The sequence below is a fragment of the Saccopteryx leptura genome, chromosome 5 (assembly GCF_036850995.1).
Source record: "Saccopteryx leptura isolate mSacLep1 chromosome 5, mSacLep1_pri_phased_curated, whole genome shotgun sequence".
Classification (NCBI taxonomy): Eukaryota; Metazoa; Chordata; class Mammalia; order Chiroptera; family Emballonuridae; genus Saccopteryx; species Saccopteryx leptura.
In genome coordinates this window covers 180,784,986-180,929,164 of record NC_089507.1, presented here as the reverse complement: position 1 = coordinate 180,929,164, position 144,179 = coordinate 180,784,986, and the positions used below count along the sequence as shown (strand labels likewise).

Genomic DNA, 144,179 nt, shown 5'->3' with positions numbered 1-144,179 from the left:
TCTTTTCTCTATTGTGTGTTGTTGGCCCCTTTATCAAAGATTATTTGACCATATATATGTGGTTTTGTTTCTGGGCTCTCTATTCTGTTCCATTGGTCTGAGTGTCTATTTTTCTGCCATTACCATGTTGTTTTGATTATCATGGCTCTATAATATAGTTTGAAGTCAGGTATTGTAATGCCCCCAGCTTTGTTCTTTTCCCTTAGGATTGCTTTGGCTATTCAGGGTTTTTTATAGTTTCATATAAACCTGATGATTTTTTGTTCCATTTCTTTAAAAAGTGAGCCTGATCAGGCGGTGGCGCAGTGGACAGAGCGTCGGACTGGGATGCAGAGGACCCAGGTTCAAGACCCCGAGGTCGCGAGCTTGAGCGCAGGCTCATCTGGTTTGAGCAAAAGCCCACCAGCTTGAACCCAACCAAGGTCACTGGCTCCAGCAAGGGGTTACTTGGTCTGCTGAAGGCCCACGGTCAAGACACATATGAGAAAGCAATCAATGAACAACTAAGGTGTTGCAACGTGCAATGGAAAACTAATGATTGATGCTTCTCATCTCTCTCCATTCCTGTCTGTCTGTCCCTGTCTATCCCTCTCTCTGATTCACTCCCTGTTTCTGTAAAAAAAAAAAAAAAAATTGGAATTTAAATGGGAATTGGGTTAAATTTGTATATCGCTTTGGGTAATATGGTCATCTTGACTATATTTATTCTTCCTATCCAAGAACAAGGAATATTTTTCCATTTCATTGTATCTTTTTCAATTTCCCTTAACAATGCTTTGTGGTTTTCATTATATGGGTCCTTTACATTCTTTGTTATGTTTATTTCTAGATATTTTATTATTTTTGTTGCAACCATGAAGGGGATTATTTTTTTTAGTTTGTTTTCTGATGTTTCATTGTTGGCATAGACTTCTGTATATTAAATATGTATCATGTGACCTTACTGTATTGGTTTATTGTTTCTAATAGTCTTTTTATGGAGTCTTTGGGGTTTTCGATGTATAGGATCATATCATCTGCAAAAAGTAAAATCTTTACTTCTTCTTTTCCAATATAAATGCCTTTTATTTATTTCTCTTGTCTGACTGCTCTGGCTAGAACTTCTAGCACTATGTTGAATAAGAGTGGAGAGAGTACACAACCTTGTCTTGTTCCTGATTTTAGAGGAAAAGTCCTCAGTTTTATGCTATTTAATATGATGTTAGCTGATGGTTTATCATAAATGGCCTTTATTATGTTAAGATATTTTTCTTCTATACTCATTTTGTTGAGTGTTTCAAACATAAAATGGTGTTGTATTTTATCAAATGCCTTTTCTGCATCTATTGATCATATGGTTTTTGTTCTTTGTTTTGTTGATATGGTGTATTACGTTAACTGTTTTACATATGTTGAACCATCTTTGTGATTCTGAGATGAATACCACTTGATCATGGTTATTTTTTTAATGTATTGTTGTATTCAATTTGCTAGTATTTTGTTTAGTATTTTAGCATCTGTATTCATTAGAAATATTGGTCTGTAGTTTTCTTTCTTTGTGTTGTCCTTGCCAGGTTTTGGTATGAGAGTTACGTTGGCCTTATAAAATGTGTTTGGAAGTATTGCTTCTTCTTAAATTTTTTGGAAGACTTTGAGTAGAATAGGAACCAAGTCTTCTTTGAATGTTTGATAGAATTCACTAGTATAGCCATCTGGCCCTGGAATTTTATTTTTGGGGAGGTTACTGATAGTTGTTTCTATTTCCTCCCTGCTTATGGGTCTGTTTAGGCTATCTACTTCTTCATGACTCAGTCTAGGAAGATTGTATTGTTCTAGGAATTTATCCATTTCTTCCAGATTGTTAAATTTGGTGGCATATAGTTTTTCATAGTATTCTACAATAATTCTTTGTATATCTATGATATCTGTGGTAATTTCTCCTCTTTCATTTTGGATTTTGTTTATATGAGTCCTTTCTCTTTTTTCCTTAGTGAGTCTTGCCAAGGGTTTGTCAGCTTTGTTGACCTTTTCAAAGAACCAGCTCCTTCTTGTTTTTTTTTTATTTTTTTTATAGTTTTTCTGTTCTCTATTTCATTTATTTCTGTTCTGACTTTATTATTTCCTTTCTTCTGCTGGCTTTGGGTTGCCTTTGTTCTTCTTTTTCTAGTTCCTTGAGATGTGAAGTTAAGTTGTTTACTTGGGCTCTCTCTTGTTTGTTTATATAGGCCTCTCGTGATATGAACTTCCCTCTTATTACTGCTTTTGCTGCATCCCAGAGATTCTGATATGTCGTATTGTCATTTTCATTTGTCTGTATGTATCTTTTGATTTCTGCTTTTATTTCTTCTTTGACCCACTCATTTTTTAGAAGTATGTTGTTTTATTTCTATACTTTTGTGGGTTTGTTTACTTCTTTTTTGCAGTTGAATTCTAGTTTCAAAGCTTTATGGTCAGAGAATATGCTTGGTATAATTTCAATCTTTCTGAATTTGTTGATGTTATTTTTGTGGCCCAACATATGGTCAATTCTTGAGAATGTTCCATGTATACTGAAAAAAAAATGTATACTCTGGCACTTTGGGATAAAATATCCTGTCTATCATATCCAATTATTCTAGTGTTTCATTTAAGGCCAATATTTCTTTATTGATTTTCTGTTTGGATGATCAATCTAGAGCCATCAGCAGTGTATTGAGGTCTCTAAATATGATTGTATTTTTGTTGGTTTTGATTTTTAGGTCAGTTAGTAGATGTCTTATATATTTTGGTGTTCCTTGGTTTGGTGCATATATATTAAGAAGTGTTGTGTCTTCTTGATTCAATGTCCCCTTTATCATTATGAAGTGACCATCTTTGTCTCTGATTACCTTTGCTATCTTGTAGACAGCATTGTTAGATATGAGTATAGCTACACCTGCTTTTCTTTGGATGTTATTTGCTTGAAGAATAGTTTTTCAGCCTTTCACTTTATTTATTGATTTTATTTTTATTTATTCATTTTTTATTAGAGAAAGAGGAGAGAGAGAGAGAGAGAGAGAGAGAGAGAGAGAGAGAGAAGAAAGAGAGAGAACAGAGGGAGGAGCAGGAAGCATCAACTCCCATATGTGCCTTGACCAGGCAAGCCTGGGGTTTTGAACCAGCAACGTCAGCATTCCAGGTCAATGCTTTACCCAGTGTGCCACCACAGGTCAGGCATAGCCTTTCACTTTGAAGACACTTTATTTTTGACAACTGGTTTTCCAAACATCCAAGGACACAACATGCTCCTTAAATGACTTCACCAACTGTAACAGGGCCATGAAGTGCAACGTGACCTCTCAGAAGAACCCTGTGCCCCAGCGCAGGTACATCTGAAGATGTTCATCTGAAAAGGTATGTCATAGGACTTCCCAGAGTAGGCTTGGTCCAGGGCTCACACCATATTTTTCCATGATTCTTGAACTTGAAAAATTTCCTGGTCATGCAGAAACAGCCCGGATAGTCTGTTGAGAATTAATCGTTATTGTGGATATACAGTCTCTCCCTGTATACCTTGAGTTACCTAATAAAATAAATCTCCAGAGCTGAACCTCTAAAAAGTAGACTGACTGATGGTAACATTTTTTATGAGGCCGGTTGTTAGAAACTACCAGTGAAGGGAAGGACAGCCACTGTCTAAAAGTGTGCAGCCCCACTTCTTCCTCTCCTAGGGGAGACCTTGAGTGTGCTGTCTTAGTAATGAGTCAGGAGGCAGTAGTGTTAGAGAACTGAAGTATCACTAAAAGACTTCTAATTCAATAAGTTGGTCAGCGGGTATAAGCAGATAGTTAACTGAAACTTGAATGACTCACTCTCAAGAACTTTCCACCCAGGTCCAGTGTAATCTCCAAGAGAACAATAAAGTCATAGGCTGGGAGAGAAGGTCACGAGTCAGGATCGGACCAATTGTAACAAAACCATCCCCCAAACACCCTGGTTGGATAGCTCAGTTGGTTAGAGCATCATCCCGAAGCACAGAGGTTGCCAGTTTGATCCCTAATCAGGGCACATACAAGAACAGCTCATTGTTCCTGTCTTTGTCTCTTTCTTTTCCTCTCTCACTAAAATCAATGTTTGTTTGTTTTTTAAAGCCCCACACGACTTCTATCTCTCCATCACATTTCACAGCTAGGGAAACCAAGGCACCAGGAGATTATGTGGTGGAATCAGTTGGACCAGTCTCCTTCCCAGTGGTGTTGGCATCTGGGTTCAACTGTATAGTTTTTTTTTCTGCATTAAATTCATGGTTTTTTTCCATGGCGAACACACAGGGGCTCTCTTCTTTAATCCACCTTAACAGCTCCAATCATGATGAAAATATTTCTTAATATCACTAAATCAATGGATTTGGAGAGCCCACAGAATTGTAAAGACTTTGGCTGACAAGATGCATCATTTATAAAAGCTTTAAACTAGGCAAAGCAATAGTCATTTTGTTTTACCAAGATTTGGAAATTAGAAGCCAATAAGCCTTTTATTAAGATTGAAATGGGCTAAGTTGTTCTTAAATCCTTATTCACTGTATGTGATCTTCTCTACCTATTGTCCTTGTTATAAAAATTATCAACCTTATCCATTAATGTAAAGCTTTTTTTGAACAGCTTTATAGAGATATGTTACATGCCATAAAATTTATCAATTTACAGTGTACAACTCAATGGTTTCAAATGTATTTACTGAATTGTGCAACATCACCATCATCCAATTTCAGTATGTCTTCATCAGCCCCAAGAGGATCTTTGCACCCATTAGCAGTCACTCTCCATGCACACTGCTAACCCCTCAAGTAATATAAAGCTTTTGTCTAGTCACTTAATTCATTCCCAAACAAATGAAATGGTCTGGTGATGATCAAAGTATTGAACAAAACTTCCACCTGAAAGAGACAGGGATGAAACATAGGCTGAAACCCCCAGAGAGCCTCGCTCTTTGGTTGCACTTACTTCACCAACCAATGGTTCAATCACAGACTCCCTGCCTTCCACTGTCGGTCCCGACTTCCTTCAGCAGGAGACTGCTTTCGGGCCACGGGGTTACAGAATGTAGTCGTTTCTACACCCACAGAATATTTTTACTGTCAAGTCCCACTTGCCCAGGCTTAACCCTCAAGGTCAGCCGCCACGTTCCCAGTCACAGGGGACACACGAGCATGAGTGTGTGTGTACGTGTGCAGACATACATGCAAGATCTTCAGTGCAAGGCCAGCAGCACAAATATCCACTTCTAACGTGACTCTTGTGACCTTGACTATTCATCATCAGGAATCTGAAATGTCACAGAGAATTTCAATGAGCTAATCTTCATGTTAAATTTGAATTCATCTTCACTTCAAATGCTGATTCCTGAGAGACTGAAGGAAGAAACCTAGAAAGCAGGAGACACTCCTTTTAGTATGTTACTGCCACTGGATCCAAGGGGTGACTATGGGGTGGTTCTGGGACAGAACATGGAAATAATACCTCATCTCTAGCTCCGTGGGAAGCCATGAAGAAGACATAGATCAACCAAAAACTCTGAGTCTCTGGGAAGATGCCAGTCCAGGATGTATGCCCCTCAGGCTGGGATAATTATTTTGGAACGAGGGTTTTTGATCAGTAAACTCCCAGTAAGGGTTTAAGGAGACCTGGGAGTAATGGAATCCACAAGAATGTCAGCTCCATGAGGGTCAGGGCCTCAGTTTCTTTTGTTTGTGTTATACCAAGCTCCCAGCACTGTGCTGGTATCTTGTGCTCAAAAACAATGGTTGAATCGGTGAATAATTTCTAACACTTATCCCCAAAATGCAAATGAGGAAATGAATACACAAAGCTTCCCTCCCTCTCTTTATCCTAAGCACACCACTGCAGCCTACCTGGTGTACCTGATTCCCTGACTCAGGCTCTGCTCTGGGCAACCCAACCTAAGATAGCATTTACTCCATTGATAGTTTTCAAGGAGCTATCATGTGCATTTCCCCACTTGCCATGCCCAACCTCCCTGTGAGGGCTCCTGGCTCCTCTATCCTCATCTTAGAAATACTCATAACACCTTCCTGGGACTATATCAGGACACGGTATATGTTCATTGTCCCCTTTGCTTGTCTTCTTTCTGACGCTTATCCAATCACCAATCTACAATAATAAATCTTGGCATATTCTGACTTTTTGTCCAATGAAACCAAAGCGGCTAATATTAATTAATATTTGTTAGACAATTATGGGCTCTGTGGTGACAGCCATCCATCATATAAGAGAGCAGATCAAGGGAGACACGGCCACAAAGTTTGTTTTGTTTTTTATAAGCAAATATGTTTTAAAAATTCAGCAAAAATTTTTGCCAACCTTTTCCAAAACAAGATATATCACAGACATGCTATCTGGTTGTGGGGAGCACTAATAAACCCAAAAATACAGTGCCACCTGGCTAGATAATAATTCCTGTTTTTGAATTCTTTTTTGCCCACAAGCTGACTTCTCTAAGCTCAATTTTTATCTTATATAAGTTCTTCTTTATATGGATCTTATGGAAGTATTTCTATATAGTAATAACCCACAAATTACTGTTTAGTCAACTCTCAAATGAATAACTCTGAAGATTTCACTTATCTTGTTTGAGATTTGAATACAGCCTGATGTTGACTTTATAAACATTAAAATGGATAGAAAAGAAGGCATGCTATTACAAAAAATTAAAGAGCGTTTATAACCCTGGGTTTGAGGCATAGTAATCTGAGCAATTGCCTAGAAAATCTGACTTTATAAATTCTTAGTTTAATCAAATATTTAATTAAACCAAAAAAGTTCAAGAAAATAAAACTAAGGTAGTCTGTGGAGGAAATGGAACCCTCATTCACTGCTGGTGGGAATGTAAACTGTTACAGCCATTATGAAAGAAAGCATGGTGGTTCCTCAGAAAATTAAGAATAGAATTGCCATACGACCCAGCAATCCCTCTACTGGGTATCTACCCCAAAAACTTGAAAACAATAGTCTGAAAAGACACATGCACTCCCATGTTCATTGCAGTATTATTCACAGTGGCCAAAACATGGAAACAACCAAAGTGTCCTTTGATAGAGGATTAGATAAAGAAGATGTGGTACATATGTTAATGGAATACTACTTAGCCATAAGAAGTGATGACATATTGCCATTTATGACAATAGGGATTAACCTTGAGAACATTATACTGAGTGAAATAAATAAATCAGAAAAAGTTAAGAACTATATGATTTCACACATAGGTGAGATATAAAACTGAGACTCATGAACATAGAGAAAAGTAAAGTGGTTACCAGAGAGAAAGGAGGTCGTGGGGGGGGGAGGAGTTGAGAGGGACAAATATACAGTGATGGAAAATGATTTGACTTTGGATGATGGGTACACAACATAATCAACAGTTCAAACACTATAGAAATGTTTACCTGGAACGTATGTACTTTTACTGATCAATGTCACCCCATTCAATTTATTTTCTAATTAAAATTTGCTTAAAAAAACAGAACTAAGGAACAAAACCATATGAGATGAATAAAAAACAAATAGCAAAATGGTAAATCCAAATCTAACTACATTAATTATTACATTAAATATAACTGTACCAAATACTTCAATCGAAAGACAGAGATTGTCAGACTAAACATAAAAGTAAGACCCAACTATATCTAGTTTTTAGAGGTACACTTTAAGTTTAATCAACCCACATGGCTGGGTCTTTCCACGTGGCAAAGATATCTTAGGGTGGCTGGATCTTTGCAATTAAGGGACGAGTTATCAAAATAGAGCCGGTTTCTTTAAAAGTAGCATGATTCAATAGGAAGGGATGTAGAACTTAGTGGGAAGAGCATCAAAGAATTTGTGGCCATTTTTAAAATTTCTTTTTTGTTGTTTCTCATCCTTTTATTTTTTATATTTCTGGTAGCCATTTTTTAAAACATCCACAAGGATAAAACTCCCTACCTCGTTGGTGGATTATGAGGATTAGAGTTGATATTGGGCACACAAATAAGTAGTTACTAGCATTATTATTATATCTGCTAAAATAATGAATGATTTGAATGTGCAATCAGGTCAGTTCTTTTAGCTCTAACCATCAGAACTTAAATATCACGTGGCATTTCTGCATAAGATATTCAGAAGTTTATTTTCTTGGATTAGTTGCCCCTGAAGTAGACCCTGAATTAAGGACTTGTGTGTAAGTGGTTGATTAAAGATGTATTCACTCAAAATACTGGTGTGGAGTAGAAGCAGCATAGGGAAGGGTAAACAACTATGTACTCTTCACACTGAGTCCTGTGGCTTCAGCCTGGGGGGACACAAGAGTGTAAAAAGTGTCTCAGTTTCCCTGACTCAACAGAAAGAAACTCTGGCATCTTTAGGTCTTGGTCATGGGCTTCACTGGGTTGAGGTTATTAACTCCCAGGCATTTTTATCAACCTGAGTGTGGAAGAAATAGCTCCAGTAGCCTGAGAACAGTTCTCCAATGAGGAGTCTTCAATGAAGAACCATTGGAAGCACACTCAAGGGGAGGACAGCCAAATCAGTTAATGGCAGGGTTTATTCAACTTACCAGTATCTATTAGGATCAATAGACATTAGGCTTTCAGCTTACACCAGCTTGCCTGTTAGAGGGTGGGGTCTTTTATGTTTTTCTTTGTTGTTGTTTTGTATCAAAGACAGAGAGACAGAGAGAGGGACAGAGGGACAGACAGGAAAGAAGGGAGAGAGATGAGAAGCATCAATTCTTCATTGAGGGTTCTTAGTCTCCTTAGTTGTTCATTGATTGCTTTCTTGTATGTGCCATGACTCTGCCATACAGCAGAGTGAGTGACCCCTTGCTCAAGCCAGCAACCTTGGGCTCAAGCCAGTGACTTTGGGCTTCAAGCCAGCAACCTCGGGCTCAAGCCAGTGACCATGGGGTCATGTCTATGATCCCAAGCTCAAGCCAGTCATCCTGCAATCAAGCTGGTGAGCCCATGCTCAAGCTGGATGAGCCTGTGCTCAAGCTGGCCACCTCAGGGCTTTGAAACTGGGTCTTCAGCATCTCAGTCCAACACTCTGCACCACTGCCTAATCAGGCTTTTTTTAATGTTTGTTAGAAAAGGCACCAACATCTATTGAAAGGCCACCATGTGTGAGGCCCACAGTAAATAATTTTAAAAAATTTACTCATTTTGTCTTTAAGTTCCCTTACAAAGAAGTTTTTATTAGCCTCATTTTAAGGATGAAGTAAGAGTTTCAGAGAGATTAGGATCTTGCCCAATGTCACACAGCTGTGGGTATGTCTCCCTACCTGCTTCCTAAGGATTTGCTTGGGATATCAATGACCGTTAAACTCCTCAAAGAGCCTGGAGACTATCTTATCAACATAATTTACAACAGTTAACTTGCAGCCTTCCAGCACTGCTATATAAGTGTTTCCTAAGGCTGCCATCACTAAACATCATAAACTATGTGGCTTAAAACAATGGAAATTTATCATCTCACAGTTCTAGAGGCCAGAGGTCTAAAATCAAGCTGTCGGCAGGGCATGCTCTTGTGAAGTTCTAGGGAAGGAGCTAGCCCACCTCTCGCCTAGCTTCTGTAGTGTCAGATGTTCCTATGCTTGTGGACTCATCACTCCAGTCATCCCTCTCTATGTGTCTGTGTCCAAATTTTCCCTTATTACAAGGACACCAGCAGTGACCTCATCTTAACATGGTTAAAAATCTGCACAAACTCTATCCCTAAATAAGATGGGTAGTATTCTCAGGTACTGGGTATTAGGACTTCAGCACATCTTTCTGGGGGGAGAGGGGACACAATTAAATCTATAACAGCTGTCCACACTTCCAGCGATTTCAAAACATTTTTTTCTTCTGGTCCCAGTTTCCCAGAAATGAAGACATAAAGATTATAGAGATGTAGAGTGACGGAAAATGATTTGGCTTTGGGTGATGGGTCTATTACATAATGAACAGTTCAAATGCTATAGAAATGTTTATCTGAAATCTATGTAGTCTTATTGATCAATGTTACCCTGTTAATTTTCTAAAAAAGCAAAACAAAAACAAAAAAACAGAAGAGTTCTCTTTTACTCCTTTAAAAAAATTTTAAACAAGTCTTCCTTTATAACAAACTCTCTCAATGGCTAGAAATATAGTATGTATACCAAGAGCTCCAAGTTTAAGTCCATTTTAAGCCTTGCCTGACCCTAGGAATTCCTATCCTTGCTATAGAACTTTCTATTGGCTAACAGGACCCCCAAAAATTAGTTTCAAGGACCCAGAAAGGTAGGTGGTATCTTTGCGTCAGCCTGGCTTTATGCCTTTAGTCCTACATTGACTCGTGGGGATGGCTGCCCAACCTCAGTTTTCTGGATTTTTTTGTTTGTTTGTTGTTGTTGTTTTTGCTTTGCTTCTTGTTGAACACAACCAGGCTCTTCTGCTGGCTCCCATGGGATGAGTGCCCCACGGCACCCTGTCTGGCTTCTAACAAGCTTACAGTGCATGGAGATAGAGCAGCAGGCTGAGGTGCCTCAGGAGAGAATAAAACGACCTCTAGCTTCTTCACTCCTGCCTTCAAAATTGGAAAACCTCTGAGCTGAAGGGTGGCAGGTCCTTGGCTGGATGCCAGAGCCAAGTCACATCCAGGCCACACTTATAGAGAAATCCCTATGTTTGCTTACTTTTTGATTTCTTAATATTTCTCATCAAAATTTAAACAGTCTGGGATTGAAGATAACCAGATCCACAGAAAAACAGCAGCAACAACACCAGCTAGTAAAAGAATGGCAAGGCCTGCTGCTGGGCCAGCCGGCTCAGGAGCCCTCCCAAAGTGGTGACTTTTGACTCTTGCTCAGGTCCCTTCTGTGTTCTGCCAGTTCTCCCTTTGCCTTTCCCATCCGGTTCCTGCAATTCAGGCTCAGAATGGAGGGCTGTTCTGAGCCTAAGACCTGAGGTGGGCAGAGCTGTACCCTGCCTTCTCTCCAGTAACCCAAAGAAGAAGAGAGACCCAAATTCAGTTTCATGGATAATTGTTCTGAGGCTAAGAAGGAAAAATTAGAGGGTGGAACATGCATCTCAGAGCTGTTATGTTATGACCCACTCCGCCACATACTGTTCTAGATGATACTTAAATAAACAACAAAGCAAAGTAAAACCACAGTATCTCAACTAATTACAAGGTTTCTAAATGGTGATGATATAAAGGTCTAGCATATTATAAGTATATTTTGGTTCTATCATGCAGCTATCAGTAATTACATTTCGTATTATTTGTGATTAACTAGACAGCAATGTCATTTGTGTTGCTCTTCCAGGGATGGAGCGGGGAACATACTACATAGGCCTGAAGCACCTTGTGACACCAGTAAGTAAGCAAATACTTGAAAAGGATGCGACATGTCAAAGGGCACAGGCATCAACCAGAAACAGCCCCTCATGGCCAAAGCTGGAGTCACTGAAGCAACAAGTAAATCACAGTAATGTTGGATCATAACCCTCACCATTGAACACCATTGAATAAACACCATGAGTCCACACTGGTCAGTAAGTAAATTAATGAGAGATGAAGAACTTTTTCCTTCTAGAAGCATTCTAATTAATGATTGTAGAACGATTGAGGAAAATAGAAAATCACCTTGAGAAAACCATAGTAATAACTGTCAGATTGACTAATGAATGCTGAAAGCACATAGTCAGCAAAAGTTTGAGAACAGTATTTTCAGTCTCGAGTATCTCCCCCAAGAAACTTACTACTTACAAAGGGGGAAAATAATAACTTTACAATGGACAAGTCCAGCAGACATTACTTCCACCAGTGATCAAAGGCAACTCACCAGTAGCAATGTCAACATGATGTCCCCCTGTCTGATGCACTGAAAAGGGCACAATGTCACAGGATGTTCCTGATGAAAATGCATCGCCTCCATCTGATCCTGAGACAAACCCAAGTTAAGGGATATTCTACAAGGGTCCTTGGGTGATGACAGAATCCTGTTCCTACAACAGCGTTGTTACCTAAACTTTGGTGTAAGTCAAAACACACTCTAGCTTAAGTAACTTACCTATCCTAATACAGTTGTAAAATCATAATCTAGAATATAAAACCACAACTAAGCCACAGAAAAAAGAAAAGGATATAAATATACTGTACTGTACATTGTACTGGAGTAACAGAAAAAATGACAAAAAGTGAGTGTTAAAAAAATCCTGTGGTGGCACAGTGGATAAAAGCGTCGGCCTGGAATGCTGAGATCACTGGTTCAAAACCCTGGACTTGCCTGGTCAAGGCACATATGGGAGTTGATGCTTCCTGCTCCTCCCCCTCTTCTATCTCTATCTCTATCTTTCTATCTCCTCCCTCTCTAAAATAAATAAAACCAATCTTTAAAAAATCCTTACCTTTATTCCTGTGGTTGGCTGGCATGCTGGAAGGGGCATTGCAAGGTGGGAGAGAGTGACCTATTGGGAGGAAGAAGCTGGAGAGGCAGGAGAAGCTGCAGAAGGTGCTGGAGATACTGGGTCAGGTGAATAGGATTGCCTAAGGTACATGCAGGAGACGCTGGAAATTATTCTACCTGTACTCAGAGGCAGAAGGTCGGTTGAGGCCCCAGGTGCAGAAGAAAATATTGGACCCCCCCTTACATTAGAAAAAACTGTAAAGTTGGGGTCTTGCAAGGCCCTTCAGAAGTCAGGGCCTAGGGCGCATGCCCAGTGCACCTGCTGTTAAATCCACCTCTGCTTGTACTACAGGTGTTTCATCTCGAGAAGCAGCTGATATAGAGGGTACAGGATCTGTTGCAGGCCTCTCTGCCTTCTTCTTTTTTTTTTTTTTTTTTTTTTTTGTATCTTTCCGAAGTTGGAAACAGGGAGGCAGTCAGACAGACTCCTGCATGCACCCGACTGGGATCCACCCGACATGCCCACCAGGGGGCGATGCTCTGCCCATCTGGGGCATTGCTCTGTTGCAACCAGGGCCATTCTAGCGCCTGAGGTGGAGGCTATGGAGCCATCCTCAGCGCCTGGGCCAACCTTGCTCCAATGGAGCCTTGGCTGCGGGAGGGGAAGAGAGAGACAGAGAGGAAGGAGAGGGGGAGGAGTGGAGAAGCAGATGGGCGCCTCTCCTGTGTTCCCTGGCTGGGAATCGAACCTGGGACTCCTGCATGACGTTCTACAACTGAGCCAACCAGCCAAGGCCCTCTCTGCCTTCTTAAAGAATTGTTCCAGGCTAGTCTGGAAGGTTGATGATTTCTCTTCCAAAAATCTGCCTATAGCATTGCAAGGCATCCATAACAGCTCTGCAGATCTTAGTGAATCTGTCATTGCTGGGGTCCTCAGCCTAAAATTTTGCCAACCCATCCTCTACCATAGAGAAACCTTCTGTCAAACTCTTGGTGGTAAATCTCTTGGGTTCTGGGGTTTCTATCTCCCTCACTCATATACCGTGTTACTGTGTGTTCTTCTGCCATGCACAACCGAACTAGCTCGCCCATGTAATCCATAAATATGATGCCAATGGCATATGCTGAAACACTCATGTCTCAATTTTTAAAAGTGTTTATGGGAGTGAGCGTTGTAAACTTGAAATGTCCTATGTCGAGACGGCTGTAACCCAAGGACCCGTGTACTAAGTAACTAACCAGTACTTCTTAATGATATCAAATCATGAAAGACAAGGAAGGACTGAGGAACTGTCACAGATTTGAGGAGATTAAGGATACATGACACCTGCATGCAATAGTGGGAAAACTGTTGAAGTCCAAGTGAAATCTGCAGGTTGGTTAAAAGTATTGTACTAATGACAATTTCTTGATTTTGCTATTGTTATACAAGATGTTAATATTAGGAAGAGCTGGTGAAGGGTAAATGGGAGCTCTGTATTATTTTTGCACTTTTCTCTAAGTCTAAAATTATTTTTTAAAGGACAGAATACATTTGAAAAGAGGTCTCTTTTAGGTTGCACAGAAAAAATTTACTTTTAGGTTCAGAATAGTCTGGTTTTACAAGGCACCTGTTTATCATGAGCTCTGGGTGTGTGGAAAAAGGCAGCAGTGCGATTCAAATAATGTAACAACCAGTTCTTTGCCCCAACGACCATTTTAAGTATAAACAAATAATATACCAAAAGGTAGTTTATTATTTCATGCATTTAATACTTAAATAAGAATAAAAGGGGTACATAAAACTAGACTATGTTATAAGAAAGAGTATTAAATATTAATTAAAAAATATTAAATAATACCTGACAAAAAACAATAAAACTGTTATTTAAGATACTTCCAGATTGCTTCTTGATTGGCGTCCTCACTTCCTATTGAAATAACAAACACAAAGGAATGAAAATGTGGTATTTCACCAAAGGTATAATGAGTTTTATGAAATGAATAAATATTACAAGCATAGTTCCGTCAAATTTTTTTCACCTATGGATGGAATGAACATCACAATGGGCTCTTAGAATACGCTGTTGGGCAGATGAATGAAAAAGAGTAAGGAATGTAAATTTGTGATTTTCACATTGGGTGGCTGCCCAGGTGGCCACCTTAGAGAGAACCCTGATCACAAGTGCCATTTTAACAATTGATTCGCCAAACTCAACAAAAAATTAGGTATCAGTTCTGCCGAACTGGTGCGAACCAGCTGAATCCCACCACTGGAGAAAGGCAAACTTACGTGTCTATGGAGAGAGAACCAAGAACCATCTGCCAAGGTAACTGAGACTTTCCTTCTGACTTTGCTCTTTGTTGACTTTGTATTGCCAGGTCATTCTGATTTTCCAGGTCTGTACAAATGAACCCATAGCTCATAAGCATTGTAAATAATTAACAATTCTTTGCAGGGGGCATTGTAGCTTATATAATACTTTGTTCTAAAAAGTAAAACAATACAAAAACTAGTTGGTGTGAATTTTGTTTATCTGAAATCAAATGTCATGTTGACCCTTTAAATTCTTCTGACTTCACATTGATGCATTGATGTCCTCAGACCAGCTCTAGAAAGACCACATTCTTTAATACAATACTTTGGTTACAGGACCCAATTGATGAGAAGGAAAATAGAGGACAAGGAATGTTTCCCTACTATCTAAACATTTAAGCCTTCTGAGAGAGAGAGAGAAAAAAAATCAACTTTCAAGTAACTAGAAAGGTTTGCAGGCAGGTCCTTCGGTTATGAAAGTCACAGCAGGAAGTTTGTGTGGTGCCTTTGTATTGCATCAATGAAACAACTGGAAAGAGTGGAATATTCCCCACTTCTGCCTTTTGTGTGCTTTTCAAAGAAACTTGCATTTTTAAGAAAACTGTATTTTTAAAAACTGGTCCTATATGTTCTTTCTTCATCTGTAAATAATATCAATAGCACTGGTTGAGTAGAAAAATGTGGCTGCAGCCAGAGACACCATGAATAGTTTTGCCTGCTATACACTGTCAGAAGGTCCCCAGGGCTGGGGGCCAAAATCCATTCTCCTCTTTGCTCCCAGCTTCATGCCCAAGAGGTAATATCCACCTAGAGGAGATGGTGCCTTATCCTAATCACGTAAAGATGCTGATGGCGCTAATGCTGGCTCTAACAGTGAGTATGGTGTGCCTGTGTGACTTGTGGGGTGAGCAGATTTGTAGATATAAGTTTGATGTGGCAAAAGGGATTGATTATCTTTGACTATTGAAAATTCTTTACCATTGTATGACACACATTCCTCTCTAAGTCTAGTATTTTATTGAAAAAACAAGCCTGTCTGCCTTCCTAAAAACACACTATTACTCTATATATCCTTCAGAAGTTTCCTACACACATACAAATATATATTTGTATACACACACATTATTTATGCAAATGACAGCTTAACATTATATTCTTTTTAACTTTAAATAATCTTTTCATGGCCTGACCTGTGGTGGCACAGTGGATAAAGCGTTGACCTGGAAATGCTGAGGTTGCCGGTTCGAAACCCTGGGCTTGCCTGGTCAAGGCACATATGGGAGTTGATGCTTCCAGCTCCTCCCCCTCTCCTCTCTCTCTCTCCCTCTGTCTCTCCCTCTCCTCTCTAAAATGAATAAATAAAAAAAATTAATTAAATAATCTTTTCATTATTCTGATAAAATGTATGTAATGTAAAATTTACCATTTTAACCATTTTTAAGTATACACTTTAATGGCATTAAGTACATTTTCATTGTTGTACAACCATAACCAATACCAATGTTCTCTTTCACCATCCCAAACTGGCACTACACCTATTAAGCAATAACTCCCTCTACTCTCTGCCCCTGGTCCTGGCAACCACCATTTTACTTTCTGTGTCTGTGAATTTGACTATTCTAGGTACATTATATGAATGAAATCATACTATATTTGTCCTTTTGTGTGTCTTATTTCACTTAGCATAATGTCTTCAAGGTCCATCTATGTTGTAGTGTGTATCAGAATATAATTTCTGCCTGACCAAGTGGTGGCACAGTGGATAGAGCATTGACCTGGGACACTGAGGACCCAGGTTTGAAACCCCAAAGTTGCTGGCTTGAGGGAGAGCCCATCTGGCTTGAGTATGGGCTTACCAAATTGAGCGTGGGGTCAACTGGCTTGAGTGTGGGATTATCAACGTGATCCCTTGGTTACTGGCTTGAGCCCAAAGCTCTCTGGGTTGAAGCACAAGGTCACTGTCTTGAGCCCAAGGTTACTGGCTTGAGCAAAGGGTCACTGGCTCCACTGGAGCCCCCTGGGTTAAGGTACGTATGATAAAGCAATCATTGAACAACTAAAGTGCTGCAACTATGAGTTGATGCTTCTCATCTCTCTCCCTTCCTGTCTGTCTGTCTCTCTCTCTCTCAAAAAAAAAGATTATCATTTTGTTTTCAGACTGAATAATGGTCTATCACATGTATATACCACATTCAGTTTACTCATTCATCTGCCAATCAACACTTCAACCTTTTGGCTACCGTGAATAATACTGCTATGAACATGGCTTTACAAATATGTCTTCAAGACCCTGCTTTCAATTATTTTGGGTCTAGATCCAGGAATGGATGATATGATAATTTTATTTCTAAGTTTTAAAGGAACCACCATACTGTTTCCACAGCAACTGTACCATTTTACATTCCCACCAACAATGCATAAGGGTTCCAATTTCTCCACATCCTCACCAACTCTTGTTATTTTCTGTTTTTTGGGGTTTTTTGTAATAGCCATCCTAATAGATTTGAGGTTGTATTTCATTGTAGGTTTTTTTGTTTGTTTGTTTGTTTTTTGCATTTTTCTGAAGCTGGAAACGGGGAGAGACAGTCAGACAGACTCCCGCATGCGCCCGACCAGGATCCACCCGGCACGCCCACCAGGGGGCAACGCTCTGCCCCTCCAGGGCATCGCTCTGTCACGAGCAGAGCCACTCTAGCGCCTGGGGCAGTGGCCAAGGAGCCATCCCCAGCGCCGGGGCCATCCTTGCTCCAATGGAGCCTCGCTGCGGGAGGGGAAGAGAGAGACAGAGAGGAAGGAGAGGGGGAGGGGTGGAGAAGCAGATGGGTGCTTCTCCTGTGTGCCCTGGCCAGGAATCAAACCGGGACCCCTGAACGCCAGGCCGACGCTCTACCACTGAGCCAACCGGCCAGGGCCTCATTGTAGTTTTGATTTGCATTTCCCTGATGATTAGAGATGTTGACATTGTTTCATGTGCTTATTGACCATTTGTGTATTTTCTTTGGAGAAGTGTTTTCCCAGCACCATTTGTTGAAAAGACTGTCCTTTCCCCATCATATGGTCTTAACACCCATGTCAAAAGTCATTTGATTCTATAGATGAGATTTGCTTCTGGGCTTTCTATTCTATTCCAGTGTTTTATATGTCTTTATGCCAGTACCACACAGTTTGGATTACTGTAGTTTTGTAGTAAGTTGAAATCATGAAATATGAATTCTCTAACTTTGAGTTGTTGGTTTTTTCCCTCAAGTTTTAGCTATTTGGGGTCCCTTGAGATTCTCTATGTGAATTTAAGGATGGATTTTTCAATTTCTGTCATTGGTGTAAGTTTGGGCTTCAGGGTGCCTTTAAATCCAGCGCCCCACTGTGAGGTTGTAGTTAATTGTCTTGCTATTCTCTCCCTTAATGGTTTCCTGCCCTTCATTTTGAAATGTAGCAAAAAGTTTATCTGTGCAGAAAAGTCAGGGAAAGCTTACATTGGGAAGGGACCTGACAATTAGGGGAGCTTAAATCACAATACTTGTTTGTAAAAGGCTAGCCACAGGCCCAGAGGCGCTTTCTTCTGATAGCTGTCTTCTAGTAAATCAACCCCGCCCCCCATTCTAAGGGCAGTGCAAACCAGTCGGAGGGAAGACTGACTAGCTTGCTTGAATCCTCAGCTGACTCTGTCGGCCTGGGACCTTTTAAAGTAGCACAGGCCTCCTTTAGACAGTTGAGCTGGGCGATAAACAATTTGGAGAAACTGGCACCACATCAATTCACATTTAAAAAAAAATATATATATATATATATATATTACCTTGTACCTATATATAGAGGCAATGATGTCAGCCACTTTTTCCAAGACCCCTGACTAAACTATAGAAACCCTACTCCAACCCTCCCCGTTGCTGACACAGCTTTGGTCCGTCTCAGTATGCTTGCACCCAGGCATTTTAAATAAGTTTTCCTTTTGTAACATACCAGCCTTGTGTTTTCAGTTCGACCCTCCCTGGTGCCCACCCATAGACCCGGGAAGGGCTCTAGCCTGTCAGCTATCTCATGTGGGATAAGGCAGTCCAGACCTGGCGCTCTCTCCAGGTCTGACCTATTCAGGTATTTATACGGACCTGCCAGTTGCCAAGAGAAGCTGAAAGGAGGCTTTTCCCCTTCCCCATGGCCACCTTCCATTCAGGTAGAGGGGTGTAGCCTGTCAGCCATCTCATATGGGATAAGGCAGTCTGCTGGAGTTCTCTCCAGGTCTGACCTAGTCAGCGGTTTATACTGACCTGCCAGTTGCCAAGGGAGACTGACAATAGGCTTTCCCCTTCCCCAGTGGACCGGCCACCCCAGCTTCAACCTTTCAATTGGGACTTTGAAAGGGATTGCATTGACACTGTAGATCACTCTGGGTAATATTAACATCTTAACGATATTGTCTTCTAATCCATGAACATGAAATGTCTCCATTATTTATGTCTTCTTTCATTTCCTTTAGTGATAGTTTGTGCTTTCCAGTGTTTAAGTCTTTCACCTCTTTAGTTAATTCTTAAGTATTTTATTCTTTTTGATGCTACTGTAAATGGAATTAATCTCTTCATTTCCTTTTCAGATTGTTAATTGTTAGTATCTAGCAATGCAAACTGATATTTGTGTGTTGATTTTGCATCCTGCTCTATCTCTTGCTCTTAAATGCATGCACTGAGATTTTTCCACACAATCAATACTTAGATATACCTCATCATACCCTGGATAACATTTCATACTTTTTTTGTACCTGAGCTGAAAATAGTTTTAAAGTAATACCCATATAACTACCTCTATTCTTGCCTCTTGGCCCACAAAGCCTTTTTAGAAAAAGTTTGTCAATTCCATTCCAGAACACATTGGTCTCCTATCGAAAGGCTAATTGAGTTGTTCCCCCAAAACTGCTCTAACTCTCATTCAGTGAATTTTGCCCTCAGGTATATCAATCAGTAGGGTAAATCTCTAGCAGAGGAAGAATTGTTAGATCAAAGGTTACATTTATTTTAATTTTTTAAAAATTCTTTTTAGAGAGAAGGGGGGAGGAGTAGGAAGCATCAACTCCCATACGTGCCTTGACCAGGAAAGCCCAGTGTCTCGAACCAGCGACCTCAGCGGTCCAGGTGGAAGCTTCATCCACTGTGCCACCACAGGTCAGGCTGTATTTTAATTTTTGACAGTTAACCCCAAAGGCCCTGGAAAGCAATTACAGCTATTTACTCCTCATCAGGAGTGACTCTTTCCCTACATATTTACAATGTGAATTATAGATATTTAAAATTTTTACTGTCTTGTTGGAGTTTCCATTTCTGTAATGGTAAGTTTAAGTTGAGCACCTTTTCATTTATAAATTTCCTGCTCTTGTTTTTTGTTCATTTCTCTTTCAGACTGTCAGATTATTAATACTTATTGACTTTTTTTTAAAATAACAGTTCTTTACATATTATGGTAGTTGAGCCTTTATCATATAAGTAGCAAATGTTTCTTCCAAGTTGGTTATTTGAAAAACCATTTAAAATAAGTATTTTTTTCCTAAATAAAACATCTATATATAAATGGAACAGTATTTTTCTTTATGGCTTCTGGGTTTTATGTTTTACTTAGGAAAGATTATCTCTACTTGGAGACGATTAAAAAAAAAACCCATGAGTTTTCTTCTGGTACTTTTATGTTTTTAAAAGTGCTTTCATCCATCTGGAATTGACTTTGGTATGAGGAATAAGGTTTGGCTCCAGCTGGCATTCAGCTGTCCCAGAGCCATTTATTGAATAATCCATCTTTTTTCACTGCTTTGAAATGCCACTTTTCCATATGTATTCAGGTCTATTTGAGGGCTCTCTCACTTCTTCCATTGATCTAGCGGTACATACTTATGCTATTTCAAGCTTTCTTAATTAAATATAGTTTTATAATGTCTTGATTATTTGGAAAGAATAGGCTTCCCCTATTAGCCTTCTTTTGTAGCATTTTCTTAGCTGTTCTTGCATGTTTTACTTTTCAAGTGAAATTTAGAGTCAAATTAAAAAGTCTGCATTGAGTTTTTAGGTAAATTTAGGGAGAAAAATATATTAGTTCTTTCTATTTGAAAATAGGGTATGTATGTCTTGCTATTCATTTAATTTTTAAAAGGATTTTTTGCTAATGCTTTAAAGTTTGGTTTCTGTAAATTCATTTTAATTGAGTTTATTCCTAGGTATTCTGTCTTTTGTGATTACTGTAAATGGGATTTTTCTTTTACTAAATTATTCTAACAGGTTTTTTGCACACCAAAAAGTGTTTTATGGTTGTTTTTATGTTTGCTTGTTTTTCCTGCATAGTAAATTTGCAATTAGCCACATTACTGAATTTTTCTTATTTTTATTCATTTTTCGGTTGATTTTTCTGAGTTTCTCGGGTATACAACTGCATTACCTGCAAGTAACAATTTTACTTTCTCCTCCAAGTTAATTACACGTTTACTCTGACTAGAAGATTTCATTACAGGGCCGGGCAAGGAGCGCCTCGTTCTGTCCTCCTCGAAGGCAGCTACAGCTGGGATACACTTGCTCCAGATGGCTCCTCTCTCCAGTGTGGGTCCCAGCGCTGATTTCCCACAAGCATGGAAGTTAACGGAAAGGCACTGTAAGCAGAGGAATGACAGGGTTGTATCTGGAGTGAGGAAAACCACCATGGCCACAGAGGGAACAGACTGCCCAGCACAGCCCTCATGAAGAGAGAACCCCGCAGCTGGGACACCAGCAGCGCCAAACCTGAGGGAGATTAAAGTTTAATGAGCAGTTATTGTATGTCACATATTAGCACTTGAAGCCTGTCTACCCTGGGATCGTTGCCTATCACTTACAGAGGGGAACTGGAGCAGGAATGTGCCCCAGGTCTCCCAGCTAGCAGCAGGTGGCAGTGCCTGTATTGGACTTGCTGCTGGATCCCTGCATGGCACTGGAGGTCAAGAGAGGGAGCCGCTGGGCTGGGGCTTTGGGGCTCCCTCAGCAAGAGAGCTGGCTGGAGCAGGGGGAGGTCTGGGGCTGCGGAGGAAGGTTTTACCCCAACATGCTGAGCACAGTGGGGTTCCTGCTGGATACTGAAACGTCCTTCCTTTCTGCAGCCTGAGGATGGCTCACTCGGGATCATGTGTCATTCAAATTCAGCAGTAGGAGCTGAACTCCATGACAGGCCATCTCCCTGGTGACACGCCCTGGGAGCTGCTTCCTCTGCCACACTGACCTCCTCATCGCACCCACCCTGACCACTCCGCCAGTTACTAGCTGGGAGTCTGTTTTTTTTGTTGTTGTTGTTATTTTTTGTGACAGAGACAGAGGAACAGATAGGGACAGACGGACAGGAAGAGAGAGAGATGAGAAGCATCAATTCTTCATTGCGGCTCCTTAGTTATTCATTGATTGCTTTCTCATATGTGCCTTGGAGGGGGGAACTACAGCAGACCAAGTGACCCCTTGCTCAAGCCAGTGACCTTGGGCTCAAGCTAGTGAGCCTTGCTCAAACCAGATGAGCCCACACTCAAGCCAGCGACCTTGGGGTTTCAAACCTGTGTCCTCCACGACCCGGTCTAATGCTCTATCCACTGTGCCACTGCCTGGTCAGGCTGGGAGACTGTTTTTTAACCTCTCTGTGCCTCAATCTCCTCATCTGTTAAATGTGTATGCTAATGGTGCCTCCCTCAAGAGGTCATTATGAGGATTAAATGAATGAATATTGATGTATGTGTAAGTGCTGAGTGTTTGTTATTGAGTAAAATAAATAAAAGGAAGGAGAAAATTTGGATGGGATGTACTAGGGAAGAAGGTCAGTGTTATTTAGTAATTGGGATGGTGTCAAGAAACATGATTTTAGGTTGCTCCCCCACGTGTACCTTCTTGCTATGGGCCAGTTAGACCCAGAATTCACCTCTCCTTGACAGCAGTATCTATGGGGAGGTAGGCCACAATCTAGTGATTGTGGCTCCTTCTCCCACTAACAGCTATGTCAGGTCTTTTGTAGTCATTTGCTTTTTTATGTGATGTCTTTTTTATCACTAAAGAACTTAATGAGGGTCCTGGCTCATTGGCGCAGTGATACAGTGTCAGCACAGCATGCGGAAGTCCCGGGTTCGATTCCCAGTCAGGGCACTCAGGAGAAGCAACCATCTGCTTCTTCACCCTTTTGCCTCCCCCTTCTTTCTTTCTCTTTCCCTCCCTTAGCCATGGCTCAATGGGTTCCAAAGAGTTGGCCTGGGTGGTAAGGATAGCTCTGTGGTCTCCATCTCAGGTGCTAAAAATAGTGCAGTTAAGCAATGGCTCCAGATGGGCAGAGCATCTCCCTATGGGGGCCTGTTGGATGGATCCCAGTTGGGGAGCATGCAGAAGTCTGTCTCTCTGCTTCCCCTCCTCTCACTTGAAAAAAAAAACAACTTTGAGTTATAAAAACGCATAGAAAAGCATACACTGTAAGTGTACAATGCAGTGAATATTCCCATACTGAACACACCCTATCACTGCTACCAGATCAAGAAGCAGAGCATGGTCAGCCCCTCCAGGTCACTCCCCAACTCCAAAGTGACCACTGTCTGAGCAAACATCTGACTGCATGGATGCGCTCTGCCTGTGGTCACACTGGTTGTAAGTGGAGCCCCATGGCATGTGCTTTGCCAGCTCCGGCGTTTTGGGCTCCATGCTACGTATGTGAGATCCACTTGTGCTGCTGAGTGTAGCGGGAGGATGTATATTCTCGTTGTGTGACTGTTGCTGTCGCCTATTTTCATTGCTATGAAAGGTTATGTTTTATAATATGTGCCCTGGCTGGGTGACTTAGTTGGTTAAAGCATCGTCTGGACATGCTGAGGTTGCAGGTTAGAGCCCCAATCAAGTAGATGTTTCTCTCTCTGTCTCTGTCTCTCTCTTTACCCCTTATTCTCTGTCTAAAAATTAATAAAAAGTGATTATATTGTGTGAATAAACCACAATTTGTTCATCTATTCTTGTATTGATGAACATTTAAGTTGTTTCTAGTTGAGGATAGTACAAGAAGAAATACAGAGAACATACTTTGGGTGGTTCCACATAGAAATTGCTCTTGTTGAATCAGAGGGTAGGATGGGTTCCGCTTTAGAAAATGGTGCCAACCAGGTTTCCAAGGTGGGCATACCAGTTTATATCTACCTCAAGTTAACTCTAAGAGGTTGAGACTTTTTTTTTTAATAGTTCTTTTATTTAAATAATCAAATGAGTCCTGGCATGGCTTGTAGTGATCTCAATTGCTTTCATTTTCAACAGAGTATTGTAAAATGATGCTCAAAGAATATAATTTGTTTCGCATTTACTAACAGGAAAAGAGAGGTTAATTTATTGACTCAAAGACTCAGAGAATGATGGAAACTAGCATTTCTTTTTAGAGAGAGAGAGAGAGAGAAGAAGGGAGGGAGAGAGAGAGAGAGAGAGAGAGAGAGAGAGAGAGAGAGAAGGAGGGAGGAGAGCCATGAGAGGCATCAACTCATGGCTGCTTCACTTCAGTTGTGCTTCACTTTAGCACATATGCTTCTCATCTGTGCCTTGACTGAGGGGCCTAAGCCAAGCCAGTGACCTCTTGTTCTAGCCAGCAACCTTGGGCTCAAGCCAGTCACCTTGGATCACAGTGATGATTCCGCGATCAAGCCAGCAACCTCGGGATTTTGAACCAGGGACCTCAGCGTCCCAAGTTGATGCTCTATCCACTGCACCACCACCGGTCAGGCAAAACTAGCACTCTTATATCTTTCCTCACTGTGTTAACTATTAGTTTGTTAACAGTGTGCAAGTAAAGATCTGGGGCTCTGGAGCCAGCCTCCTGGGTGCAGGTGCTGGCCGCCCCACCAACTAGCTGGGCGTCTCAGAGCAGAGCATTTGATCCATTTGTTACAGGGGAAGCTACAGGACCTCAATTCTTGTCTACTTCAAAGAAAGCATTCAATTAAGAGGCAAAGTGCAGGAGTAAAGGAAGAGTTTACTGGCCACGCAGGAAGAAAGTTAGAGAAAAGGGGATGTTGGAGACCTGTTCAGGGGTTAACTGCTGCTCACTGTTTCCCTGGAGGCAAGTCTGATGGGGTCCCTTGGAGCTTAGGAGAGGGAAAAGGAAAACGTGACTGGCGGAAAGAAGAGAAGAAGCAGGAGGGGGAAGGAAAGGCATAAACATGGTCCCAGAAAGGAGAGTGTGCTGGGACCTCCATCCTAAGGGAATGAAGGGTGGGGATTTTAAGGAAGGTCCCTTAGAAGAATCTCAATAGTCTGCATCAACTTCCATGTGTGTCTTTTAGGGTCCTGGTCTCCTTTGACTGGTTCGTGCCAAGGCAGGGGGTCATTAGTCAGTGTAGCTGGCCTTGAGGTCAACATGGCTTCCCTTTGTCTGGATTTGCTGCTTCTCTGGGCCTGGGGCTGAAACACAACTGAGGTCTGTTATCTCTAGGGGTTAATACTGAAGTGCCGCCTGACCTGTGGTGGCGCAGTGGATAAAGTGTCGACCTGGAAATGCTGAGGTTGCCGGTTCGAAACCCTGGGCTTGCCTGGTCATGGCACATATGGGAGTTGATGCTTCCAGCTCCTCCCCACCTTCTCTCTCTGTCTCTCTCTCCTCTCTCTCTCCCTCTCTGTCTCTCTCTCTCCATTTCTCTCCTCTCTAAAATGAATAAATTAAAAAAAATACTGAAGTGCCATTCTCTGGCCCATTTAAGGGGGTCTAACCCACATGATTAGCAACATGCCAGGGGAGGAGAGGTCACTCTGGGGGCAAGGTCCTTGTTTCCCAGTTTTGTAGGTTGCTAGGCACCTGGGGCTTTCTGCCCTGGTGGCCTTCTGTGTCTGGCCTATTGTCCTTGCTCTGCTCATGTCTGTCTGTCTACTACATTCCTCCCTCCAGGATCTTGACCCTGGGTTCTTTCAGGGAAAAGGATCACAGGGTCTTTTTTGTAGCTGCTGCCTGATGAAGAGGGGTGGCATGTTCCTTCAGGGCCCAGAGATCCTTGCTCTGTCAGATGGACAATGAGGCTAGGCACAGAAGGAGGTGGTGATGGTGACTAGAGGTGCTATCCCCTGAGCAGGGCTTGTAACCTGGTTGGAGACAAACTGTGTTACAGATTTTAGTATTATTGGGGGAAAAGCTAGAATGACAAAAATTAAAATGAGTGATCCAATAAAAGGAACAAATTTTAGTTCTTAATAATTCCAAATCAAAGGATAGGAGGAAAAAAAAACATTAGTTTGGAGAGTTGTAGCCAAATATTTAAGAAAATTAGAAAAATTCAGGATTCAGTTGATTTCATAGGTGAAAAGACAAGTAACTAAACTAGAGTTTAATATTTACAATTATGTAGTATAGAGTGTATTGAAACACAATCCCCCCCCCCCCTGAAAATTACCCTTATTTTTATCAAAGAGCCAAATTAAGGTCAACCCATTTTACTGCATTAAGTCTAGTTTTAGTTTGGCCTGATTATTTGCATAAATACAATAAGAATAGTAATAGATAACACAGCCTTTTTAAAAGTTGCTTTGCTAGAATTTCATAAGGAACTTTTAGATTGAGCTTTAACTAGTCCCTCAGGGCTAAAATGTCAAACCACACAGCTGCCATCTGGCTTCGCCTGCAGTACCTGTAGGTTTGGGTGAATTCCTCAGGTTTTTGAGGTCCCCAGAAAATGCCCAGAGGTTCCTTTCTTGCCATCTTCCAGGTAAACAACCTTTATTCCCTACATGGAAATGCCATGAACCATAAGTAAGCAAGGTACCAGGCCATTGTTTTCATTGACTCTTACTGGTTTTAAAGTCAGTCTTACTTAAAGCTTTTCAGTGACGTGCAGAGTTAAGCACGGCTCCTTCCGACATGACATCCCAATCAAAGTCCTGGTTAGTAAAACCACAATTGGAAACTGTTTCTATGTTTAAAAAAAAATTAGATTCTTATTGGATTTATGCAAACAAATATATAGCCATGAAAATAATAATATTCATTGTTTCTAATGAGGAGGAATGAGGCAAGGAGAAAAATATAAAGTAAAAGGAAAATTCTGATTCTTTCAAGAGTGGGAACGAAGCCAGCTCCTACTCTGTACAGGGGTCCTTGGGTTACGACAGTCTCGACATATCATGTTTCGAGTTTACAACGCTCACTCCCATAAAAACTTTAAAAAAATGGAGACGTTTCGGCTTATGCCGTTAGCGTTGTACATTTTTTTACATTCATTTTTTATCATTTCTGTTACTCCAGTATGGTATATTTATGTCCTTTTCCTTTTTCTGTGGCTTAGTTGTGCTTTTATGTTCTAGATTATGATTTTACAACTGTGTTAGGACAGGTAAATGACTTAGGCTAGGGTATGTTTTGACTTACACCAAAATTTGGGTTACGTCACTGTTGTAGGAACAGAACTGTGTCGTAACCCGAGGCCCCCTGTATGAATTTATTTAATTAATTTAATTATATAGGGAGGGAGAAACGGAGAGAGAGAGAGAGACAGAGGCAGACAGACTGGAAGGGAGATGAGAAACATCAACTCATAGTTGCAGCACTTTAGTTGTTCATTGATTGCTTTCTTATGCATGCATTGGGGAGGAGAGGTCCAGCTGAACCAGTGACCCCTTGCTCAAGCCAGCGACCTTTGGGTGCAAGCCAGAGACCATGGGGTCATGTCTATGATCCTGTATACAAGCCAATGACCTCAGGATTTCAAACCTGGGTCCTCGTGTCCCAGGTTGACGCTCTATCCACTGCACCACCATCTGGTCAGGCTTTATGAGTTTATTTTATTAAATTTATTATTTAGTTTATACAATTTTTAAAAATTGTTTATATAAATTTTAAGAATTGTAAGACTTCTTTACAAGTCTTTTATAACTCTTATAGACCTTTTTATTCATTCAGAAATAATTAGCTTTAGAATAACTTTCTTTTCCTTCAACAAGTATCTTTATATCTTATATTTTTTATTACCAAAACCATACAATTTTTTCCCCAACTAATTAGAATTCTTTAGTCTTAGGAACCTCAGTTTTTAGTGAAAGCTAAAAGTAAGCAATTGGCATTCTTTAGATTGGTAAATACATTTTATCACTTCTAGGAACATAGGCTTTTAAACTGGCAAACACACTCAGACTTTTAAGAGACATACTTTTAATGAAATAGAAGACATTCATTAACAGCTCCAAATGTATTTCCTACCTTCTGGGTAATAAAAGGCCAAAAGTAAGTAAGTGAGCTTAATACTTGTCTAGCAATTAATGTTTAACAGTTGACTGCTTAGAGAGCACACTGAGACCTCCGTCCTAAGGGATTTTAAGGGTGGAGACTTTAGGGGAGGTCCCAGGGAAGGATCTCAATAAAATATTCATCAGCTTTCCAGGTGTGTTTTTTTAGGGCTGTGTTCTCCACTGATTGGTTGCTGCCAAGGCAGCGAGTGGGTCAATGCAGCTGGTCCTGAGGTCAGACATGGCTTTCTTTGTCTGGATTTGCTGCCTTTCTGGTCCTGGAGCTGAAACACAACTGGGGCCTAGATGTTATCTCTAGGGGTTAATGCTTAAACATTATTCTCTGGCTTTCTTGTTTGTTTCTCCTCTAAGGGGGTCTAACACACAGGATTAGCAACATGCCAGGGGAAGAAAGGTCACCCTAGGGGTGAGGTCCTTGTTGTCCCAGCTTTTCTCATTGCTAGACACCTGGGGCTTTCCACCCTGGTGGCCTCTGTGCCTGGCATACAGTCCTTGCTGTGCTCATGTCTGTCTACTGCCTGCCACATCTTGTGCTTCTATGTCTTCATTTGTAAAATGGGGATACAATACTACCCACTTCATAGGATGGTTGAATGAGATTTTCTATGTGGGATCCTTAAAATAAGGCATGACATGTCAGAAATGTTCAAAAAACATCAGCTGTTATTGTTTTGTCCTCAAAAGAGGATCGATAATTTAAAATAAGATTCAAGACAAAATGGATTAAAACTACTTGTTAGCTGCTTTGCTTATTGCCACACTGACCTCTCCTAGCCAGAGCCCAGTTACTCAGAAATACCACCCTAGAGAGCAAACACAGTGGGTTGTGAGAAGCCAAGTCTCCACATAAGGCTCAAGTTCAAGACTGGAGCACAGCTTCTCATTCACACTAGCATGGAGTCATAGGTCCCAAGTTCTGGTGAGCAGCTCATACCAGCCCACTGCTGGGTAGGGCAGAAGGAGGTCACTGCAGGCAGCTTCCAGCTGGGAGGTGTGGCCAAAGGACCATATCGGCAGAGGCAGGGCAAACAGGAAAAGATTAACAAAATGTCAGGCAGTTCGGATTGTCACATAGTGAGGCCCTGAGAGGATTCCCATTGCAGCAGAGAATTGTAACTGACATTTTATGTGATAATCCCAAGGCATCAAGAACAAGAAAATATATGTCAACTATAATTTTAAAATAAAAGAATGAGAAAGACAACATTCTCTGCCCTCTGTCTACAAAATAAACAATAAATACTTTTTCTGATACAGAGAATTTAGGGTTCTTCAACACATACATTGTAAGGGGGGAAAAATCATATCACAGCCCGACCTGTGGTGGTGCAGTAAATAAAGTGTCGACCTGGAACACTGAGGTCGCCGGTTCAAAACTCTGTACTTGTCTGGTCAAGGCACATATGGGAGTTGATGCTTCCTGCTCCTCCCCTCTTCTCTCTTTCTCACTCTCCTCTCTAAAAAAATGAATAAATAAATTTTAAAAAATCATACCACAGTTGAAAAGTGAGGTCTTTATTTGAATCTTGATTATTTTATTATTTTAATGATAAAGGAATAATTGTTTGTTTTTCCAGGTGTATTAATTGTATTGTGGTTTTATATATATATAATAGGTATTGATTTTGTAGAGAAAGAGGCAGGGAGAGCAAGAAAGAAACAGTTGCTCTCTGGAATAATTTGTTGTACCAGTTATTATACTTCCACTTATATATCATTAGTTGTGTCTTTTTTTTTTATCTTTTTTTTATTATTATTGATTTTAATTTGTTATGTTTACATAGTTCCAAGTGTTTCCCCGAATATATCTCCCTCCCCCCGTGTTCTCCTTGATACCCCCTTTACCCCGTCCCCCCACTGCCTTCCCCACTTCCCTCCATGATTTACTATCCTGCCCTGTATCTCTCTGTGTTATGTGTATATACCTTCACTAATGTCTTTCCTTTCTTTCATCCCCTCCTCTCATCCCCTTTCCCTCTGTCTGCTTTCCTTCTAGACTCTTTGACCCCTACTCTGCCTCTCTTCCATTTCTCAGTTCACATTGTTCATTGGATTCCTCATATGAGTGAGGTCATATGATATTTTTCTTTCTCTGCCTGGCTTATTTTGCTTAGTGTAATAGACTCCAGGTCCATCCATGTTGTCACAAAGGGGGTAAGATTTCCTTCTTTTTTACAGCCAGTAGTATTCTATTGTGTATATGTAACACAGCTTTATGATTCTCTCATCCACTGACGGACAATTGGGTTGTTTCCAGATCTTGGCTATTGTAAACAATGCTGCCATAAACATGGGAGGTGCATTTCTTCTTTTGAATCAGTGATTTGTTATTCTTAGTATATATTCCTAAAAGTGGGATAGCTAGGTTAAAAGGCAGTTCCACTTTTAATTTTTTGAGGAATCTCCATACTGTTTCCACAGTGGCTGCACCAGTCTGCATTCCCACCAGCGGTGCAGGAGAGTTCCCTTTACTCCACATCCCCACCAGCACTTACTATGTGTTGTACTATGTGTTGTATTGTTAATGAGCGCCATTCTGACTAGTGTGAGGTGATAACTCATTGTGGTTTTAATTTGCATTTCTCTAATGATTAGTGATGTTGAGCATTTTTTCATCTGCCTATTGACCATCTGTGTGTCCTCTTTGGAGAAGTGTCTATTCAGTTCTTTTGCCCAATTTTTGATTGGATTGTTTGCTTTCCTGGTGTTGAGTTTTACAAGTTCTTTATAGATTTTGATTATTAACCCCTTATCAGACATATTGTCAAATATGTTCTCCCATTGTGTGGGTTGTACTTTTATTTTGTTCATGGTGTCTTTTGCTGTGCGAAAGCTTTTTAGTTTGATATAGTCCCATGTGTTTATTCTGTCCTTTATTTTACTTGCCTGTGGAGATAAATCAGCAAATATATTGCTGTGAGAGATGTTGGAGAGCTTACTGCCTATGTTTTCTTTCAAGATGATCATAGTTTCATGACTTACATTCAAGTCCTTTATCCATTTTGAGTTTATTTTTGTGCATGGTGTAAGTTGGTGGTCTAGTTTAATTTTTTTGCATGTACTTGTCCAATTTTATCAGCACCATTTGTTAAAGAGACTGTCTTTACTCCATTGTATGCTCTTACCTCCTTTGTCAAATATCAATTGTCCATAAAGTTGTGGGTTTATTTCTGGGTTCTTTGTTCTGTCCCATTGATCTGTATGCCTGTTCTTATGCCAGTACCAAGCTGTTTTGAGTATGATGGCCTTGTAGTATAACTTGATATCAGGAAGTGTGATACCCCCGCTTTATTTTTCTTTGTCAAGATTGCTGAGACTATTCGTGTTTTTTTTTTTTTTTGGTTCCATATAAATTTTTGGAGTATTTGTTCTATATCTTTGAAGTATGACATTGGTATTTTAATAGGAATTGTATTGAAGTTATAAATTGCTTTGGGTAGTATAGACATTTTAATGATGTTTATTCTTCCTATCCCTGAACACGGTATATGCTTCCACTTGTTTGTATCTTGTTTGGTTTCTTTTATCCATGTTTTATAATTTTCCAAGTACAGATCTTTAACCTCCTTGGTTAAATTTACTTCTAGGTACTTTATTTTTTGTTGTTGTTGCAATAGCGAACGGGATTGTTTTCTTAATTTCTCTTCCAGACACTTCATTGTTGGTGTATATAAATGCCACTAATTTCTGAATATTGATTTTATATCCTGCCACCTTGCTGAATTCATTTATTACAGGGGTCCCCAAACTTTTTACACAGGGGGCCAGTTCACTGTCCCTCAGGCCATTGGAGGGCTGGACTATAAAATAAACTATGAACAAATCCCTATGCACACTGCACATATCTTATTTTAAAGTAAAATAACAAAACAGGAACAAATACAATTTTAAAATAAATAACAGCAGCACTGTTCACAGTGGCCAAGACATGGAAACAACCAAAAAGCCCTTCAATAGAAGACTGGATAAAGAAGATGTGGCACATATACACTATGGAATACTACTCAGCCATAAGAAATGATGACATCAGATCATTTACAGCAAAATGGTGGGATCTTGATAACATTATAAGGAGTGAAATAAGTAAATCAGAAAAAAACAAGAACTACATGGTTCCATACATTGGTGGAACATAAAAATGAGACTAAGAGACATGGACAAGAGTGTGGTGGTTACCAAGGGTGGGGGGAGGGAGGACATGGGAGGGAGGGAGGGAGAGAGTTAGGGGGAGGGGGAGGGGCACAGAGAACTAGATAGAGGGTGGCGGAGGACAGTCTGACTTTGGGCGAGGGGTTTGCAACATAATTTAATGACAAAATAACCTAGACATGTTTTCTTTGAATATATGTACCCTGATTTATTAATGTCATCCCATTACCATTAATAAAAATTTATTATAAAAAAATAAAAAATAAAAAAAAATAAATAACAAGTAAATTTAAATCAACAAACTGACCAGTATTTCAATGGGAACTATGGGCCTGCTTTTGGACGTCTTCCATTGTGCAGCCACATAATCCTTTGCGCAGTACCTCGTTCTCGTTAAGTTACTCTCAGAACACTGACCACCAATGAAAGAGGTGCCCCTTCCGGAAGTGCAGTGGGGCCAGATAAATGGCCTCAGGGGGCTGCATGCGGCCCGCGGGCCATAGTTTGGGGACCCCTGATTTATCAGATCCAGTAGTTTTTTTGACTGAGACGTTAGGGTTTTCTATGTACAGTATCATATCATCAACAAATAATGATAATTTTACTTCTTTTCTAATTTGGATGCCTTTTATTTCTTTTTGTCTGATTGCTCTAGGACTTCAGAACTATGTTGAATAAGAGTGGTGAAAGGGACCACCCCTGCCTTGTTCCTGTTCTCAAAGGGATTGCTTTTAATTTTTGCCCATTGAGTATAATGTTGGCTGTGGGTCTGTCACAGATGGCCTTTATCATATTGAGTTATATTCCCTATATTCCCACTTTGCGGAGAGTTTTGATCATAAAGGGGTGCTAGAATTTAATGCTTTTTCTGCATCTATTGATATTATGTGGTTTTTATCTTTCCTTTTGTTTATGTGATGAATCACGATTGATTTGCAAATATTGTACCAGCCTTGCCTCACCATAATAAATCCCACTTGATCATGGTGTGTGATTTTTTTCATTTATTGCTGGATCCAGTTTGCTAATATTTTGAGAATTTTAGCAACTAAATTCATCAAGGATATTGGCTTATAGTTTTCTTTCTTTGTGTTGTCTTTGCCTGGTTTTGGAATCAGAATTATGCTCACCTCATAAAAGGAGTTTGGAAATTTTCCTTCTCTTTAATTTTTTGAAAATAGCTTGAGAAGAATAGGAGTTAGTTCTTCTTTGAATATTTGGTAAAATTAGCCTGTGAAGCCATCAGGCCCAGGACTTTTGTTTGTTGGTAGTTTTTTGATAACTGTTTTAATCTCATTTGTTGTAATCGGTCTGTTTAGGTTTTCTGATTGTTCCATATTGATTTTTGAAAAATTACATGTTTCAAAAAATTTGTCCATTTCACCTAGGTTGTCTAATTTTTTGGCATACAGTTCTTCATAGTATTTTCTTACAATTCTTTGTATTTCTGCTGTGTCAGTTGTTACTTCACTCTCATTTCTAATTTTATTTATTTGAGTCCTCTTTCTTTCTTGGTGAGTCTGGTTAAAGGTTTATCAATCTTGTTTACCTTTTCAAAGAACCAGCTCTTGGTTTCATTGATCCTCTGTATTGTTTTTTTAGCCTCTTTGTCATTTATTTCCACTCTGATCTTTATTATTTCCTTCCTTCTACTTCCTCTGGGCTTTACTTGCTGTTTTTCTAGTTTTTTTAGTTACAGGTTTAAGTTGTTTGAGCTTTTTCTAGCTTGTTAAGGTATGCCTTTAATGCTCTGAACTCACCTCTCAGGACTGCTTTTGCTGTGTCTCATAAGTTTTGAGTGATTGTATGCTCATTTTCATTTGTTTCAAGGAAATTTTTTATCTCTTCCTTGATCTCTTTGTTAACCATTTTGTTATTTAATAACATGCTCTTTAGTTTCCAAGTGTTGGGGTGTTTTTTTAGTTTTTCTATTGATGATTTCTAGTTTGATGCCATTGTGATCAGAGAAGATGCTTGATATAATTTCCAGCTTTTTAAATTTGTTAAGACATGTTTTGTGCCCTAACATGAGTCTATCCTAGAGAACGTACCATGAGCGCTTGAAAAGATTGTATATTATGCTGCTTTAGGGTGAAAGGTTCTGAAGATAACTATTAAATCCAGTTGATCTATTGTGTCCCTTAAGTCTGCTGTTTCATTGTTAATTTTCTTTCTTGAGGATCTATCTATTAATGTTAGAAGAGTATTAAAATCCCCAACTATTATAATATTACTGTTGATCTCACCCTTTATATCCATCAAAGTCTGCTTTATATATTTAGGTGCTCCTATATTAGGTGCATAGATATTTATAGTGGTTGTATCATCTTGTTGGATTGCTCCCTTTATCATTATGTAGTGACCTTCTTTATCCCTTATTATAGCCTTTGTTTTAAAGTCTATTTTGTCAGATATAAGTATTGTTACCCCAGCTTTTTTTCATTTTCACTTACATGAAATATTTTTTCCATCCTTTTACTTTCAGTTTATGTGTATCTTTTGTTTTGAGGTGAGTTTCTTGTAGACAGCATATGTACGGGTCCTGTTTTCTTATCCATGCAGCTACCCTATGTGTTTTGATTAGAGCATTTAATCCATTTACATTTAAGGTTATTATTGACATGTAGTTGTTTATTGCCATTTTATTCTTTAAATCTACATTCCTGTTTTACTAGATTTCCCCCACCTTTGTTCTGTTTACAACAGGCCCCTCAACATTTCTTGCAGCATTTGTTTGATTGTAATGAATTCTTTGAGTTTGTTTTGTCTGGGAAGTTTTATATTTCTCCTTCAATTTTAAATGATAGCCTTGCTGGATAAAGAAGTCTTGGTTGTAGGCTCTTGTTCTGCATTACTTTGAATATTTCTTGCCATTCCCTTCTGACCTTAAGTGTTTCTGTTGAAAAGTTGGATATCATCCTCATGGGAGCTCCTTTATAGGTGATTGATTGCTTTTTTTTTTTTTTTTCTTCAGCTTTTAGTATTCTTTCTTTATCTCTTAGCTTTGGTATTTTGATTATGATGTGTCTTGGTGTAGGTCTCTTTGCGTTCCTTTTTAATGGGGTTCTCTGTGCTTCTTGAACCTGTGTGACTTTTTCCTGCATCGATTTAGGGAAGTTTTCAGCTATGATTTCTTCAGTCTGGTTCTCTGTTCCTTGTTCTTTCTCTTCTCCTTTAGAAACCTTTATTATGTGGATGTTGTTTCTCTTCATGTTGTCACAGAGCTCTCTTAGAGTTTCCTCAGACTTTTTGATCCTCTGTTCTTTTTGCTGTTCTGCTTCTATGCTTTCACTTATCTTGTCCTCTAAATCACTGATTCAATCCTCTGCTTCATCCAGCCTGCTTTTAATTCCTTCTAGTGTAGTCTTTATTTCTGATATTGTGTTTATCATTTCTGTCTGGTTCTTTTTTATAATTTTAGTATCCTTTTTGATGCTTGTAATTTCTTTATTTAGGTGCTCATTAAGTCCATCCATTGTAGCTTTGAGATTATTAGGCATCCTAACAATCATTATTGTAAATTCTGCATCTGGTAATTTGATCACTTCCCTTTCATTCAGTTCTTTTTCTGGATATTTTTCTTATTGATTTATATGGTTTACATTCCTCTGTCTTTTCATTGTTTCTTTGTGTGGTTTGCAGGCTTGTTAGAGTTGTGGGTCTGAGGTTGGTTTATTTAGTTTGGCTTCTCCTCAAGGCCTTTATTCCTCTGCCTCTCCTGATTGCTTTGATTTTAGTTTTTATAACTAGTAGAGCTACTTTAAAGTCTTGATTCCCACAGCCCAAGTGTCCATCAGAGGATGAGTGGATTAAAAAGCTTTGGTACATATATACTATGGAATACTACTCAGCCATAAGAAATGATGACATCGGATCATTTACAATAACATGGATGGACCTTGATAACATTATACGGAGTGAAATAAGTAAATCAGAAAAAAAGCTAAGAACTATATGAATCCATACATAGAAGGGACATAAAAATGAGACTCAGAGACATGAACAAGAATGTGATGGCAACAGGGGTAGGGGGTGGGGGGAGGGGGGATGGGGTGAAGAAGGAGAGAGGGGTTGGGGGAGGGGAGGGGCACAAAGAAAACCAGATAGAAGGTGACAGAAGACAATTTAACTTTGGGGGAGGGGTATACAGCACAATCAAATGTCAAAATAATCTAGAGATGTTTTCTCTCAACATATGTACCCTGATTTATCAATGTCACTGCATTAAATTTAATAAATAAATTTAAAAAAAAAGTCTTGATTCCCTGCTGTTATTTGTTTGCTGAACCCAGCAGGGAGTTTCTGTTTGCTGATCTCAACAGGGGCCTTCTATGTTTAGGAGGAGGGAAGTTGGCATATCTTGTTTTTGTTTTTCAGGGGTTTTTTGACCCCGTTGAAACTATATCCAGGAATGCAGTGGGTGTGATCTCTGAGAATCTGTAGGTGTGTTCTCTTCGGGGGTGGGACACTTTCTCAATATAAAGGGGTAGGTGTAGCTCAGGTCTCCCTGGAAACCTGAGTCACTGCCCCTCCCCCTTACTTTCTCCTTTTTGAAATGCTTTTGGTGCTGATTGGAGCCAGAGAGCTTTTTGGAGGTGGATCACCTGGTTCAACTCCAGCCTTGTTCTGGGTAGAGGGAATGACCCCTCTCCCAGCTATGGCCACCTCCGCACTAGAGAATGAGTCAGCTCAGCTCAGGTCAGCGAGGCACTCCTCTCCCCGTGACCATCTGTGTCCCCGTGTATGGCTCTCCTCACTTTCCTCATGCAAGACCAGTCCTCTCAGCCTTCCACACCTCTGGAGCCCCAGGCAAGTGGCTGTGAGCAATATTTTCTTCTCTGTCCCTTTAAGGCTGCTCTTTTTTATTTCACCAGCCACTTTCCACAGACAGAAGTCTCGCTCTTCTCCCCACTCAATGCTGTCTGGCTATCTCCTCTAGACCCTAGGTTTCTAGGCTGGGTCTCTGGTCCTGAGACTGAGGACCCCCACCTCTCAGGGTCTCTTTCCTTGTAATGAGAGCACTTCTGGACTATCAGCCTCAGCTTCCCCTCATTCCTGGGACTGAGGGAGCCTGTACCATGCCCCCGCACTCCCTTCCAGGATCAGTGTGGATTTTTCTGTGCTCCTTGGTTTTTGAGTCCTGCTCTTTTAGTCTAAAGTTGATTTTTCATGATGTTTGTTCTTACAATAAATTAATTTGTAATCCAGTTTGGTCTTAGAAGGTGGAAATCTGTACATCTGCCTACTCCACTGCCATCTTGGACCAGAATCCCTCAGACTTTTTGAGCCTCTATTCTTTTTGCTGCTCTGTTTCTGTGTTTTCATTTATCTTGTCCTCTAAGTTGCTGATTCGATTTTCTGCTTCATCCAGCCTGCCATTGATTCCTTCTAGTTTAGTCTTCATTTCAGATATTGTAATTGTCATTTCTGATTGATTTTTTTATGATTTTAGTATCCTTTTTGATGCTTGCTATGTCTTCATTTAGGTGCTCATTATGCCCATCCATTGTAGCTCTAGATTCCTTAAGCACCCTATCAGTATTTTAAACTCTGCATCCAGTAATTTGATTATTTCTATCTCATTCAGTTATTTTTCTGGGGATTTCTCTTGTTGATTCATTTGGATTGCATTTCTCTGTCTTATTTTTTCTATGTGTGGTTTGCAAGCTTGTTGGGTTAGGGCAGTTGAGGTTGGTACAGAAAAGTCGGCCCCTCCTCCAGGGCTTAATCACTCAGCCTCTGCTGATTGTTCAGATTTTAATTTTCCCTAACAAGGTGAGCCGCCTTAATTTCCATGCTGTTTGTTTGCTGAGCCCAGCCGGAAACTTCTGTGATTAGGATGGAGGTATTGGGTGTACCTTGCTCTTTGGCCCAGTTGAAACTCTATGCAGGCCTTTTTTTATGTATGGTAAGTCCACAGGAATGTGGTGGGTGTAACCTCTGAGAGGGACTTGGCAGATGTTAAGACCTCCTGTACTGCAGGCAGCAACTAGGGCATCTTCTTCCTAGCCAAAACAGGTTACAAAGTGCAAAAAGCCTGGGGAGAGTGGTCCCACAGAGTGCTAGGCATGCAGAACAGGCCTGGAGGCTCATAGAAAGTCACCTTGAGAGCAATTGGCTCCCAGCTCCGCCTGATTATGCTGGCAGCTCTTACTCTGAGCCTTACCCAGAGCCCTGCATTGAGTGGGGAGAGAGTGGGGATTTGCCAGCTCTTTGAGCCTCTTACTCCCCAGGCAGAGGCAGCAGCAGCCTCATAGCTGGATCATCAGGCTGCTAATTCAGGAAGGAGAGACTAGGAGAGAGGCTCTGGGAAAACGGACTCTCTCATTGTCAGAGCCTGCAAACACTAACAAGCCTTGACTACCAACGAGACTGAAGCCTAATATATGACATTGCCGTAGAGTCTCATCAACTGTAAATCTCTACCTAAGCGTGCCACAGGGGCAGAGCCTGGGGTACAGAGTCACCGACCAGGAAGAGGGAGAGGAAAGAAAAAGGAAGAAGTTAACCTCTCAAAATCAAGAAAAATCCACAGACTTTATAACTTGTTCCACTATTTTTTTTGTTTCTTTCATCTTCTTGCCTTTATTATTATTATATCTATCTCCTCCACCTTGGTTCTTTTATTCTCTGCCTGTCTTATTCTCTCCTTTTCTTGAACTACATTACCCATAAGTGTTACATTTTACTTCTTTTCTTCTTCCTTACTCTCCATGAGGGTTACACACTCCAAAACCCTTAACTCTCTCTCTCTTTTTGTTTTTTTTTCTTTTTTTCCTTTTCCCCTTTTTCTTATTTCTCCCTCTCTATTAGTCTTCTTTTCTCCTTTTACTTTTCCTCTCATTCAATCCTCAATCACGAACAAATTATTTAATTTGGGACTCAAGTTTTTTGTGTGTGTGTGGCATTTTGGGTGCTTTTTATTTTGCTTTTTAACTCATTAGCATTCCTCCCAATCCAGGATCTTCATTCTATTTAGTTTTTGCTCCACTTAATACAATAGTTTTTTTTTTCTTTTTCCTGTTTCCCTCTTATCCCTCTCATTATATCTCTTAGTCGACCATCACTTACAAGCAAATCATTTTATACTTGACCCAAATTTTTTTCTTTTTTGCATTTTGTGGGTCCATACTTCCTTTTTTGCCCTTTGAACACTTCCCCCCAACTCAAACCCTCTGCTAAGGCAGTTTTTGTTCCATTTAGCATAATATAATTCACAGTTCATCATGATATTTTCCTAAGGAGGAGGGGAGAGGAGGAGAAGAGAAGAAAGAAAAGGGGGGAAATAATAAATTATTGGGGTTTTTTTCCAATTTTTTTTTCATTTTTTTTTTACTTTTTATTCTTTATTAATTCTCATTAGTGCTATCAACAAGATCACCCTCAGATGCCATTAAGAAAAAGGAAATCGAATATCATGGATACAAATGATAGAGAAGTAGTACAGATAAATGTGGAAAAACCTATGGAGAAAAAATTTAATATATTAGAAACCTTGGAGCTAATTGACAGATAATTTAAAATAGAAATCCTAAAAATACTCAGAGATATACAAGAAAACACAGAAAGGCAATTTAGGGAGCTCAGAAAACAACTCAACTAACACAAAGAATATATTACCATGGAAATTGAAACTATAAAAACAAATCAAACAGAGATGAAAAACTCAATTCATGAACTGAAAAACAAGGAAACAAGCTCAGCTAATAGAACAGGCCAGATAGAAAGTAGGATTAGTACATAGAAGACAAGCAACTTGAGGCACAACAGAGAGAAGAAGAGAGAGACTCAAAAATTAAAAAAAAAGAGAAAGCCCTACAGGAATTGTCTGACTCCTTCAAAAAGAATAACATAAGAATAATTGGTATATCAGAGGGAGAAGAGAGAGAAAATGGAATGGAGAATATATTCAAACAAATAATAGATGAGAACTCCCCAAGCCTGTGGAAAGAACTAAAGCCTCAAATTCAAGAAGTAAACAGAACACCGAGTTTTCTTAACCACAACAAACCTATTCCATGGCACATCATAATGAAAATGGCACAAACCAACGACAAAAAAAAAAAATTCTCAAGGCAGCCAGGGAAAAGAAGAATACAACATATAAAGGAAGGCCTATTAGATTATCATCAGATTTCTCAGCAGAAACTCTACAAGCTAGAAGAGAGTGGACCCCAATATTTAAAGTCCTGAAATAGAAGAACTTTTAGCCGAGAATACTATACCCATCAAAACTATCCTTCAAATATGAAAAAGAAATAAAAACATTCACAATACAGAAAATATGAGGAAATTTATCATCAGAAAACCCCCCACTCCAGGAAATACTAAAGGGGGTTTTCCAATCAGATTCAAAGAACAGAACAAAACAAAACCACAAGTAAAAGCTCCACCAAGAACACAATAAAACCAAATTTAAAATGTGACAACAAAAGCAAAAAAAAAGGGGAGAGGACAGAGTAGCAAAGGACGATGGAGTGCAGAAACACTCATATGATAGGGTACTACAATGAATATGGTAGGTACCCTTTTCATTACTTAATGGTAACCACCCTTGAAAAAACCACCACAGAAGCACATGACTTAAAAAAGGTAGCAACAGAGGAAAGAAGTATGAAATACAAATAAACAAAAACAAATGATAGAAAAACAAAAAAGAAGAATCAAACAAGATACAAAACTAACAGAAAGAAATTTATAAAATGGCAATAGGGAACCCACAAGTGTCAATAATTACACTAAATGTAAATGGATTAAACTCACCAATAAAAAGAAACAGAGTAGCAGAATGGATTAAAAAAGAAAATTCAACTGTATGCTGCCTACAAGAAACACATCTAAGCAACAAGGATAAAAACAAATTCAAAGTGAAAGGATGGAAAACAATACTCTAAGCAAATAACATCCAAAAAAAAGCAGGTGTAGCAATACTCATATCTAATAATGCTGACTACAAGATAGCAAAAGTACTCAGAGACAAAAATGGTCATTTCATAATGATTACAGGGACACTGAATCAAGAAGACATACAATTCTTAATATATATGCACCAAACCAAGGAGCATCAAAATATATAAGACAGCTACTTATTGACCTAAAAACAAAAACTGACAAAAATACAATCATACTTGGAGACCTCCTCAATACACCACTGAGGGCTCTAGATAGTTCATCCAAACAGAAACTCAATAAAGATATATTGGCCTTAAACAAAACACTAGAGCACCTGGATATGATAGACATCTACAGGACACTTCATCCCAAAGTGACAGAGTATACATTTTTCTTTAGTGTACATGGAACATTCTCAAGAATTGACCATATGTTGGGCCACAAAAATAACATCAGCAAATTCAGAAAAATCAAAATTGTACCAAGCATATTTTCTGGTCATAAAGCCTTGAAACTAGAATTCAGCTGCAAAAAAGAGGGAAAAAAACCAACAAAAATGTGGAAACTAAACAACATACTTTTAAAAAATGAATGGGTCAAAGAAGAAATAAGCGCAGAGATCAAAAGATATATACAAACAAATGAAAATGACAATATGACATATCAGAATCTCTGGGATGCAGCAAAAGCAGTAATAAGAGGGAAGTTCATATCACTAAAGGTGTATATGAACAAACAAGAGAGAGCCCAAGTGAACCACTTAACTTCACACCTTAAGAAACTAGAAAAAGAAGAACAAAGACAACCCAAAACCAGCCAAAGAAAGGAAATAATAAAAATCAGAGCAGAAAGAAATGGAGAACAGAAAAACTATTAAAAAATTAATAAAACAAGGAGCTAGTTCTTTGAAAAGATCAACAAAATTGACAAACCCTTGGCAAGACTAACCAAGGCAAAAAGAGAAAGGACTCATATAAACAAAATCGAAAAATGAAAGAGGAGAAATCACCACAGACATCATAGATATACAAAGAATTATTGTAGAATACTATGAAAAACTATATGCCACCAAATTCAACAATCTAGAAGAAATGGATAAATTCCTAGAACAATACAACCTTCCAAGACTGAGTCAAGAAGAAGTAGAAAGCCTAAACAGACCAATTAGTAGGGAAGAAATAGAAAAAACTATTTAAAACCTCCCCCAAAATAAAAGTCCAGGCCCAGATGGTTATACTAGCGAATTCTATCAAACATTCAAAGAAGACTTGGTTCCTATTCTACTCAAAGTTTTCCAAAAAATTGAAGAAGAGGCAATACTTCCAAACACATTTTATAAGGCCAACATAACCCTAATACCAGAAACTGGCAAGGACGGCACAAAAAATAAAACTACAGACCATAATTTCTAATGAATACAGATGCTAAAATACTAAACAAAATACTAGCAAATCGAATACAACAACATATTAAAAAAATAATACATCATGATCAAGTGGGATTCATCCCAGAATCTCAAGAATGGTTCAACATATGTAAAATGGTTAACGTAATACACCATATCAACAAAACAAAGAATAAAAACCATACGATCTTATCAATAGATGCAGAAAAGGCATTTGATAAAATACAACACAACTTTATGTTTAAGACACTCAACAAAATGGGTATAGAAGGAAAGTATCTCAACATGATAAAGGCCGTATATGATAAACCATCAGCCAACATCATATTAAATGGCATAAAACTGAGGACTTTCCCCCTTAAATCAGGAACAAGACAGGGTTGTCCACTCTCTCCACTCTTATTTAATGTGGTGCTAGAAGTTCTAGCCAGAGCAATCAGACAAGAGAAAGAAATAAAAGGCATCCATATCAGAAAAGAAGTAAAGGTATCACTTTTTTGCAGATGATATGATCCTGTACATCGAAAACCCAAAGAATCCACAAAAGACTACTAGAAACAATAAACCAATACAGTAAGGTCGCAGGATACAAAATTAACATACAAAAGTCCATAGCCTTTCTATATGCCAACAATGAAATATTAGAAAACGAACTCAAAAAAGTAATCCCCTTCACGATTGCAACAACAACAACAAAAATACCTAGGAATAAACATAACAAAGAATGTAAAGAACCTATATAATGAAAATTACAAAGCATTGTTAAGGGATATCAAAAAATATACAATGAGATAGAAAAATATTCCTTGTTCTTGGATAGGAAAAATAAATATAATCAAAATGGCCATATTACCCAAAGCAATTTATAAATGTAATGCAATTCCCATCAATATTCTGATGACATTTTTTAAAGAAATTGAACAAAAAAATCATCAGATTTATATGGAACTATAAAAAACCCTGAATAGCCAAAGCATCCTAAGGAAAAAGAATGAAGCTAGGAGCATTAAAATACCCGACTTCAAACTATGTTATAGGGCCATGACAATCAAAACAGCATGGTATTGGCAGAAAAATCAACACTCAGACCAATGGAACAGAATAGAAAGTCCAGAAATAAAACCACATATATATGGTCAAATAATTTTTGATAAAGGGGCCAACAAAACACAATGGAGAAAAGAAAGCCTATTCAACAAATGGTGCTGGGAAAACTGGAAAGCCAGATGCAAAAGAATGAAACTCAACTACAGCTTGTCCCCTTGTACTAAAATTAATTCAAAAATGGATCAAAGACCTAAAATTAAGACCTGAAACAATAAATTACATAGAAGAAAACATAGGTACTAAACTCATGGACCTGGCCATAAAGACCACTTTATGAATTTGACCCCAAAAGCAAGGGAAGTGAAGGCAAAGATAAATGAATGGGACTACATCAGACTAAGAAGCTTTTGCACAGCAAGAGAAACTGACAACAAAACAAACAAAGAGCCAACTAAGTTGGAGATGATATTTTCAAACAACTGCACAGATAAGGGCCTAATATCCAAAATATACAAAGAACTCATAAAACTCAACAACAAACAAGCAAACAATCCAATAAAAAAAATGGGAAGAAAAAAAATTTTAAAGGCGGGAGTCATATCCTGGAACTCCTACAGGTCTACTATATCATGCTTTTTACTTAAAAATTTTTAAATTTCTTTTGAATGCTGATGAACAGGAGATGCCAAATCTTCTTCTCCTGCAAACTTCTACCTTCTTTTATTTGATCCAGCTAATAACACTGTTTTGTCTTTTTCCAAATAGCTCCAGATATACAGAAAAGGTTTATATCGGTGGATGGGGATCCTCAAACCCCTCAGCGAGATCTTCTGAGCATGGTTTTTAAGGTACCAAGAGGCAGAAAAAGCCCAATAGAGATCAGGTGAACTACCAGCTTTTAGGATATGCCCTTAAAGGCTCCAACGCCCCAAAGAATTCTCATAGGAATCCATCTGGTCCTGCTTCAATAGTGAAAAGAAAGGTCATTGAGCTAAAGCCTGCCAGGATTACATACCTTTGCTGTGAGGAAAAAGGGACACTGGAAGGGAGGCTTCCCTCTCGCTCCTCTAAGGGAGGGTTCAGTCTCTTCCAGCCCTGCTCCAGCCACCTATGACCTAACCTTGCCCAGAATGCTGGGGTTTGCCACTGAAGGCTGAAAATGCCCAGGGCTGTCGGCCCCATCTACGACACTGTGGACAAGCCTAGGGTATTTATTCCAAGAAGCAGGTAAACTGATCTCATTTGCACAAGGGCCACTTAACTATGTCTTGCCTGAATAGTCAGGTTTTTTATTCTTCCCTCAAAGATCTCTGTTGTGGGTGTTGATAGTCCTATTTTCTGCTGCTTTGCTTAATATATAGTGTTTCCTTTATTCCTCCTACCTCAATGCCCCACTCATATTTTAGGCTGGGACCTACCCTAATTTAGAGCTCTCTCTCCCCCTTTTGCCAACTTCTATTGTGAATTTACCTTTGCCACCCAGCTTAGTGTATCGCAAGGTTCTCTTTACCACGCCACAGTTGCAGAGCTCCAGGGAAAAGCACCCTGGTCTCATCTCTCCAGGCAGAGAACAGAGGCTCCATCTCCACACATGCTGCAGGTGGCTTTTCCAGTCTACCTGAATCATTACCAGCTAGAAGCAGTGGTCATTGGGACTTGGACGTGAGCTGCAAAATATAGAATTGTGACAACAATTCCAGTGCCATGCAGACTTTTCCTGGATGTGGATTTTTTCTGGACTCCTGCTCCTTGTGATAGCTCCTAATGGACTGAACTGGGATTGGGTTGCATTCGCAGTGATTTGGAATGGTATTGGTGCCAATTTGGACTTGGTGAACATGTTAAGGACACTACTCTTTTATGGATTCTTGTTGTATTGGCCAAGAGTTTGCTTAAAGGCTTTAATCGCTGCAAATATATATATATATATATGACTGGATAAAGAAGATGTGGCACATATACACTATGGTATACTACTCAGCCATAAAAAATGATGACATCAGATCATTTACACTTGATAACATTATATGAAGTGAAATAAGTAAATTAGAAAAAAACAAGAACTGCATGATTCTATACATTGGTGAGACATAAAAACGAGATGAAGAGACATGGCCAAGAGTGTGGTGGTTATTGGGGGGAGAAGGGAAGGAGGGAGAGGGGAAGGGGAGGGGGAGGGGCACAAAGAAAACTAGATAGAAAGTGACGGAGGACAATCTGACTTTGGGTGATGGGTATGCAACATAATTGGATGACAAGATAACCTGGACATGTTTTCTTTGAATATATGTACCCTGATTTATTGATGTCACCCCATTAAAATTAATAAAAATTTATGTATAAAAAAAATGGGAAGAGGACATGAACAGACACTTCTCCCAGGAAGAAATACAAATGGCCAACAGATATATGAAAAGATGCTTATCTTCATTAGCTATTAGAGAAATGCAAATCAAAACTACAATGAGATACCACCTCACACCTATTAGATTGGCTATTATCAACAAGACAGGTAATAACCAGTGTTGGAGAGGCTGTGGAGAAAAAGGAACCCTCATTCACTGTTGGTGGGAATGTAAAGTAGTACCACCATTATGGAAAAAAGTATGGTGGTTCCTCAAAAAATTAAAAATAGAACTACCATATGACCCAGCAATCCCTTTACTGGGAATATACCCCAATGTCAAAAACATTGGTACATAAAGACACATGCAGCCCCATATTCATTGTGGCATTGTTCACAGTGGCCAAGACATGGAAACAACCAAAAGCCCTTCAATAGAAGGTTGGATAAAGCAGATGTGGTACATATATACTATGGAATACTACTCAGCCATAGGAAATTATGACATTGGATCATTTACAACAACATGGATGGACCTTGATAACATTATACTGAGTGAAATAAGTAAATCAGAAAAAATTAAGAACTATATGATTCCAAACATAGGTGGGATACAAAAATGAGACTCGTGGACTGGACAAGAGTGTGGTGGTTACCAGGGGGAGGGCAAGAGAGGAGAGGGATGGTGGGGGGAGAGGAGGGGCACAAAGAAAACCAAATAGAAGGTGACAGAAGACAATTTGACTTTGGGTGATGGGTATGCAACATAATCAAAAGTCAAAATAACCTGAAGATGTTTTCTCTGAATCTATGTACCCTAATTAATCAATGTCGCCCCATTAAAATTATCTAAAAAAAAAGAGAAGAAAAAAATCCTTAATAAAATATTAGCAAATCTAAATCCGACAACATATGGAAAAACATGTGGTTGCTCATACCTCTGGCCATTTTCCATAGTTTCATCAAAGTTAATTATGACAGTTTTGGTCATTTTACACGTGTTCTCTGGAGGAACAGGCCCTTGGAGATGCCTACTCTGCCATTTCCACTGATTTCGTTGCCCTGCTTGGCTTCTTGACAGCAACCTCACGTGAGATCTTGATCCATCTAGCTAAACCACTCCCAAATTCATGACCCAGAGATTGAAAATGTGAGATAATAAATGCTTATTATTTTAAGTAAAATTTACTTTAGGGTTCACTGTTTTTGGTTTACATTATAGAACTGTAGTTTTTTGATACATGCATAATGTCATGTATCCTTCATTATTATGGTTTCAAAGAGAATAGTTTCACAGCCGTAAGTATCTCTGTACTGTCTATTCACTCCCCCCCCCCCCCAAGCCCCAAACCTCTGGCAACCACTGATTTTGTTTCTATCCTTTCACCAACCCCTACCCCTAACTCTAACCCTACCTCTAATTCTAACCCTACCCCAACCCCTACCACTACTCCTAACCCAACCCTACACCAACCCCTAACCCTAACACTACCACTACCGCTAATTGTAATCATATGCCTAACCCTACCCTTAATTCTACCCGTAATTTTACTGTTTTCCCTACCACTAACCCTATTCCTATCCCTAACCCTCCTCCTTCCATTACCCTAACCCCTACTTCTACCCCAAACTCTACCCCTACCACTAACCCTATACCTAACCCTATCCCTAACTCAAAGCCTAAACCTAAACCTAAACTTAACCCTACCCCTATCCCTAACCTTAACCCTAATGCTAACCCTACCACTAACCCTAACCCTACTCCTAACCTGACCCTATCCCTAGTCCTACCTCAAACCCTAACCCTAAGTGTACTCCTACCCCCAATGATAAACTTACCCTAACTCTAATTCTACCCCATACACAAACCTCTAACCCTAAATCTAATTCTATCCCTAACCCTAACCATAACCCTACACCTAGTCCTAGTCCTAACCCTAACCCTAATCCTAACCCTAAACCTCCCCCTAACCTTAACCCTACCTCTACCCCTATACCTACCCCTACCCCTACCCCAACTCCTTCCCCTCCACCTAAACCTTCCCCTAAGCCTAACCCTAACCTTATTCCTAAACTTATTCCTATCTCTACCACTAACTTTACCTTTACCTCTAACCCATAACTCTAATCCTACACCAAACCCTACTTCTAAACCAGCGGTTCTTAACCTGTGGGTCGCGACCCACAGGTTGAGAACCGCTGTTCTAAACCTACTCCTAACCCTACCCATAACTTTTACCTTACCTCTATGCCTACACCTACACCCACACCTTCACCAATTCCTTCCCCTACCTTTATACCTTCCCCTACCCCTACCCCTAAATGTACCCCACCTCTAACCCTATTACTACCCCTAACTCTACCCCTAACCTTACCTCCAACCATGACCCTACCCCTAACCCTAACACTACCCTTAAACCTAACCTTAACCCTACCCTTAAAACTAACCCTACACCTACTGCTATACCTACCCTGATCCATTCCTCTATACTTATCCATACTCCTACCAATAACCCTACCCAAAACCCTACCCCTACCCCTAACTCTACACTTACCACTACTCCTACCCCTAAACCTACCCCTACACCTAACCCAACACCTACCCTTATCGCTAACCCTACCCTACCCATACCCTTACCCCTACTCTTAACCAAAAACCTAATACCCATAGCCCTACCCCTAAAACTACCTTTACCCCTGACACTAACCATTACTCTACCCCACCCTCTACCCCTACCTTTACTTTTACCCCTAAAACAACCTCTAACCCTAACCTTACCATAACCCCTACATCTACCCCAATACCTACCATGATCACTAACCCTACTCAAACACCTAACCCTACCCCTAAAAAATAACCCTATATCTAACCATAACCTTAACCCTAAATTTACACCTGCACCTACATCTCCCTTTACACCTAACCCAAACCCTAAGCCTACACCTACCCCTTCCCCTAACCTGACACCTACCCTTACACCTACCCCTACCCTATCTCTACCCCTAATAACACTAGCCCTACCCCTCAATCTACCCATACCCATAACTCTACCCCTATGCCTCCCCTAACCATACCCTTACTACTCTATCTAACCCTACCCCTAACCTTACATCTAAACCAAACCCTATCCCTAATGCAAAACCTAACTCTAACCCCAACCCTACTCCCACCCCTATCCCTACCCCTAACACTACTCCTACCCCTACCCCTATCTCTAAACCTAACCCTAACCCTAACACAAACCATACTCCAACTATACCCCTACATCTAACCCTAAACCAAAGACTACCCCTACCTCTAACAGTTCCCCTCCACCTACACTTATCTGTAACCCAAACCCTAACCCTACCACTAACTGTAATCCTTACTCACCCCTAAATCTAACCCTAAACTTACCCCTAACCCTAACCATACCCCTACCAATGAAACAACACCCACTCGAACCCAAAACCCTAACCCTACACCTACTGCTACCCCTACTTTACACCCTACCTCTACCCTATCCATAACCCTAACCCTAATCCTACCCATGGTCCTACCCATACCACTAACACTATGCCCACGCTTAACCCTACCCTATCCCTATCCCTAAACCTACCCCAAAACCTACCCCTAACCCTATTTCTACTCTACCTCTACCCCTAACCCTACCCCTTAAATCGAACCTTACCCAAACACCTAAACCAAGTCCTGTACCAACCCCTATCCCTAACCATAACCTTACCCCTAAACCTAACCCTACCACTAAGTCTACCTCTGACCATATCCCTCCTCTTTTTTTAAACCTACACCCGCCCTTAACCATAACCCTACCCTTACCCAAAATCCAAACACTATCAGTAAACCTAAACCTACCATTACACCTAAATTTATTACACCGTAAACCTAAACCTAACTGTACACACACAGCTACCACTACAGATACCTTTATCCCAAACCCGACCCCTACCCCAACCCTTTCCCCTGCCCTTACCTCTAATCCTATGCCTACCCCTACCTCTAACCCTACCCTTAACCTTACCACTACACCTACACCTACTCCTAACCCAAATCCTACCCCAAAGGCTAACCTTAGACCTACCCCTAGCCCTACACCTAACCCTACATCTAACCCTACCCCTACCTCTACTCCTGACTCTAACCCAAACCTTACACCTAACTCTAACCCTACCCCTAACTTTACACCTAAATTTACCCCAAATCCTAACTAAGCCTACTGCTACCCCTACCCTACTCCCACCCCTACCACTACCCCTACCCTACTCTGATTCCTACTAGTATCCCTAACCCTATCTACCCCTTACCATACTCCTAACCCTAACCTCACCACTACCCCTACCCCTACAGCTACCCTTACACCTACCCACACCCCAAATGCTACCCCAACAGCTAGAGTTAACCCTATCTCTACCCCTAACCCAAACCTTATCCCTAATATTTCCACTACAGCAATCTCTACCTCTAAACCTACCACTACTCCTAAATCTAACCCAAACCAAAACCCTACCCAAACACCTACACTTAACACCTACTCCTACCAATAACCCTACCACTAACCCTAACCCTAACTTACCCCTAACCCTAACCTACCTCTACTGTTACTCCTACACTGACCCCTACCTCAAACTCTAACATTACCCCTAGCCCTACATTACCCTATAACCCTACCCTAACTCAACGCTTCAACGAAAACCTAAGCCAAATTTTACCCGTAACTACCTCTAACCCTACCCTTACCCTTACCCCTAACCCTAATTATACACCTAGCCCTACCACTACAACTACCATTAACCCTAACACTAACCATAACCCTATCCTTAACTCTACTCCTACCCCTAACCTTACTTTTACCCCTAACCCTACCATAACCCCTACATCTACCCCAATACTTACCATTATCTTACCTACTCCTACCAATAACCCTACCCTAACCCTAAACATAACCCTACACCTAACCATACCACTAACCCTAAATTTACACCTGCACCTACACTTCCATTCACACCCAATCCAACTCTAACCCTACACCTACCCCTACCCCTAAACCTAACACAAACCGTAATCCAACTGTACCCCTACACCTAACCCTAAGCCTAAACCAAACACTACCCCTACCCCTAACAGTTCCCCAACCCTAGCCCTACTGTTACCCTTACCTGTAACCCTAAGCCTAACCCTACCCCTAAATCTAACCCTAACCTTACCCCTAACCCTAACCCTATACCTACTGCTACACCTACCCTAAAACCCTACCTCTACCCCGACCCCTTACCCTAACCTACCCCTAACCCAACCCCTTATTCTACTCCTAAACCGACCCTTATACCAACCCCTACCTCTACCCCTACCCATAACCCTAACTGTAATTCTAACCCTAACTCTACCGCTAACCATTATGAAAAGTTTAGGAAAACATTTTATTTCAGTATTAAATACATCTGGGGTCACCTTGAAGGTAGGTATTTAAAATTATGTCATAGCTATATGGAATTTGATTCAAGCTGAGGGTAAACATGACCAGTCATATATTGGTTGACAATGCTCATTTGATTCTGCCCATAGTTTGGTCCAAGTATTGTGTGAAATGTAGGGCAAATCTTTAGTTTTAACTTAAGACATAAGTGTAACTTTTCCTGTACATGTGCAGTTAAGTTAGACTTGCTGTTACTGTTAGCTATATGATTGAAGTTACATTTAGGTTCCAGGTTAACTTGTCTTTCTTAAGGGTTCATAACTTTATTTACAGAACGGTGTCATATTTTACATCATAAGTCTTATTGTATATTTTACTCATTCTTGCCAGGCACGTTAGCTTTACCTTTTCGTTGTAATGGGGTCCAGTGTGACATTTTGGTTTTTGTTTTTATCTTTCTCGAGACCCATAGGATGCAGAGGTTTATAAGTCACAATATAGGTCAAACTGTTTCATTGCATGCACAAGAATCTCTCCTCATAACTTACTATATTATTGGAGTACATGCTAGTGTTACATGGTGACCTGCCATCCGGGAAAAGCAGCGCTTGGCAATACTTTAACACATTATTGACCGGCAAACTTATGCAGAAGTTATCTCATGTCATGGGCTCCTTTTTCCTAATTGACTATGAAGGTGAAACAACCTAAAAAAATTTCAGTATACTTTATTTACACATAATTAATTTAAATAAAACTTTGTACATATCTGCTACATATATTTTATACATACTATATGTTGAGGTAATTGGTTTTGGTGTGGTATATACTGTATAGCAGTCACCTACATGTAATGGTATGCCACGTGTTTTGCAATTAGTTTTTGCTGTGCTTCCCTTTGAAACATACTTTGTTTGCACGTTCTAGTCCAGGGGTCAGGAACCTATGGCTTGCGAGCTAGATGTGGCTCTTTTGATGGCTGCATCTGGCTCGCAGACAAATCTTTAATAAAAAAAGTAATAACATTAAAAATATAAAACATTTTCATGTATTACAATCCATTCATTTCCTACTGCTCATGTTCATGGTTGCGGGTGGCTGGAGCCAATCACAGCTATCCTCCGGGACAACACCAAATTTGTATTGGATAATTTGTAATGTACATGGGTCGTTGTATGGCTCTCACGGAATTACATTTTAAAATATGTGGTGTTCATGGCTCTCTCAGCCAAAAAGTTTCCTGACCCCTGTTCTAGTCGAAGTTCCTCTTATAACAGTGACTCTGTTCTCTAAGAAGTGGTCTTTAATTGCCCTGACAGCCTAAAGGGTGAACAAATGTAAGCTCTTTTAGAAGTAACAGAAGAATTGTTAGTTTCTTAGCTGCACTAGTTTAGAACGACAGATATCCATTCCCTAGCTACTTCATTTAGAAAGTTTTTGTCTATTTTATTTCGTCTATTTTAATTACAGTAAACTTTGAATGCATTGAGGAGTCCCAAGTCCATAAACCTATATTGCTGAGAGTTTCAAAACGTGAAATTGGTGGAAACACGGGTCTACTCGTGGGTGGTCAACAACACTAGGGCCTGACAACACACGTTAACTCATGAGCGGCTGTTTCCCCTTCAAGATTGTTACTGCTCAATTTTGTCTCAGACTGATATTCAAATCCACTGCTGTGGTTAGGTTCTCAAACCTGAAATGGTGAGATTTCCAATTACTGTTCATGTAAGTTTGGTAAAAAGTTGTGCAAAGATTTGTTTCTACCTTAGTTGACTACATTCTTGCCCAGGCACATTAGATTTACTTTTTTGTTGTAATGGGGTCCAGTGCTATGTTTAGTTTTTCATTGTATTCTAAAATTAGTTCCAAGTTTCCTGACCTAACTTTGCTCAGGTGTATGTTTGGGGTTGCTTTAAAATTAACTTCAGGCTTTCATTTTTTAATTGTGTCTATTTTCGGCTCAGGAAGGTCTTCCATGCTTAGGTTACAGAACATCTTCCTTTAACCAAAAACTGCTTCATTTTTGAACTGCACTGTAAACAGCATATTGAGTTCAATACACAATCAGATTCCTGATGGTAAAATATGACATCATTGTGTAAACCAAGTGATGACCCTTAAAAAAGACCAGTTAATCCAGAATCTAAAGTAACTCCAATCGTACAGTGAACAGTAACAGCAGGTCTAACTTAACTGCACATCTATCTACAGAAAAGGTTACTCTTGTGTCATAAGTTAAAACTAAAGATTTACCCTACATTTCACACAATACTTGGAGCAAAGTATGTGCAGAATCAAACGACCATTGTCAAACAACCAATATGTGACCTCTCATGTTTACCCTCAGCCTGGACCCAATTTCAGAAGGCTACAGCTATTGTAAAATTGGAATACCTACCTACCTATCTTAACGAGGATACCAGAGGTATTTTAACACGGAAATAAAACAGTTTTCTAAACTGTTTCTAATTCTACCTCTAATGTCAAACCTGTAAAAAATTCTATCCGCCAGAAGATACACTAATATCAATGTGAACTCATCACTCATGCTCTATCATTTACGTTCAGAAGTTTCAGGATACCATGCAGGACACTTGGAAAGTAGTGCAGATTAACTGGGTGGAAAATCAAACGTATTTTGCCTAAAACACACCTATGTCACTGGAAAATTTTACTCTGTACATACATCTGTTTTGAATGATGCATAGAATGATTGGTTATAGATGCATTGTAAATATTCATCCCAATTATCTTTCACGTTGTACAGGTGTAAATCTAAAGGTACAGTTCCCGCATATCCCAAACCATGCTGTGCTTCCATTCAGATGCCATTTTACACATTCAACTCATACACGTCTATTCTCATCGGTGTACATTCAGTGTTCTGCAGGGCACATTGCAGGTGAGACATGCGTCCGTGTTAGTACCATAAGGAAGAGATCATCAATGTCGTGCCAGCCATTAATAAAAAGAGAAAGCTTAAAATATCTTCAAAGCATTTTGTAGGTGCTAATGCCTTCTCAAGACCCACAGTATGCAGAGGCGTATAAGTCACTATATAGGTCAAACTGGTCGTTTCATTCTTTACAGAATGCACAAGAATCACTCTTCATAATCACTCCCCCTCCCCCTACCATACCCCTACACTTACCCTACCACTCCTTTACCCTACAGCTACCACTCCCCTACCCCTACCCCTACCCACCATTTCCTCTACCATTACCACTCCCCTACCCCTACCACTCCCTTACCTGTCATCCTACCACTCCCTTTATGCCTACAAATACCACTCCCCCTAAACCTACCACACCCTTTCCCTTACCCCTGCCGCTCTCCCTACCCCTATTCCCACAACTCACCCTACCCCTAGGCCTACCACTCTTTCTACACCCATTCCTAACACTCCCCCTAATCCTATACTTAACCCAGGCAGGGACAACAGTTTTTGCCCCTGGGCCAAATTAGAAAGAAAACTTTTTCACAGGCTAGATGAAATATTAAAATTAAAAAATGTTAAATACAAAAATGATTCATTTAAGTAAACAAAATTTTATTATGTAATTTGTTTATGAATAAATGTAAGTAATTTAGTACAACAAATTAATAAAAAAACTAATGTGACGTGTTGAGGTGCTCTGCATTGCCTATTATTTTTTTAATATCTGGCTCTATACTTGTAATAGCTATTCTTAACACAGCCTCCAAATGTAAATCATTCAATCTTGATCTTGTACTTTTATTTAGATTCATTAAAGAAAAAGTTTGTTCACAAATATAAGTTGAGCTGAAGATTACTAAATATTCCTTGGCAAGTATTTTTAAATTTCCATATTTTCCATTATTCAATTGCTTACAAAAATTGCACAGACAAGTACAAAAGTTGTAAATCTTTATAATGGAATTTTTTTAAAAAAAATAAAGAAGTATCGCAAATTCTTTCGATCAGTTATTGGAAGTTAACCCTAGATTAGATACACGCGGAATTCTTTCCCACTTATCACTATCTTCTTAAATATTTCGATTTCCAATAATCAAAGATGCTTCCGCTTCTGAGTAGCTGAGATTTTAACTTTCATTGTCATACAATGGTTAGATATCGTAGTTTATGCATAACGATTTAAAGGTACCACTTATTTCGTTTCCACAGTGCGTCGTGCAGAGAATATTAAAAATTTAATCGCAGGCCACATAAACGCATTACATGGGCCAAATCCAGCCTATGGGCCGTATGTTGGCCATGCCTGATGTAACCCCTAAAACTAACCCTAACCTTACTCCTAACCCTAACCCTACACCTACTACTACCCCTACCCTAAACTCTACTTCTACTCCTACCTGTACCCCTAACCCTAACCTACTCCTAAACCTAACCCTTACCATACCCCTAAACCTAACCTTAACCTTACTACTACCTTACCCCTAATCATACCCCTAACCCTAACCTTAAACCTACTCCTACCCTACTCCTACACCTACATTTACCCTTACCTCAAAACATACTCCTACCCCTTCCCATACACCTAACCATAAATTACCCCAAACCCTACCCCTTACCCTACCTTTTGCCTGTTCAGAATGTCATATAGTTGGAATCTTACAGTATGTAGACTTCTCAAACTGGCTTCTTTCATGTAGCAATATGTATTTTAGTTACCTCCATGTCTATTTGTGGCTTGGTAATTCATTTTTTTTTGTTACCAAATTAATAGTCATTGTATGGAGGTAGTACAGTATGTGTATTCAGTCACTTCTTGAAGGTCTACTTGATTGCTTCCACTTTTTGGTGATTATAAATAAAGCTCGTATAAATGTTCATGTGCAGATTTTAGTGTGGATATAAGTACTCAACTCATTTGGGCAAATACCTGGAAGTGTGATGGCTGAATGATATGATAAGAATGTGTTCAGTTTTCTAAGAAATAGCAGGCTAACTTCAAAGTGGCTGTACCATTATGTATTCCTACCTGCAATGATAGAATTACTGTTTGCTCCACATCTTCATCAGTATTTGGTATATTAGATGTCAGCCATTCTATCAGGTTTGTAGGGGTACTTCACTGTTGTTTTAATTTACAATTTCTGACTGATGTATAATGTTAAATATCTTTTCATATGCTTAAATTGTCCTCTTTATATCTTTTTGATGAGATGTCTGTTCAGATCATTTGCCCATTCAAAATATTGCATTCTTTGTTGTCTTATTATTGAATTTTAAGAATTCTTTGAATTTTTTCACTTACAACTCTTTATCTGATAGATTTTGCAAAGTTTTTCTCCCAAACTGTGATTTACCTTTTCTTTCTCTTAACAATGTCTTTTGCAAAGCATTTTAAAATTTTTAATGAAGTCCAATTTATAAATTTCTTCTTTTGTAGATGGTCCTTTTGGTTTAGTATTTAAAATCATTGCTAAACATTTTTCATAATGCCCTCAAGATCTACCTATGTTATTGCGAATGGCAGAATTTCCCTCTTTTTCATGGCTGAATAATATTTCAGTATATCACATTTTCTTTCTCCATTCCACATCTCAGCTACTGTGACTAATCCTGCAATGAACCATCATAGTGCAGGTATCTCTACAAGATTCTATTTTCCTTTACTTTGGATATACCCAGAAGTGGGATTACTGGATCATATAGTAGTAGTTTTACTTTTAAATTTTAGAGGACCTGCCATACCATTTTCCATAGCAGCTGCACCAATTTACATTTCCACCAACAAAACTCTATCTTTGTTGTACAATCCAGTCTTAACCTACCCTGGCATCATGAGGATAAATCCTATTTGATCATGTTGTATGATCCTTTTAATGTGCTGTTGAATTTGATTTGCTAGTATTTTGTTGAGAGTTTTTGCATCTATATTCATCAGGGATGTTGAATGCCTGTAGTTTTCTTATAGTGACTTTATCTGGCTCAATGTAATCCTGGTCTTGTAAAATGAAAGGTTTTGGAAGTTTGAGAAGTACTGGCATTAATTCTTCTTTAAATGTTTGATAGAATTCACCAGTGAAGCCATCTGATCCTAGTATTTTCTTTGTTGGGTGTTTTTGATGTGCTGATTCGATCAAGCTCCTTACTTGTTATTGGTCTGTTCAGATTGTCCATTTCTTCATGATTCAGTCTTGTCAGGTTGTATGCCTCTTGGAATATATCAATTTTCTCTAGGTTATCCAATTTGTATGAGTGTAATTGATTATAATAACATTTCATGATTTTTTGTATTTATCTTCTTTCATTTATAATTTTATTGAGTAGTGTTTTTTTTTCTGGTAAATCAAACTAGAAGTTTGTCAATTTCCCTTCTTTTTAGAAAGCCAACTCTAAGTTGCATTGATCTTTTGTTTTTTTAATTAAATTTATTGGGGTCACATTGGCTAATAAAATTATATAGATTTCAAGTGTACAATTCTGATAATTCATCTGTATATTGCATTATGTGCCTACCACCCAAAGTCAATTTCTCTTCCATCATCATATATTTGACCTCCATTACCCTTTACCATGCCCATCCCCTCTTCCCTGTGGTAACCATCATACTGTTGTCTGTGTCTATGAGTTTTTGTTTTTCCTGTTTGTTCATTTGTTGCTTTCAGTTTAATATTCCACATATAAGTGAAGTCATATGGTTCTTGGCTTTTTCTGTCTGGCATTTTGCTTAGTATAATACTCTCAAGATCCATCCATGTTATCGCACATTGCTTTATTTCATCTTTTCTTATGGTTGAGTAATATTTCATTGTTCATTGATCTTTTCTACAGTTTTCTTCTCTATTTCATTTGTTTTTGCTCGGATCTTTGTTATCTTTTTTCACCTGCTAACTTTGCCTTAGTTTGTCCTTCTTTTTCTAGTTCTTTGAGGTGTAAACTTAGGTTGTTTATTTGAGATCTTTTTCATTTTTTTTTTTTTTTGTATTTTTCTGAAGCTGGAAACAGGGAAGACAGTCAGACAGACTCCCGCATGCGCCTGACCGGGATCCACCCGGCACGCCCACCAGGGGCAACGCTTTGCCCACCAGGGGGCGATGCTTTGCCCCTCCGGGGCATCGCTCTGCCAAGACCAGAGCCACTCTAGCACCTGGGGCAGAGGCCAAGGAGCCATCCCCAGCGCCCGGGCCATCTTTGCTCCAATGGAGCCTTGGCTGCGGGAGGGGAAGAGAGAGACAGAGAGGAAGGGGGGGTGGAGAAGCAAATGGGCATTTCTCCTATGTGCCCTGGCCCGGAATCGAACCCGGGTCCCCCACATGCCAGGTTTTTCATTTCTTAATGTAGATAGTTATCACTATAAACTTCCTTCCCTCTTAGAACTGCTTTTGGTGCATCCCATATGTTTTGGTATATTGTATTTTAATTATCCTTTGTTTTAAGATATATTTTTTCTGTAAGAGGAGGGGAGATAGTGAGGCAGACTCCTACATGCACTCCAACTGAGATCTACTCAGCAGCCCCTTCTGGGCTGATGCTCAAGTACCGAGCTATTTTTAGCACCTGAAGCTGATGTGCTCCTATGGATCTATCCTCAGCCTGAGGCCACACTTGAATCAATTGAGCCACTTGTTGCAGGAGAGGCAGAGAAGAACAGGCTGTAACACCCTATAGAACAGGCTGTAACACCCTGAACCTGTGTATATAAGTTAGCTTACTTCCTGAATAAATCGAATCTGCATCACTGAACCTGGTCCTCAGAGTCAGGTCTCTGCATCTCTGTCGTCCTCACCCCCGGTGGGCCTTGTCCACAAGAGAAGAGCAAGAAGGAGGGGGGAAGCAGATAGTCACTTCCCCTGTGTGCCCTGACTGAGAATTGAACCCAGGATGTTCATAAGCCAAGCCAAGTCTCTATCTACTGAGCCACCAGCCAGGGCCTAAAGATATTTTTTATTTCTTCTTTTACCCATTGGTTTCTCAGGAGAATGTTGCTTAATTTCCACATATTTGAGAATTATTCGTTTTCCTCCTGTTAATGATTTCTAGTTTTATACTATTGTGGCTGGAAAGGATAGTGAACATAATTTCAATCAGTTTTTTTGTTTTTTTTGTTTTGTTTTTTAGCAAGACAGGAAGGGAGAGAAATGAGAAGTATCAGCTTAGACTTGCAGCACTTTAGTTGTTCACTGAATGCTTCTCATATGTGCCTTGACTGCGGGGCTCCAGCTGAGCCAGTGACCTCTTGCTCAAGCCAGTGACTTTGGGTGTAAGTCAGCAACATTGGGCTTCAAGGCAGCAACCTTTGGGCTCAAGCCAGAGACCATGGGGTCATGTCTATGATTCCATGCTTAAGCTAGCAACCCAGCACTTAAACTGGTGAGACCATGTTCTAGCCAGTGACCTTGGGATTTTGAACCTGAGTCCTCAGTGTCCTAGTTTAATGCTCTGTCTATTGTGCCACTGCCTGGTCAGGCATGTTTGAATGTTTTAAAATTTGCTAAGATTCACTTTGTGACCTAACATGATCTATCCCAGAAAACATTCCGTGTGCACTTTAGAAGAATGTGTATTCTGATGCTATTGGGTGGAATGTTCTGCAAATGTCTGTTAGGTTCATTGATTTAAAGTATAGTTCAAGTTTAATGTTTCCTTATCAACTTTATGTTTGGATGATCTATTCATTTTTGAAAGTGAGGTACTAAAGTCCCCTGCTATTATTGTATTATTGTCTATTCTTTCAAATCTGTTTGTTTCTCTTAATATATTTAGGTGCTCTAATGTTAGGGGCATATATATATATATATATATATATATATATATATATATATATACTGTTGACAAAAATTAGGGGATATTTCAAAATAAATATGAAGTGACAAAATATCCCCTAATTTTTGTGAGCAGTATATTTGCAATTGTTATGTTTTCTTCATGAATAGACTCCTTTATCATTATATAATGACCCTTTTTGTCTCTTGTTATAGTTTTTGGCTTAATGTCTACTCTGTCTGATATAAGTATAGCTATTCCTGCTCTCTTTTGTTTCCATTTGCCAGTGACCCCTTGCCCATACCAGCAACCTTAGCTCTAGCCAGTGACCTTGGGATCATGTCAGTGATCCCACACTCAAGTCAGAGACTCCACACTCAAGTTGGCAAGCCCACGCTCAAGCCACTGAACCCACACTCTAGCTGGTGACATTGGGGTTTCAAACCAGGCTTTCAGCAACCCAGGCTGATGCTAAATCCACTGCACCAACACAGGTCAGGCTCTCTGGATCTTTTTAATAAGGGAACAAATCCCATTTATGTGGGCTCCGCCCTCATGACCCAATCAATTTTCAAAGTCATCCCCCCCTCCAATACTGGGGATTAGGTTTCAATATATGAATTTTAGAGAAAAACAAACATTCAGTCTATAACAACAAATCATCAAGAACACCACACATATTTTAATATTATTAATATTAATTCCAAAAAAAATTCAACTTATATCTAGGCATTATACCTTCACTTCTAATATTTACTTTTAATGTATTTATTAGCTAGCATTCCCCCTGGAAATTACAAGCTCCTGAGAAGGTAGATACTATGCCTTGTTTATTACCAAATTCTTTTTTTTTTTTTTTGTATTTTTCTGAAGCTGGAAATGGGGAGAGACTGTCAGACAGACTCCCGCATGCGCCCGACTAGGATTCACCTGGTACGCCCACAAGGGGCAACGCTCTGCCCACCAGGGGGTGATGCTCTGCCCCTCTGGGGCGTCGCTCTGCCGAGACCAGAGCCACTCTAGCGCCTGGGGCAGAGGCCAAGGAGCCATCCCCAGCACCCGGGCCATCTTTGCTCCAATGGAGCCTTGGCTGCGGGAGGGGAAGAGAGAGACAGAGAGGAAGGAGAGGGGGAGGGGTGGAGAAGCCGATGGGCGCTTCTCCTGTGTGCCCTGGCCGGGAATCGAACTTGGGACTCCTGCACGCCAGGCCAATGCTCTACCGCTGAGCCACCCGGCCAGGGCTATTACCAAATTCTTAATGCATAGAGGCAAATAGTAGCTGCTTAATATATCTATTGCTGACTAAGCAAATTCATTCAGCTTTGTAAAACTAAGATTTAAAAGGATTTTGTTAGGATGAAAAGAAATCAAGAACTAGGCCAATTTAAAACTATAATGATAATTATGTTGATGAGTACGGTGAATATTTATTGAGCAATTACTATATGCCAGGCCACTGTTTGAATGGCTTAAATATATGGACCCACTGAATCTTCATATGACTCTCTGAAGATAGATTAAGATATTTCCCCAACATAAGCCAGTTGCTGAATGTCATAGCTGGCATTCCAACTTGTACAGCCTAATTCTAGAGCTGGGCTGTTTACCATAATAGGTGCTGTAGCTTTCATGGTTAATCTGAAAACTAATATTCTTCCATGCAATCACTCCTCTGAGATTGACATAGACAAGCTGAACTGGCTTTCTTTTCTTTCCAGAATGTTGTATCTATACATTTAACTCATTCAACAGCCATTTCCTCAATTATCCCCTTTTTCTAGGTGAAAAATTCCTGAACAGATAGCAGATTTCTTAAACCCAGAGAAATTTCATTTGGATACTATATGGCAGGGGTCTCAAACTCGCGGCCCGCCGAACAATTTTGTGCGGCCTGCAGACTAATCCACGAAGTTCAAAATATTTTGGATAAAATTAAGTAAGCCTAGGGGCCTACTTGTATTTTTCATTTCTCTAGCATCCTAGCTAGATATTAGCTTAGTTAACAGCAGTTGTGATGCGAACTACTGTTTCTGGTCGTTTTGTGACACTGAGTAAACTGCATGTACGATTGTGTTTGTTGTACTGATTTTTTTTTGTTTTCAACTGTAGTGAGAAAAGTGTTGCGTAACAGTTGCCTTTTGTAGACCTAGTGAGGCCTGCCGAATGGCTGTGATCTTGCTCTGTGGCCCACATGCTGAGTTGAGTTTGAGACCCCTGCTATATGGTGTTTTGTAAGGGCTACTTTCTTTTTAGCTGGAATGTGGCTCCATATATGAAATGCTTTCCATTTCAGCCCACCATTTTTTTTTTTTATTTATTTCCGAAGCTGGAAATGGGGAGAGACAGTCAGACAGACCCCCCCATGCACCCGACCAGGATCCACCCGGCATGCCCACCAGGGGCGACGCTCTGCCCACCAGGGGGCGATGCTCTGCCCCTCCGGGGCGTCGCTCCGCCGCGACCAGAGCCACTCTAGCGCCTGGGGCAGAGGCCAAGGAGCCATCCCCAGCGCCCGGGCCATCCCTGCTCCAATGGAGCCTTGGCTGTGGGAGGGGAAGAGAGAGAGAGAGGAAGGAGGGGGGTGTGGAGAAGCAAATGGGCGCCTCTCCTATGTGCCCTGGCCGGGAATCGAACCCGGGCCCCCCGCACGCCAGGCCTATGCTCTACCGCTGAGCCAACCGGCCAGGGCCTTCAGCCCACCATTTTAAAATGCTCATGCGATACAAGCTTTGATGGGAGCAAGGGCTTTGTTTTGTTAATGCTGTAAACAATGTCGGCACATAATAGATCTTCTATAAAATTGAATCAATGAATCAATTCATGCTCTGAGAATCCTTGGAAATTATGTGAAAAATGCCTGCCTCAAGACTTACCAAGGAAAAAAGAGAAAGAACTCATATAAACAAAATCCAAAATGAAAGAGGAGAAATCACCACGGACACCGTAGATATACAAAGAATTATTGTAGAATACTATGAAAAACTTTATGCCACTATGTTAAATTCCCATATATGTTAAATTCAACAACCTAGAAGAAATGGATAAATTCCTAGAACAATACAACCTTCCTAGACTGAGTCAAGAAGAAGCAGAAAGCCTAAACAGACCTATTAGTAGAGAAGAAATAGAAATAACCATTAAAAACCTCCCCAAAAATAAAAGTTCAGGCCCTGACGGCTATACCAGTGAATTTTATCAAACATTCAAAAAAGACTTGGTTCCTATTCTACTCAAAGTCTTCCAAAAAATTGAAGAAGCAATACTTCCAAACACATTTTATGAGGCCAACATAACCCTCATACCAAAACTAGGCAAGGATGGCACAAAAAAAGAAAACTACAGACCAATATCTCTAATGAATACAGATGCTAAAATACTAAACAAAATACTAGCAAATCGAATACAACAACATATTAAAAAAATAATACATCATGATCAAGTGGGATTCATCCCAGAATCTCAAGGATGGTTCAACATACGTAAAACGGTTAATGTAATACACTATATCAACAAAACAAAGAACAAAAACCACATGATCTTATCAATAGACGCAGAAAAGGCTTTTGATAAAATACAACACAATTTTATGTTTAAGACTCTCAACAAAATGGGTATAGAAGGAAAATATCTCAACATGATAAAGGCCATATATGTTAAACCATCAGCTAACATCATATTAAATGGCACTAAACTGAAGGCTTTCCCCCTTAAATCAGGAACAAGACAGGGTTGTCCACTCTCTCCACTCTTATTTAATGTGGTACTAGAGGTTCTAGCCAGAGCAATCAGACAAGACAAAGAAATAAAAGGCATCCATATCGGAAAAGAAGTAAAGGTATCACTTTTTGCAGATGATATGATCCTATACATCGAAAACCCCAAAGAATCCACAAAAAGACTACTAGAAACAATAAGCCAATACAGTAAGGTCGCAGGATACAAAATTAACATACGGAAGTCAATAGCCTTTCTATATGCCAACAATGAAACAACTGAGAAGGAACTCAAAAGAATAATCCCCTTCACGATTGCAACAAAATAAATAAAATACTTAGGAATAAACATAACAAAGAATGTAAAGGACCTATATAATGAAAACTATAAACCATTGTTAAGGGAAATCGAAAAAGACATAATGAGATGGAAGAATATACCTTGTTCTTGGCTAGGAAGAATAAATATAATCAAGATGGCCATATTACCCAAAGCAATATACAAATTTAATGCAATTCCCATCAAACTTCCAATGACATTTTTTAAAGAAATAGAGCAAAAAATCATCAGATTTATATGGAACTATAAAAAACCCCGAATAGCCAAAGCAATCCTAAAGAAAAAGAATGAAGCTGGGGGCATTTCAATACCTGACTTCAAACTCTATTATAGGGCCACGACAATCAAAACAGCATGGTATTGGCAGAAAAATAGACACTCAGACCAATGGAACAGAATAGAAAGTCCAGAAATAAAACCACATATATATAGTCAAATAATTTTTGATAAAGGGGCCAACAACACACAATGGAGAAATGAAAGCCTCTTCAATAAATGGTGCTGGGAAAACTGGAAAGCCACATGCAAAAGAATGAAACTGGACTACAGTTTGTCCCCCTGTACAAAAATTAACTCAAAATGGATCAAAGATCTTAACATAAGACCTGAAACAATTAAGTACATAGAAGAAGACATAGGTACTCAACTCATGGACCTGGGTTTTAAAGAGCATTTTATGAATTTGACTCCACAGGCAAGAGAAGTGAAGGCAAAAATTAATGAATGGGACTATATCAGACTACAAAGTTTTTGCTCAGCAAGAGAAACTGATAACAAAATAAACAGAAAGCCAACTAAATGGGAAATGATATTTTCAAACAACAGCTCAGATAAGGGCCTAATATCCAAAATATACAAAGAACTCATAAAACTCAACAACAAACAAACAAACAATCCAATAAAAAAATGGGAAGAGGATATGAACAGACACTTCTCCCAGGAAGAAATACAAATGGCCAACAGATATATGAAAAGATGTTCATCTTCTTTAGCTATTAGAGAAATACAAATCAAAACTGCAATGAGATACCACCTCACACCTGTTAGATTAGCTATTATTAGCAAGACAGGTAATAGCAAATGTTGGAGAGGCTGTGGAGAAAAAGGAACCCTCATACACTGTTGGTGGGAATGTAAAGTAGCACAACCATTATGGAAGAAAGTATGGTGGTTCCTCAAAAAACTGAAAATAGAACTACCTTATGACCCAGCAATCCCTCTACTGGGTATATACCCCCAGAACTCAGAAACATTGATACGTAAAGACACATGCAGCCCCATGTTTATTGCAGCATTGTTCACAGTGGCCAGGACATGGAAACAACCAAAAAGCCCGTCAATAGATGACTGGATAAAGAAGATGTGGCACATATACACTATGGAATACTACTCAGCCATAAGAAATGATGACATTGGAACATTTACAGCAAAATGGTGGGATCTTGATAACATGATACGAAGCGAAATACGTAAATCAGAAAAAACCAGGAACTGCATTATTCCATACGTAGGTGGGACATAAAAGTGAAACTAAGAGACATTGATAAGAGTGTGGTGGTTACGGGGGGGGGCGGGGGGGGGGGGGGAGGGAGGAATGGGAGAGGGAAAGGGGGAGGGGGAGGGGCACAAAGAAAACAAGATCGAAGGTGACAGAGGACAATCTGACTTTGGGTGATGGGTATGCAACATAATTGAACGACAAGATAACCTGGACTTGTTATCTTTGAATATATGTATCCTGATTTATTGATGTCACCCCATTAAAAAAAATAAAATTATTATATATAAAAAAAGCCTGCCTCTCCACCAGAAAAACAAAAATTATGTTAAGTATCTGTGTTTAACTTTAGAGCAGCAAATTACCATAGATTATAAGAATATGAGTCATTATCTTCAGTGATATCCATACTTAAAAATACAATTAAATGTTTCACTCCACAAGTTCTTGGAAAGATAGAAAATCAACAAATGTCTCTGAGGCCTTGGCTACCCATATTGCTCAGGCAGAAGGCTAGCCTCTGGACAACTTAACTCTGACTTGTGAGAAGTCGGCCTGCTCCCATTCTCCACCTGAATTTTCAGAAGGGATTAGAGGGAAAGGAATAGATCGCTGTGTTTAGGGCGCTCCCTGCTGTTCAATGATATTAAGGCAGCTTGGAAAACAAATTGGCCTTTCTTTGGATGAGTACCTTTGGTTAAAGGTCAGAGAACAGCCTACTTTCATTGCAGGATAGGACCTTAAAGGTGATTAGATCAAGCACACATATTAGAAATGGAGAAACCGGGGCCCAAAGAAGTCAAATGTCTCATCTATGATCACACAGCTGGTCAAATTTTGAAAAGAAGCTGTATTCCCTGACCCCTGCCTCCCATCTAGGGAAACTGAACTTAACTCTAGTCTCTCTCTTGCCTTTTAAAAAATTAAATGTTTGCATGGGACATGGGGGGGGGGGGAAGGCATGTGTGGTGTGTAGATGGTGTCATATTGAGTGGGACACGTGAGACCATGTCAACACAATAAATTAAAAAATAAATTAAGACTATCATACACAAAAAAGTTTGTTGAAATCCAACCAATGAAACCATGACATTAATGATGAACTCACATTTAGAAAAGCTGTGATAAATGGAATATTAGCAAGCCTAGGAGCCAATATAATATAAATTCAAGAATAAGCATTCATAGGCATTACAGTATAATTTGCAGAATGTAAATTATGTAAAATTTTTCATCAAAATAGTTGACAAAAATTGTGTTGGGAAAATACACACACACACACACACACACACACACACACACTGACTTCTAATACATTTCTCACAGCAAGAAATCAATGCTACTGTCAAAAACTGAAATATGTGGTTTAAAAATATTCCAATTCTTCTTTTCTTTATGGGGGGATCATATTATAAATTTTTAGTTGATGTTCAAAGTTTATTTAGCATCATTTAATTTACTTCTTTCCCTATAAATTTAAGTAAATCTAATTTAATATGTTAAATCTTTAAAATAGCATGAGTAATATAATCCCAATTTTGTAAAACTATAGCAAAGTGTTTAAGAGTCAAGTCTTGATTCAGATTGCTAGTGTGACCCTGGCAAAGTTACTCACTGCTTTGTGTCTGAGTTCATCTGTAAAAAGGGATTAATGGATTTATGGTTTATAAGTAATCCATATAAAGTTCTTAGTACAGGGCTCAAATGTTAGCTATAATTATCTCTCATTCCATCTCTGTTATTTATAAAAATGACATTCATATGTGTAAATTATACTTACCAAATGTTAATGAATATTGTTTCTGGGTGATGGGATTTGGGATGATGTCTTTCTTCTTCATTCAGTTCTGTATTGATTGATTTTCTTTTATATAGTGAATAATGCAAAGCAGTTTCTTAAATTAAAAAATATGAATTTTAAATTAAGAATGGCTAATCATAAATTTGTGCCCATTTTTTATTTATACCTTCGACTTCCTATAAAGTGAACTATTCATATTTTAAATATATGATTTTTTAAAAATCAAACCAATTTTAAAAATCATCTATTATTTTTAGATCCAGAGGGCTCCTGGGGAATGATTTTTCTTAATAACTGAAGAGAGACTTGCCTCTTTTTAGCCTAGACATTTCTTCCATTAGTTTTTTTATAAGCCTTATATTATGAATGTTTTTTAATCTACCAAACCATGTACAAATTTAGAGAAAAATGTGTTTTCTCACTTTTAAAAGGACACAACTACCATGTCTAAGAGGTTATGCTACTGACTGATATTATCAAATGAAATAAAATAAAATGTTGTGAATCCAGAGAAAGAGGATACCCACTAAAAAGGGCTCTTGGTGGCTCACTGGGCACAAATTAAAAACAACAACAGAGCCTAGCAGCTATTTCTACACAGGAGCCTTTCATACAAACAGCACTTTAGGGAGAAGCCTGCACTAAACTGCCAGTACTGTGTGTTCCTGCCATCTGAGCCAGCCCTTATAGAAGAGTTCCGGGAATCCTATACTGCTCATAAAAATTAGGGGATATTTCAAAATGAATGTGAAGCAATAAAACATCGCCTAATTTTTGTGAGCAGAATTAGGGGATATTTCAAAATGAATATGAAGCTATAAAATATCCCCTAATTTTTGTGAATAGTGTATTTCAACTGTAAGGGCTGAAGCTTGCCCAATCCAGTTGGAGCTGTGCATCTCTGACCAATCATAGCAGCTCTAGTCTGACCAATCCTTTTGGTCAAACTGTGAGAATTTGGAGTCCTTATTTGAATAAGGATAGACCAATTGGGGACCAGGGGTGGGGACTTCTATCTATTTAAGCCAGCTTCCCTCTGGCTCTGAGAGTGTATGGTTTCTTTCCACCAAAGAATAGAGACTGTCTCTCTGGCTGAGCTAAAACACCAAAGATGTCTTGCCAGAGCAGAGCAGACCAGTGGGTAGAGCAGAGCTGTCTAGCTGGAGGGGGCCTGGCTCCAGGGCTGCCTCACAGCTGTGTTGTATCATAACTGGTCTATTTTGCACTGAATAAAGTTCCTTTCTTTACTGCACCCAAAATTGGGGATTCCTGTTGGTGTTGAATTGATGCCAAGACGATCAATTGACAACGTGTAAACCACTTAAAATAGTGACTAAGACAGAACAAACATTCTGGAAATGTTAGCTATTATGATTTAATAATAAGGGAAGGGGCTATTTTTGTCAGTCTGGGCTGCCTTGTGGAAAATAAACATTTCACTAAAAATGGGTTCAAAGGTAACTCAGAGCTCCAGGTTGGGGCCAACTGCTGAAGGCCATTGAAGCTCCAACCCTGGGGGTTGCACTGCTCTCACATGAGACTATGATGTTCTTTGATCAAATGTGTTGATGTGTGTACTTTGGTGTGAAGGGTGTGCCTGTGCAATACTCCAACTCTAGTTTATGATATGTGTGCTGAAATGTTTAGGGGTGAAGTGATATCTGATGCTTTGAAATGTATTTAAAAGTTAGATGGGTGGAAGGAGGGATGACAAACAGTGTGTGAAAAAAAATACAGTCTATGTTAACTGTGGTGCGCATCTAGATATTCACTGTATGTATGGTACTCCCAACTTCTATGTTAGAAATTTTCTCATAGTAAAACTTTGGGAGGAAAAGGATTAAGGTAGATTAAATAATTTATTATCTTTAAATATGTTACTCCAGCTTATTCAACTTTCAAGACTCTACTTTGTAAAAGGGAATTTATTATAGTTCTAACCGAAGAAGGATGCTAATACCTTCCACTTATTAGTGGAAAGCTAATACCTTTGTGGCACGTTTTGTAAATGTGCATTGTGTCTTTATGTACCAGTATTTTTTAGTTTTTTGGGTAGATACCCAGTAAAGGGATTGCTGGGTCATATGGTAGTTTGTCTTAATTTTTTGAGGAACCATCATACTTTCTTCCATAATGGTTATACTATTTTACATTCCCACCAACAGTGAATGAGGGTTCCTTTTTCTCCACAGCCTCTCCAACACTCGTTATTACCTGTCTAGTTGATAATAGCCAATCTAACAGGCGTGAGGTGGTATCTCACTGTAGTTTTGATTTGAATTGCTTGAATAGCTAGTGAAAATGTGCCAGGACCAGCTCAGCAATTTAGAATTTTGGGGATCTACCCCAGGAGCCACTCTCTCTGTAACTGTTACTGGAAAAGCCATCTGTAATGCAACCAAGTCTCCCTCTCTATGGGCCTGTAATATTCCTTTCTGAAGAGCCGATAACTGTGGTGGAAACTCCCTAGGTACAAAAACAGGCTGTGGAGGGGACGGCAAAAGTTTCTCAAAATCAAGGAGAGGAGCAGATGGCGGATAAGGTTTGTCAACTTTCAGAGTATTTTCACACTCAGCGTATTTAATCTCAAATTCTTCATCTCCCTCATTATCATCATCATCATCAGTTTGTAAAGGTTCTAAAACAGATTTTACTAAGGTCCAAGTTTGCCAGATAGTAACTGGCCATGGAATACCTTGAGTATATAATTTTTAAAAACTCCTTTCCTACCTTTTCCCAGTCATGTTAATCTAGACTTTCTAAAGTAGGGAATCAAGTACAATGCTTCTCAGTTACTTGGAATAATTCTTAAAGTCCTGCTTTGCTGGCTTTAGCCCCTCCAGCCTTCAACAATTGTTTTAAGAGACAGATATAGGAACGACGTTTCATAACACTGTCCTCATTCCCCATGGTTACCCTGTATTTTCCCAAGGATGTCCTTACCACTTTCCTGTGACGGACTGAAATGAGGCCTCTATTTCCCCTCGGGGTCCAGCGGTTATTTTCTTACTTTATTTATTGCTCTGGTGATCCTTCTTCCAATTGGGTCACTGTTCCATTCGGGTCCCAGTTCATCAGGTCCCCTGTTTGGGTGCCACTTGTTCCAACCAGCTCGGCAATCGGTGTGGAAGAAAGGAAGGTGCTGCTAGGCTTAAGAAATAACACACACAAGGCACAACATAGAGAAAAGATGGGTGCAGGAGACTCCCAGCCTCTAGGACTGAAAGCCCAGATCGATGCAGCCTCATCTATTTATTGGTCTCTTTGCTCATCAAGCAAATTAGCAGAGCCTGGGTTCAGGCGCAGAGAAGGGTAATTAACTAATACCTTTCAGGTATGTAGGGGAAAAGCCATAGGGATCAGCTGTTTCCTTTTAAACAATCTTATCAGTGCTCGCAGGGGTAGTGTTCTGCCCCCGCAGGACTTGGTGTTCCAAAGTCCGCACCAAAGGCTTGTCTCAGGACAACAGTCTCCATCCATTTTCCTACAAAGATGAGCATCTTTTCATATATCTGTTGACCATTTGTATATCCTCTTGGGAGAAATGTCTGTTCAGGTCCTCTCCTCATTTTTTAATTAAATTAATTAATTAATTTTTTTTCATCCAATGAGAAAAAAACTTTTTATTTTTCTAAGATATTTTTATGTGTATACTTTCTCTCTTTAAATTTTATTTTTCTCTCTCCCTATTTTTTAATTGGATCATTTGCTTGCTTGTTGCTGAGCTTTGTGAGTTCTTTATATATTTTGGATATTAACCCCTTATCAGAGCTGTTGTTTGCAAATATCATCTCCTATTTATTTATTTATTTGTTTATTTATTTATTTATTTATTTTTCTGTATTTTTCTGAAGCCGGAAATGGGGAGAGACAGTCAGACAGACTCCCGCATGCGCCCGACCGGGATCCACCCGGCATGCCCACCAGGGGGCGACGCTCTGCCCACCAGGTGGCGATGCTCTGCCCCTCTGGGGCATCACTCTGCCGCGACCAGAGCCACTCTAGCGCCTGGCGCAGAGGCCGAGGAGCCATCCCCAGCGCCCGGGCCATCTTTGCTCCAGTGGAGCCTCAGCTGTGGGAGGGGAAGAGAGAGAGAGGAAGGAGAGGGGGAGGGGTGGAGAAGCAGATGGGCGCTTCTCCTGTGTGCCCTGGCCGGGAATCGAACCTGGGACTTCTGCACACCAGGCTGACGCTTTACCACTGAGCCAACCGGCCAGGGCCTCATCTCCTATTTATTTGGCTGCCTATTTGTTTTGCTGTCAGTTTCTTTTGCTGATCAGAAGCTTTTTAGTTTGATATAGTCCCGTTAGTTTATTCTTGCCTTTACTTCCCTTGCCTTTGGGGTCAAATTCATAAATTGTTCTCTACAGCCAAGGTCCATGAGTTTAGTACTTATGTTTTCTTCTACGTAATTTATTCAGATCTTAAATTTAAGTCTTTGATCCATTTTGAATTATTTTTTTGTGCAGGAGGACAAACTGTAGTCAAGTTTCATACTTGGCATGAGGCTTTCCAATTTTCTCAGCACCATTTATTAAAGAGGCTTTCTTTTCTCCATTGTGTGTTTTTGGCTCTTTTGTCGAAGATTATTTGTCCATATATATGTGGGATTTTTTCCTGGGCTCTCAATTCTGTTCCATTGGACTGTATATCTGTTTTTCTACCAATACCATGCTGTTTTGATTATCATGGCTCTATAGTATAAGAAGAAAGTATATCTTATATATATGCACCATATATACAATAGAATACTACTCAACCATAAGAAATAATGATATATTGCCACTTACAACAACATGGATGGACCTTGAGAACATTATACCGAGTGAAATAAGTAACTCAGAAAAAACTAAGAAATGTATGATTTCACACATAGGTGGGATATAAAACTGAGACTCATGGACATAGATAAAAGTGAAGTGGTTACCAAGGGGAGAGAGGTGTGGGGGAGGAATGGAGGAAAGGGTGTAGAGAGGGATGAATACATGGTGACAAGAAATGATTTTACTTTGGGTGATGGATATACAACATAAGCAACAGTTCAAATGCTATAGAAACATTTACCTGAAACCTATGTATTCTTATTGATCAATGTCACCCTGTTAAAGTTAATTTTTGAAATAAAAAAATTTTAAAAATCACTTTAATTTAATTTTATTTTATTTAAAATTTTTTTATTTATTTATTCATTTTAGAGAGGAGAGAGAGAGGGAGGGAGAGAGAGAAAGAGAGAGAGAGAGAAGGGGGGAGGAGCTGGAAGCATCAACTCCCATATGTGCCTTGACCAGGCAAGCCCAGGGTTTCGAACCGGCGACCTCAGCATTCCAGGTCGACGCTTTATCCACTGCGCCACCACAGGTCAGGCCGCTTTAATTTTAAATAACATAAATAGCCAAATTATCAGGTTTTCAGTTCTACATCTTCATACTGTTTCCAGTGTCATTCTCATTAAATTTCTTAGTTTTTTTTATTTGTCACTTCAATTTCCTTTTGGTTTGAACCAATGGATTGGTAGCTGTCAAAGTATTTCATATGCTGGTAACAATACACTTGACAGCAGCAACAATTAGGAATAAATGCAAAAAAAAAAAAAAAAAAAAAGCCTAACTAGCATTTGTAGAGGATCCTTCAGCCAACTTTGTATTTGGCCAAACTACAGCATGTAAAATAAAATTTGACACTTGAGTTCTTTCTACCTGGAATAACCAGTTAGCTTGTTCTTGAAGTTTATTATTCATGAGCATTTATCCAAATACAAACAAAAATGATAGCCAGCACACAAATGCCAAATTGTTTGGTCCATAAATATCCAAAAGCAAGTCCTTGTCCAATCTTTGCAATGAATGAGTTAAAGCTTTCTGTTGAGTTGCTAAAGTAGACACAGATTACATGGGTCACAACTGCCATTGTAAGGGACAGGTGTCACATGTACCCTACTAAATTCAAGCACTCATAACCTAGGGAGAAACCTGGACACAAAGCAGTGGAAACCAGTTATCTCCAACTCCTGGGAAGTCTGTACACTACTTCAACAGGCATATTGAGAGGAGATGATTAAGTCATTTGAGATGTCAGCAAGGAGTATAGTCATATTAAACCAAATAATGACATAAAACCATTTCTCAGGGGCAGATTTCTTCCTCTCTCCAAGATCAGCATTGTGTGGTAATGACACCTCGACACGAGTATATTAAGTCAGGAGAGGCATATCCAGAGTAGATTTGGTATGTTCTGTAAGTATTTTTCAGACATCAGAAAGTCAGTGTCACAAAATTTGCCTAACATTATAATTTAAAGGTATAATTAATTCAACCAGAACAAGGACATTGACTGTTATGAGAGTTATTAGTTATGTCTTATAATTTAACATCATCACAATTATGGATTGCATGGTTTTACAGAAAAGTGAAAATACTGTATAACTGAAATATTCATGCTGTATTTTCAAGGATAAGAATAATACTAACAGCCTGACCAGGCGGTGGCGCAGTGGATAGAGCGTCGGACTGGGATGCGGAGAACCCAGGTTCGATGAGACCCTGAGGTCGCCAACTTGAGTGCGGGGTCATCTGGCTTGAGCAAAAAGCTCACCAGCTTGGACCTAAGGTCGCTGGCTCAAGCAAGGGGTTACTCGGTCTGCTAAAGGCCCACGGTCAAGGCACATATGAGAAAGCAATCAATGAACAACTAAGGTGTCACAACGAAAAAGTGATGATTGATGCTTCTCATCTCTCTCCATTCCTGTCTGTCTGTCCCTATCTATCCCTCTGACTCTGTCTTTGTAAAAAAAAAAAAAAAAAAAAAAAAAAGAATAATACTAACAATATACCTTTAAAACTTTTAATCCATTAAATGAACTTACATTACCTCTGTCACTGAATATAATATTTACCTTTAAGGTATATTTTTGTGAGTCAAAGAGAAATATAAATGAATCTTTTTAATGGACAAATCTTATAATAGCTGATGATTTTTTTCAATATAAAACTTTTTTATATTTAGAAATTAAATTTAAAGGGGTGACATTGATCAACACATATGTTTCAGGTAAACATCTCCATAGCATTTGAACTGTTGATTGCATTGTGTGCCCATCAACTGATGATTTTCTAGTAGCATATCCTAATAAGTTTCCTACTTCATTAGTATTCCAGAGAAAGGGTAACAAGCCCAAAACTTAATGTTCCTTATGCAGCTATGCCCTTAATAATCCTTTTCCCCTCAATTTTATTGAGGTATAATTAGTACAGAGAAAACTGCATATAATTAATGTATACAATTTGGTGAGTTTGGACCTATGTATACACTCATGTTGCTGTCACCAGTCTAGGTAATAAACATATTTATCATCTCCAAAAGTTTCCTGTGTCTCTTTGTGTGATTGTATGTGGTAAGAGCACTTAATATGAGACTTACCCTCTTGACAAATTTTTAAGCACACAATATCTTATTGTTGAATATAGGCCCTGTATTATTTAGCAGATCTCTGGAACTTACTCATCTTGTGTAACTAACTGTAACTTTATACCTATTGAACAACTCCCCATATCCCCTTCCCTGTCCCCTGGTATCCATCATTCTATTGTCTATTGCTACACCTTTGACTATTTTAGATGCCTCAGATAAGAGGATCCATGCAGTATTTGTCTTCCTGGGACTGTTTTTTTTCACACAGCATGTTTTCCTGGTCCATCCATGCTGAGTGATGAGTTTCGGTTTGGAAAAATGGAGTTCCTCATAGGTAAAGAAGATGAGGTGACTGTAGGATACTGGTTTAAAGTGCCATTTCAGAACTCAGAGCCAAACGGTAGGGAAGCCCAGAATATGGCATAAAGGACCCCTGAAGAGTAAAATCTCAGTAGTGGAAAAGGGATGAATAAGGGAAGGGAATTTCAGATCAGGCAGATAGCACATTAAGTCTAATCCTTGCTGAGTGGATGAAATATCTCCCCCGCTAGAAACAAGAATATCTAAGAGAATCCAGCTTAAAGAAAAGGCCTGATGTGGTAGACACACAGACACACACCTACCTACCTAGTCTCAACTGTACCAAAAATCCCATACACACACACCTACCTACCTAGTCTCAACTGCACCAAAAACGCCAGGATTTCCCAGGAGGTCAGGAGAGATGTGAGAAAGCACATTGTTGTTGTCTAGTCCAATCCAAAGGCAAAGGTCGCTATGCCTGGCAGCTCCACCCATTGCCTTTTCTGCATTTAAGCAATTTGAGCAGCTCAGTGGGTCAGATTTTAAATTGTAAAGGAAGCCAGTGTTACCCAGTGAGATCAGCCTGCTATAGTTCTTTAGCATTACCCTTGTATAGATAGATTCTTCTGTGCAGGACTCCATCACATCCACACTTTCTAGACAAAATTCACAGCCACATTCCTGAGTGCCATAAAAGCCTTCTGTGCCAAACATAGTTGTCTTCACTCTGTGGCCAGCTTTGCCCATGGATAAATGAGGGTGCAAGAGGCTGCCCTGGAGAAGGAAAATGTCTAGATCCTCCTGCTTGGATTTCAAAATCATTAACTTGACCAACCTGGAGAGGGAAAGCACTTGCCTATGATCACATAAGCCAAACTAGAACCAAATGTTCCGAGCTAGGCCCTGGCCAGTTGGCCCAGTGGACAGAGCATTGGCCCTGCCTATGGAATCTTGGGTTTAATTCCCAGTCAGGGCACACAAGAGAAGCAACCATCTGCATATCTCCCTTTCCCTTCCCACAGCCAGTGCCCAATTGGTTCAAGCATTGGCCCTGGGAACTGAGGATAATTCAGTTAGTCTAGAGCACAGTAGACTCAGAAGAGCTTGATATGATTTGAGCATCACCTCAGACGGGTTGCTGGGTGGATCCCGGTTGCGGTTCATGCAGGAGTCTACTTCCCTTCCTCTCACTTAAAAAGAAATGTGCCAAGCTAAACGTTCTTTATCCAACCAGTATCATTTGTCTAGTCTAGGTCCTAGTCTGGCTATTATTGGGTTTACAAACAAAAAGAGTTCCTATTTTAAAGGTGTTTAAATTTAGAAAAAGTACACATAAAAATAGAATATATAGTCATAGTGTGTCTCAGTTTTAGGAATTTGAGGATTAGTTGATCTAACTGTACTAGCTTTAAGGGCCCCTGAATGGGTTAAATTTTTGCTACCTAGTGTGGTCTGACAAGCATAGCCACTAACATCTGCAAGTTTGTTAGAAATGCTGATGCTTGGGCTCCATCCTAGGCATGCTGATTCGGGTTTACAAGATCCCCGGCAATATGTATGCACTTAACATTTGAGAAGCACTGGGTTAAATGATAGGCCCACAAATGTAGTTCAGTAATAGCAACAACTAACCAACAACAAAACTTCAGGTTTTCTAAAGCAGGTTTTTCCTCTACATTATCACACTTTCCTTTTTGGGGGTAAAGGCAGCTTTGTTATGAATAATGAATGCCAAGTCCCAACCCTAAACTCATAATCTCTTGGAGGTAGTGTTCAGGCACTCTTCTTTTTAGTTAGAAAAGACAGGAAAGGAGAGAGATGAGAAGCATCAACTCATAGTTGTAGCACTTTAGTTGTTCACTGATTGCTTCTCTTATGTGCCTTGACCAGGGAGGACTCCAGCTGAGCCATTGACTCCTTGCTCAAGCCAGAAACCTTGGGCTTCAAGCCATCGACCATGGGATCATGTCAATGGTCCTATGCTCAAGCGGGTAACCCCACACTCAAGCTGGCAAACCTGTGCCAAAGCCGGCAACCTCAGGGTTTCAAACCTGGGACCTCAGCATCTCAGAACAATGCTCTATCTACTGTATCACCACCAAGCCAGGCACTCTATTTTGAAAAGCTCCCAGGTTCAGCCAGGGTCAAAGGAATCTTAAGAAGTCACCACAGAATAGAGATCAGGTAAAGTTTCATGAAATAGCTGAGAATTTGATCTTGAAAGATATAGGATTTAGAAGAGTCAAAGGAGCAAGCAAAGTATTCCAGATGAGGTGTGGAGTGGGGTAGATTGGGGTGGGAAAAACCGCAGGGAAAGAGATGAAGAGGCAAGAAAGCAGATTCTATATGGAAACTCCTAACTAGTAAATGCTGAGAACTCTTTCAAATATGAAAACACAAGGCTGGCCAAACCAAACACCTGTGTGCCACATGTGTACAGCTAGGTGACATCCTTGCCTATATGCATGAAAATCAGCGGGATGCAAGACCACTTGCTACTGAAAACCACCCTCACTGAAGCCAGGGCAGTCTTCCCAGTGGCTCAGACCCTGAGACTGGCCTTTCTCCAACTCTTCTTGCCTATTCACCTCCAGGAAGCTCAGGCAGTCAGCCCCTCATCTTGTCTTTCTTGGTCTCTTATCACCGGGGCCCTCAGATCCTGCCTTTCACATACAAGCAGCATCACGGACACTTAAACATGGACGTCCCTGTATTGTTACTTTGAACCTCTATGTGTTAACGGCTAATTTCTAGGTACATGACTGAGTCACAGATCGGGCTGTGAGAGAGGCCACGAGAAAGTTCTAAGTAAAACCGCACTCATACAGGGCCAGGGCTGAACTGAACGCACTATGAACAAGACAGCCTGGAGGCAAGACACGGGAGTGGATTCATCCCGCGAGGGCTATTCGTTTTAGAAAATTCTCGTCTCCTCCTGGTTTTCTAAGACGTAGAAATTTTTTTGGTCTTCCTAGAGGAGTAAGTTCCAGAAAGCCTAAAGAAGGGGAAGAGAAGTGAGAGGGCGTCCGAGTGGAAACGCGCCCCCACAAGGGAAGTGGGGCCTGCTCTCCGGCTCCGCAGCTGAGGTATCCCACATGGCACTGGGGTTCTGATCCCAACCAGAGCGCTGAAAAAGGACCCAGAGAATCAAGCCGACAAAGGGCCTAACCCCACGACAGCGCCTAAGAGTTCCTGTCCCCCAGATGAGTTTGCGCATAATTCGGCGGACTCCAACAGAGAGAAAAGGTCTGGTGCACCCGCTGTGCAGTCTAGGTCGAGGACGTGTGTCACTTTGGCCTAATTTGCTCTGAGGAGCCCCGGGAAGAAGGCAGTCCCCCTCCTAGGTTTGGTGTCCCCAGGGGTTCACGTGGCGCTCACGGAACACCGGGCACTGGTCTGCAACCTACAGCAGGAACTAGGAAAGTCGGACTACCGATCTGCGAATAACCGCGTCCACCCCATAGCGGGAGATGCAACCTCCACCGACACGTCACCTCCGCGCGCCGAGGGTGGGCGGCGCCGGATATACACGTCACTGCAGGCGTCACTGGGAAGTGTAGTCTCTGAGGCAAAGGCGTTCGAAGCAGTCCGGGTTCCAGTAGAGCTGCCCCCGTGGTCCTGTACATGTTTTGTGAACGTGGTTTTAGGAAAAAATAGGGGAAATCCAGGTGCCACAGTGGTCATCCCGTGACCTAAGCAAGTTATCCGGAAACGGCTCCCTCGGAGGCCAGTGGGGGCCGCTGTCCGTCCGCGCGCGCCGGTGGAGCCGAGCATCCTGGGAGCTGTGGTCCCCGCCGCACCGCGGGTGTTGGGTAGTGTAGTCCGGGCGCGCTGCTGGAGCAAGTCCCCAGCTGGTGGCTGGATTGACCCCTTGTTTTTTGGTGGCGCTGGTGAGTGAGCTCCCGCGGCGCCTTAGCCGCAGCCGTGCCCTTCCCTGCCCAGAAAGGTAGGTCTGAAAGGCTGTCTGCGGGCTGGGCTGAGGACGTGCAGATGGCGGGGAGAGGAGGCAGTGGCGGGACGCGCTGTGGTGGCTCGGGCCGTGCTCTACCGGACGTTTCATTTGGGGGTGTGGGCGCGCATCTCCGCCGTGGGTGAAGCTCAGCCGTGAAGCTCAGGGTGGTGGGTGCTGGGCTCCGGCCTTTCGTCCTAGGGTTCCTACGGGTTGAGACATGTTCGGCCTTGGCCGAAATAGCGATATGAGGAGAGGGGGTCGCTCATGCCACCAGTCCCCGGGTTGCGAGGGGTTGAGGAAGGAAGTTTGGGGTCGGGGGCAAATATTTCCCAGGTGGTGGAGTGGGGGCTGCCACTGAGGTTGTGGTGGGTGGGAGCCCGATCGTCTTACTTCGAGCCACACTTCTCCCGGCTTTGCTGAGGCTGGTGAGGGGCTGGCGGGCTTGGCCAAACGTCCCTGGCTTGGACTAGGTGTTCGAATGTCCATTTTGGCGCGATCCTGGGGTCTCAACTGGGCAGGTCGCCCCGTATTCAGGCCTTGGAGGAAGAAGTGGAGCTGGGGTCCACTGGGCACGGTTTTCAAAGATCCGGAGGACTACTGTCACTGGTCCCAGGGAATCACGTATTCCCACATCGCTGATGTGGCCAGGCTTTGAGGTTTTAAGTTTTATTTTAACTTTCTATTACGGAGAAATTTAAGGCAGAAGTAGATAAAACTCCACAGACCCATCACCCAGAGTCAATGCTTATCACTTCCTCACCGCTTTTGATAGCATCTCAAAATGATGCACTGAGAGCCCTTACAACCCACAGTGCTTTCTTAGCACGGCCCTGTGTAAGAGTTGTGGTCTCCACAGCCATATTTCATCCAGGCTCTGTCACTTTATGGCTGTGTCCCCTTGGGCAAGACTGATCTCACTGTGTCTCAATTTTCTTATTTGTAAAGTTGATATAATAAATCGTACTTCATTGGGTCTTGAGAATAGAATGAGGTAAAACAGTGCCTGTAATAGCCTGATATATATTTATACTAAGTGCCTATAGGTATTAACTTTTTTAAGAGCAAAGATGAGGGGATCAGCTCAGGGTCAGTGTCAGTAGCATGTCTGGGCGGGCACTGATCATAGCCCACGTATCAGCTATGTTCCCAGCAAGCTGCCCACAGTCCTTTCTAATGTGACAGGTCCATTCCTAATATTTATAAGCAAGAGGAAGCCCTGCCAGCTGGATCTAGGGAGTTTCCAGTGATTCTCCTGTGTGGTAAGGTGCCAGAGAACTGTAAAACTTAGTATTGGCAATGCCATTTTAAAAAGAAAAGTCAGGCTTTCTGTCCTGTCCTTTCTTTGGAAAATGGAGGAAAAAAAGAATATAGAAGTCTCCTGACTCACAAGGACAACTAGGGTCATTTGGTTTTAAGTTCTCTGAAAGGATTAAGGTTATCTGAGGAACTCACTCTCGCCTTCAATAAGAGGCAAAATTTACATACCACTCTACCCTGATTTTAGCTCTCCCTCCCTTCCTGGAATCTGAGATTAACATGTATTTCTAGGCAAAAAAAGAGGAGAGATAGATACCAAAAGGATTTCTGAACGTCTTTAATTGTATTACCTTGAAAGTTCTAAGTTCTTTGTAAATCCCCTAGACAAATGTTATAATCTTGTTAATGATTGCGTCATGCTGTCATGCCCCCCCAACCTGTATGTAGTCAAAGGGTATATAACCAGCCTCTGAAATATACTTGGGGTGCGTGATTTGGGTCTGCTATGCCCCGTGTCAGCCATATGTGGCCGGCATATTTGATAAATCTCCTCCTTTAATAAAACTCTTCAAAATTCATCTGGACTTGGTGTCTCTACGTAGACCCGATGAAGTAAGGTACGGTGCCTTTCAGAATCTGGGGTGTGGTACTTTACAACACCTGAACCTTTTTGTTTTTGTTCTGCCCCCTGCAGCTCCTGCTTGCCCAGAGAGGACTGTCTAGTGGGCAGACGGGGGACCCCTGAGCTCCTGACAGCCTAGCTTCAGGTAGGGTCCTGCTTACCTTTTGCATGCTGAACTACTGATGGCTTTCCTTTGCTCAACTTTGATATCCCATCCAGTGGTCAGAGCCCAAGCTAGTTTCCCAGGAAACAGGCTGCAGTAAGGGTGACGATTTTCACAAGGACTGTTCTTCAGACCTTCTCTCCTCATTCATGACCTCTCGGTCCTTGTGCCAGCATTTCTTCTCTCAGTGTTTGTTCAGACTGCGCACTTCCAGGGTTCATCTCCTTGTGAAGTTATCAGCACTAGGTTCTTTTTCTATCTGCTGCCCTCACTTACTCTTTTCTTTGCTAGAGTGTTTTACAGCAAACCATCATGTTATTTCACCTTAAAATACTTCAGTAGGAATCTCTAACAAATAGGACTTTTTATTTTAACATAACCACAATTTTATTGTTATACCCAACAAAATTAATATTTCTTTCCCCAGTTATTTATTTATTTTTTTAATGTCAGTCAGAGTAGCCCTGGTCAGAGGTGGAAAAGGAAGACATCTGGAATTAGCATGGTGGTTTTCTCTGTCTCTCTCTCTCTTTCCTCCTGTTTCTTCTGCTTTTGCTGACCTAGGTTAACAGCTGCAACTGCTGCCAGTCGTGCAAGCTGGGCCTCGAGTTCTTCTTGCCTCTTCCTTCTTTCCAAACTATCCCATGTGATTGGCTCTTGTGTTCTCTCGAGTCCGCCTAAGTGGTACCCCTTGATTTCTCCTCCTCCCTGTTGTGTCCACTCCTATACTGCACTAGCTTTCTGTATCTTTTCCACCTTCCTGTCCTTTCCTCCTTGCCTCTTGAGTTGGGCTTCTAAAGTATAAATACAATCACACACTGCTTAACAATGGGGGTGTGCCCTGAGAAGTGAGGCATCCATCAGGCAATTTTGTCATTGTGTGAACTTTACAAAGTGTTCTTACACAAACCTATATGGTACAGCCTACTAACACACCTGTGGTATAGCTTCTTGCTTCTAACCTGTAAACCTATACAGCATGTTACTGTATTAGATACTGCAGGCAATTGTAACACAGCAGTGTTTGTGATACAAACATATTGAACCATAGAGAAGGTAGAGTAACAATGTAGTATAAAAGATAAAAAGTGGTATACTTGTGTAGAGCACTTGCAGTGAATGGGTCTTGCAGGATTGGAAGCTGCTCTGGGTGAATCAGTAAGTGAGTGGTGACTGAATGTGAAGACCAAGGGCACTACTGTCCACTATTGTGTACTTTATAAATAATGTACACTGAGGCTACACTGAATGTATAAAACATGAGATTATGTCAAACACAAGAGAAAATGATGAAATCAAGAAATGTGGTTAAGCATGAGAGGTATGAGGCTGCTGCTGGCATAACAGGGCACACTGTTTCACAGCAAACTTTTTCTTATGTGAGTAGAAAGGGGACACTCTAAACTAATAAAAAGTATAGAAGTATATAAACCTGTAACATAGTCATTTATTATCATTATCCAGTATATGTATGATATATAATTGTATGTGCTCCACTTTTATATGACGGGGTAGTACAATAGGTTTATTTTCAAGAGGATCACCAAAAACACATGAGTAATGCATTGTGCTGCAACAATGTCACTTAGGCAATAGGAATTTTCAGTTCCATTATAACCTGATGGGACCACCATCGTATATGTGGTCTGTTGTTGACTGAAATGTGTGGTACATGCTGTACTAACTTGCCATTTAAACTACTATAAAGAGACCTTTCTAATCTGTTTATCTTCTGTCCAGACTGCAAAGCCACACTGCCTGGGTTCAGATCTCAGCTTCACCGTATTCGAGCTGTGTAGCCGTAAGCATGTTACTTTACTTCTCTGAGCTTTCTTTTCCTCATCTGTAAAATGGGGTTTATCAGTGGTCCACCCCACAGGGATGTTAGCTGTGATATTACTTGTGATGAGGTTAAAGAACCTGATATGTAGGAGATAACAAATAATTGTTAGTTAGGATTATTATTATTGCTTCCAACTTTTCCTCCAAGTAACCTTTTCAGTCTCCTCCCCTACACCCTTGTCAGATCTTGTTTTACAGCTGCATGGAAATATATTCTGTCATATGCTTTTATTTCTCCATGCCTTTGCTTCAGTATAAACTCTTGCTGATTGAGCTCAGATGTGATCCCACTGTAGAACATTCCTGGATTTCCTTGGCCGGTATTCCCCGTCTCCCTGTCAGCAGCAGAACACTTGATGCCTCAGGACTCTGGGGCTCTCAAACTGCATCATTGCTTGTCCCACTGAACTATGAGGTGGTTATTTGAGGGTTGGACACCTCATCTTGTTCCTCTTTGGTCATTGATATAGTACCTAGCACCTGGATAGACTTACTGGGTGATGCAGTGTGAAGACACGGGTCATCCCAGCAAGAAGCTGGGAGGGAAGTTGACATGGGGAGTCTGATTAGAAAGGTGCACATGGGCATTATTGGAGTGAGCCCTAGGTGACAAGTTAATTAGTGAGGACTTGATCTAAGGACAGGAGGGACCCACTCAGGGGTTTTCAGGACAGCAGTTACCATGACTTCCCCTCTAACTATTCCCATGTCTTCTCTCCTTTAGAGCTAAACTCCTTGAAAGAATTGTCTATACTTGCTGCCTCTATTTCTGTTCTTCCACACCTTTTAAATAATGCATTGAGGCTTTAAAAAGTTTTTTTTTCATTTTTATTTATTGATTTTACTGGAGAGAAGAAGGGAGAGAGAGACAGGTACATTGATCTGTTGCTGTATGTGCCCTGACTGTGGTTCAAACTGGCCACCTCTGTGCTTTGGAATGATGCTCTAACCAACTGAGCTATCTGGTCAGGGCTGCAATGAGGCTCTTTTAGCTCCACCCACTAAAAAGTATTCTTGTCAAGGTCACCAGTGACCTCCCACAGTCAGTTCTTATCAACCTTTTACATAGTTGCCTACTTCCTCCTTCTTAGATGCTTTTGCACAGTTACTCCTGGTTTCCAGGTTTTCCTCCTGCCTCATAGTGGCTCCTCCTCTATCTGCTTTGCCATGTTCTCTCCTCCCAAACCCTCACTGTGAAAGGTCCTGGTTCTGTTCTTAGACCTCTCATCTTCTTTGGCTATAGCTCTCTCCTTGTGGGCACTAGTTATTCTCAAGGCTTGAATACCATCTTTCTGAGGTTCAGTGGTCGGCAAACTGGCTCACAAGCCACATGTGGCTCTTTGGCCCCTTGAGTGTGGCTCTTCCACAAAATACCACGTGCGGGCGCTACCTCGATAAGGAAAGTACCTACCTATGTAGTTTAAGTTTAAAAATTTTGGCTCTCAAAAGAAATTTCAGTCGTTGTACTGTTGATATTTGGCTCTGTTGACTAGTGAGTTTGCCGACCACTGCCCTAGACCTCTACCTTCAACTCCAAATTTCAGTTTCCTGCTGTCTGCTTCACATTTCCTCTTGGATATCTTATGGACATCCCACACCTAACCTCCAATAACAAACTCTGATCTTCTTCCCCAAACTTGCTCCACCCTAGTGGAGTAAATACAATTTTTTTTTTTTGTTTGTTTTAATTGCTTTTAGAGAGGGGAGAGGAGAGGGATAGCAAGACATCAATGTATTGTTCCACTTATTTATATAATCATTGGTTGATTCTTGGATGTGCCTTGACCAGGGATCAAACCCATAACCTTGGCATATTGGGACAGTGCTCTAACTAACTGAGCTACCTGGCCAGGGCGTAGACCAGGGTTACCCAAACTACGGCCCGCGGGCCGCATGCGGACCCCTGAGGCCATTTATCCGGCCCCCACCGCACTTCCAGAAGGGCCACCTCCTTCATTGGTGGTTAGTGAGAGGAGCATAGTTCCCACTGAAATACTGGTCAGTTTGTTGATTTAAATTTACTTGTTCTTTATTTAAAATATTGTATTTGTTCCCGTTCTGTTTTTTTTTTTTTTTTTACTTTAAAATAAGATATGTGCAGTGTGCATAGGGATTTGTTCATAGTTTTCTTTATAGTCCGGCCCTCCAACGGTCTGAGGGACAGTGAACTGGCCCCCTGTGTAAAAAGTTTGGGGACCCCTGGCGTAGACAGTTATTTCAAAGAGTTTAGCTCTAAAAGGGAGCAGAGACATGGCAGCTTCTTTCAGGTTGCTCAGGCCCAGAACCTTGGAGTCATTCTTGACTTCTTTGTTGTTCTTATCCTCCATCCTCAATAAGCAAATCTGGACTCTTTTTTTTTTTTTTTTTATAAATTTTTATTGATGTTAATGGGATGACATTAATAATTCAGGGTACATATATTCAAAGAAAACATGTCTAGGTTATTTTGTCATTAAATTATGTTGCATACCCCTCACCCAGAGTCAGATTGTCCTCCGTCATCCTCTGTCTAGTTTTCTCTGTGCCCCTCCCCCTCCCCCTAACTCTCTCCCTCCCTCCCTCCTGCGTCCTCCCTCCCCCCACCCCTGGTAACCACCACACTCTTGTCCATGTCTCTTAGTCTCGTTTTTATGTTCCACCAATGTATGGAATCATGTAGTTCTTGTTTTTTTCTGATTTACTTATTTCACTCCGTATAATGTTATCAAGATCCCACCATTTTGCTGTAAATGATCTGATGTCATCATTTCTTATGGCTGAGTAGTATTCCATAGTGTATATGTGCCACATCTTCTTTATCCAGTCTTCTATTGAAGGGCTTTTTGGTTCTTTCCATGTCTTGGCCACTGTGAACAGTGCTGCAATGAACATGGGGCTACATGTGTCTTTACGTATCAATGATTCTGAGGTTTTGGGGTATATACCCAGTAGAGGGATTGCTGGGTCATAAGGTAGTTCTATTTGCAGTTTTTTGAGGAACCACCATACTTTCCTCCATAATGGTTGTACTACTTTACATTCCTACCAACAGTGTATGAGGGTTCCTTTTTCTCCACAGCCTCTCCAACATTTGCTATTGCCCGTCTTGTTGATAATAGCTAATCTAACAGGGGTGAGATGGTATCTCATTGTAGTTTTGATTTGCATTTCTCTAATAACTAATGAAGCTGAGCATCTTTTCATATATCTGTTGGCCATTTGTATTTCTTCCTGGGAGAAGTGTCTGTTCATGTCCTCTTCCCATTTTTTATTGGATTGTTTGTTTGTTTGTTGTTGAGTTTTATGAGTTCTTTGTAAATTTTGGATATTAGGCCCTTATCTGAGCTATTGTTTGAAAATATCAGTTCCCATTTAGTTGGCTGTCTGTTTATTTTGTTGTCAGTTTCTCTTGCTGAGCAAAAACTTTTTTATTCTGATGTAGTCCCATTCATTTATCTTTGCCTTCACTTCTCTTGCCATTGGAGTCAAGTTCATAAAATGTTCTTTAAAACCCAGGTCCATGAGTTTAGTACCTATGTCTTCTTCTATGTACTTTATTGTTTCAGATCTTATATTTAGGTCTTTGATCCATTTTGAATTAATTTTAGTACACGGGGACAGGCTGTAGTCGAGTTTCATTCTTTTGCATGTGGCTTTCCAGTTTTCCCAACACCATTTGTTGAAGAGGCTTTCTTTTCTCCATTTTGTGTTGTTGGCCCCCTTATCAAAGATTATTTGACCATATATATGTGGTTTTATTTCTGGGCTTTCTATTCTGTTCCATTGGTCTGAGTGTCTATTTTTCTGCCAATACCATGCTGTTTTGATTATCGTGGCCCTATAATATAGTTTAAAGTCAGGTATTGTAATGCCCCCAGCTTCATTCTTTTTCCTTAGGATTGTTTTGGCTATTCGGGGTTTTTTATAGTTCCATATAAATCTGATGATTTTTTGTTCCATTTCTTTAAAAAATGTCATAGGAATTTTGATGGGAATTGCATTAAATTTATATATTACTTTGGGTAATATGGCCATTTTAATTATATTTATTCTTCCTATCCAAGAACAAGGAATATTTTTCCATCTCATTGTGTCTTTTTCTATTTCTCTTAGCAATGCCTTATAGTTTTCGTTATATAGGTCCTTTACATTCTTTGTTATGTTTATTCCTAGGTATTTTATTTTTTTTGTTGCAATCGTGAAGGGGATTATTTTTTTGAGTTCGTTTTCTAATATTTCATTGTTGGCATATAGAAAGGCTATGGACTTTTGTATGTTGATTTTGTATCCTGCGACCATACTGTATTGGTTTATTGTTTCGAGTAATCTTTTTGTGGAGTCCTTTGGGTTTTCGATGTATAGGATCATATCATCAGCAAAAAGTGATACCTTTACTTCTTCTTTTCCGATGTGGATGCCTTTTATTTCTTTGTCTTGTCTGATTGCTCTGGCCAGAACTTCTAGCACCACATTAAATAAGAGTGGAGAGAGTGGACAACCCTGTCTTGTTCCTGATTTAAGGTGGAAAGTCCTCAGTTTTACGCCATTTAATATGATGTTGGCTGATGGTTTATCATATATGGCCTTTATCATGTTGAGATATTTTCCTTCTATACCCATTTTGTTGAGAGTCTTAAACATAAAATTGTGTTGTATTTTATCGAAAGCCTTTTCTGCATCTATTGATAAGATCATGTGGTTTTTGTTCTTTGTTTTGTTGATATGGTGTATTACGTTAATGGTTTTACGTATGTTGAACCATCCTTGAGATTCTGGGATAATCTGGACTCTTAACGATCTCCCATCTCTGCTGCTTCCACCATGGTCAAGGCCACCAGCTCATCTGGATGATCATAGCCCTTGAGTGGTCTCTTTGCTTCTTATCTTGTCCCCCCTCCCCCAGGATACATTAATTAGGACAGCAACCAGAGGGATCTTCAAAATGTCAATCAAATATGTCATGCTCAAAACCTAGTGGCTTCTCAACCAAAGTCAAAACCAGTATTTCACAGGCTGGAATGGGATCTCCCACCAACATTTACTCTTGAACCTCATTCTGACCCTCATCTCTACCGTTATGTCTTAGTCACACCACACCAGCCTCTGAACTGTCTGTACTTTGACCGCGCCCAGCTAACTCTTGGTTGTGGCTCTTCTCTTGCCTGCGATGCTCTTTTCAGAGTTACTTACTTGGCTCATTCCCTCACATCATTCAGGTTCTTACTTCGTCACCTCCTCGGTGAGGCCTTCCCTAACCACTGTTTAAAATTCCAGAACCCATTCAACTTCTGTTACTTCTTCTTGCCTGTATCTCCTGCTGTATTTCTCTTCATCTCACCACTTTCTGATGTACTGTTTTATTTATTAATATGTTCATCTTCCTCCCCCTTGACTTTAACATCAGTGAGGACAGATGTTTTTGTCTTTATTAACCTCTGAATGCTGTGTCTAAAATAGGTCCTGTCACACAGTAGGAGCTTAGTAAACACTGAATGAGCGAAGACTTTAACCATGTGTATATAGAGCTATTGTCTATATATATACACAGAGACTCTGTCAGAAGGGACTCTTGCCAACTGATGTGGTGAGGAATTGACAGGTCTCAGAGGTGGAACAAGTTGGCCCTGATAATTGGTTTGATACAACAGATAGAGAAGTAGCAGGGTACCTGAGTAGGCACATGGATGATAGGGAAGGCATTCTGTCATTAAGAAAGCTGAGCACATAGAAGGCACAATGCCTGGAAAGATTCTGATTATTGATTGCTACACAACAAACCATCCTGAAACTTAGTTTCTTAGAAGAACCAAGATGTTATCATCTCAATTCCTTGGGTTTACCTGGATCAGCTTGGTGGTTCTGTGTGAATCATAGATCTAGCTTGTGGATGAATGTAAGTCTTTTGGTTTGTTATTTTTTCTTAATTATTTTTATTTATTCATTATAGAGAAGAGACAGAGACAGAGACAGAGCAAGAGAGAAGGGGAGAGGAGCAGGAAGTATCAACACCCGTATGTGCCTTGACCGGGCAAGCCCAGGGTTTTGAACCGTCAACCTCAGTGTTCCAGGTCGACGCTTGATCCACTGCACCACCACAGGTCAGGCTGGTTTGTTAATTTCTTTTAAGTTTTTTGTAAATATAGCTCCATTGTTGTCTTGCTTTGAATGATGCTGCTATGTATTTTTTTTTAAATGTGGTAAAATATATATAACATAAAATTTAGCATTTTAACCTTTTTTTTTTTTTTTTGCTACAGAGACGGAGAGAGGGACAGATAGGGACAGAGATGGAGAGGGACAGACAGGAAGGGAGAGAGATGAGAAGCATCAAGTCTTCATTGCGGCTTCTTAGTTGTTCAGTGATTGCTTTTTCATATGTGCCTTGACGGGGGTGGGGATTACAGCAGAGCAAGTGACCCCTTGCTCAAGCCTGTGACCTTGGGCTCAAGCCAGGGACCTCCTGCTCAAGGTGGTGAGCCTGTGCTCAAGCAAGATGAGCCCACACTCAAGCTGGTGACCTTGGGGTTTTGAACCTGGGTCCTCAGCATCCCAGTCTGATGTTCTATCCACTGCACCACCGCCTGGTCAGGCTAAGTGTACAGTTCATTAGCATTAAGTACATTCATATTGTTGTATAACCATCACCACCATTCATCTACAGAACATTTTTATCTTTTGAAACTAAAACTCAGGACTTATTGAACAGTAACTCCCATATTTCCCTTTCCTCTAGACTCTCAATCATTATTCTACTTCTGTCTACGTGAATTTGATGTTCTAGGTACCTCATATAAGTGGAATAATACAGTGTTTGTCCTTCTGTGTCTGCTTTATTTCACTTAGTATAATGTCTTCAAGATTCATCCATGACACATGCAGCATGTGTCAGAATTTCCTTTTTTAGGCTAAATAATATCCCATTGCACATATACCACATTTTGTGTATACATCAGTTGATGGATACTTGGGTTGCTTCTATGTTTTAGCTGTTGTGAACAATGCTGCTGTAAACATGAGTCTATAAGTATATTTGAGTTTCTATTTTCAGTTCTTTTGAGGCTGTATCCAGAAGTGGAATTGGTATACCATATGTTAATTATATTTTTAATTTTTTGAAAACCACTAACCATTTTCCATAGTACATTCCTAACAGCAATACACAAGGGTTGAATTATGATTGTTTTTCAATTCCAGTTTACATTTAGTGTTATTTTGTATTACTTTCAAGTGTACAGCCCAGTGGTTAGATAATGACATACTTTACAAAATGAATCCCTCAATATTTCAAGTGTCCACTGGGCACCATAGCATAATTATTACAATATTATTGACTAGACTCACTAAGCTGCACTTCATAGCCCTGTGACTGTTCTGTAACTACCGGTTTGTACTGCTAATGATCCCTCACCTTTCTCACCCGGTGCCCCAGCCTCTTCTCCCCTCTTGCATCCTTTAGTCTGTGCTCTGTACCTGTGATTCTGTTTCAATTTATTTTGTTCTTTAAATTCCACATCTAAGTGAAATCATATGGTATTTGCCATTCTCTGTCTGATTTATGTCACTATTAGTGCCTTTCTTCTCTTTCTTTTTTAAAATAGTTTTTTCTTTCTTTCATGTGGTTTTCCCCCTTGAGCAGCTTTTCTGCTCCCCAGTGGTTTGAAGTACAGAGTATGGGAGATGGCTCACTGATTTAATGTTTATTGCTTTTACTTTTTTTATTTATTGATTTTTAGAGAGAAAGGAAGAGAGAGAGTGACACATCGACTTGTTGTTCCACTTATTCATGCTATTACTGGTTAATTCTTGTATGTGCCCTGACCAGGGTCAAACCCACAACCTCAGTATGTTGGGATGACACTTGAACCAACTGAGCTATCCTAGGCCAGGGCATTTTTTGTTTGTTTTTTTGTTTATTTTTTAAAGTGAGAGGAGAGGAGATAGACTCCCACCTGCACCCCAACTGGGATCCACTCAGCAACCCCCATCTTGAGTTGATGCTCAAATCAGCTGAACTATCCTCAGTGCTCAGGCCAACCCTGGGACCAACTGAGCTATCCTCAGCACCTGACCTGTGGCTGACGCTCAAACCAGTGGAGCCACTGGCTGCGGGAGATGAAGAGACAGAAGGGGGAGAGAGAGGGGATGAGAAGCTGATGGTCACTTCTCATGTGTGCCCTGACTGGGAATTGAACTCAGGATTTGTTTAGTTGTGCTGAAAGGATGTATGTTTTGTGTAATTTATGTACTTGTCTCAGTAGAAACTTAACTCAAGTATTTAGCACTCTTCTCTTACTTGATGGGACTCAAACCCTTAACTTGGTTTCTCCTATGGTGAACAACAGCTGAAATCTGCACAGTTCCTTTAATCTTCCAGCTGTCAGTATGCAGTTGAGCTCCATTTTCTTGCCTTATGTACTCAAAGTATTCAACCAAAAATTTTAAGAGGAGCTTATATGTAGATTTAGTGTTTCATACTTTGTTGTTCCCACCCTTCTAGGATTTTGCCCTACAGTTTCCAGGAAGTTTGAAAGCCACAGACTCTTGATCTGCTGCCTGTTTGCTACGTGGACTAGGGAGTGTCCTCATTTCAAGATGAAAGCCAGTTAAATACAGGTCTCACCCAGGGTGTGTCTGACCACTTTGGTTGCAGTGTCTTCAGATAGTTGCTCCTTATATTTATATTTTGATTAGGGTTTATAGTTAGTGATACAAGCTATTCTGTCAGTATCAGAACCTAATGCTACTGGTTTTTAATTTACTGTTTCTTATTCTGTTTAAAAACATTCTTTTGTTTTCTTCAGTTTCTGTTTTTCTTTTCCTACTTTCAGGAGTTGAAGACAAGTGAAAACAATTAGTTGTTTTTTCTTGTTTGCTTGTTTTTTTTATCTCTATACATTTATGGAATCTTAGAAGTGTGAAAAGGGGCTTTCATGTTTGTTTGTTGGGATTATGAATTGGTATACTTTTGGAGGGTAATTGGCAGTATAAACGTGGGTTCAATATTAAGCCCCATATTTCCACTCCTTTAACACTCATTCAAATATACTACATGGCCCTGACCTGTGATGGCACAGTGGATAAAGCATTGACATGGAATGTTAAGCTCACAGGTTCGAAACTCTGAGCTTGCCTGGTCAAGGCATGTACAACAAGGAACTACTATGAATTGATGCTTCCTACTTCTCCCCCTCTTCTCCCTCTCTTCTCACTCTTTAAAAATAAATAAGTAAATACATGTGTGCAGAAAGGTATTGCTCATTATCTTGTTGGTGATAAACACTAGAAGTTGTCAATTGACAGAGGAATACATTGTTTAAAAAATGTGGTCTGCTGGTGGAAACAATATGACAGTTATAAAAAGAATGGAATTAAGTCTGTGAATACTGGTATACAAATAGCCCCAAGATATTAAAGGAAAATAAGTCAAAGAACAATACAGATGGTTTTTATTTATGGGAAAATAACATTATTTGTATGTGTACACAAATATGAATGAAAATGAAGAGATAAAGGTATAAATCAAAGAGTAGTCACGAAACAGTTAACAGTGGTTATCCTGGGGAGAGGGCCTGGGGCAGAGAGCAGAAGGAGACTAGATCTTTTTCTTTCTAATCTTCAGACTGCTCTGGAGACTTTCTAACACTAACAAACATGTTACACGTATAGTTAAATATAATGAATTAAACCACAAAAATAAATTTCTCTTTTTATTTTTTTTACAATTCTAATTCTTATATCTGTTTTTGCTCCAGGCACTATTTCCTGTACATTAAAGAGAATTAATGTTTCTCAGATGAATAGCACAGATGGAGGAGGGATATTTAACATTTATCTTTGATAAATATCAAAATACCATGTTTTCTTACTAAATTAGAATCTTAAGAACTCTAAAGACCCACCAGAAAAGATAGAAATGTGATGCACACATTTACTAAAACATTCAAAAAAATCAATTTCTGGAAAATCTTTTACTCTGGTCAGGGCTTTCAGTTGGTAAGAATGTCATCACAATAAACCAAGGGTGTGGGTTTAATCCCAGGTGAGGTATGTACAAGAATCAACCAATGAATACATAAATAAGTGGAACAACAAATTGATGTTTCAAATACTGACAGGGTCTGGCCTGTGGTGGCGCAGTGGATAAAGCGTCAACCTGCAATGCTGAGGTCTAAATCAATGGATACAATTTTTTTAAAAAGGTCTTTAAAAAAAATAGAAAAAGCCTTTTGACTTCCTTTATTAATGATTTACAGTTTTATTTTTCTTTCTTGACCTCTTCATCCAAATTGTAATATTTATAAATTAATCTGAGTTGACATAATTCATTATTTCAAAACTGGTAATTCATTCTCTTGGCCAGTTTCTGTCCTTGGTTATTACTTTAGGTTTTACTGGTTCTGTTCTCAGTGTAGTGTTCTTTTGGGTCCTGGCTCCCCAATGAAAAATTACATACTTTTGACTTTTAATGAAAATAAAATCTCAAAAATGGAGACATTTGAACATCCTATGTGTATCATCTTGATTTAACAATTCTTAATATTACCATATTTATTGCATCTGGGGTTTTGGTTATTGTTTTGATTTTGGGGGTGGGTTGGTCATGTTTAATAATTTTTAAGTAAGTTTTTATTAATGGAAAGTTTCAAACATGTTCAAAAGAGGCAAGAATACAAGAATAGTATAATAAAGCCCCGGCTTTAACAGTCATCACCATGTAACAATCTTATTTCATTCTATTGTTCCACTATTTTCTTTTTTAATTGAATCTGTTGGGGTGACACTGGTTAATATAATTATATAGGTCTCAGGTGCCCAACTCCATGACACATCTCTGTATACCATTGTAAAGCCAGTATTCGCGGCTGCCTGGTCAATGCAGGTTAAGGTTTGATTCAGATTGATCGCATATAAACAATTGATGCAAGAACTGGTGGTCTGTTTTCCTTTATCCTAGCTTGCACCCGGCAAGTGAGTAAATATACACAGAAGGAAACATCTCCCTTTCCACTCAGGGCTCCCAAAGCCACTGACTCATCTTAGTTTTACTAGAATTGAAGGCTCCCACCTCTTTGCCACCATTTTGGCTGCTTTCTCTCCCCCACGTGGCCTCTCTCTGCCTTGCTACAGCATGGGCTCCTCCTCTTTACAAGAATGTGGCCACTCTCTCCTGGAACAATGTGATCTCTCTAGAATGACCTCCTAACTCCTCCTTTTAAAACTTTTCCTGGGACAACCCCTTCCTCTAGCACACATTAGCATAACCAAGCCCATCCCAAGCAAGAAGGGCAACTAGCTGTATCGTGAGGGCAGTGGCCATCTTTAACAATAAGGGTGAGAAAAAATAACTATGCCCAACAACCATATTGTCCCATTTTTTCTGAAATGTTTTATTCCAGAATAAAGCAATTTCATGAATCATCTGCATCCATAAATGCTTCTGTACGTATTTCTTTGAAAAACAATTACAGTACCATTTTTATAGCTCCTCAGATTAATAACGATGCATTGGCATCATCTATTGTCAAGGAAATGGCCTCAAAACTATCCTTCTACATTTAGTTTTTTGGAATCAGAAGAGTTTGGGATTAAACATGCTAAATACCTGGCCTTCTGGATGTTTATCCAGGGCCTCATGGAGAACCAGACTGTTAAATTCCTCATCGTGTCACCCTCTTTTTCAATTGTAAAATTGGAGAATAGGTTGTACTTCACTCATGGGGAGAGCATTTTCATCTGACACCTTTTCATCAGATCTACTTTCTGAGATATCTTTTGGGGATAGCAGGAAAAATGGCCATCGGGTCCTGGAAAGCCAGGGTAATAGTGAATGTTTCCTGCATTTCCACACTAGCTGTAGCAGGATGGACACATTCTCCTCTCTTGTCTAGACTGCCTCCTTGATACCTGGCAGAGTCCAGCTCTAGTCCTGAAGATGTAATTTATCTTAGTTGCAACTGGTTCAATTCATAACTTGGTCATTTACCAAGTAGTTAACTCTGAAAAACATAATTTTACTGTACAGGATAAAGTCTATATTCCTTTGTTTAAAACTTCTACAGCCTGAGAGTGATATCAGGGAAAGTGAAGTACGAAGCACCAGGAATCTGTCTTGTTACCTAGGCAACAATTATACTGGCAGAATCTCTCTGATGTAACTATTTTTGGAACTCGAATCTAGCTGAATGCTTACAGGTTCCAGGGTGAGGCTTGGAACAATCAAGAGTTTCAGCTCTTGGTGCAGTCGCTGCTACCCATCAGTCACCACAGCCCCATGGCAGACAGCTATGCATGTGTTCCTGAAGCAGCTTGCACATGACTTGTGGTAGCCAGGGTGGACAGTGAGGACCTTGTTCTCCAAATTTTGAGGCTCTGTGTTCTGATTGCTGATTGCTGCTTCTGATCATAGTAGTGGGCCACCATTATTACCACCCCTTCTGGCTAAAGTAGGAAATTTAAAGAACCAGGCACTACCCTTTCTCCCTCTTGACTTTCCCATTTTTCCCCTTTTAGGGGCCAGACATGTCAAGATATGACCTTCTACTGCATATACAAGGACATTCAGATAGTTATCATGCATGCTCATGGAATGTTACATGATCCAAAAAGCATAAAAAAGGCCTGAGAAAACAATAAGTTTATACCTCGAGGTGAACCCTGGCATAGAGACACCTACAACAATTTTATTTTATTTTTATTTATTTATTTATTTTTTTAAAAGCCTTTTTTTTTTCTTTTTTTTTTTTTTAATTTAATTTAATTTATTCATTTTTTTTAGAGAGAAGCGAGAGAGGGAGAGAAAGAGAGAGAGAGGAGAGAGAGACAGGGGGGAGGAGCTGGAAGCATCAACTCCCATATGTGCCTTGACCAGGCAAGCCCAGGGTTTCGAACCGGCGACCTCAGCATTTCCAGGTCGACGCTTTATCCACTGCGCCACCACTGGTCAGGCACAACAATTTTAAAACCTAGCAAATCCTGGAGAATCTTGAGTTCCTGAATAGTTGTATAATATGATTTTGCTATCCAGGTTTCAAAGAAAAAACCATGAGACATGCAAAGAAACAGGACAGTGTCCATTCAAAGGAAAAAAATCAGAAACCATCTCTGATAGGGTTCAAATGGTGTACTTACTAGACAAATACTTTAAAACAGCTGTCATAATTCTCAGAGCTAGAGTAAGACATGAACAAAGTCAAGCAAACAATGTAAGACCTAAATAGAAATATCAAAGAGATAGAAAACATAAAAAAGAAACAAGAAGCTCAACAGATTCCAAATAGGATAAATTCTCAAGAGACCCAAACAGAGATTCATTGGAATCAAACCCCTGAAAGCCAGAAGAAACAAAATCTTTAAAGCAGCAAGAGAGAAGCAACTTGCCACATGCAAGGGATCCTCTAATTTCTATTCAGAAACTTTGGAAGGCAGAAAGCAGCAGATTGATATATTCAAAGTGTGGGGGTGGAGGTCAGAGGATAAACTAAAAATTCTGTATTCATCAAAACAATCCTTCAAAAGGGAGAAAGTAAGACATTCCCAGAAAAACAAAAGGTATGCTTGCCTTGAAAGAAATGCTAATGGGGGTCTTTCAGGTTGAAAGAAAGGACACTAAGACAGTTACTTGAAGTCATATGAAGAAATAAAGTTCTCTAGTAAAGGTAAATAAATGGGCAGTTATATAATCTAGTGTTACTGTCACTTTGGTCTCCTGTACTTTTTGTTTCTTTGTATTATTTAAGGGACGAATGCATTAAAAAAAACAATTATTAGTCTCTTTTGGGACAAACAACGTATTGGAGTGTAATTCTGTGACTTTAATAACATTGACAAGAGGTAAAGATTGAGCTGTATAGGAGAATTCTGTATGTTATTGAAGATAGGCTGATATAAATTTGGTTTAGAGTGCTATAATTTTAGGATGATAAATTTAATTTCCATGATAAACACAAAGAAATAGATGAGAATATACACAAAAGGGAAGGGAGTTTAAAAGTTACTCTAAAATCACCTAAATACAAAAGACAGTAATGTAAGAAATGAATGACAGAAAAAGGGCTACAAAGCATGTAGAAGAAAAATAGCAAAAAAGCAGAAGTCCTTTTCAGAAACTCGATACATGATATCTATGTAGATTAAACTCTCCAGTGAAGACAATTTGGCACAATGTATAAAAACAAAAAATCATGATCCAAGTACTCAAGATATTTTGGTTCCAAAGACAAATATGTTAAGAGTAAAAGTATGCCAAAAGATATTTTATGCAATAATAACCAAAAACATAGAGTTAGCTAAACTAATATGAGAAAAAAAAATAGATTTTAAATCAAAGATCAGAAGAGGCAATGTAAGGTTCAGTATAGTAAGAAGGTAGAAACACACACGCACACACACACACACTTACATACTTCATAACACCCTGAAAATATATGAAGCAAAAATGAACAGAATTAAAGGGAGATATAAACAGTTCTACAATATACTTGGAGAAAACAATATTCCACCTCAATGAATAGAACAACCAGACAAGATAAGGAGAGGACTTGAAGACTGAATAAACCAACACAATCTAATAGAATTATATAGAACATTCTACCCAACACAAAGTACACTAAGGTGGGAGATTCTCTAAGACAGATCTGATGTTAAGCCACAAATTACCATATATATATATATATATATATTTTTTTTTTGTATTTTTCTGAAGCTGGAAACGGGGAGAGACAGACTCCCGCATGCGCCCAACTGGAATCCACCTGGCCTGCCCACCAGGGGGCTACGCTCTGCCCACCAGGGGGCGATGCTCTGCCCCTCTGGGGCGTCGCTCTGTTGTGACCAGAGCCACTCCAGCGCCTGGGGCAGAGGCCAAGGAGCCATCCCCAGTGCCCCGGCCATCTCTGCTCCAATGGAGCCTCGCTGCGGGAGGGGAAGAGAGAGACAGAGAGGAAGGAGAGGGGGAGGGGTGGAGAAGCAGATGGGCGCTTCTCCTGTGTGGCCTGGCCGGGAATCGAACCCGGGACCCCTTGCATGCCAGGCTGACGCTCTACCACTGAGCCAACCAGCCAAGGCTAATTACCATATTTTTTGCTCCATAAGATATACTTTTTTTCCCCCCAAAAATGGAGGAGAAAATGCCTGTGTGTCTTATGGAGCAAATGTTCTTCTTTTTTTTTTTTTTTAGCTGCTGCTGCTTCCTTGACAACTAGGACAGTATTTGAATATTAAAGTTTCTTCTCATTTGTTAATAACAGTGCTAATGGTTGTTAATACTGCTGTTGAGTTTACATTGTTGAAATATTATTGTGGTATATTTTATTAAATATTTTAACACACCATTTGGTTCAGAATACTTTTTTTCTTATTTTCCTCCTTAAAACCCTAGGTGTGTCTTATGGTCAGATGCGCCTTATGGAGAGAAAAATACAACCTGTCCCAGTGATTTAAAACGACAGATATGGACATTAGAGAAATGGCGCTGTGAGGGGTGCTCCCGATATCTCCCCCTGAAATTTCAACAAATTCAACAACTAGAGACAGAAAAACAATATCAGGAGCATCTGAAATACACATACACCAAACAAAGGTACGATTGGGCGAAAAGGTGGCTGAATATACAATCCACTCTGAAGGAAATAACATGGAGAACGGAGTATTCTGCTTTCCTCACTGACCTGAGGAAAGGCTGCTTTCACTTGGAACTGAGAGGAAAGGAGTGCTGGGGAGAGGGAAGAAACTGGGCTAGGGCAGACGATTAAGCCAAGGAGAGAGCACGCCTGTGGCTCAGCCTGAGATCGCAGACCTGGAGCTAGTGCGAGCGGCAGACTCCGGCAGAGGTGGTCAAGCAGGTTGCCTATAGAGGTTGGCACCAGAGTGACTTTGGGCTTTGTTCACTCCCATCTGTGACCGCGGGTGAGGTGCTAGTGGCTTTGACTGGTGACTCTGGCTTGGGTGCGCGCATTTGGAGGGGCTAGGCTGGAAACTGTAAGCGATCTTCTGCGTGGGCTGTAGCCAGAGTTTCTGTTTGGTCCCGGCTCCCCGACCAACAGCACAGGAAGTACACAAGGGCCAGGTTCCCTAGGCCTGGACCTGTCCGGGCGGGGCACTTCCACCATCCGATGCAGGTTACAAAGCACATTCTCATGGAGCAGACCTGCTGAAGTGGTGGGGGCTGGGTGCTTGGGGGGTCATGCAAGCAGCTTGCTGCGAGCTACCAAACGGCACAAGGGAAAAGCCTGTGGAGATTAGACCCGCGGAACGCTGAGGCAAACTAGACATACCCAGGGTCCCTTAGAAAGGACTCTGACCAGCAATCAGCTCCCTGCCCTGCCTACTTATGCTGGCGTATCTGGTTGACAAAGCCTTACCCAGAACTGTGCTTTAAGCATACCCGGACAAGGGAATTGGCAGCTCTTAGGGCCTCTTGCTCTACAGGCAGTGGCTGAGACAACTTCCCGCCAGCCGGTACAGGTTACAAAGCACATTCCCGTGGAGCAGACCTCAGAGAACACTGCGGAAGTAGTGTGGACTGGGCTGTGGGATTCCAAACAGTGCACAAGGGGAAAAAAGCCTGGGAGAGTAGACCCACAGAGCACTGAGGCATACTAGACATGCCCAGAGGTTCTTAGACACCTGAAAGGCAATTGGCATCCTGCCTTGCCTGCTTACGCTGGCAGCTCTGGCCGGCAAAGCCTTACCCAGAACTGTGCTTTGAGCAGGTCTGGAGGGGGGACTTGGCAGCTCTTAGAGCCTCCTGCTCTGAAAGCAGTGGCTGGAGTAACTTCACAGCTGGGTCCCTAGGCTGCTGGCTCAAGGAGGGACATGGGGAGAGGCACCAGGAAAACTGACTCTCCCATTGTCAGAGCCTGCAAATCCTGAGGCCTAGCTTATGTCATTGCTATAGTGGCACATCAACTGCAAATCTCTACTCAAGAGTGCCACAGGAGCTAAACCTGGGGTACAGCACCACCGGTCAAAAAGAAAAAAGAAGATAACCTCTTAAAACCGGGGGGGGGGGGGGAAATCACATTTTTTATAACTTTTTCCATTTTTTTCTTGTATTTTTCATTTTATTTTTTCCACGTTGGTCATTTTATCCTCTTTCTGTCTTATTCTTTCCTTTTACTTTTGAACTTCATTACTCATAGAAGTTACATTTTCCATTCTTGTTTTTTTTTATGAGAGTTACATTCCAAAAACCGTACCTCTTTTTTTTTATTTTTCACTATTTCTCATTCGATCATCATTCATAAACAAATTATTTTATTCTGAATTGAAATTTTCTTTTGTGGCATTTTGTATGTTTTTTACTTCATTTTTTTAATTTCTTTGTCATTTTCCCCAACTTTGACTCTCCATTCTATGTAGTTTTTGTTCCACTTACACAATTGAATTTTCATTATTTTACTGTATTTTTTCAATTTTTCTCTTTCAATTTTTCTCTCAATCAGTCGTCATTTCCAAACAAATTATTTTATTCTGGATTCAAATTTTTTCTTTGTGGAATTTTGTGAGTTTTTTACTTCATTTTTTATCTTTTTGTCATTTCCCACCAACTCAGGCTCTCCATTCTATGTAGTTTTTGTTCCACTTAGCACAATAGAATGATCATTTTTTCACTGTAATTTTTCAGTTTTTTCTTAATCTTTTTTAGTGTTATTAACAATACGACTCAAATTTCATTAAGGAAAAAAAATCAAATATCATGGATACAAAAGACAGAGATGTAGCTCAGATAGATGAGGAAAAATCTATAGAAAAAAATTTCAATTGCTTGGAAACCTTGGAGTTAAATGACAGAGAATTTAAAATTGAAGTCCTGAAAATACTCAGGGAAATACAAGAAAGCACAGAAAAGCATTTTACAGAGCTTAAAAAGATATTGAGTGAACAAAAAGAATACTTCACCAAGGAAATTGGAACTAAGAAAGTGAATCAAACAGATGAAAAAGTCAATTCACAAACTGAAAAACGAGGTAACAACTTAGCTGATAGAACAGGCCAGATAGAGAAGAGAATTAGTGACATAGAAGACAGGCAACTAGAGACACTACAGAAAGAAGAGGAAATAGACACACGAATTAGAAAAAATCAGAAAGCCCTACAGGAATTGTCTGACTCCATCAGAAAGAGCAACATAAGAATAATGGGTATATCAGAAGGAGAAGAGAGAGAAAATGGAATGGAGAACATATTCAAACAAATAATAGATGAGAACTTTCCAAGGATGTGGAAAGAATTAGAGCCTAGAATTCAAGAAGCAAACAGAACACCAAGTTATCTTAACCCAAACAAACCTACTCCAAGGCATATCATAATGAAATTATCACAAATCAAGGACAAAGAAAGAATCCTCAAGGCAGCCAGGGAAAAGAAGAATACAACATATAAAGGAAGGCCCATTAGATTATCATCAGATTTCTCAGCAGGAACTCTACAAGCCAGAAGAGAATGGACCCCAATATTTAAAGTTCTGAAAGAGCAAAACTTCCAGCCAAGAATACTGTATCCATCAAAGCTATCCTTCAAATACGAAGGAGAAATAAAAACATTCACAGATACAGAAAAGATGAGGGAATTTATCACCAGAAAACCCCCACTTCAGGAAATACTAAAAGGGGTTATCCAACCAGATACAAAGAACAAAACAAAACAAAACTACAAGTAAAAACTCCATCAAGATCACAATAAAAAATAAGATTAGTCTGTGACAACAAAAAAGGGGAGAGGACAAAGATTAACAGAAGCAAAGGGGGATGGAATGCAGAAGCACTCATGGGATAATGCACTACAATGAACATGATATGAATCCTTTCTATTACTTAATGGTAACCACCGCTGAAAAAAAATCACAGAAACCCATGGCTTAAAAAAGGAAGAAACAATACGTCTGATAAGGGGTTAATAAACAAAATTTATAAAGAACTTATAAAACTTAACACCAGGAAGATAACCAGTCCAATCAAAAAATGGGCAAAGGAAATGAAGAGACACTTCTCCAAAGAGTATACAGATGGCCAATAGGCATATGTGAAAATGCTCAACATCCCTAATCATTAGAGAAATGCAAATCAAAACCACAATAAGATATAACCTCTCACAAGTCAGAATGGAATTCTGCAACAAAACAACACAGAATAAGTGCTGGAGAGGATGTGGAGAAAGGGGAACCCTCCTGCACTGCTGGTGAGAATGCAGACTGGTGCAGCCACTGTGGAAAACCTTATGGAGATTCCTCAAAAAATTAAAAATCAAACTGCCTTGTGACTCAGCCACCCCACTTTTGGGAATATATCCCAAGAACACCACATCAACAAGTCAAAAGGAGAAATGCACCCCCTTGTATATGGCAGCATTGTTTACAATAGCCAAGATCTGAAAACAGCCCAGTTGCCTATCAGTTGACCAGTGAATTAAAAAGCTATGGTACATATACATAATGGAATACTATGGGGCCATGAAAAAGAAAAATTTTTTTTGTGACAGCATGGATGGACCTAGAAAGTATTATGTTAAGTGAAATATGCCAGGCAGAGAAAGAAAAATATCATATGACCTCATTCATCAGAGATATCTGATGAACAATATGAATTGAGGAGCGGAATAGAGACAGATGGGATCACAAGATCCAGAAGGAAAGCAGGCCAAGGGAAAGAGGATGATAGGCTGATAGGATGGGATGAGAGCAGAAAAGCAAATCCTGGAGCGAAGGTTGGAGGGTGTTAGGTAGGAGGACAGGGGGGAATGTACTGGGGAAAATAAGGGAGGGGAGTATGTATTCGGGGGGACACTTGAATCTGTGTAAACAGAATAAGTTAACTTAAAAAAAGGAAGAAACAGGAAAACAGTATGGAATACAACCAAACAAAAACAAATGATAGACAAACGAGAAAAAACAAACAAGACACAAAGCTATCAGAAAGCAATATATAAAATGGCAATAGGAAACCCTCAAGGGTCAATGATTACACTAAATGTAAATGGATCTAACTCACCAATAAAAAGACAATGTTGCAGAATGGATTAAAACAGAAGATCCAACTGTATGCTGCCTTCAGGAAACACATCTAAGCTATAAGGTTAAAAACAAATCCAAAGTGAAAGGTTGGAAAACGATTCTCAATGCAAATAACTTCCATAGAAAAGCAAGTGTAGCTATACCGATATCGAACAATGCTGACTACAAGATAGCAAAGGTAATCAGAGACAAAGATGGTCATTTCATAATGATAAAAGGGACATTGAATCAAAAAAACAACACTTCTAATTATATGTGCACCAAACTAAGGAGCACCAAAATAGATAAGACAGCTACTGACTGACCTAAAAATAAAAGCCATCAAAAATACAGTCATGCTTGGAGACCTCAATACACCACTGACGGCTCAAGATCGTTCATCCAAACAGAAAATCAATAAAGAAATAACGGTCTTAAACAAAACACTAGAACAATTGTATATGATAGACATCTACAGGATATTTCATCCAAAGTGCTAGAGTATACATTTTTCTCCAGTGTATATGGAACATTATCAAGAATTGACCATATGTTGGGCCACAAAAATAACATCAACAGATTCAGAAAGATTGAAATTATACCAAGCATATTTTCTGACCATAAAGCTTTGAAACTAGAATTCAACAGCCTAAAAGAAGTAAACAAACACATAAAAGTGTGGAAATTAAACAACATACTTCTAAAAAATGAGTGGGTAAAGAAGAAATAAAAGCAGAGATCAAAGAATACATACAAATGAAAATGACAATACGACATCAGAATCTCTGGAATGCAACAAAAGCAGTAATAAGGGAAGTTCATATCACTACAGGTCTATATGAGCAAACAAGAGAGCCCAAGTAAACAACTTCACATCTTAAGGAACTAGAAAAAGAAGAAAAAAGGCAACCCAAAACCAGCAGAAAAAAATGAAATAATAAAAATAAGAGGAGAGGCCCTGGCCAGTTGGCTCAGTGGTAGAGCATCGGCCTGGCGTGCAGAAGTCCCGGGTTCGATTCCTGGCCAGGGCACACAGGAGAAGCACCTATCTGCTTCTCTACCCCTACCCCTCTCCTTCCTCTCTGTCTCTCTCTTCTTCTCCTGCAGCCAAGGCTCCATTGGAGCAAAGTTGGCCCGGGCGCTGAGGATGGCTCTGTGGCCTCTGCCTCAGGTGCTAGAATGGCTCTGGTTGCAACAGAGCAATGCCCCAGATGGGCAGAGCATCGCCCCCTGGTGGGCATGCCCAGTGGATCTTGGTCAGGTGCATGCAGGAGTCATCCTGACTGCCTCCTCGTTTCCAGCTTCAGAAAAATAATAATAAAAAAATAACAGGAGAAATAAAAAATAGAGAACAGAAAAACTAGAAAAAATAAAACAAGGAGCCGGTTCTTTGAAAATGTCAACAAATTTGACAATCCTGTGGCAAGACTCACTAAGGATAAAAGAGAAAGGACTCATATAAACAAAATCCAAAATGAAAGAGGAGAAATCACCACAAATAACATAGATATACAAAGAATTATTGTAGAATATGATGAAAAACTATATGCCACCAAATTTACCAATCTAGAAGAAATGGATAAATTCCTACAACAATACAATCTTCCTAGACTGAGTCATGAAGAAGTAGATAGCCTAAACAGACCCATAAGGGAGGAAATAGAAACAACTATCAAAAACCACCTAAGAAATAAGTCAAGAGCCAGACTACTATACTAGTGAATTCTATCAAACATTCAAAGAAGACTTGGTTCCTATTCTACTCAAAGTCTTCCAAAAAATTGAAGAAGCAATACTCCCAAACACATTTTATGAGGCCGGCATAATCCTCATACCAAAACCTGGGAAGGATAACACAAAGAAAGGAAACTACAGACCACTATGACTACAGATGCTAAAACACTCAACAAAATGCTAGCAAATCTAATACAACATGTTAAAAAAATAATGCATCATAATCAATTGGGATCCATCCCAGAATCACAAGGATGGTTCAACATACATAAAATGGTTAACATAATACACCATAGCAACAAAACAAAGAACAAAAACCATATGATCCTATCAATAGATGCAGAGAAGGCATTTGATGAAATACAACAGCATTATATGTTTGAAACACTCAACAAAATGGGTATAGATGGAAAATATCTAAACATAATAAAGGCCAATTATGATAAACCATCAGCTAAACTCATAAAATGGCATAAAACTGAGGACTTTACCTCTAAAACCAAGAACATGAGAAGGTTGCTCACTCCACTCTTATTCAACGTAGTGCTGGAAGTTCTAGCCAGAGCAATCAGACAAGAGAAAGAAATAAAAGGCATTCATATTGGGAAAGAAAAATAAATGTTTCACTTTTTTGCAGATGATATAAAACCCCAAAGACTCCACAAAAAGACTATTAGAAACAATAAACCAATACAGTAAGGTCACAGGATACAAAATTAATATACAGAAGTCTATCGTCTTCCTATATGCCAACAATGAAACATCAGAAGACGAACTCAGAAATATAATTCATGGTTGCAACAAAAAAAAAATGCCTAGGAATAAACATAACAAAGAATGTAAAGGACCTATATAATGAAAACTGCAAAACATTGTTAAGGGAAATTGAAAAAGATACAATGAAATGGAAAAAATATTTTTTGTTCTGGATAGGAAAAATAAAGATAGTCAAAATGACTATATTACCCAAAGTGGTATACAAATTTAATGCAATTCCCATCAAAATTCCAATGTCATATTTTAAAGAAATGGAACAAAAAATCAAATTTATATAGAACTATAAAAAACCTTGAATAGCCAAAGTAATCCTAAGGAAAAAGAAGGAAGCTGGGGGCATTACAATACTTGACTTCAAATTATATTACCGAGCCACGATAATCAAAACAGCATGGTACTGGCAGAAAAATAGACACTTAGATCAATGGAACAGAGTAGAGAGCCCAGAAATAAAACCACATATATATGGTCAAATAATCTTTGATAAAGGGACCAACAACACACAATGGAGAAAAGAAAGCCTCTTCAACAAATGGTGCTGGGAAAACTGGAAAGCCACATGTAAAAGAATGAAACTCGACTACAGTTTGTCCCCTTGTACTAAAATTAGTTCAAAATGGATCAAAGACCTAAATATAAGACCTGATACAATAAATTACATAGAAGAAAACATAGGTACTAAACTCATAGACCTTAGCCATAAAGATCACTTTATGAATTTGACTCCGAAGGCAAGGGAACTGTAGGTAAAGATAAGTGAATGGGACCACATCAGACTAATAGCTTTTATACAGCAAGAGAAACAGAAACAAAATAGACAGCCAACTAAATGGGAGATGATATTTTCAAACAACTGCACAGAAAAGTGCCTAATATCCAAAATATAAAAGAACTCATAAAACTCAACAAAAACAAGCAAACAATCTAATAAAAAAATGGGAAGAGGACATGAACAGACACTTCTCCCAGGAAGAAGTACAAATGGCCAACAGATATATGAAAAGATGCTCATCTTCTCTAGTTATTAGAGAAATGCAAATCAAAACTACAATGAGATACTACCTCATACCTGTTAGATTTGTTATTATCAACAAGACAGGTAATAAGTGTTGGAGAGGCTGTGGAGAAAAAGGAACCCTCATTCACTGTTAGTGGGAATGTAAGGTAGTACAACCATTATGGAAGAAAGTATGGTGGTTCCTCAAAAAATTAAAAATAGCACTACTGTGTGACCTAGCAACTCTCTACTGGATATATACCCCAAAACTAAAAAACACTTGTATGTAAAGACACATGCAGCCCCATGTTTATTGCAGCATTGTTCACAGTGGTCAAGAGATGGAAAGAACCAAAAAGCCTGTAAAGAGATGATTGGATAAATAAGATGTGGCACATATATACTATGGAATACTACTCAGCCATAAGAAATGATGACAGGGCTCTTGGTTCCTGAGATTAGCATTAGAGAAGATAGCAGAGAAAGGCCACATGGAGGACACCACGAGAAGCAGCCAAGACGGTGGAGTGCTGAGTGAGAAGCCAGTTTGTGCAGGGTGAAGGATGGTGATGGGGAACAGAGGTAAATAAGTGTGATGAGCTAGAAACCTTTGATTCTAGGAAACGAATAAGTCATTAGCTTTGTGAGCACTGAATTGAGTGGGTTTTGGATCCCAGTGTGTGTTTTGCTTGCCCACTGGTTCAAGCTGGGATTAAAGATGATGGCCCATCAGCTTTTGGCTCCATTGTTTTATTACTCTCTGTCTGAATCCAACACGGACCTGCATGGGCCAGGCAGCTGTGTTGGTGCCATGGATACTGGCTTTACATTTGGAGTAGTATGGCAGGATTTAATTCATATGAGTATGGAGTCACCACCACCTTTGAGCAGTAAAGTAGAGGACTGGCTGCTGTTATGGTTCTCTATGGCTGTCCTTTTGGGGGCCCTAGGCTTGCTTACTTTTACAACCATGTGTGAGAAAACCAGGAGCTCTGTGGAAGAGGCTGCCTGGGACCTGAAAACTGAGCAGTGGAAGGAGCTGGAGCAAACATGGCAGAAAGAGGTGCCGACCCTGGAGCTGAAGCAAGCACCGGAGGAGGTTGATCAGGTTCATGAGACTCGTTTGAAACTGGAGCAGATGCTGGAGAAGAAATCACAGGTTTGTGAGTTGGAGATTGTCCTGGACGTTATGGAGAGACAGCAGCGGTATGATGCCATGGTTGAGGCTGGGTCCAGAACCAAAAGTTTTGCGAAGCTGAAGACCATGGCAGCCCAGGGCTCAAACAGCAGCGGGAGCTGGTGTTTTTAGTTCCTCTTTGGAGGATGAGGAGAATCGGGCTGGAGTGGTGATCCGCAGTCTCCAGAAGGTGAGAGGCCAGTAGAAAGTAATACTTACTATGTTCCTGCTAGGTCTTTGATTTTGGGACATAGCGGTGGGCGCCATTATGCTCTCTGGAACAGAGATGAAAATGCTGACTGCCATTGCCATGTGCTCCTTTTTAGGACAGTATCAGACCTGCCAGGATGGCAGGAATGAGGGGGGTGGCTGATGCCCCATATGCATGGACCAATTTTTTAGACTATGACCGGAATGAGAACTGGCTCTTTTGTTGAATGGACATACGGATTTTGGACAATGTGAAATACCCTGATGGGGGTGGGGGGCTGCTTTGCTGGAAGCATTCCCCTGCTGGGAATTTTTTCCCATGGCTAAAAAGAAGGCCGAGGACATATTACGGTTTTGGCAAAGTGCTCAGAGACTGATGAAATGGTACCTTAGTAATTGTTGAAATTGTGTGATTTGTCATGTTGGTGTAAAAAAAAAATGATGACAGGATCATTTACAACAACATGGATGGACCTTGATAACATTATACTAAGTGAAATAAGTAAATCTGAAAAAACTAAGAACTCTATGATTCCATACATAGGTGGGACACAAAAATGAGACTCATGGACATGGACAAGAGTGTGGTGGTTACCAAGGGGAGGGGAAGGGAAGAATGGGAGTGGGTGGGGGTAGGGGAACGGCACAAAGAAAACCAAATAGAAGGTGATAGAAGACAATTTGACTGGGTGATTGGTATACAACATAATCAAATGTCAAAATGACTTGGAGATGTTTTCTTTGAATCTATGTACCCTAATTAATCGATGTCACCCTGTTAAAATTAATTGTCTAGATAAAAAAATAAATAAAAATAAAAAGATAGATATACAACCTGACCAAGCAGTGGCACAGTGGATAGAGCATCAGACTGGGATGCAGAGGACCCAGGTTCAAAACCCTAAGGTTGCCGGCTTGAGCATGGGCTCTTCTGGTTTGAGCACAAGTCACCAACTTGAACCCAAGGTCACTGGCTTGAGCAAGGGGTCACTCGGTCTGCAGTATCCCTTCAGTTAAAGCACATATGAGGAAGCAATCAATGAACAACTAAGGTGCCGCAACAAATTGATGCTTCTCATCTTCCTGTCTGTCTATCCCTATCTGTCCCTCTCTCTTTCTCTGTCTCTGTCACAAAAAAAAAAAAAAAGAAAAATGTAAAGTTCTTCTCCCCAAATGAGATAAAGTTAGTAACCAAAGTAGACGGAAAATGAAAAAAAAAATAAAACAACCCACAAATATGTGGAAATTAAGCAATACTCATAAAGAACTAGTTGACCAAAAAAGAAATACAATGAGGATTTAAAAATAACAAATGAAAACAGAATATAGCATACTATCATAAAACTTATGGGTTGCAGCAAAAGTACAAAGCAGTAAACTTGTAGCTATAAACACATTGAAAAAGAAAAAAGATCTATGGGCAACAACCTATTACAAACTGAGAAACTAGAAAGAGTACAAGCTAAATTTAAGCCAGCAGAGGGAAGGAAATAACGATTAGAGCAGAGTTAAATAGAGAATAGAAAAATTATAAAAGCAACAACACCTTTAGGTAGCTTGACTAAGAAAGTAAGACACAAATTACAAATTACTAAAATAAAAAATGAAAATGTGGACCTTACTACTGATTGTACAAAATGTGGAGGAATATAAGAATATTATGAACTATACACCAAGAAATCAGATGACTTAGATGAGATAAACAATTTCTTGGAAACAAACCTATCAAGATAGAATTACAAAGAAATAGAAATTCTGTGTAGATGAATAATCAGAAATCAGGAACCTTCTGACAAAAGCCCTGGTTTCACTGGTGAATTCTATCATACAATTAAAGAAATTACACCAATTCTCAAATATTTTCAAAAAAATTGAAGAAGAAAGACTGTTTACCTTCATTCTATGAATCCAGCATTACATTGATACCAAAAATAGACAAAGATAGTTAGGCCAATATCCGTATGAACACTGGTGTAAAGATCCTGAACACAATCCTAACAAACCGAATTTAACTGCTTTTTAAAAGAATTACATGCTAAAAACTTAAAAGTGCCTGCCTGTGGTGGCATAGTGGATAAAGCATTGACCTGGAATGCTGAGGTTGCCGGGTTAAAACCCTAAGCTTACCTGGTCAAGGCACGTATGGGAAGCAACTATGAGTTGATACTTCTCACTCCTCCTCTTGTATAACTCTCTCCCCTCTCTAAAATCAGTAAATAAAAATTTTTTAAACACTATTAAAAGTATTTTATACAGTGTAGCATATTAAATAATCCCACTGATCAAGTAGGGTTTATTTCTGGAATTCAAGGATGGTTCAACATGTGAACATCAGTGGATATACCATATTAACAGATGAAGGGTAAAAATTGCATGAACATTTCTGTTGATGTAAAAATACTTGACAGAATTCAACACCAATTTTTATGATAAAAACAGTCAACAAACTAAGAATAGAAGGGAAATACAACATAATACAGGCCGTACATGAAAATTTCACAGCTAACATACTTTAAAAAAAAAAGATTTTACTAATTTTTAGAGAGATAGAAAAAGGGGTGGGGAGGAACTGGAAGCATCAACTCATAGTTGCTTCCCATTTATGCCTTGACTGGGCAAGCCCAGGGTTTTGAACTGGTGACCTCAGCAATCCAGGTTGAATGCTTTATCCACTGAGCCATCACAGGTCAGGCCACAGCTGAAATAGACTACGGTGAAAGACTGAAAGCTCTTCCTGTAAGATCAGGAATATAACAAGTATGCCCACTTTTGCCACTTTTGTTGAACATAATTAGAAGTTCTAGCCAGAGCGTGTGTCCAAAAAAGAAAGGGAGGGAGGGAAGGCATCTAAATTGGAAAGGAAGAATAAAAGTATCTGTTTGCAGATGACATGATCTTATATATAGAAGATTCCAGATACAATAAAACAAAACAAAAACTAAGAACTGGTATATAATTCAACAAAGTAGCAGGATGCAAAATCACAGAAAAATTAGTTACATTTCTATACACTAATAATGAACAATCAACTGAAATTAAAATAATCTTACAATAGCATCAAAAAGAAGAAAGTACTTAGAAATTAACATAAGCAAGGTGTGAAAGACTTGTACATTGAAAACTACAAAACATTGCTGAAAGAATTAAAGAAGCCATAAAGAATTAAGTGAAAAGACATTACATGTTTATGGATTGGAAAGTTTAATATTGCTAAGATAACTACCCAAACCAATGTAGTGTGATCCCTATCAAAATTCCAATGACATTATTTCCAGAAATAGAAAAATTCATTTAAAATTCATATGGAATTTCAGGGGACTCTGAATAATCAAAGCAGTCTTGAAAAAGAATTAAGTTGGGTGTCTGACACTTCCTGATTTCAAAATTTACTATAAAACTATAATACTGAAACTGGGCGATAATGGAATAAAGAGAGAATTACAGACTAAGAATAGAACAGAGAGCTCATAATTGAATCCTCACGTAATGGTCAAATAATTTCTGTCAAGAATACCAAGACTATTCAATGGGAAACAGTCTGTTTCATAGATATTGCTCAGCAAACTGTTCCTTAAAGTAAAAGGATATTAATTAACCATTACTCTACCCCACTGGTTTTTAACTTTTTTACACTTGGGGACTAGTGAACATAGAATTATTTCAGGGACCGCTAAGGCAGAAATCACCTTGAGCATAAGCAGATTTGACTAAGATCATCAGGTCTATAACCTTCATATAACATCAGGATGGTTAACTCTTGCAGAGTGGTCCACAGACTTTTGAAAAACACTGCCTTACATCATATACAAAAATTAACTGAGAATGGATTAAAGATCTCAATAGGTAAGAGCCAAAACTATAAAACTTAGGGGAAATATAAACTATAAAAACATAGGGGAAAATTTTATGGAGGTGGATTTAGTGATGATTTCTTGGATATTACACCAAAAACCCAGACAACAAAAGGAAATAAATTGGACTTCAAAATTAAAACCTTTGTGCATTGAAGCTAGAGAATGTATTTACAAATCATCTGTAACTGATGAATGTCCAGAATATATAAAGAATTATAACTCAAGAACCAAACACCCAATTCAAGAATGGGCAAAGAGCCTTACCGGGTGGTGGCGCAGTAGATAAAGCATAAGACTGGAACACAGAGGACCCAGGTTCAAAACCCCGAGGTCACTGGCTTGAGCAAGAGCTCATCTGGCTTGAGTGTGGGATCATAGACATCCTCCATGGTCACTAGCTTGAGCCCAAAGGTCGCTGGCTTGAAGCCCAAGGTCTCTAGCTTGAGCAAGGGGTCGCTCGCTCTGCTATAGCCCCCCAATCAAGGCACATATGAGAAAGCAATCAGTGCCACAACGAAGACTTGATGCTTCTCATCTCCCTGTCTGTCTGTCCCTCTCTCTGTCTTTCTGTCACACACACACAAAAAAATGGGCAAAGAACTTGAATAGACATTTTTGTAAAGAAGATATACAAATGGCCGATAAGCACATGAAAATATGCTAACCACTAATCATTAGGGAAATACAAATCAAGATGTCAGTGAGATACCAATTTACACACTTAGGATGACTATGATAAAAACAAACAAACAGAAAGCAGCAAATGTTGGCAAAGATATGAAGAAATTATAACCCTTTTGCACTGCTAGTGGGGATGTAAAATGGTGCAGTTGCTTTGGAAAACAGTACAGTAGTTAGAAATAGTAAAAAATTAAATGTAATGATTACCCTTAGATATTGCAATTCCACTTTTGGGTATATGCACAAGAGGATTGAAAGAGATTTACACAGGTAATTATATACCAGGTTGTAATAGTTAAAGATGGATACAAACCAAATGTCTATTGGTGGATGAATGATATGCACATACAACTGAATATCTTTAGCAGAGCAGGAGTTGGGAACCTATGGCTCTTGATGGCTGCATCTGGCTCACAGACAAATCTTTAATTAAATAATTTTAAAAATATAAAACATTCTCATGTATTACAATCCATTCATTTCCTACCGCTCATGTTCATGGTTGCGGGTGGCTGGAGCCAATCACAGCTGTCCTCCGGGACAACACCGAATTTTTATTGGATAATGTGTAACGTACATGGGTCGTTGTATGGCTCTCATGGAATTACATTTTAAAATATGTGGTGTTCATGGCTCTCTCAGCCAAAAAGGTTCCTGACCCCTGAGCTAAAAGGAAGGGAATTCTGAGTACATGAATGAATGTTGAAGACATACACTAAGTTTAATTAGACAAACACAAAAGGACAAATATTGTATGTTTTCACTTATTTGCAGTACGTAAAATAGCCACAAACATCGAGATGGAAAGTAAAATGACAGCAGGGTTTGTAGGGGATGAAAGTTATTTAATGGTTATAGAGTTTCAGCATGGGATGATGAACGAGTTCTGGAGATGGATAGTGGTGATGGTTATATAACAGTGTGAATATACTTAATCTTACTGAAATGTATACTGAAAATGATACAAATAATAAAATGTTTTCTGTATATTTTATGGTGAAAATAAAAACCCTGCCAATGCCACACTTTGCCTGTGTACTTCTCAGTGCCTTTTATTCCACCCAGATAGTCCTCCCTGTCCACACTGTGGCTTCCTCTTTGCTCAGAGTCCTCTCCTCTGCTTCCTTTCTCTGCAATACTTAGTACTTTTCTCTTGCTGTGGTTCTGGCGCATCCTTCAAGACCAAGTTTTTGGGCCTCTCTCATGGAATCTTTCCTGATGTCTGTATTCCTGTGTGCCCTCTAATTTGAAATAGCGTTGAGGATATAGAACTGCTCAGGGAGTGAAAATAGGGTTTAGAAATGAATTTGTAGATTGAGTGGCCAAGAAGCTTCGTCCTGAGCACAGTGTGGGCTGTAAGCTTGCTATCCATATTTCACAGCAAAGAAAACCGAAGCACCAGTTGACAGCAGTTGAGCCACAAACCCAGGCAGTATGATTCAGGTCCCTGCTCTTCACCATTTCCTGCTTGTGCCTCTCAGGCCTGAGAAGGCTGGGAGGCCATGGGATTTAGGGGAAGGACTGAGTTGTAGTTTAGTCTATGCCATTAATGAATTGTATGAACTTTAATCACTTAAGTGCTTCAATAGTGATTTATTTAGTTATACTTTTTATTTTATTTTTTTGCAACAGAGAGTGGACTGACAGGCAGGAAGGGAGAGGAATGAGAAGCATCTGATGCTCTGTCCACTGCACCACTGCCTGGTCAGGCTACTATTTAATCTTTTAAATTCTTTTTTCTTTTTAAATGAGAGGAGGGGAGATAGACTTCCGCATGCACTTTTTTTTTTTTTTTTCAGATTTTTTTTTTTTTTTTCATTTTTCTGAAGCTGGAAACAGGGAGAGACAGTCAGACAGACTCCCACATGCGCCCGACCGGGATCCACCCGACACGCCCACCATGGGGCGACGCTCTGCCCACCAGGGGGCGATGCTCTGCCCATCCTGGGCGTCGCCATGTTGTGACCAGAGCCACTCTAGCGCCTGAGGTAGAGGCCACAGAGCCATCCCCAGCGCCCGGGCCATCTTTGCTCCAATGGAGCCTTGGCTGCGGGAGGGGAAGAGAGAGACAGAGAGGAAAGCGCGGCGGAGGGGTGGAGAAGCAAATGGGCGCTTCTCCTGTGTGCCCTGGCCGGTAATCGAACCCGGGTCCTCCGCACGCTAGGCCGACGCTCTACCGCTGAGCCAACCGGCCAGGGCCCCACATGCACTTTGACCAGGATCCACTTGGCAACCCCTATCCGGCTGACACTTGAGTCAGAATAAGTTGAGCCACTGGCTATGGGAGTGGAAGAGGAAGAGAAGGGGGAGAGGGAGGGGAAGAGAAGCAGATGCTCTCTTCTCATGTATGCCCTGATCAGGATCAAATCTGGGACATCTGTACACTGGGCTGATGCTCTATTCACTGAGCCAAATGGCCAGAGCATCTTATAAATTCTTAAAATGCAGAGTCTGTTATGCTTTACTGTCATTTAATTTTTATATATTGTCTGCTCTTCTCGTTGCTTAAAATTCCTGAGAGTTAGGGACTCTGGCATATATTCTCCAAACAGCTCAGCCAGGATCTTGAACGTATAGATTCACAATTGCAACTGGCTGAATAGCAACAGAACTTTAAGAGTCTTGGAACAGCCTGACTGGTGGTGGGACAGTGATACAGGATCAATCTGGGATGCTGAGGTCCCCTGTTCAGAACCCTGAGGTTGCTGGCTTGAGTGCAGGATCAACATGATCCTATGTCACTGGCTTGATGCCAAAGGTCACTGGCTTGAGCTCCCTGGTCAAGGCACATACAAGAAGCAGTCAGTGAACTAAAGTAAGTCAACTACAACTTGATGCTTCTCATCTCCTTTCCCCCCACCTCACTTTTGTTCTAAAAAAAATAATAAAGGTCTTGGAACACTTGGCACCCAAGGTCACACTGAAAAGCAGGATCTAGAGATCTCTCCTGCCTCCACCCTGAGTCATGACAAAGCTGGCTCCTCAGTGAGAAGGGCTTTGTTTTGTGTTACAGGCACACATGGCATTCAGGGATGTGGCTGTGGATTTCACGCAGGAGGAGTGGATGCTGCTCAGCCCTGCTCAGAGGTCCCTGTACAAGGAGGTGATGCTGGAGAACTACAGCAACCTGGTCTCGCTGGGTAAGCCTGGCATCTCTTAGGACTTCCATTCATGCTGCTGGGCATTTTAGGATATGATTGAAGCAGCCATCTTGCCTCTGACACGGTCCTAGAGTCCATAACCTACAGCCACCTTGTTTTCTCTTCCTGTGAGCAGGGATTCCATTTTCTAAACCAAAACTCATCAGCCAGCTGGAGCAAGGGAAGGAAACCTGGAGAGAGGAGAGAAAATGCCCACCAGCCACCCATCCAGGTGAGTGGGGAACACTGCAAATAGATCACAGAGCTGCGAGCGGCTTGGGAGTAAGGGAGAGGAGGCAGGGCTCCTGGGCTGTTGTTCGCATCGCCTGGCACAGCCTCCCTTCCAGATCTCATCCTTGCTCCATGTGGGCTTTCCTGGTGCGTCCTCCACGAGAAACCTTTCTTCCTCCTATTGAGTGTGCCTTCTCTATGTCACTCAGTTTTCTTCCACATTTGTAGGCTTCTTCCTCTTGTTCCTACCTTAAAAAAAAGAAAGAGAGAGAGAGAAGAGAAAGAGAAAGAAGGAAGGAAGGGAGGGAGGGAAGGAGGGAGGGAGGGAGGGAGGGAGGAAGGAAAGAGAGAGAAGAAGGAAGGGAGGGAGGGAGGGGGGAAGGGAAGGGAAGGGAAAGGAGGGGAGGGGAGGGGAGGGGAGGGGAGGGAGGGAGGGGGAGGGAGGGAGGGAGGGAGGAAGGAAGGAAGGAAATCAAGAGTGTGGGGGAAAACTGAGTGAGCTAAAAAATAAGGCAAGCCTGGGGTGGGGAGGAAGGCTAAAAATCCAGCTGAGAAATTGAAACGGAATTCTTAAAAAACTGTGAGTCAAAAATAGTTTTTAGCCTGACTTGTGGTGACACAGTGGATAAAAGCGTCAACCTGGAATGCTGAGGTCACTGGTTCGACACCCCAAAGCACATACGGGAAGCAGCTACTACGAGTTGATGCTTCCCATTCCTCCCCACCCCTTTCTTTCTTCTCTCTCTCTAAAAATAATCAATAATTAAAATCTTTAAAAAATAGTTTTTATAAAAGTAACTAATATCCTCAGTTATACCTCTTATCCTCAAAGCTTGAACTATTTGCTGACAATTTTAAGAAAAATTTTGCTGACCCGTGCTCTAAGGAATTATGATGTACAGCTGTAACTTTTACTCTACTCATTCTGGCTACCACTTCATGAAAAATGTAAGAACCTTGCCGTTGTACCTTTCCAGTTACCTCTTCCCCCAACAGCCTCTATTCTACAGTTGTTGTTTCTTGTATATGCACTCAGATAATTTATCATTTTTGTACTCTTCATTTATTTGCTGGAGATCTGAGTTTCCACCTGGCATCATTTTTCTTTAGCCTAAAGCAGGGGTAGGGAATCTTTTTGGCTGAGAGAGCCATGAACACTACATATTTTAAAATGTAATACCATGATAGCCATACAACGACCCGTGTACATTACGCATTATCCAATAAAAATTTGGTGTTGTCCCGGAGGACAGCTGTGATTGGCTCCAGCCACCCGCAACCATGAACATGAGCGATAGGAAATGAATGGATTGTAATACATGAGAATGTTTTATATTTTTTAAATTTTTTTTTATTAAAGATTTGTCTGTGAGCCAGATGCAGCCATCCAAAGAGCCAGATCTGGCTCATGAGCCATAGGTTCCCAACCCCTGACCTAAAGGACTTGTTTAGCATCTCTTGTGGTGCAGGTGGCAGTATACTTTGTTGTTTGTTTTTCTAAATGTCTTTATTTCACCTTCAGTCTTGAGGGGTATTTTCTCTGGATATAGAATTATAGATTTTTTATTTATCTTTTCAGCACTTTTAAGATACTGTTCCCCTGTTCTGGCATCCATTGTTTCTGATGAGAAGTCAGCTGTTATTTCCATAATTGTTAACCTATTCTTTATTACCTTTTTTCCCTGCTCTGGCTACTTTCAAACCTTCCTCTGTATTTTGGGTACTCAGCTGTTTGACTATGATGTGACAGTTCAGGCATGCTTTTTCTTTTTCCTGCTTGGGGTTTGCTGAGATTTTTGGATCTGTAAATTTATGACTAGAGTCAAATTTGGGAAATTTGGCCATTATTCCATCATGTGTTTTTTCTACTCCATTCTCTCTCTCCCTTTTGAGGAATACAGTTAAATGTGTATTAGTCATTTTGGCATTGTCCCACAGGTATTGGAGCCTGTTCATATTTTTAAGTCTTTTTCTCTCTGTTATTCAGATTAGGTGATTACTTTTTATCTGTCTTGAAATTTACTATCTCTTCTGTCATCTCCAATATGCTGTTAAACTGTGGCCAGTGCATTTTTCATTTCAGATATTTTTCAGTTTTATCATTTCCATTTATTTTTATTATAATTTTATGCCCTATGTGTTGCTATTTCATGTTATTAATGATGAGCAGATTTTTTTATCTTCTTTAATAGAATAACTCAGATACTTAATGGATATAGTATTAAATGAAAAAGTTGCAGAACAGTGTTGTTCAGTTTTTTGTTAAAAAAAGAGAAGCATGTGAAAGACTATATACCAATATGTTTATGTGAAATAAAAGTCTGTATTGTTATTTACTGTGATTAGTGCTTATCTAGGTGGAGATAGAATTGGAGAGATTGGGTCAAGAATTCTGGATAATTTTCTTTCTACTTGGGATTATTTTTAAATGATAGAAGTATAGATAACTTTAGGGAATTATGTGTGCATTTTTTTATTTTTAAATACTTCAACAATTTTATAAATGTTTCATGCACACAGTATATGTTTTTTTGTGTTTGAGAAATTAACTATTTCTATGCTTTATTTTTTATTTATTTACTTTTTTTACAGAGACAGAGAGAGTCAGAGAGAGGGATAGATAGGGACAGACAGACAGGAATGGAGAGAGATGAGAAGCATCAATCATCAGTTTTTTCTTGCGACACTTTAGTTGTTCATTAATTGCTTTCTCATATGTGCCTTGACCGTGGGCCTTCAGCAGACTGAGTAACCCCTTGCTCTAGCCAGAGACCTTGGGTCCAAGCTGGTGAGCCTTGCTCAAACCAGATGAGCCTGCGCTCAAGCTGGAGACCTCAGGGTCTCGAACCTGGGTCCTCCGCATCCTAGTCCGACGCTCTATCCACTGCACCACTGCCTGGTCAGGCATATGCTTTATTAAATTTAAAAGAGAACTTTACAATTATTTTTTCTAGAATCAAAGGATTATAGCACATATAATAGAAATTATTTTATTTTCTAAGTTATGTCCTTATTTTTTACCTACTGGAGGAGTCATAAAGCTCTGCAAAGTCATTGTAATTTATACGAAATCTTTCATTTTTAAGTTTTTGCCTTACATTTTACTTCATTAAACTGTTAGGTATATAAAGATTCAGCACAATTCATTCTCATTTATTAATGAAGTTTTTAACATTAAAATTCTCTTTTTCCATATGATACTCCTTTTAACTTTCCTTTCTGGTTAGTCTTATCACTCACTTTCTTGTGTATTATTTTTATTTTTGATTTAGTATTTCTATGTTCATCCTTTTATTTTTAAATAAGAATAATGTGATTTGGGTGTTCTACTTTAAGCAGAAGCATGTACCTGGTACTACATTTCTTCCAAACCAAATGTCTTTTATAATAGGGACTGTGACCCTTCCACATTACTGTACTCACTGATAAGTTTCACGGGACTTACTGAGGGGCAGATGCATGGGTGCTTGACTATAGAGATAGGAAAGGTAGAGGCAAAGGAAGTAAAGGCTGCCAAAACATAATACCACAGAGAAGGCGGGAGAACAGCAGAAGTTCATTTTCTTACAGTTCTGGAAGCTCAGAGTTCTTGGACAGTCCATGTGTCAGCTGGTTTGGTTGCTCAGGAGGCCTCTCCTTTTGGCTTGCAGATGGCTTCCTTCTTACTGTGACCTTGCATGGCCCTTTCTCTGTGCATACACATTTCTACTGTCTCTTCTTTCTCTTGCAAGGATGTCACTTATATAATGGGTCCTACCCTTTTGAGTTCTTTTAAACTTAACTATCTCTTTAAAGACCCTACCTCCAAATACAGCAACATTTTATATAGGATGGACTGATTCTGGAATGTAGAGGGATACACAGTTGGTTTTTAAATTTTCAGTTCATTGATCAAGGCATGAGTGTTCAGGTGGATCCAGTAAGGTCTGTATCTGGTTTTTCAAATTGTGTGGTCATGTCCTGCCTTTGGCTGACTAGAACCAATTGTGATGAAACATCTCCTACAGAACAGATACTACAAGAAGAATATTTTTCCTTATATTGATTTCTGGGGAAACTTTTATTTAGATTAATTTTGGAAATCATCAGGGCTTGAATTGGTCCAGAGCACTAGGAAGGAGCACATCTTGCCACAGTGTTGCCCATTGCTGAAAATGCCTGCCTTGTAGGAACTCTTGCACAAAGTAATCCTCGAATAAATGTCTATTAGTGAGTGGGGAAATAGTTCAATCATTTCCCACGTGATCTCTTTAACCACTTTTTTGTGCTGCTTTTTACACAGGAGTTCTTCAGTCTGAATGGCTACTCTCAATTTATCCATTTGTCTTTGTAGGGAAATAGGAAACAACATGACATTTCCACATGGGTCCTCTGGTTAGATATCTCTCCAAGAAAACACTTGTGGACATAGTTTATATTAGTGTGGGTGGCTGTGCATTAGAAGATCAGTGTAATGGCATGGGGGGAAGACTGTTGAGTGTTGGTCTTACTTACAGAGCCGAAACTGCCTGTGATGATTTAACAATCTGATACATAGAATAGGTTTAGGAGAGGGTTTTCTAGATTCTAATGGAAGATGTTGCGATGGCTGGAAAAGTGGTCATGCGAGGGAAGATCTTGTTTGGGTACACTTAAATTTTAAGCATTTGAAGAGCAGAGAATTGAGTCTTGCTGTCAGACTCAGCAGAATTACCCGGGTTGCCCCACTCGTCTCAGTTCTGACTCAGACTCCTTCCTCTGCAGGAGAGCCCCAGCCGGAACTTCCCCTGTGTGCTTTCTGCCCTCCGGATTTCTCTAGCCAGAGCTTCCACCTGCAGCACGTGCTGTGTAATCATCCTCCATGGATCTTCCCGTGCTTGTGTGCAGAAAATCACATCCTGCAAGGGGATCTGTGCCCAGGAGACCAGGGAAAGCAGCGACAGGCCTCTGATTCCAGTTCCTGGGGTGATAAAGCAGAAGGTCAGGAGAGAGAAGGAGCCAAGCCATTGTTTGGAAAGACAAAGAAAAGACCTTTAGCAGCATTCCCCAAGCCACCCCAAAGGCAGCCAGCCAGCTCTAAGAATGGCGTAAGAGGGGTGGAAATGGAGGCCAGCCCTGCTCAGATGGGGAGTCCTGAGGAAACAGACAACTTGTTGAAGAGGATAGAGGTCTTAGGGTTTGGAACAGTCAATTGTGGAGAGTGCGGACTGGGCTTCAGCAAGATGACAAACCTGCTGAGTCACCAGAGGATCCACTCAGGAGAGAAGCCGTACATGTGCGGGCTGTGTGAGAAGGGCTTCAGTCTAAAGAAGAGCCTTGCCAGGCACCAGAAGGCACACTCGGGGGAGAAGCCTATCGTGTGCAGAGAGTGTGGACGAGGATTTAACCGGAAGTCAACACTCATCATACACGAGAGGACACACTCGGGCGAAAAGCCATATGTGTGCAGTGAATGTGGGCGAGGCTTCAGTCAGAAGTCAAACCTCATCATACACCAGAGGACACACTCGGGGGAGAAGCCCTATGTGTGCCGGGAGTGTGGGAAAGGCTTTAGCCAGAAGTCAGCCGTCGTTAGACACCAGAGGACACACTTAGAGGAGAAGACCATCGTGTGCAGTGACTGTGGACTGGGCTTCAGTGACAGGTCAAACCTCATCTCACATCAGAGAACGCACTCAGGGGAGAAGCCTTACGCCTGCAAGGAGTGCGGGCGATGCTTTAGGCAGAGGACAACCCTTGTCAACCACCAGAGGACACACTCCAAGGAGAAGCCTTATGTGTGTGGCGTGTGTGGGCATAGCTTTAGCCAGAATTCCACCCTCATCTCACACAGGCGGACACACACCGGGGAGAAGCCTTATGTGTGTGGAGTGTGTGGGCGAGGCTTTAGTCTGAAGTCACACCTCAACAGACACCAGAACATACACTCAGGGGATAAGCCCATCATGTGCAAGGAGTGTGGGCGAGGCTTCAGCCAGCAGTCCAATCTCATCAGACACCAGAGGACACACTCAGGGGAAAGGCCCATGGTGTGTGAGGAGTGCGGGCGAGGCTTCAGCCAGAAGTCAAACCTCATTGCACACCAGAGGACACACTCAGGGGAAAAGCCGTATGTGTGCAGGGAGTGTGGGCGAGGCTTCAGTCACCAGGCAGGCCTCATCAGGCACAAGAGGAAACACTCGCGGGAGAAGCCTTATGTGTGTAGGCAGTGCGGAGTGGGCTTTAGCAATAAGTCAGCTTTAATCGTGCATAAATGGGTACACTCGAAAGAGAAGCCCTGTGTGTGCAGAGAGTGTGGCCAAGGCTTTATCCAGCAGTCATACCTCATCTTACATCAGATGACACACCAGGAGGAGAAGCTGTAGGTGTTAGGACATGTGGGCAAGGCTTTAGCTAGATGTCTCACCTCAACGAACAGGAGGATGCAATCTCTCCACCACAAACTGCCACTCCAGACTGACTCTGAGACCTATTTGGGACAATCTTCCAACCTGTTACACTCTCTGTGAAAGTGAAGATGGTGGAGAGGACATATAACCAAATTTTTTACACTCTTATGAAATGGAATAGAAAAATGCATTACATAAAGCAGGCAAAGAATATTTGGCTTAGTTTACTTTCTTCACACCAAGTCTTAGTTTTGTGGCCTTTGTTCTAATAAACTTTGCTTCTTCACAAATCTCTAACCTTGGCTGTGTACCTCATTTCCTCATCTATGAAGGTAGGTATTAAGGAGCGGTACAGGTATCTTGAACTCCTAAGTCCACTATTCTACAAGAATTCAATTTCTTGGGAGACATAAGAACTGAGTTACAAGTTTACTTATTAGAAAGTCTGGTCCCTTGTGCAGGGAGAACATTTAGGAGCTGTTTCAGGAATTTCAGGTGAGGAGAGGAGACCTTCCGGGCTTCTTCCGGAAAATACACCTTCCTCTGCAGTCCCCTTCGTCAGGATTGCCCTCTCCTTGGCTTCTGTGACAGCTCCCCTCCTTGCATTTCTCCCCTTAGCTCTCAGATGTCTGTTATTTTTGCTGAATCATCTCCTGACCACCTTTCTTGCTTTTGTTGGGCTTTAGTCCCCAGCTCTGCCGTCATGGAGCCTCTTTAACAATACATTGTCCCCAGCGCTCCATTCCCAGGGATCTTTCAGCTCTGACCTAACAATTCCTTCATCTCAGAGCCTTGGGTCTCCAATCACACCCATATCAGACCACCCCTCTCTATACCTCCTCATCGGTACTCACAATATAATGGCCTTGAACCACGTTCTCTCCTCAGCCCTCCAATAACGGGGTAAGACTCTTGAAGCCACATTCCCAAATTAGCCCTATAATATGAGGGTGTAGAACTTACAGTCATGCTCTTAGCACTCCATCTCAGGCCCAGTCTCCATGCCAGCCATCTAACAACTGGTCTGCAGTCCCTTAGCCGCACACATGCAGTAGTTCTCTAATTACAAAGCTAAAGATATTCAACCATGCATGTTTAAAGATTCTCTATCATACCTCTTCCATTGTGTTTCCATCCAAAGGTTTTGCCCACAACAAGTGGCCTTTAAGATAATGATTATCTCAAGGATGTGGGTATAATATCCTTTTTAAAGACTACAGAAGATTTAAGTGTGCAGTTCCTAGACCCCTCTCAACTACACAAAATTATCTCTATGAATTTTAAGGATATCATCCTATAGCACCTTGACCCTCAACCCAAACTTAAGAGGGGCTTGATTTGAAGAGCTTTGTAGATATCCTTTCATCTGATGAAATGAACTTCAATAAGAGCCACGGGAAAACCTTGACATTTGCAATAAAAATAGCTTAGTCTGAAAAGCACATAGAAAAACACCTTAGGGATGATAGACAGGCTAAGAAATATATGAAGCTGCAAACGGGTGATTTCTTGTAGAAAAGAAATAACTGTATACACAAAAGCTATGGAGAACCACTCCCAGGGGCAGTACTGGTGGCATGTGCCCAGCTGAATTTCATAAATTCTACGAACCAGCACCTGCTGTATGTATGCTATTTCTCTATTTTTTTTTAACAGAAGCATTTATTGTAGTTATCCTACCCCTGAATCAACACTGAATGTGAGATATGCTTTAGTCCCAAGTCTTCAGATAAGGCATCATCCACACCTTGACCTGATTCAAATAAAAAGGTCCTAAACTTTGAGGCAATGCCATAATGGGATAAGACTTTGGGGAGTCTTAGGGATGAGTATATATGGATGGACACGAAGTTTGGTGTTCAGAGGGTGAACTGTGGAGATAGTCCCCAACACTATCATCAATTTCTTTTCATATAATCTCAAATATATACGATGACACAGAGACTGGTTTCCCTTCCCAGGAATCTGGGCTGGCCTTAGTGACTTGCTTGATCAGTAGAATGTAGGATAAGTAATAATATGGGACTTCGGCTACTAGTTCACAAGAAGCCTTAGAGCTTCTACTCTTTGAACCTGCTGCATGCTGCGAAAACCTAAAGCCACGCAGGAAGGCCTCATAGAGGCACTCTGGTCAGCAGCCCTAGCTGAGCTAGCCAATAGTGAACATTGACCCCAGTCATATGATTGAGCCATCTTGGAAGTCCCATTCTGTCAAACCTTAGGATCTCAAATGAGAACCACTCTGCTGAGCTCAGTCAACCTACGGAACTGTGAGTGATGATATAATTGTAACACCTTTATAACAGGACTGACTTTTCTAACTGGGACTCAAATTTTGAAGCCATGATGAAAATTGGTCAAGGTTGGCAACAGAAAAATAAATTCTGCAAGGCAACCCACACCTTCAGCCAAAACAGAAGGTAAACTGGAGGAGAAAACTGCAGTCCCTATCACTAAGGGACTGCATAGCATTTCTAGACATGGGATTTTAAAAACAGATGCAACAAAAAAATAGACTGATCAGACTCAGATCACGGTATAAGGAAATCCTTTCATTTGAAAATGTCCTTAATATCATTAAAAATATAAACGAAAACCACACAGATACCAGGTTGGCAAAATTACAAAATTTGAAAACATACTGTTATAGCCTGGAAACAGATACACACATATGATTAATCTTGGGAATATAAATTGGTACAAGCCTTATGGTGGACAACTAGGTGATTTCTACCAAAGTTAAAAATTATATCCCCCTTGAGCCCCAAATCTCACTTAATGGAATTTATTCTATAGCTATACATATTTATGTGCAAAATGGCTTGTATTTTTAGTGCAGTAGTATTTTCAAATTTTAGTAAAGAAAAAATGTGCTCCGATAGAAGAACTCATTAAGTAAAAGCCAACCATGCAGTATGTTATCTTGTCAGAGAATAAGCAGTGTACTTAAATGAGAGACTCTCCCAAGAGTAATCAGTAGGAGAAACAGTGTATGAACACTACATCCAGTGTGCTGTTTTAGGTTTAAAAGAAGCAATAGAACACATTTTTAGAGGAACTAAGTCAAAGGACTTACACTTCTCAATTTCAAAACTTGTTTAAGCTACACCAATCAATCTGGAGTTTCTTGATCAAAAACCGTACAGCAGAATTTTCTTCCAAAATAGCACAGAAAATGCAATTTTTAATAAAAGTTTAGCCTGACCAGGCGGTGGTGCAATGGATAGAGAGTCAGACTAGGACACAGAGGACCTAAGTTCGAAACCACGAGGTCGCCGACTTGAACCCAAGGTCGCTGGCTTGAGCCCAAGGTCACTGGCTTGAGCAAGGGGTCACTCACTCTGCTGTAGCCCCCTGACCCCATCAATGTACATATGAGAAAGCAATCTATGAACAACTAAGTTGCCACAATGAAGAATTGATGCTTCTCATCTCTCTCCCTTCCTATCTGTCCCTATCTGTCCTTCTCTCTCTCTCTGTCACACACACACAAAATTAATTTAAAGTTTAATTTTTGCACCTAAACTTAACACACCTGATATTTCTTCTAAAATGGCCCAGGAAGACATTTTTTTTCCATCCAAATTGGCATGTGGGATTTTCTGACTGTAATACATAGCACACTGGTCTTGAAAAATTAATATTTTACCCAAATTCAATGTCTTTGGTTTTTTTGAGAATAATTTTTATGCCAGATTTTTCTAAGATGACTCAAATATGGGATTTTTTATATCTTTGCTGAAAATGTTAGAGTGCTGTGGTTATAAATTCTATGCTAATTATTTTCACAAAATGATCAAGAAATACCCTTTTCCATCCAAATTTATTCAAATCATTGGTTTGGAAAGTGCACATTCTCCAAATGGACAAAAAACATGATTTTTAATATCCAATTTCATATGAATAGTGGAGTTTGGTAAATAAATCATATGCCAAATATTTGTCCCTAGATGCCCTGGCATTGTGATGTTTTCAACCAAATCTGCTCAAACTTGGGGGCTTTATTGGAAGTAGGTCCTACAATAGATATTTTTTCTAAAATATACAGGAAATGTGATTTCTCATCTAAATTTTCTCAAATCTTGGCATCTTTTGGACATAAGTCCAATGAAAAGAAATATCTTCCAAATGGCCTGGAAACTTGATTTTAAAAATTGGCTCAAATTGGTTTTTGGAGTTCTTAGACACAGTAATTCCTATGCCAGATTTTCTACCAGTACTAGAGTGGCCTAAAAATGTGGTATTTCATCCAGATGTTCTCAAATTGTGGTGTTTGGGGTAAGTTCTGTGCAAAATTGTTCTTTGAAAATGTCCATGAAAAAAAAAAGAAAGAAAATGTTTTTCAAAAAATTACTAATATTGTGAGGTTTATTAGACATAAGTCCTGTGCCAGGTTTTCTTCCAATGTGGCCCCTAAACATATTTTTTAAATTCAAATTTATCCCAGAATGCAGTTTCTTATATGTAAGTTCTATGCCAGCTTTTGTCCAAACACTAAATTTCTTTGGATATAGCTCATGTGATTTTTTTCTTTCATAATGGTTCAGAAAGATGGTTTTTAAACATAATGATATGCTGTATTTTTCTTCTGAAGTGCTATGAAAACAAAATATTTTATACAAATCTGCTAAATATTGGCATTAGACATGAATTGTCCAGGCTTCCCTGGGCCTGCCCCCAGGAGGGGCCCTTGCTTTAGGTGGTGGTGCAGTGGACAAAGCATCGGCCTTGGATGCTGAGGACCCAGGTATGAAACCCTGATGTTGCCATCTTGAGCATGGGCTTATTGGCTTGAGTGCAGGCTCACCATCTTGAGCACGGGATAATTGGCTTGAGTGTGGGATTATAGACATGACCCTATGGTTGCTGGCTGGAGCCCAAAGGTCTTGGGTTTGAGCCCTGGTCAGGGCACACATGAAAAGCTACCATCTGCTTCTCCCCTGCTTCCTCTTCCCCTTCCTCTTCCACTTCTTTCTCTCTTTTCCTCTCACAGCCAGGTGGCTTTATTGGTTTGAGAGTCAGCCCCAAGCGCTGAGGATAGCTCGGTTGATTCAAGCATCAGCATTAGATGGGGGTGCCAGGTGGATTCTGGTCGGAGTGCATGCAGGAGTCTGTCTCACTATCTACCTTCCTCTCACTCGAAAAAAAAAAAGTGATTCAAAATTATTTCCCTTACACCTTTGCCTTCTGGTTGATTTTATTTTAAAAGCTTAAAGATCAAAACTAATTTAGATTAAAACCAAACCAATGATTCTTCAATAGCAAAATTAATTGCTTTGGGATAAGTGAAATGAAAACATGATATTTGAAAACATGGGATGCAGAAAAAGTAGTTCTTAGAAGGGAATGTATAGCTTTAAATTACCTACATTAAAAAAAGATCTCAAATCAATAACCTAAACTTTGATTTTAGGAAACTACAAAAAGAGCAAACTCAACCTGAAGAAAAGAGAAAAGCAATAATAAAGACTAGAGTGGAAATTAATGTAGATAATAGAAATCAATAAAGAAAATCAATAAAACCAAAAGCTGGTTATTTGAAAAGGTTTTTTTTTTTTTTTTAATGGTGATAGTATGTTGAGTAAAGCTGGGGACAGTGCAATAACTAAGGATTTAGGATGGAAAAAGCAACAGGAGAGCCTGGGGGTGGGGGAGCTGCTTTGGCTCCCTGGGGAGTCACAGAAAAGGGGACTTTGGAGGCAGGTCCAGGGGGTTAGCCCAGCATAAGCTGTCACTGCCCACTGCTCCCCTGGTTGCAAGTCTTGTGAGGACCCTTAAAGTTTAGGAGATGCATGCCCATGAAGGAAGGAGAGGGAGAAGGGGAAGAAGAGGAGGAAGAAAAAAGGCACAGGTGTGGTCCTGGTATGGAGAGCACATGCTATGACCTTCATTTTGGGGGTATTAAAGGCTGGGGTTTTAGGGGAGTTCTTGGGAGATAAACCCAAAAGAATATTCATCAGCTTTATGTTGATGAACCAAAATGAGATTTATTTTCTTCATCTATCCTTGGTTGTGGTTGGAAAATGGCACTTAATTGGATTTCTGCTATCTATCTCCCAGAGTAGGATGATTTAAACTAGGGGCAGTCAACCTTTTTATACCTACCGCCCACTTTTGTATCTCTGTTAGTAGTCAAATTTTCTAACCGCCCAGCGGTTCCAGAGTAATGGTGATTTATAAAGTAGGGAAGTAACTTTACTTTATAAAATTTATAAAGAAGAGTTATAGCAAGTTAAAGCATATAATAATAATTACTTACCAAGTACTTTATGTCGGATTTTTGCTAAGTTTGGCAGAATAAATCTTTATAAAACAACTTACTATAGTTAAATCTATCTTTTTATTTATACTTTGGTTGCTCCGCTACCCCCACCCTGAAAGCTGGAATGCCCACTAGTGGGTGGTAGAAACCAGGTTGACTACCACTGATTTAAACTATTGACCCTCTGGTTGGGAAAGAGTGTAAACCTTTCACTCTTAAGTATCATTAACTAGGTAGCTATAAACTGCTTGGCCATTTAACTGTCTCAGTTTCCCTTTTCCAGTTGTTCTGGCTATCTGGACTGCCTCACAAAGCATTAATGAAACCTGGGCTGTGGGAGTTTCCAGGCTTGGAGACATGATTTCCCATGTCAATTTTAGTTTTATTTTGATATCTATAGAATCTGAACACATTTCTAGGGATATTGTGTAATGGGTTAAAGTGTGCTGCTTGTGGGTTGAGCTTCAAGATACTGCCACTTCCAGAGTCACCTCAAATTCTCTTACATGTCTCAGTTTCTTTTTCTGGCTCTCTAATACAGCCTTGAGGACTGAGAGCACTAGGTAACCAACCCTTATGTGCATGTCCCTGGACGAGTTAATTATTTAATTACAGTTGAGTTGGAATTCCCTATGGGGCTTGTGCATGTTGAGAGGGGTGCCCTCAGAGAACTCCACAAAGAGCCTTAGTCACCTAAGAATGTCTGAGATTTCTTTTTTAATTTTATTTACTGATTTTAGGGGGTGGGTGGGGAGGGAGTGAGAAGCATTCATATGTGTTTTGACCAGGCAAGCAAAGGGTTTTGAACCTGTGACCTCAGTGTTCCAGGCTGACACTCTCTCCACTTCACCACCACAGGTCAGGCAAGAGTGTCTGAGATAGGACCTGGAGGGAGGAAGTGCCCCTTATCTTCAGATCCAAATGATTTCAGGCTCTCATTTACCTAGCAAAAGGTTTTGTTCAGACCCTCAGAAAGTAGTTCCAATAGAAAAGCCAAGGTTCAAAATCAGCCACCCATTTTATCCCTTTGTCCTTAGTTATCTCAACCTTTATCTTTAGCCTAGGTTCTCTCACCCTAACATTTAGCTCCACCTCAAGGATTAAAAGAAACTAAAACAGCTAAAGGAAAATCAGTCTCTTTAAAATAGGTGGGTCTGGAATTCCAAGAAATTCATCAAATTCACCCAATGCACAGCAAGCAGTAGGTGGAGCAGAATATGCACCTAGTATACAGGTCTGGGTCTGCAAGGTGGTCCGGGGTGGGATTTTCTGGAATCCTGCTGTATTACACCACGATAAGACAATCCGTGTCTAGGTAAGAGTATTCGAGTCACGGCACCATAATGCTGGTGGAGAGAAAAATGGCACCTCAGTTCAGCAAGCTCAATATTTGGGTTCTTGAAAAGATTTTTAAAACTGAAAAATCTTTAGACTGATTACAACAGAAAGGAAGAGAACATTCTAATGACTAACATTAAAAATTAAAAGTGGGGCCATTACTAATGATTTCACTGAAATAAGTAATAAAAGCATAGTATGAATAATTTTATTTATTTATTTATTTATTTATTTATTTATTTACTTACTTATTTGTATTTTTCTGAAGTTAGAAGTGAGGAGTTAGTCAGACAGATTTCTGCATGCACCTGACAGGGATCCACCTGGCATGCCCACCAGGGGGTGATGCTTTGCCCATATGAGGCATTGCTCCATTGCAGCTGGAGCCATTCTAGTGCCTGAGGTGGAGGCCATGGAGCCGTCCTCAGCACCCAGGCCAACTTTGCTCCAAAGGAGCCTTGGCTGAGAGAGGGGAAGAGAGAGAGGAAGGAGAGGGGGAAGGGTAGAGAAGCAGATGGGCACTTCTCCTGTGTGCCCTGGCCGGGAATCGAACCTAGGATTTCCACACACTGGGCTGATGCTCTACCACTGAGCCAAGTGGCCAGGGCCAACTATGAATAATTGTATGTCAACAAATTAGTTAACCAAGATCAAACTAATAGAAACATGCAAATTACAAAAAACAATCATGAATAAATAGAAAATCTGAACAGACCAATAACAAGTTAAGGAGTCTGAATCAGCCGTCAAAAACTTCTCAACAAAGAAAATCCCAGGACCATGTGGCTTCACTGGTGAATTCTACCAAATATTTAAAGAAGAATTAACATCAATCTTCCTCAAAGTCTTTCAAAAAGTAGAAGAGTAGGAAACACTTTCTAACTCATTCTGTGAGGCTTTGATAACAGTCTAACAAAGCATTACAAAAAACCCAAGAACAGACTAATTCCCCTTATAGATATAGATAGAAAAATCCTTAACAAAATGCTAGCAACCAAATCCAGCAACATATTAAAAGGGTTTTACACCCTGACTAAGTGGGTTCCTGGTTCATCATGTGGAAATCAATGTTACATTAACACAAATTATCCAAAACAAGCAAATCCACAGAGACAGAAAGTAAATTAGTGCTTCCTGGGAACTAAGAGGAAGGGGAAATGAGAGAGACTGCTCTCCATTCATGACACAGGGTTGCCTTTTGGGGTGCAGAAGGAGAAGAAAACAATGGCAGGGACAAATAGGTATACCAAGAAATAAAAAGACAGTTCAGCATTAGCAAAACCCATCACTGTAATGATCTAAATGAACTGAATTTTTATTTTTCAGTTATAGATTATATTCAGTATTATTTTATATTATCTTTAGTTGCACAGCATAATGATTAGACATCTGTATAATTTATGAAGTGATCCACTTGATAAATTTAATACCCAGCTAGCACTACACGTACAGTGTGTCCGTAAAGTCATGGTGCACTTTTGACGGGTCACAGGAAAGCAACAAAAGACAATAGAAATGTGAAATCTGCACCAAATAAAAGGAAAACCCTCCCAGTTTCTGTAGGATGATATGGCAGCATGTGCGCATGCATAGATGATGATGTAACACCGTGTATACAGCGGAGCAACCCAAGACCATGCCAGTAGAGATGTGGATGGTACAGAGGAAAGTTCAATGTGTTCTGTGGCTCGCTAAATTCGAATCTGTGACAAAGTGCAACGTGTATTGGCACATTTATAACAAAGTGCCACCACATAGGAATAACATTACTCAGTGGAATAAGCAGTTAAAGGAAACCAGCAGTTTGGTTGAGAAACCCCATTCTGGTAGGCCATCAGTCAGTGACAAGTCTGTAGAGGCTATACGGGATAGCTACATAAGGAGCCCTAAAAAATCTATGCATGAGCCCACATCAAACTGCACTGAATAAGTATGAAACTGGGAGAGTTTTCCTTTTATTTGGTGCAGATTTCACGTCTCTATCGTCTTTTGTTGTTTTCCTGTGACCGGTCAAAAGTGCACTATGACTTTACGGACACACTGTAGTTGTTACAATATTACTGACTATACAGTATAGGGAATATAGTTAATAATAAAGAAACTGATTTTTTTTAAGTAAAAGAGTGTATTTATTTCAACAGATGCTGAAATGTTATCCCTTAGCAAGTCATTTCATTCCTGACTCCCCAGATTTTAGAAGTGTAGGAAGAGAAGACATTTACCATAACTAATGACATCAATGAAGATCCTAGAATAAACATCTTTAAGTGGTGAAATGCTACAAGAAATGATAATACAATCAAAACTATTAGAATTTGCATTATTTTTATTTATTTATTTATTTATTTATTTATTTATTTATTTATTTATTTTCTGAAGCTTTGTAAACGGGGAGAGACAGTCAGACAGACTCCCGCATGCGCCCGACTGGGATCCACCCGGCACGCCCACCAGGGGCAACGCTCTGCCCACCAGGGGGCGATGCTCTGCCCCTCCGGGGTGTAGCTCTGCCACGACCAGAGCCACTCTAGCGCCTGGGGCAGAGGCCAAGGAGCCATCCCCAGCGCCCGGGCCATCTTTGCTCCAATGGAGCCTTGGCTGCGGGAGGGGAAGAGAGAGAGACAGAGAGGAAGGAGGGGAGTGGGAGTGGAGAAGCAAATGGGTGCTTCTCCTATGTGCCCTGGCCGGGAATCGAACCCGGGTCCCCCGCACGCCAGGCCGACGTTCTACCGCTGAGCCAACCGGCCAGGGCAGAATTTGCATTATTATTCTCCCACTCAGAAAACTGGGACAAAGAATGAGGTTTATAATTATTATATTATATAAAGTTATAGTAAAACAAAGCTGTCTGTCTTTGCAAATGATAGATCTTTCCAAAATATGATGAAACAAATTGAAAAGCTCTTACAAGTTAAAATGAGGTTTTAGTCTTAAATGCAAACTGCTAAGTGAAAGAAGCCAGTCTGGAAAGGCTACACACTGTATGATTCCAACTATATGGCATTCTGGACAAGGCAAAGCTATAACCAATAATAATAAATCGGGTTTGCCAGTGATTTGGAAGGTGGAGCACAGGGGATTTTTAAAGCAGAAAAGCTATTCTGTGTGGTACTGCAATGGTAGACACATTTGTTAAAGCCCATACAACTGTACAAAAACAGAGTGAACCCTAATGTAAACTATTGACTGTAGTTTAAAATAATGTAATAGCGGCTCGTGAATTGTAATAAATATACCACATTAATAAAAGATGTTAATAATAGTGTATCTGATGTGACCCGGAGAGGGAGATAGATGGGAACTCTCCACTTTCTGCCAACATTTTCTGTAAACCTAAAACTGTTCTTTGAAAAAATCTTATTTAGCCTGACCATGCAGTGGCACTATGGATAGAGTGTTGGACTGGGATGCAGAGAACCCCGAGATCACCAGTTTGAGCTCGGGTCCATCTGGCTTGAGTGAGGGCTCACCAGCTTGAATGTGGGATATCTGGCTTGAGTGTGGGATCATAGACATGACCCTATGGTCACTGGCTTGAGCCCAAAGGTCACTGTCTTGAAGCTTAAGGTCGAGCCCAAGGTCTCTGGCTTGAGCAAGGGGTTACTCACTGTGCTGTATCCCCCAGTCAAGGCACATATGAGAAAGCAATCAATGAACAACTAAGGTGCTGCAAAGAAGAACTGATGCTTCTCATCTCTCTCCCTTCCTGTCTGTCTGTTCCTATCTGTCTCTCTCTCTCTCTCTCTCTCTCTCTCACACACACACACACACACACACACACACACACAATTGTGGTGAAAAAATCTAATTAAAAAAGAAAACAAAAACATTTTAGGCCCTGGCCGGTTGACTCTGGTAGAGCATCAGCCCAGTGTGTGGATGTCCCAGGTTCAATTCCTGGTCAGGGCACACAGGAGAAATGCCCATCTGCTTCTCCTCCCCTTCTTGCTTCTCTTTGTCTCTCTGCTCTCTCTCTATATATTCCCCTCCTGCAGCCATGGTTCAGTTGGTTCAAGTGCATTGGTTCTAGGTGCTGAGGATGGCTCTGTGGAGCCTCCATCTCAGGCACTAAAATTAGCTCAGTTGCGAGCATGGCCCCAGATGGGCAGAGCATCTGCCCCAGATGGGGATTGCCAGGAGAATCCTGGTCAAGGCTCACTGAGAGGCTGTCTCTCTATCTCCCCTCCTCTCAACTTGAAAAAGAAAAAAAAAAGACATTTTAGTAAGAAAACCATATAAGAAATGCATAAATGAAAAATTCTCATGTATCTGAAAAATCCAATAAGAAAACATCATTAAAGATACATATATCATTTAGACATCAAGAAACTAAGTACCTAAGAATTGATCTGTGAAAAAAATCTAAGATTTAAAAGAACACTATAAAATTTTCTGAAAGATATCTTAAAAGGCACACCTAATTGAAAAGATAAAATTATAATGTTTGGAAAGACTCAATGTTTTAGAGGTATAGATTTCTCTCCTCCCCCCCCCCACACATATTGATCTACAAAATAAAAACAATTTAATAAGATTTTTAGCGAGCCATCTTAGATTCTAAAGATCATGTAGAAGAGAAAATTTCTGAGAAAAGCAAAGAAAAGGTTGAGAGACAATGAGAGACTTCATCCAAGACATTTCAGAAGCATACTAGAGAGCCATAATAATCAAGACAAACTTCTATAGGCATTGAGTTTACGACAAATACTGCATTTCAACGGAAGAGTGAAAAGGAAAGACTATTAAAGTGTTCTTAAAAGCTACAGCTTATACTTTATATTGTCTACTTTATAGCACTCCCCAACTTAAATTCTGGAAGGGCATTGTCATACCTACTAAAACTACTAAGTAGTACCTACTAAAGAGAAGCCTCAGTAACTGAGTACTGCCTCTGGCATTACTAGAAAAACAGGCTTGACACAGGAAGAGGGGCCAAACATTTGACAGTAGAAGCCTTGTTGTAAATTGAGGGAATCACCATTACTAGATTACAGCTGGGAACACACCCACTGCCTTTCCAGAGGAAGCTTGCTCTTTGAGGTGTTTGTGGTCCTTGTCTCCAAGAAATCTGGAACTCAGAATGTGTGACCTCATAAAAGGACATTCTGGAATACCATTAGTAAGGCAGTAAGGGGACATTGGTGGGATGTTATGGCAACTGACCACTGTGAATATGATTCTCGAGAAGAGACAGTCTAACCTGACTGATGGTGGTACAGTGGATAGAGTGTTGACCTGGGATGTTGTGGTCCCTAGTTTGAAATCCCAAGGTCGTTGGCTTGAACATGGGCTTCTTGGCTTGAGCATGGGCCTGCGAGCTTCAGTGCAGGGTTGCTGGCTTGAGCACAGGACCATTGACATGCTCCTAAGGTCAAAGGTTGCTGGCTTGAGCAAGGGGTCACTGGCTCGGTTTGATCCCCCCAGTCAAAGCATATATGAGAAGCAATGATAACAAAAGGGCCACAACTCTGAGTTCATGCTTCTCATCTCTCTCCCTTTCTGTCTCTCTCTCTCTCTCTCTCCCCCTTCTGAGAATCAATAATAATAATAATAATAATCATGACAGTCTCACTAATAAATGACTTAGAGGAACTAAAGGTGGGGCTGGTATCACTAAGGATTTGTTTTCACCCAATATTTCTGAGTTTTTAATTTATGTCATTGCTGGTATTTTCAACAAAGAGATTTTAGAGAAAATAAAATAAAGATGACTAACTTGTCCCAACCAGCTCTTTCTGTAAGCATAATATGCACCTAATCACAGACCCTGAAATACATGAAACAAAACTGACAAAATTGAAGAGAGAAATTAACAGTTTAACAATAAATATTGGAGACTTTAACACTTCATTTTCAATAATGGATAAAACAATTAGCAAGAAAATAGGAAACTGAACACTATAATCTAACTGGACCTAACAGACCCTACAGCTCTGTAAAACATGCCAGTCAGCAACAACAGAATCCACATGCTTCTCAAGTGTTTACTGAACATTCTCCAGACAGACCACATAAAGTTGAAAAGATTAAAATTATACCAAAGAGAGGCCAAGATGTTGGCAGAGTAAGTGACGGTTACACTCACCTCCTCACATGATCACATCAAAATTACAACTAAATTATGGAACAACCAACATGAATAGACATCTGAAGGCTAGCTGAACAGAAGTCTTACAATAAAATATTTAAAGAAGATGCCATATAGAGACTAGTAGGAAGGGTGGAGACATGGAAAGGGCTGACCCCACATGTGCCATGGTTGAGAATCTGAAGGGATGTCTCAGCTGCAGAGATTCCTTACTGAGGAGTGAAATGTCTCAGCCCTGTGCTGACCTCTCTAGCCTAGAACACCAATGTCAAGAAGAAGAGCCCATGTAACACCTGGCTGTGAAAATCAGCAGAATTTTATCCACCAGGGTGATATGGAAGACAACTGGAAACCCTGATGCCCTCTTAAAGGGCCAGTGCACAAAATCTTGCTCACAGACACTCACCCTGAACTCTGGTGGAGGAACAGCAGCTCAGAGAGTACCAGAGTAGTCTAGGGAGAGATTGAATTGTGTGGCTTCAGAGAAAGGGCTGGAGGGATGACTGGCAATGTTCTTGTGCTGAGTCCCTCTCCTATACCACCCATAGGCACCATCTTTCCTGGATCAAGCAATCCCCTCTATATGGTAGCAGCCGGGAGAGATGCACTAACCCCACCCTGCTGACTCCCTGGGAACCTGCCCTGAAAAGTCCACATCTTGCACAGTAATCTGCTGGATGCAACCAGCCTGGGCCCACAAGGTAGTCTTTCTTGAAAAATGTTCGAGGAAACCAAAGCAAACCCATGGGGTGCCAGAGAACTACACAGAGAGAGACTGAGTTGTATGGCTTTAGAGCAAGGTCCATTTTTCCCCACATGCCTGGCAGGTGTCAGAGTTCCTGTATAGAGCCCTTCCTCCACAAAGCCAAGTCTTTATCTGTTTTAGTTTGATGAACTCTACTTGATCCACACTGGTGACTCCCAGAAACCCCTGCTACACCACAAGGGTCGGCAGACCCCAGGAAGGTGGGGGTGGCCTTGGTGTACCCTATGACTTTTGCTGAATTTAGATGCTAAAAGTTTCAACAAAATATTACCAAACCAGATCCAGCAATACATGAAAAAAAATCACATATCATGATCAAGTGGGATTTATTCTGGGGAATCAAGGCTGGTACAATATTCACAAATCAATCAATATAATTCAACACATAAACAAAAGAAAAGATAAAAATCACATGATAATATCAATAGATGCAGAAAAAGCATTTGATAAAATCCAGCACCCACTTATGATCAAAACTCTTAGCAAAGTGGGGATAGAGGGATCATATCTCAACATGATAAAGGCCATCTATGACAAACCCAAAGCCAACATCATACTCAATGGGCAAAAATTTAAAGCAATCCTTTTAAGATCAGGAACAAGGCAAGGATGCCCCCTTTCACCACTCTTATTCAACATAGTTCTGGAATTCCTAGCCACAGCAATCAGAGAAGAAGAGATAAAAGGCATCCAAATTGGAAAAGAAGAAGTAAAACTATCATTATTTGCTGATGATATGATACTGTACATTTAAAACCCTGAAGTCTTAGTCAAAAAATTACTGGACCTGAGAGTAATGGCGGGGTAGGAAGCGATACCGATAAATCTCCCCCAAAACTCAACAAGATCTTCAACCAGAAACAGAAAAACCTATACTTGGAGCTTCCAGATGCTTCGCAATACACCCAAAGGTATGATTGAGTGAAAAATTGGCTAAATATATAACCAAACCCCGAAGGAAATAGGGAGTAAGAAATGCTCCGCCTTCCTCACTAACCTAAACAGGGCGGCTTTCTCTGGTAACTGTGAATATAGAAACTGAGGCGGGCAAAGGGGGTGAATACATCCAGGCCGCGACACAAACGGCCGAACCAGGCTGTGGCACAGAGATCCAAGCCAAGGAAAATCTGATCCTGTGGCAACCCGGGCAATACAAGCTAACACTCGCGCCAAACCCAAACAAAGAAAGACAAGCGGGGCGGACATTTTACCCGGTCTCCTGGTTGGTGCGCAGTTAGTGGGCGAGAGATTTCTTCCTAAGCCCCGGAAGTGGGTGCCCGTGTTGCCCCACGGAGAGGCAGGGTCAGAAGCCTTTCTGTGGGCCGAGGGCAGAGTCTCTGGGCAGCCCCAGCGCCCTGGGAAAGCCACGCACGGGAGGGAGTGAGAACTAATTCCAACGGTGGAGATTTTCCGTACTGGAGGGTGTTTCACTCAGAGCGAAATGCGGCCGGCCTCATATCCTGGTTTGCGCACGCAGATAAGGAGTGAGCGATTCCTCCGAGTGCCTCGGCAGTGCGCGCCCGTGTTATCGCACAGAGGGGTAGAGTCAGGGGCCTTTGTGTGGGCCAAAGCGGAATCACGGGCCGCCCCAGCGCCTTGCAAAAGCCACGCACGGGGACGGAGCGAGACTCAATTCCAACGCTGCAACTTTTCCCTGCGGTTGGGGGTTTCACTCAGAGCGTGAGACTGCTGGCCGGATATCCTGGTCTGCGCGCGCAGCCAGTGAGTGAGAGTTTCCTCCAAGCGCCCCGGAAGTGGGCGCCCGCTTGTGTTACCGGACAGAGTGGCAGAGCCAGAGGTCTTTGAATGGCCGGAAAGCCCGCCTGATTATGCTAGCAGCTCTGACTGACTGAGCCTTACCCAGAGCCCTGTGCTGAGTGGAAATAGAGTGGGGAGTTGCCAGCTCTTTGAGCCTCTTACTATCCAGGCAGAGGCAGCAGCAACCCCATAGCTGGATTATCAGGCTACTAATTGAGGAAGGAAAGACTAGGAGAAAGGCTCCAGGAACACGGACTCTCTCACTGTCGGAGCCTATAAATGCTAATGAGCATCGGCTGCCAACGAGACTAAAGCACAATACATGACATTGCCATAGAGACTTATCAACTGCAAACCTCCACCTGAGCGTGGCAAAGGGGCAAAACCCGGGGTACAGAGTCACCGACCAGGAAGAGGGAGAAAAAAGAAAAAGCAAGAAGATAACCTCTCAAAATCAAGAATAATCTGCAGACTTTATAACCTATCCCATTTTATTATATTTGTTCGTTTGTTTCTCTTATCTTCATTCTTGATACTTTTTTTTTCCTCCTCCAATTTGGCTGATTAACTCTCTACCGGTCTTACTCTCTCCTCTCCTTGAACTACACTACCCATAAGTGTTACATCTCCCATTATCTTTTCTCTTCTCTTCCTTTCTCTCTATGAGGGTTGCACTCCAAAACCCTTAACTCTCTCTCTCTCTCTCTCCTTTCTTTTTTCTTCTTTTAGTGGTTCCCTCTTTTTTTCTCTCTCTCTCTCTTTCTTTTCTCCCTCTATATTAGTTTCTTCCTTTCTCCTTTACATCTCCTCTCATTCAAACCTCAATAACAAACAAATTATCTTATCTGGGACTCAAACTTATGTTTGTGGCATTTTGGGGGGTTTTTACTTCACCTTTTTAACTCACTAGCAGTGCTCCCATCCCTGGCTCTCCATATTATCTAGTTCTTGTTCCACTAAATACAATAGTAATTTTTTAATTTTTCCCCCCATTTTTCCGTTTTCCTCTTAATCCTCTCATCATAACTCTTAGACAACCAACACCTAAAAGCAAATCATTTTATTCTTGACCCAAATTTTTTCCTTATTTGCTTTTTGTGGGTCCATATGCTCTTTTTTTTTTTTCTTTTTTCTTTCTTTCTTTTTTTTTTTTTGCCTCTTTATTACTTTTCCCCAATTCAGGCCCTACATCACAGGCATTGTTTGTTATAATTCACAGTCCACCACAAGATTTTATCAAGAAAGAGGGGAGAGGAGAGGAGAGGAAAAAAGGAGGGGGGGAATAATTTCTTTTTTTAAATTTTTTTTAATTTTTTTTTAAATTTTTATTTTATTTTATTTTTCTTTATTTCATTATTAATTTTTTTTTTAAAAAAACAACTCTTTTCGATTTTTTTTATTATTTTTTTAAACTTTTTATTCTTTATTAAATCTCATTAATACTATCAACAAAACCACCCTCAGATGCCATTAAGGAAGAGAAAATCGAATATCATGGATACAAAAGAAAGAGAGGTAACACAGCTAGATGAGGAAAAATCTATGGAGAAAAAATTTAATATATTGGAAACCTTGGAGCTAAATGACAGAGAATTCAAGATAGAAATCCTAAAAATCCTCCGAGATATACAAGAAAACACAGAAAGGCAATTTAGAGAGCTCAGAAAACAACTCAATGAACACAAAGAATATATGTCCAAGGAAATTGAAACTATAAAAACAAATCAAACAGAGATGAAAAACTCAATTCATGAGCTGAAAAACGAAGTAACAAGCTTAGCTAATAGAACAGGTCAGATAGAAGAGAGGATTAGTGAAATAGAAGACAAGCAACTTGAGGCACAACAGAGAGAAGAAGAAAGAGACTCAAAAATTAAAAAAAATGAGATAGCCCTACAAGAATTATCTGACTCCATCAAAAAGAATAACATAAGAATAATAGGTATATCAGAGGGAGAAGAGAGAGAAAATGGAATGGAGAACATACTCAAACAAATAATAGATGAGAACTTCCCAAGCCTGTGGAAAGAACTAAAGCCTCAAGTTCAAGAAGCAAACAGAACTCCAAGTTTTCTTAACCCCAACAAACCTACTCCAAGGCATATCATAATGAAATTGACACAAACCAACAGCAAAGAAAAAATTCTCAAGGCAGCCAGGGAAAAGAAGAATACAACATATAAAGGAAGGCCCATTAGATTATCATCAGATTTCTCAGCAGAAACCCTACAAGCTAGAAGAGAGTGGACCCCAATATTTAAAGTCCTGAAAGAGAGGAACTTTCAGCCACGAATACTATACCCATCAAAGCTATCCTTCAAATATGAAGGAGAAATAAAAACATTCACAGATACAGAAAAGATGAGGGAATTTATCATCAGAAAACCCCCACTCCAGGAATTACTAAAGGGGGTTCTCCAATCAGATACAAAGAACAAAAAAAAACAGAGCCACAAGTAAAAGCTCCAAGAAGAACACAATAAAACCAAATTTAAACTGTGACAACAACAAAAAGAAAGAGGGGGAGAAGATGGAGATTAACAGTAGCAAAGGACGATGGAGTGCAAAAGTACTCACAAAATAGTTCGCTACAATGAACAGGGTAGGGACCCTTTTCATTATTCAAAGGTAACCACCATTGAAAAAACTACCACAGAAGCACATGAGATAAAAAAGATAGCAACAGTGGAAAGATGTATGGAATACAACCAAATAAAAACAAAAGATAGAAAAACAAAAGAGAAGGATCAAACAAGACACAAAACTAACAGAAAGCAAGATATAAAATGGCAATAGGGAACTCACAAGTATCAATAATTACACTAAATGTAAACGGATTAAACTCACCAATAAAAAGGCACAGAGTAGCAGAATGGATTAAAAAAGAAAATCCAACTGTATGCTGCCTACAGGGAACTCATCTAAGTAACAAGGATAAAAACAAATTCAAAGTGAAAGGCTGGAAAACAATACTCCAAGCAAATAACATCCAAAAAAAAGCAGGTGTAGCAATACTCATATCGGATAATGCTGACTACAAGACAGGAAAAGTACTCAGAGACAAAAATGGCCATTTCATAATGGCTAAGGGGACACTGAATCAAGAAGACATAACAATTCTTAATATATATGCACCAAACCAAGGAGCACCAAAATATATAAGACAGCTACTTATTGATCTTAAAACAAAAACTGACAAAAATACAATCATACTTGGAGACCTCAATACACCGCTGACGGCTCTAGATCGGTCATCCAAACAGAGAATCAACAAAGACATAGTGGCCTTAAACAAAACACTAGAGCACCTGGATAGGATAGACATCTACAGGACATTTCATCCCAAAGTGACTGAGTATACATTTTTCTCCAGTGTACATGGATCATTCTCAAGAATTGACCATATGTTGGGCCACAAAAACAACATCAGCAAATTCAGAAAAACTGAAGTTGTACTAAGCATATTTTCTGATCATAAAGCCTTGAAACTAGAATTCAACTGCAAAAAAGAGGAAAAAAATCCCACAAAAATGTGGAAACTAAACAACATACTTTTAAAAAATGAGTGGGTCAAAGAAGAAATAAGTGCAGAGATCAAAAGATATATACAGACTAATGAAAATGACAATACGACATATCAGAATCTATGGGATGCAGCAAAAGCAGTGATAAGAGGGAAGTTCATATAACTTCAGACATATATGAACAAACAAGAGAGAGCCCAAGTGAACCACTTAACTTCACAACTTAAGGAACTAGAAAAAGAAGAACAAAGACAACCCAAACCAGCCGAAGAAAGGAGATAATAAAAATCAGAGCAGAAATAAATGAAATAGAGAACAGAAAAAGTATAGAAAAAATTAATAGAACAAGGAGCTGGTTCTTTGAAAAGATCAACAAAATTGACAAACCCTTGGCAAGACTTACCAAGGAAAAAAGAGAAAGAACTCATATAAATAAAATCCAAAATGAAAGAGGAGAAATCACCACAGACACAGTAGATATACAAAGAATTATTGTAGAATACTATGAAAAACTTTATGCCACTAAATTGAACAACCTAGAAGAAATTGATAAATTCCTAGAACAATACAACCTTCCTAGACTGAGTCAAGAAGAAGCAGAAAGCCTAAACAGGCCTATTAGTAGAGAAGAAATAGAAAAAACCATTAAAAACCTTCCCCAAAATAAAAGTCCAGGCCCTGATGTCTATACCAGCGAATTTTATCAAACATTCAAAGAAGACTTGGTTCCTATTCTATTGAAAGTCTTCCAAAAAATTGAACAAGAAGCAATACTTCCAAACACATTTTATGAGGCCAACATAACCTTCATACCAAAACCAGGCAAGGACTGCACAAAAAAAGAAAACTACAGACCAATATCACTAATGAATACAGATGCTAAAATACTAAACAAAATACTAGCAAATCGAATACAACAACATATTAAAAAGATAATACATCATGCTCAAGTGGGATTCATCCCAGAATCTCAAGGATGGTTCAAGATATATAAAACGGTTAACGTAATACACCATATCAAGAAAACAAAGAACAAAAATCACATGATCTTATCAATAGACGCAGAAAAGGCTTTCAAAAAAATACAACACAATTTTATGTTTAAGACTCTCAACAAAATGGGTATAGAAGGAAAATATCTCAACATGATAAAGGCCATATATGATAAACCATCAGCTAACATCATATTAAATGGCACTAAACTGAAGGCTTTCCCCCTTAAATCAGGAATAAGACAGGGTTGTCCACTCTCTCCACTCTTATTTAATGTGGTATGAGAGGTTCTAGCCAGAGCAATCAGACAAGACAAAGAAATAAAAGGTATCTGTATCGGAAAAGAAGAAGTAAAGGTATCACTTTTTGCAGATGATATGATCCTATACATCGAAAATCCCAATGAATCCACAAAAAGACTACTAGAAACAGTAAGCCAATACAGTAAGGTCACAGGATACAAAATTAACATACAGAAGTCCATAGCCTTTCTATATGCCAACAATGAAACATTTGAGAAGGAACTCAAAAGAACAATCCCCTTCACAATTGCAACAAAAAAAATAAAATACTTAGGAATAAACATAACAAAGAATGTAAAGGACTTACATAATGAAAACTATAAACCATTGTTAAGGGAAATCAAAAAAGATATAATGAGATGGAAGAATATTCCTTGTTCTTGGTTAGGAAGAATAAATATAATCAAGATGGCCATATTACCCAAAGCAATATACAAATTTAATGCAATTCCCATCAAAATTCCAATGACATTTTTTAAAGAAATGGAGCAAAAAATCATCAGATTTATATGGAACTATAAAAAGCCCCGAATAGCCAAAGCAATCCTAAAGAAAAAGAATGAAGCTGGGGGCATTACAATACCTGACTTCAAACTATATTATAGGGCCACGACAATCAAAATAGCATGGTGTTGGCAGAAAAATAGACACTCAGAGCAATGGAAAAGAATAGAAAACCCAGAAATAAAACCACATATATATAGTCAAATAATTTTTGATAAAGGGGCCAAGAACACTCAATGGAGAAAAGAAAGCCTCTTCAATAAATGGTGCTGGGAAAACTGGAAAGCCACATGCAAAAGAATGAAACTCGACTACAGTCTGTCCCCCTGTACTAAAATTAACTCAAAATGGATCAAAGATCTAAACATAAGACCTGATACAATTAAGTGCATAGAAGAAGACATAGGTACTAAACTCATGGACCTGGGTTTTAAAGAGCATTTTATGAATTTGACTCCAATGGCAAGAGAAGTGAAGGCAAAAATTAATGAACGGGACTACATCAGACTAAGAAGTTTTTGCTCAGCAAGAGAAACTGATAACAAAATAAACAGACAGCCAACTAAATGGGAAATGATATTTTCAAACAACAGCTCAGATAAGGGCCTAATATCCAAAATATACAAAGAACTCATAAAACTCAACAACAAACAAACAATCCAATAAAAAAATAGGAAGAGGACATGAACAGACACTTCTCCCAGGAAGAAATACAAATTGCCAACAGATATATGAAAATATGTGCATCTTCGTTAGTTATTAGAGAAATGCAAATCAAAACTA

At 40.0% G+C, this 144,179-nt stretch overlaps 1 protein-coding gene across 1 annotated transcript; it reads left to right on the top strand.

The window, feature by feature from the left end:
• Window positions 1-88,666: 88,666 nt before the first annotated feature.
• On the top strand, window positions 88,667-122,144 carry ZNF133 (zinc finger protein 133). Its single transcript, XM_066387060.1, has 5 exons — window positions 88,667-88,803; window positions 98,082-107,567; window positions 115,136-115,262; window positions 115,399-115,494; window positions 120,237-122,144. Exons 3-5 carry the CDS (start codon window positions 115,142-115,144, stop codon window positions 121,835-121,837), a joined length of 1,818 nt encoding a protein of 605 aa, XP_066243157.1. The 5' UTR covers window positions 88,667-88,803; window positions 98,082-107,567; window positions 115,136-115,141; the 3' UTR covers window positions 121,838-122,144.
• Window positions 122,145-144,179: the final 22,035 nt, after the last annotated feature.

Excerpts from the sequence above, each read along its gene's own strand:
- ZNF133 (XM_066387060.1), top strand. The coding sequence starts at position 115,142 with ATGGCATTCAGGGATGTGGCTGTGGATTTCACGCAGGAGGAGTGGATG. Across the intron at positions 115,263-115,398 it reads CAGCAACCTGGTCTCGCTGG|GGATTCCATTTTCTAAACCA; the intron begins GTAAGCCTGGCA and ends TCCTGTGAGCAG. Across the intron at positions 115,495-120,236 it reads CCCACCAGCCACCCATCCAG|GAGAGCCCCAGCCGGAACTT; the intron begins GTGAGTGGGGAA and ends CTTCCTCTGCAG.